At 41.6% G+C, this 141,576-nt stretch overlaps 9 protein-coding genes and 2 long non-coding RNA genes across 16 annotated transcripts; 5 read left to right on the forward strand and 6 right to left on the reverse strand.

Moving 5' to 3' along the window:
- The first annotated feature begins 579 nt into the window (after positions 1-579).
- LOC309704346 (uncharacterized protein) lies at positions 580-9,490 on the forward strand. 2 transcript variants are annotated; one of them, XM_082529438.1, is made up of 5 exons: positions 580-965; positions 1,333-1,442; positions 3,721-3,813; positions 5,309-5,482; positions 8,469-9,490. In XM_082529438.1, exons 1-5 carry the CDS (start codon positions 815-817, stop codon positions 8,649-8,651), a joined length of 711 nt encoding a protein of 236 aa, XP_082385564.1. In that variant the 5' UTR covers positions 580-814; the 3' UTR covers positions 8,652-9,490. The 2 variants fall into 2 exon arrangements, with proteins under 2 accessions (XP_082385564.1, XP_082385565.1); XM_082529439.1 differs by having other exon boundaries at positions 5,312-5,482.
- A 3,421-nt stretch (positions 9,491-12,911) lies between these two features.
- On the forward strand, positions 12,912-19,343 carry LOC309704345 (uncharacterized protein). 2 transcript variants are annotated; one of them, XM_082529436.1, is made up of 10 exons: positions 12,912-13,134; positions 14,491-14,565; positions 14,987-15,085; positions 15,310-15,411; positions 17,591-17,725; positions 17,815-17,952; positions 18,049-18,100; positions 18,186-18,212; positions 18,312-18,338; positions 18,432-19,343. In XM_082529436.1, the coding sequence occupies exons 1-10, from the start codon at positions 12,934-12,936 to the stop codon at positions 18,989-18,991; spliced, it is 1,416 nt and encodes a 471-aa protein (XP_082385562.1). In that variant the 5' UTR covers positions 12,912-12,933; the 3' UTR covers positions 18,992-19,343. The 2 variants fall into 2 exon arrangements, with proteins under 2 accessions (XP_082385562.1, XP_082385563.1); XM_082529437.1 differs by having other exon boundaries at positions 13,031-13,123; positions 14,496-14,565.
- A 1,518-nt stretch (positions 19,344-20,861) lies between these two features.
- recql5 (RecQ helicase-like 5) lies at positions 20,862-36,836 on the forward strand. Its single transcript, XM_082530682.1, has 19 exons — positions 20,862-21,026; positions 21,192-21,313; positions 21,413-21,934; positions 22,779-22,875; positions 23,967-24,078; positions 24,183-24,345; positions 24,420-24,502; positions 28,407-28,628; positions 28,726-28,819; positions 31,962-32,001; positions 32,085-32,143; positions 32,367-32,437; positions 32,567-32,660; positions 32,739-32,915; positions 33,034-33,650; positions 33,739-33,805; positions 34,940-35,161; positions 35,247-35,319; positions 35,401-36,836. The coding sequence occupies exons 1-19, from the start codon at positions 20,930-20,932 to the stop codon at positions 35,523-35,525; spliced, it is 3,057 nt and encodes a 1,018-aa protein (XP_082386808.1). The 5' UTR covers positions 20,862-20,929; the 3' UTR covers positions 35,526-36,836.
- LOC309705106 lies at positions 24,535-28,362 on the reverse strand. The gene is made up of 3 exons (XR_014276503.1): positions 27,139-28,362; positions 25,417-25,535; positions 24,535-25,325 (listed from the first exon to the last, which is right to left on the reverse strand). It is a non-coding gene; the product is annotated as an uncharacterized lncRNA (long non-coding RNA).
- Positions 36,837-36,914: 78 nt separating the features above from the next.
- cdr2l (cerebellar degeneration-related protein 2-like) lies at positions 36,915-44,568 on the forward strand. The gene is made up of 5 exons (XM_082530683.1): positions 36,915-37,881; positions 39,868-39,980; positions 41,558-41,706; positions 41,995-42,159; positions 43,028-44,568. Exons 1-5 carry the CDS (start codon positions 37,803-37,805, stop codon positions 43,962-43,964), a joined length of 1,443 nt encoding a protein of 480 aa, XP_082386809.1. The 5' UTR covers positions 36,915-37,802; the 3' UTR covers positions 43,965-44,568.
- Positions 44,569-47,935: 3,367 nt separating this feature from the next.
- arhgdia (Rho GDP dissociation inhibitor (GDI) alpha) lies at positions 47,936-59,865 on the reverse strand. Of its 2 annotated transcripts, none has more exons than XM_082530686.1 (6): positions 59,757-59,865; positions 51,612-51,810; positions 50,742-50,825; positions 50,203-50,279; positions 49,983-50,046; positions 47,936-49,712 (listed from the first exon to the last, which is right to left on the reverse strand). In XM_082530686.1, the coding sequence occupies exons 2-6, from the start codon at positions 51,802-51,804 to the stop codon at positions 49,510-49,512; spliced, it is 621 nt and encodes a 206-aa protein (XP_082386812.1). In that variant the 5' UTR covers positions 51,805-51,810; positions 59,757-59,865; the 3' UTR covers positions 47,936-49,509. The 2 variants fall into 2 exon arrangements, with proteins under 2 accessions (XP_082386812.1, XP_082386813.1); XM_082530687.1 differs by lacking the exon at positions 59,757-59,865 and adding an exon at positions 53,067-53,217.
- A 991-nt stretch (positions 59,866-60,856) lies between these two features.
- Positions 60,857-64,185, reverse strand: alyref (Aly/REF export factor). Of its 2 annotated transcripts, none has more exons than XM_082530684.1 (6): positions 63,791-64,185; positions 62,213-62,371; positions 61,972-62,119; positions 61,812-61,875; positions 61,540-61,729; positions 60,857-61,444 (listed from the first exon to the last, which is right to left on the reverse strand). In XM_082530684.1, the coding sequence occupies exons 1-6, from the start codon at positions 64,028-64,030 to the stop codon at positions 61,430-61,432; spliced, it is 816 nt and encodes a 271-aa protein (XP_082386810.1). In that variant the 5' UTR covers positions 64,031-64,185; the 3' UTR covers positions 60,857-61,429. The 2 variants fall into 2 exon arrangements, with proteins under 2 accessions (XP_082386810.1, XP_082386811.1); XM_082530685.1 differs by lacking the exon at positions 63,791-64,185 and adding an exon at positions 62,835-63,784.
- Positions 64,186-67,303: 3,118 nt separating this feature from the next.
- On the reverse strand, positions 67,304-70,986 carry mcrip1 (MAPK regulated corepressor interacting protein 1). Its single transcript, XM_082529654.1, has 5 exons — positions 70,885-70,986; positions 70,147-70,242; positions 69,893-70,011; positions 68,128-68,232; positions 67,304-68,030 (listed from the first exon to the last, which is right to left on the reverse strand). The coding sequence occupies exons 2-5, from the start codon at positions 70,152-70,154 to the stop codon at positions 67,966-67,968; spliced, it is 297 nt and encodes a 98-aa protein (XP_082385780.1). The 5' UTR covers positions 70,155-70,242; positions 70,885-70,986; the 3' UTR covers positions 67,304-67,965.
- Positions 70,987-71,568: 582 nt separating this feature from the next.
- ppp1r27a (protein phosphatase 1, regulatory subunit 27a) lies at positions 71,569-74,201 on the reverse strand. Its single transcript, XM_082531596.1, has 3 exons — positions 73,430-74,201; positions 73,065-73,215; positions 71,569-72,426 (listed from the first exon to the last, which is right to left on the reverse strand). Exons 1-3 carry the CDS (start codon positions 73,863-73,865, stop codon positions 72,306-72,308), a joined length of 708 nt encoding a protein of 235 aa, XP_082387722.1. The 5' UTR covers positions 73,866-74,201; the 3' UTR covers positions 71,569-72,305.
- Positions 74,202-87,379: 13,178 nt separating this feature from the next.
- On the reverse strand, positions 87,380-97,128 carry pecam1a (platelet and endothelial cell adhesion molecule 1a). Its single transcript, XM_082531971.1, has 15 exons — positions 96,940-97,128; positions 96,815-96,838; positions 95,773-96,066; positions 94,447-94,743; positions 94,093-94,356; positions 93,672-93,953; positions 92,713-93,012; positions 92,343-92,621; positions 90,052-90,184; positions 89,877-89,944; positions 89,585-89,638; positions 89,061-89,150; positions 88,920-88,976; positions 88,216-88,238; positions 87,380-87,719 (listed from the first exon to the last, which is right to left on the reverse strand). Exons 1-15 carry the CDS (start codon positions 96,989-96,991, stop codon positions 87,555-87,557), a joined length of 2,382 nt encoding a protein of 793 aa, XP_082388097.1. The 5' UTR covers positions 96,992-97,128; the 3' UTR covers positions 87,380-87,554.
- A 1,923-nt stretch (positions 97,129-99,051) lies between these two features.
- Positions 99,052-103,543, forward strand: LOC309704368. 2 transcript variants are annotated; one of them, XR_014276195.1, is made up of 5 exons: positions 99,052-99,385; positions 100,083-100,148; positions 100,499-100,654; positions 101,107-101,199; positions 101,503-103,543. It is a non-coding gene; the product is annotated as an uncharacterized lncRNA (long non-coding RNA). The 2 variants fall into 2 exon arrangements; XR_014276196.1 differs by lacking the exon at positions 99,052-99,385 and adding an exon at positions 99,392-99,541.
- The last annotated feature ends 38,033 nt before the right edge of the window (positions 103,544-141,576 follow it).

A 141,576-nucleotide genomic window follows, 5' to 3' on the forward strand; every position in this document is an offset into this window, starting at 1 on the left:
TCTCCTCGCTGTCTCGAGGGCAAAGTATAATATACTGATTCAATTCAGCAAGCTTGGGCCACAGCCAGATATGTGAAGTGCATATTAAGAGATCTGTTTTATCCTGTCTACGGGATGTCAGTGCCTCTCTCCACCTTTAAGATATAAAATAATGAAAGTATCTGGGGTGACATACTTTATGAAGTTTATCTAGTAAAAAAGGAGAAAAAGGGCGGGGGCGCATGTTTTCATAGTTTCCATCTATGAATACTAATGGTACATTTTGGGTCTTTGTTTGTGTAGAAAGCCTCTAAGGATGGGACACCCGCGGTTGCCAGGGTAACGGGACTCCAGCTCAGGAATCCGGGGTGTTAACTAACTTATACTGGTCTGGATGCCATTAGTTAAACAGCGGAGGAAGCAGCAATAGCAACCTGCTGTAATATTTATTCAGCAGCACAGACGCTGCTGTTTTCCGTGTCCGTGGCCTGGTGTCCTCCGCACATAGAGAGGGGTCCAGCTTAAAAATGCCTATTAGCCTAAGTAATGAGTCTGTGTGCCCGTGCGCTGCTGCTGCTTCCAGTCAGTGTCAGTCAGACCATAAACAAAACCAATGCTGCTGTCCGGCTCCAAGCCACAGCGACGTCACGCGCGCTTCGGGGAGGGCGTCAGTGCGCCGTCACGGGCTCTTAAACGCTGTGTGGCGTGTTTGACCGAGTGGAGAGAGTTTGAGATCCCCACTTTGCAGAGCGCATGTGGACTGCCAGCCTGTCCGGGACTGAGCGCACGATGAAGACGAGCGACAGGAGGACAGTTTCCTTTTCTGATCTGTAAGATGAGAGCCCCGGCGCTGAGGCCGAAGAGTTCAGGAGGATTTGTAAAGGGAAGATTAACAGTTCACGAAGGAGAAATGTCCACAACTGCAACTCCAACCATCCCCTCCTTCCAGCTGACATCTGATCAACTCACAGTGGTCGCTGCGTCCTGTAAGTAAAGCTTTAAGGATGTAATTCGAGTAAAAATCGTTTCTTTAGAGGGAGACATTTGGATACAGCATTTGGATTTAATCTAGCCACACATGCAGATAGCTATATATATATACAGGCTTTTAATGTCTCAGCTTTGGCTCTTATATTTACCAAGCCCATTAAAAACAAGCTTAGACACTTGAGTTTGTCATTTTAAACACACCAGAGAAACTCTGGACTGACATTTAAAAACAGTGAATAAGCACATTTTTATTTAAAAAAAACTCATCACAGGCTTCAAATGTGCAAAGTGAGTGGAAAGAAAATGCACAGTGTCTGACTCAGTGTGATTAAGTGACTTCTCATTCTCTCCGGCTTCAAGCAGTTTCCTCTCTGGTGTTCTTCGTGGTTATCGTGGTGCTGCTGTCCATCATCTACCGCAAGGATCCTCAGTGCTGCAGACTGTTTTCCTATCAGGGGCCACATGCAGATATGGTAAGGAAAAACAAACCACATGGCAGCGAGTGTATGTGTGTGTGGGTGGGGGTGAGGGTGAGGGGGGACAAAAAAAACGCCCTGATGCTGAGTTTTGTGGGGGGTTTTCTTTGTAAGGTGATCTGTATGTTCAGTTTCTCAGCACAAACTGTTGAGATTACACTCAAAGACAGGCCGGCACGCAGACATTAAGGCGTGTCAGATTGAATTTGCATAGCGGCACAAACATGGCCTACAATAAACTTGATATGATCAGTGTCAGTCAGTGAATTTGCTCCGGTGGAAATAGCGCGCTGCCAGAAATATCTCTTGAGTGCTGCACTATCTCTCCAATAGAATTGGACAGAATTAGCACTGATGCTACTTCAGCACCATAGTGGCCTAATTAAATCACTGCAAATCAAATTTATTTTTTTTCTGTCCCAGCATTGGCAGGGTGAAGCAAATCAACCCAAGTCCTTGGGTCTGTTTTTAGCTTGTGTGTTAAAAATCATACCTACAAAATAACATAACTGTTTGCTCACTAAAGAGAAACACTTGACTATCCTCAGTGCTGCAGGTGCTGGTGCAGGATAAACTAAAGAGGAAATGCAAATACTCCCAAAGAATTATACTGTTTATTAGTCGTCTGTTTCCTTTTCCTGACCCGTCTCTCCCCTCCATTAGTCCCCAGGGGTGAGGTTTGAGTGTTATCTTTAGATTGCAGAGACACAACTCATGCCTCCCTCCTTCAACTGACAGGAAGCTGTCTGTTCAGCTGTGTCTTTAATGGAGAGGCTCTGTTGTGCCTGAGTTTAAGGAACTAACAGACTGTTTCACTTGTACAAAGTGGCCATGCTGACCTCTGCTTACAGCTGTACCGTGTTGCTGATAAGAGAAGCACATGATGGTTTCTATTTACCCACAGGTCACGTACAGTGAACTGCACGTGACAGATTAGAGAGTGATGAGTGTCGTTACAATTCCTGCGATTAATTGTGGTGAAAAAGAGGCTTTCACTCTTTTGACCACAAGCGAGAGAAAGTGAAGATTGAGCAACACACACACACAGGCGCTCTTTCATTGTGTTTCATGTCTTCGACTTCATAGTCACATACCTTTCCCTGCTTCAGTTTGCTCCATGAATAGTGGACCGACCCCACGGTGGGTGTTGGAGGTGGGGGGGAGACAAGAGGGACAATGGGAGCTCCTTTAGGCTGCGGCGGAGGAGAAAAAAAGCACACTGCTGCTGGGGTCCTCCCCCGACTTCGACACTGATTTTACACGGTTGTGCTTTTTTCTTCACGCTGGCTGATTCAATGGCAGGCGACAAAAGCTCCTCTCCTTTTTTTTCCCTTTTCTCTTCGACGTGGTGACGTTTCTTTCTTTTTTTTTTATCCTCCCTCTCAAAAGTACAAACCAGTGAGGGGAAAATGACCTTTGACATCACCTTTTCTTGGTGCCATCTCTGTGTGTCTGTGAAACATAATGAGGGTTATGGCAAAGGTCGACAGATCGCGTCACTTTGATGGTGAGTGATGTCATCGTTTAAAAAGGCCTGGGAAAATAATAAATCTGATAAACTGATGATATGTTGATGTGACCCCGTGTTAGTGCAATCTGAGCTGCCTTTGTTGCTTCTGTGTGAGAAGAATCTCTATAGTATTCGCAGCAACTGCTGTTTAGCTCATATCTCTTGTCCTCATGCTGGATCTAAATCTCAGTCAGGCAACAAATTGACTTTGTGGTAAAGGCGGCTCAAATGACATAAAAAGGCCATAATGTGTATTGGAGTGTGCTCCTTAACAGGTACCCGCCGGGGCTACACGGGCAATAGAGGGACGCTGAAAAGACCACACGGTGTGGTTTGTTGCCTAGGGACCTTGATGACACAGTAGGACATCACATTGTTCTCCACACAAAGGAGACTCATTTAGACGTGAGGCAATTACCTCGTTTTACTAACGGCCTTTTTTCAGGATTTCTGCACCTCATACAGTGAGACACTGACGGGTCTTGTTTTATAGGAGGAGGAGGCACGGAAATCTGAGGGTGGTCGTCTTATTGATTAGATAATTTATGGTACTGCTGAACCAGCCGGTGCACCAAAGTGACTAAACAAGGCATGAAAATTGGTCAATTGGGCTGAAGTTAGTGGTTCTCAGCAACAAGAACCAGAAAAATGCTTCACCTAGTTAAACTCTAAAGGTGAAATTCCAGTCCCGTGTTTAATTAATAACTAAGGGTTTTTTTTTTCCTGTCCCGCAACTGCTTGAATTTATTACTGTTTGTTTTACAGGGTGCTCCCTCTCAGTACTACAGCAGCAGGCAGACGCTGGTGCCATCTCCTTTTCTCGAGCAGACACAGATCACTGATGACAGCAGCACTCAGGTGAGAGAGCCCATCATCTGCTATTAAGCCAAACAAAGCACCTCTCTTCCCCTCTGTGTATGCTAATGGTTAAGGCAGGGCCTTCATTCACATGCACACACTCTATAATACACATAGGCCGGAAAGTCCTCGTCTCTGAAGTGAATGTTTCTGATGAGATTTATCCTTTAACGTGGGTATCTGGGAATAATACCCATCTGGGGTATATGATGGGGGAAATAATTATTTGATACCTGCTGAATTTGTAAGTTTTCACACTTACAAAGAAATGTGCAGTCTCTGATTTCTATATAACATTGTATATTATAATATATATATAATATACATATATTATATACAGAATATCCATCATAAATCCAGTATTTAACACATTACATAAAAATAATAAACTGATTTGCATGTCACTGAGTGAGATAAATATTTGATCCACAAGCAAAACATGACGTAGTACTTGGTCGAATAACCTTTGTTGGCAAAAGCACAGCAGCAAAACGTTTTTTGTAGTTGGTTTTTGCCCACTCCTCTTTACAGAAGCTCTTTAAACTCATCCTTTGGGTTCTCGTCTAAGATTTTACATCCATTGGCCTCTCAATGTGCTGAAGCCATCCTGCACCCTTAGCAGAAACAGCCCCAAAGCATAATGTTCCCACCTCCTTGCTTAACTCTGGGGATGGTGTTTTCTGGGTCATACTCAGCATTTGTCTTCCTCCAAACATGGCAGGTCAAGTTGATGACAAAGACCTTTTGGTGTCATTTGACCACAGCCTTCTCTGAATTATTTAACCTATAGGTGTCTTCGGACGGGCCTGTACATGTGTCTTCTTGTGCAGATCCGTGTGGGCGCAGCAAGATTTCAATCCACTAGTGTAGTGCGTTACCAATGGTGCTCTTGGTGACTGTGGTCCCAACTGCCTGCCTCCTCCGGTATAGTTTTGGGATGATCCATCACAATTCTCATGAGAATGAGGGTAATTGTTAGTCATTTTATAAATTTTGCTTCTTGCTGACAGTGTTGTGGCTCCTCCTAATGTCCTCTGACAACTTTTTGGTCATGCCCGTGGTGGTGGAGAGGTTAGAATGGTAGAAAGTGATTATGTGGACAGGTTTGCTTTATACACGTAAAGAGCTGAGATGGTGAATGTCTGCAACTGACTGACTGATTGTAATTTGTATGTCACATGGCCACACAGAATTCTGGCTGGTTCAAATGCCTACTTCACTCATGCAAATCAGTTTATGTCTTTTATGTCATGTGTTTGGGGTTTTTTGTCTGGATTTTTGGTTGGTATTCTGTCTTTCTCCATTAAAATGAACCTAACATAAAAATCTATTTCATTTAATTTCTTTTCTTTTCTTTCATTTCTTTTTAAGTGAGAAAATCTATAAATTTAGCAGGGCTCAAACACTTATTTCCCCCACTAAACTTCAGACCACTTTTCACAAATAACATAAAGACACCTGCTTCTTGTCCCACTGTGGTCTGTTTACGTCTCAGCAGGCAGGTCAGCTGTTCTACGTCGGCCTGCCCTCCAGCTACAGCCTGCCTGTGCTGGAAGGCCCCCTGCCGAGGCTCCCCTCCTATGAGAGCGTCCGAAAGAAGGACCGCCAGAGGCAGATCCACATGATGATCGCAGACCGTTTTGGTCTCAATGGACCCATTGTGACTGAGGTGGGGTACACTAGAGACTAAAACTGCATTACACAGTTTGGTATTGTTGTAAAGCCTTTGGAAATGTAGCCCTTCAGGTGGTTTTGTTAAGCATGGGATTGTGGGAGAACATTAAATCTCCAAAAAAAGTCGGCTTTTTATTGAAAGCCCTCATTTCTATTGACACAGTGGGTGGAGATAACAGAATGAGACTCTCTTTATTATTGTTAATAGAAAGATGTTGGCACACAATGTTGTAACAAGACCTTAGACTGCATTCAGAGCGCAGTAAACAGGATGCAGTATCAGCTCATCTAATGCCTGCTGCCGAATTGTGCTGGCAGCTGCGTTTCGAGGTTTTACCGTGTTGATCTTTCGCTTAGCTTCTAGTTCGCACAACGCTTGAGCAAACAAGGTAATGAGAAAAAGGAACATCAAACATAATTAAAGCCTGCGTTCTGAGTGCAAACAGTGCCCAAGAATGCAGCTTTGTGCTCCCATCTTCCACCGTTTTTTTCTACTTTGACCTCCTCTCCGTTTCTTTAATTAAACACCCCCTAGCATGACTGCTCATCACCAAAGCACATTCACACACAATACTCTTCTGTCATCCCATCACTAGTCACTGACAAACATTCCTCTACACAATCTGAACTCTATCTTGCAAGAGTTCAGATGATGGACCCCTTTATTTCCCCGCCTGCCCTGCGTGGCCCGAGGCAGGACGGCAGTAAAACTTTGCAGCCTGGTATGCGTGCGCGTGTGGTGCGGGTATCAAACGGGGGGCAGGGTTGTGGGGTTGCACTTGTCGCCTGAGGGTCCCCAAGCAATTAAAAGATAAGAGGACTCAGTCAGGAAGCGTGAATCTGCTAGATGTGATGAGAAAGATAATATATTTGGGGGAAAAAAGTAACATGTTCCAGACAGCCAGGATGGGGATGGATTAATTGGTAATGTAAATACAAACACGTTCTGCTTCACCACAGGGTCAGATTTCAGTTCTTTCAGGCCTGTGGATGCTCTCAGATTAACTCAGTCCTTCCGGATTGTTCGAGGACTTTTAATTTCCTGAAGAATTTTGTGGTCTGCAACCTCGGTGGCATTACTGTGTGCTCTCAGACAGCTATGGAGAACAGTGCCCTTTGGCAACTTGGGAAATGTTTCCCAAAAGTCTTCAGAAGTCTCATCACTGCATACAAAGGCAGCAGTATGACAGTAACATGTATACACGTGCATCTCATTACTGAATGATATTCCATGTCTTTCCTTAAATCTGTATTAAGATAGCAGCTGTAAACATAATATTACCACTTGATTAATGCTATATTATAATGACCATGGAGTTTGCATGTTCTCCCTGTGCCCATGTGGGTTTCTTCTGGGTTTTCCAGCTTCCCCATCCACAGTCCAAAGACATACAAATTAGGTTAACTGGTTATTAGGACATAGATGTGAATGTGAGTGCAAATGGTGGTCAGTCTCTCTGCGTTGTATTTAATTCATGCTACTCCAGTTGTATTTGTTTGTGAAAGTATTTGCCTACAGAAAGCTGACAAAGCAGGGTTTTCAACCACTGCAAACTTTTCTCTGAGCAGTCGACCAAACTATCAACTATGTGGTTGACAAGTGGGCCAGAATAGGGAAGGAGTGACAGCAGAGTTAACCAGGAGTGAGAGAAGTGCGATCAAAAAAATACAGCAAGAAAAGTACCAAAAGTGGCCATTTCAGCTCCCTGTGTGTTATAATGGTGTGAAACCAGCCCAGTGAAGGAACAATGGGCTGGTTTCAGTCATTATGCAAATGTACTGTTTATAAGATTTGGGGAAACCTGCAGTCAGCCGAGACTGAAGAAGTCACTTGGATGAGTGACGAAACGTTTCTCCCACAAAACGCTATGTCCAGATGAACAGAATCAACTTTTGGAGATTTACTTACCTGGATGATTGAACATGCATCAAGACGAAAGCAAAATTATGAATTCCTGAAGTCCTGAATAAGTCGGAAATCTGAATTTCTGACTTCCCAGTCAGAATTTGAATCTAGAATGTTCCTTCAACTTGGATTTCTTACTTGGAAAGACAGAATAAAAAACAAACAAACAAAGTATTATGCTGTATTGCCAGTGATACAAGAGTTAGCTAACTTAGCTAACAAATCCTGTTTTTACTTGCTTTTGTTCCGATATCTGAGTTCGAAGGTATCTAGAACACGGTGGAACACCAACGACAGCACAATCTAGAGTAGGGCACAGATTAGTTGTACCACATGTTTCTGACATTGCCGCCATCTGACTGCAGGCAGCTGGGCAGTCTGAGCTGCCCTAAGCTGCCCAACGACTCCCAATATGCCACAGGTGTCGAACTCCAGGCCTCGAGTGTCCTGCAGGTTTTAGATGTGTCCTTCATCCACAGCTGATTTAAATGGCTAAATTACCTCTTCAACATGTCTTGAAGTTCTCCAGAAGCCTGGTAATGAACTAATCATTTGATTCAGGCTTGTTGACCCAGGGTGATATCTAAAGCTTGCAGGACACCGGCCCTCGAGATCTGGAGTTCGACACCCCTGCAATATGCTGTCACCATTGAACTGTCATTTCCCATTAGCCCTACGACAGACTCATGATCTGTCCAATCACAGCTAAAATAGGCTCCAGCTCCACCCCACACATCCCGCAAACCTGAATTGGATAAGCAGAAATAATGAATAGATGTCAGCAGCCTATTTTTTCACTCTGCAGAGATTATGTTACATTAGCATTTTGAGTCTGAAGAGCTGATTAAGTTTATTTTTCCATTAAGTTCTGTTAAATGCTTATCTTGGTCCACCTGCTGGCTGCTAACTTTATCTGAATCAGAGCAGTTAACCTGTGGATCTGAACACTCCACAGACCCTTCAGTTACTTGCTAATTTTAAACAATTAGCTATTCTGACCGACAGTTCAGCTCATAGATGTTCGTATAATATTTAGTGTAAAATCTCTTCTATCTTTTTCCCCCATCTCCTACAGCCTCCTCCAACATACGAAGAGAGCATCCGTCAGTCGGTGGAGCTGCCGTACGACATCCTCTCATCCAGCCTGGACGTCCCCTCTGCTCAGAGTTTCTACACCAACACTAGAGCCGTCGTTCAGACTGACACAGCGCCTCCAGCTAACTTTGAGGCCGCCGACAACACCGTCCTACCCATGTGACGCCGATCAAGCCATCAAGCTTTCTGGTGAATGTGAAGCAGAATTGCGATATTTAACGTAACGCAGATGCAGTTACTAAATCGACTGGATCCTTAACACTTGTGTACAAGATGATTCTGATACCTCAAAACTGACAGAGCTAATGTTGATCATGAGCTGGAAGGCAACCATACGAGGAGCCGCACACCCTGCAGGGAAGGACACGTTTGAATGTTAAAAATACTTTGTGACATTTACTGTGCTCTACCGTGCCCGTGAGTTTGAAAACAGAAACACTGAATACTCATAAAACTAAGGTGGCTGGCACATCTCGAACAGGAGAGGGCAGAACTGAAACATACCAAAAAAAGGGAACGACTATTTACTTTGTTGGTTACAGTGACGTGTATTAAATTCTGTTAATGGACTTATGTTTTCACAGTTAGCTCTTCTCATTTATTGTAATGTCCCCGAACTGGAAACCTCATTGTGTGGTTTTTAAAGAGGTCTGTTTGTTTAGTAGCTGCCGCAAAGCGGGCTTCTTTACCCCGCTGAGGCGATGCAACGCTGCTCTAGCTTGAGAGGGAGAATAAAAAAGGTGCTAATGAGAGTGCCTTTCATGGAATCGAAACTAGACATTCATTACAAAACCTTTGTCTTTACCCCATCTTTTGATTTTTTTCTATTTACACACCAGATTTTATGTCTTAATGTTCTGTGCGTTATTTTCTCTTACTTTCCATGTGCACGAGTCGTATGTTTGCCCTGCATATGTCTCGTACTGTATTTATTGAAGAAAGATAACTGACATCTTGTTATTTCTCTGTGGAAACAAATGTAATAAATACTTTTATTGCTTTGTTCGTGAATGTTTTTCATTACACAGCCGCAGTTTATGTATGTGGACCACATCCAAACCACTCACAGTGAGGTAAGATTTTATATGCGCGTGTCTGAGTGCATGTTGTTTTGAAAACAAAGGACAAATCAGGAAAATTTCATGGGAGATTGTTGTCTAATTAGTATTTCCCAAACTAATTTCCATGAATTTTATTGAATTCTGGAGTTCAATAAAAACTGGAATATTTTCAGTTTTTAGGTCCTAATATTCAAAAACAACTTCCTATGGCGAAACATTCCCATTATGGAAAAATAATGACCAGTCTTTCATTTTTATTGTAGCTTCACAGAGTGGAAAATCCTGAAAAAAATTACATAAAAGTTATAAACTGACTTTTTGTCATTGACTTCAATAAGGATTTGATACTCTATGAAGCTTGGTGAGAAGGCGACAACTGTTGGTGTCATTATTCAGAAATGGAAGAAATATAAAATGAATTCAGGCTCTATGCAAGATCTTGCCTCAACAGTGATCAGCCCAAAAAGTAAACAGGTGGAGCTTGTTAATGATCTGAAGGCAGTTGGACCAAAGTACACCACTAGTAAAACACGACGCTTTATTAAATTGAAATCTTGCTGTGCCACAAGGTCTACCTGCTCAACAAGACACGTATACGGCCCCGTCTTAGCTTTGCTAGTGAACATCTAAATAATTCAGAGAAGGCTTGGGAGAAAGTGCTGTGGTCAGAAAATCGACCTCTTTGCCATCAACCTGACCCAATACGTTTGGTGGAAGAGGAATCCTGAGTGTGTCCCAGAAAACACCATTTTTCCAAACCTGGTGACCAACTACGAGAAACGTCTTACCGCTGTGTTTGCCCACAACGATTTATCTACCAATACTAGATCATGTTTTGCTTGGGAATCAAATTATTATTTCCACTCAGTGACATGAAAATCAATCTATAACTTTTATGTAATGTGCTTTTTTCTAGCTTTCTGGTTGTAGTAATATGAACCGCTACTGAGTTCCACCATATCAGTGAATTACTGTTTTCTTTATATCACTTGTTTTCACCTTTGGCAATATAAAACTCCTTTCTGCTGCAGATCGTGTTCAATGATTATGTCGACTGAACTGTGTTTCATTCCATATAATACATGCAGTAATCTTGTCTCTAGGATATTTAATTTAGATCTCATTGATATTAGTTCTGTAAAAGCACTGCAATAAAGAACCGGCAGCTTTATTTTGCACTACCTGCAAGGTTTTATTTCTATTGCTGAAGCACTTGAGGGGCTCACACAAGAACAATAAAGCTGAGGCAGAACTAATGCAACCAAAGCATCAAGTCTGAAACTCTTCTGACCACTGACAAACCTTTAGCAGTTTACTTGCAATATCTCCTGCACTTCACCTGGAGTACTATTAACACTCAGTCTATGCATTTGTGACTTAGCAACATCTAATACCTGTTTATTAACCTTTTACAACCTTCAACTACTTATTTAGTATTTCATTTATCAATCGATGGTTCAGCTGCATTGTTTAGTCATCAGGAAACACTGATGACTTCCATTTGTATTAACAATCCGAGCCATTGTTAATACAAATGGAAAGTCTTAATAAAGACTGAAAATTACACAAAATATCTAGCTTGAGGTATTCCATACCTTACATTCACTATACTGACAAAGGTATTCAGTCACCCATCCAAATCATTGAATTCAGGTGTTCCAATCACTTCTGTGGCCACAGGTGTATAAAATCAAACATCCAGACATGCAGACTGCTTCTACAAACATTTATTAAAGGATACATCGCTTTCAGGAGCTCAGTGAGCTTTAGAGGTGTACGGTCATTGGATGTCACCTGTGGAACAAATCCACTTGTGAAATTTCCTCACTAATAAATATTCCACAGTCAGCTGTTAGTGGTATTATAACAAAGTGGAAACAACTGGGAACGACACCAACTCAGTCACAGAGTGGTAGCCCATGTTAAACCACAGAGCGGGGTCAGCAGATGCTGAGGATCATAGTACGTTGAGGTCGCCAACTTTCTACAGAGTCAGTCACAGACATCCAAACTTCACGTGGCCTTCAGGTTAGCTCAAGATCGGTGTGCAGAGAGCTTCATGGAATGGGTTTCCATGGCTGAGCAGCTGCAACAAAGCCTTACATTACCAAACACAATGCAAAGTGTCAGGTGCAGTGGTGTAAAGCATGCCGTAACTGGACTCTAGAGCGGTGGAGGTGTGTTCTCTGGAGTGACGAATCATGCTTCCCCATTTGGCATTCTGATGGACAAGTCTGGGTTTGAAAGGACAACACTATTTGTCCGGCTTCATTGTACTAAATGTAAAGTATCAATCAATCAACTGATTTCACTTGCAGACTTCAAAAGACATGCAAATGTTTTTGTGAAATCATCACTGGGAACTTGTTGTTGTATTTGATATGACTGTGTGAATTAGATAAATTTAGCTATTTTATTATTTCTTGTATTGTTGTAATTTTAATGTTTGTCCGGAACAGATCTGCCTTGTAAATGAGACATTGAGTTTCAATGGGACAACCTGTATAAATAAGGGTTAAATAAATTTTTTTTTAAAAAAAGGTTTGGTGGAGTGGGGATTATGTTCTGGGATTGTTTTTCAGCAGTTGGGCTTCAGGCCCTTAGTTCCAGTGAAACATGACTGCACACCAGTGCACAAAGTAACCTCTATAAAGACATGGATGAGCGAATTTGGTGTGGAAGAACTTGGTCTGCGCAGTCCTGACCCCAACCTGAGAGAAAACCTTTGGGGGAAATTAGAGTGGAGACTGCGAGCCAGGCCCATCTCGTCCAACATCAGTGTCTTACCTCACAAATGTTCTTCTGGGAGAATGTTCAAAAATTCCCATAAACACTTCTAAACCTTGTGGAAAGTCTTCCCAGAAGAGTTGAGGCTGTAAATCCATATTAAACTTTATGGATTAGGAACGGGATGTCACTCAAGTTCATTTGCGTGTGAGGGCAGACGAGGCAAACTTTTGACAATATAATGTGCCTTTTTAACAATAGACAGCCGTTACACAGTAAATCAAATGTTACGGTGATACATGTATAATCAGAGGCAGCAGTTTAAGCTGATGCTGAGATGACAGTGAACTTCCAGTATGCAAGGATTAAATCTAATATATCTGCGCTTCAAGTCTTGCAAGTGTGCCCTTAATAGCAGAAATGATATCAGGTTTATCAGATTTAGTTAGTCTGTGTGCGCTGAATGAACCTGTGCATGTAAAATAAATCCAGTGGCATAAACTGATTTGCTGCAGTGCAAGCCATATAGAAGAAAATGTAAATACACAAGTGAAACAGTCGCATTTTTAAAACTTGAATCCAAACTACAGATTTGCCTCTTTAAGACAGCATAAAATACTGTTACCTTACCAAGATGGTCGCGAGCTCTGCCCATTAATGAGCCGCTTTCGTCACTCACGGAAAAAAACGAAACTGCACGAGCAGCCGACTGTCAGTCTGGTATGTAAACAAGGTCAGACACAGACTGCAGAACAGAAACCAGACACTTTTAGACCCGGCAGCATCTCGCTTAAAGAAAGAGGCAAGAGGAAAACCGAAGAGCTTCAACAAAACTCCGCGGATCCCGGTAAGCTGCAGGTCAGCTGGCGCCTTATTACTAACCGCGCTGTTTCGCAGGACGCACTGCAGGGGACGAATTATAGGACAACAACGCTATAAATGCATGAACCTGTCATGTTGTTGTGTGGACATTGGTGGTAAAAATCAGTCTGCAACGTCTGCAAAGAGGCATCTTTGCACATGTGATGCAAATCTGCCGCAAAGTCACTCAGCAGATTTGTGTTTACCTCCTGCGCAGTCATCAGCTGCCTGCGAACTGGGCCGCTCTCACTCTGCAAAAGCTGCATGGTCATGCTTTCCCACAGCATTAATACAAAGCGAGCACTTCCCCATCGTTAGACGTGTCGTCTAAAAAAATTGAGTCTTTCATTTGATTTTATGTGTTGTGATTTCTGTTGTTGTTTTCCTGTGTGACGCAGCATTGACGTGTATGTACAGGTGCGTGTTGTTGGTAGATTCCTGAGTGGTGCAGCTTAGTTTTGTATATGAAAGTGGGCCTAACCAGCGCTATTTCGAGCCGTCTTCAAGCTGCACAGAAACACAGTTTATTCACATGAAACAAGGGGTGATATTGCATGCAAATACAGGCTTTATTAATTGCATTGTGTTGTGTTTTGTTGTGGGGGGGTTTTTGTACGTCCTGCTCAGCCTGAGAACCAGTTTTGTCTGGTCATGATAATTGATGCAGTGCCAACCAGACACAGACTGAGCTCACACTGTATTCTTCTGCAGATGATGAGGGAGAGAAAAAGGCCAGAGTGAGTGACATACAGAGTAAATAAGGCAGGGAGACAGAAAATCTGGGCCTTTCCTGCCTCAGACTGCTTGTTTTTATCGCGTTACTGCTGCTCAAGTTAATAATCACTGCTGTTCTCTGCTTCTGCTCGATGACCTTCTTAAAGACTTTGTGCTCTGCATGCTGTGGCATCTATGACGTCATTAACTTTGTTGATCCTTTATATAACTTGCCAAAACTCCACCGCTGCATCCCTCACCTTTTACTGTTATTGTTATGTTCTGATCTCCAAAAGGCCGTGTGATGTTTCCATCATCATCATGTATTTACTGATTTACTTGACCTCCCAGTGTTTTGGAACTAAACATTGCCCATTTTCCACTTCAGCATTCACCTCCTAGAAGACACCAAGGACAATAACAAGTCCTTAGGGGTTTGAGGAGCAGCAGTGAGATAACTCACTGCTGTTTTTACCGCCATGGAGTTGCCATCAGATTTCTGAGATGTAGCAGATTGTGCTTAAATGCTTCATTACCACGTAATGCTGCTTGTCAGGATGACACATGGTCTGGACAGGAATGAATGAATGGGTAGTTTGCTAAAGCTAAATTTTTTGTGTGTTTTGTGTGTCATGTTAGGACAGGCCAGCCAAAATGATGCAGTGTTTTCACTTCATGGTGGAGCCGGCCAAAAACCTGACGGCCAAGATCAAGGTAACCCATTTCTGTACACTCTAATAAAAATATTGTGTGTTTAATGTTCAAACGTGGCCCCTGGCAGGAGGTCACGTTTATACTCAGGTAGACAGCTGACATAATACATTTTTTTTATAATCTTACCTGTTTGGTGTTGGTGTTTGGCTTAATGTAAGTAAAAAGGGGGGTTACTCTATGCAGGGAGTTGATGAGATGAAATGAGACAGAGACTTTTTTTTTCTGCTGACAGGATCAGAGCCCCGATGTGCATTTTGATTAGGCTAAGTGACCGCCCCCTTTCCCAGTTGGCCTTATTACTTTCTAAAGCCCTTGTGAACCAGCACTAATGCTGTCTAAATGTCTTTCTTTGTGGCTCGAACACTCGTCTTTACTCCAGCATTTTCTCACGGAAAATCCTTTACTTGTATTTTCCTCGCAGGATTCGCACAAGAGGGCAAAGAAAGAGAAGAGGGAGCCTCTGGATGAGGACCAGTTGTTCGTTGTGGAGCTGGCTAGAGACATCGGCCGAGTGTGTCAGGTAAAAACGTCTTGTGAACCTGAACTGATGCTTGCATTCCCTCACTGTCTTAGTGTGCGCTTTCAGGATGAATGGGATAGTGTCATTGTAACAGTTTTCTCTTAATGCCAAAAGTGACGCTGATCATCACTGTTGTTTACAGCCTAATGAAGGAATTATTAAACTCTGAAATAATTAGCAGTCTTCATCAATCCACTGTTTTTCTCTCCATTTTACCCTTGCAGAGATCAGCAATGCTGGAGCACATCTGGAACCAAAATGACATCTGGCCAACTCCTCTCTGCAGGGCCTTCATCCTACAGTGGGCCTCCATGCTGGAAAGCAAGGTGTTTAACTGAAAAGTACCAAAGCATCATTTGTGTGGGAAGTGATATACTATTGTTTTGCCATTGATTGGCTGTATTGCACAAGCCAATGATAATTCAAATACACTGTGGAGTCAAGGATGGTCGCAAACAGTCATATGCAGGACAAATTATTCTAGTTCAACCACAGACAGTAAAGATGAATGTAGCTTCTGAAAAAATAAAGTCAATGTGGAAGTGGAACTTGCATTCTAAGTGAAGGCCACCAGATGGCGATAGCTGTGTTTGCAAAAAGACTGAGTCCTATTGAAGTCTCCCACTTGACACCATGTGCCAGCCATGTGCATATTGTGTGAGACTTGTCCAACATATTGGACCTGATACAATCATGCAAAGAAGAGACTTCCCCAAAACTTTGCAGTGATTGCTTGAGCTAGCAGACTAGAGTTGCCTGCGGTTTTACATGCTTGTCTACAAATATTTGCTAACCACTAGCTTAGTGATAGTAAGGCTGACACTTCTGGTTTGTGTCACACTTTTACAGTTTCCCTACAGCCTTACTGTAGCCTTACTTAAGTCACTTACTTTCATCCAAACTACCACTGCAGCAGTCACAAGGAGGTTTTGCCAACCAGTTGAGGAATACACATTTTCCCCAAAGTAACACGTGGTTGCTAGGGGGTCACTGATTAGTCTGTAAGACTTTGCTAATGGTGCTTTAGCAGTCATTTTCATGTAATAATTTCCCCCTCATGACCAGGTCTCTAGTACTGTGTTACTGGGACTTTAGTGGTCCTACACTGTCAGCATGATTTTTGCACATCCATAATGATTGCAAAACCTCAATAGAAGTCTATGGGAAGATTTCTGTCTTGAAAGTCTTGGTTAAATCATGTTTTAGGAAGCAGGATTATCTGCGGTATTATCAGCTCATTCACTGGCAGTGAGTTGTCAGTTGCAAGCAATTAGCCAGCAAGCAAGTGGTGTCACAGGTTGATCTGTCTTTACATTCAGTTTTTTGATACCAAGATGGTGCCGGTGAAATCGCTCACCACTTCAGAAAGTCGCCGTAGCTATGTCCACCTTTTGTACTTTCTACAAGTTCTCTACAAACAGCAAATGAGAAATTTGAGCTCAGAAGTATCATGACTACATACAGTAACCAGCAGTAATCATTGCCTTAAAAAGCTTGAAAATATATTTACATGTCAGTATGTCATAGCATTGACCATACTACTGATGTTAGCCTCAACTATGCCTTTGTAATAGATCTGGACAGGAATGAATGAATGGGTAGTTGATAGAGTTGGATGTCTCGAGACCACTTTTATGTGGTCTTGGTCTCGGATCCCTCGGTCTCGTCTTGGTCTTGCTGTCTCGGTCTTGCTCTCTCAGATCGACATGGTGGTCGGGAGATTTGGAGTCAACAGTATCCATGACACACAACGTAACGTTCGATAATGTTTCATACGCAAAAGCATCAGACAGTAGACAGCGGTGAAGAGGGCTGTGCGAGTGCATCGCAAAAACACATAAATATGCCTGACACCTGTAAACGAACCAGCATCTGGCTGCAGTTTAAAGACTTTTTAGTCTCGGTCTTGGACTCGTCTCGACTTTGTCTTGGTCTTGACTCTGTCTGACTTGGTCTTGGTCTTGTCTTGGTCTCGATGCCCTCTGGTCTTGGTATTGCCTTGGTCTTGGTTTAGGCGGTCTTGACTACAAGTCTAGTAGTTGAATGGCCAGCTAATAGGATGATCAGTAAGATCATGGTCGTTACAATCTAAAAAGATACAACGTGTGACAGAGCGATAGTTCAAGCTATCACATGATTTGGCATTCCAGGAAGTTCTCACTTTATTATTGTATGCATGCACTGGGAACCTTGTGTTAATGACTTTGCTGAAAGGGTTGAATTGAATATTGGTGAGAGTGTAAGTAGTGTGCATGAAGGTTATGCTGAGAAAATGGAAATGTGCCCATAAAATGACAAATGTGACCTTGAGCAGACTTTGTAAGAAGTAAGCTGAATTAAAACCTGACCAAATATGATCAAATCTTATGAATTGTGAACATGTGGACAGTCAGATGACCTAAAAGGAAACATCAGATTCCTGCAGAAAATTAATAGTCACAGTAGAACTACACGTCTTTTAGGTATAGAGGTATATTTAATAAATGTGTGTTTTTCTCTGTGCAGATGAGACCCATGCAGACTGATGGCTGGCCAGAGATGAATGAGGGCAAACAGCCCGATGTGACGAGTGAGAAGGACCTGCAGCAGGCCAAAGCTGTTATTCTCGAATGGATCAAGGATATAAGAGCCCAGCCTGAGGTGGGAGGTTCAGACATACAACTAATATTTCCTTCAAAACAAAAAATAAGTTTGCTCATTGTTTTTTATTGACATTGATCATTCTGCAGCAAAGTGTGTGGCCCGGAGAACCAGTGGTGAAGAATCTGGAGGACGTGCAGTCCGCCTGGCGCTGGGGCCGTGCTCCCAATCTGTTGACCGCCATGGAGCTGCTTATGTGGACTTTAATGTTACAGCGGCCTGACAAGGTAGAAGTTCTTTCTGTAATCCACAGGTCAAACTTTACAGCTTGCATGACTCGCTGCAGTTCATCAATGAGGCCTCTTTGTTGTTTGTTCCTACAGGACACCATCCCACAGCAGTGGCTTCTGTGGAAACAGAAGACTCAGAAGATCGGTTTGTAAATCGTAACTCAAGCTGACTTTGGTTGTTTCTTTGGAAATATTTACCCTCTTATGAGTTTATCATTCTCTTTTTCCAGGTGCCATATCCTACATCCCTCAACCAGGTGAGATACTGTAGACCACGAATCACACATTACTATTCCCATGCTGGTGCATTTACACTATTAGATCCACTTACTTTTATTTTCCCTTTTTTTTGGCAGTGTGGGATTGGATTGCAGATGCTGCAGGTACAAAATTAAATATTTAATCAGCTTTTTTTCCCCATATAATCTTTGCTCAACCTGTTTTGTAATTTAAACCTCTTCACATTTCCCCTCTAGTGGAGGTGACCCTGGATCTGGACACGGCCAACCCTGATCTGCTCATCTCTACTGATGAGAAAAGGATGCGCTGTGGCTTTGAGAGAAAAGATATTCCCAACTACCACCAGCGTTTTGACGGTTGGTGGTGTGCCGTTGGAACAGAGGGCTACGGCACTGGTCGCCACTACTGGGAGGTGGAAGTGGGAGAGCGCGACTGGCGGCTGGGCGTTGCTAAAGAGTCGGCCCTGAGGAAAGGTTTTAAGTCGCTGAACACAGATACGGGGTACCTGACCTTGCGGCTGGAGAGGGGCACTGAGCTTAAGGCGCTGACGGTGCCATTCACCGCGCTGCCACCCGGCCTCATCCCCCGCAAGGTGGGCGTCTACCTCGACTATGACAACAGCCAGCTGTCCTTCTATGATGTGGACAAACATTTCCACATTTACACCTACAACGAGAGCTTCGATGAGAAGCTTTTCCCACTGTTTGGCACAGTGGAGATCATCAAGGATCTGGTTATCAGGTCTCCAGCAGCCAAAACCCAGTGTCTGTGCTCCACATCTTGCATGTGGGGTTGAGTTTCCCTCCGTGGGCATTTCCTTTAAAAAAAACATCAGTAGACATCATAGTGAAGTATAACAATCCCAAATCACAGGGAGGTTGCAAAAGACCTTAAATGTGCTACTGAATAGCTTCACTCTGTGACCACTCTCTATGCTGCTGCTTTAATGTGATTGTTGCTTCCATTTTCTCACTACAGAGTTATAGTGCAACCCTTTTGCTCACATACGTGATGAAATGCCATCTAATGAAATGCTGTCATCTTCTTTCAAGAGAAACCTATAGTGTTAATGTGATGTATTGTGCATTATTAATCCAGCAATAAAATGCACTCGTGTGAATAATAAATAAACCAAATCTATGTCTTGATGCTTCATGTCTTTATTGATACTGCTGATATTCTGTTTGGTAATGTATTTAAAATATATACAGTTATATACAATTTATACACTCATCATTGGCATGAATGTCGTGTTAATTTTGGATTTCTTATTATTTCTTTGAACTGTCCTTTTTCCAGAGTGCAATGATTGTACGGCATATGTTTTGAATGACTGTAAAAAACAAGAATTGAGTGCACAAGTTTGAATTTATTATCCTTTCTTTTATTTGACGGGCATGGATTAGTATTTTTTCACCAACAAGGAGGTTCCCAAAAAGCTATTAGCAGAAAACTTAGCACATCTAAGTTAAGGGAAAAGGCTGAGCCATTCCAAATGACAAAAGAACTGGATTGAAAGTCTGTGACAACAGGTCTTATAGAGTGATGAATGTGAGTTTGAAGTATTTGGTTGAAATTGTTGTCAATATGTATGGGAGAAGTCAGGAGAGAAATACAATAGTGAGTGTCTACAGCCATCTGCAAAATGGTGGAGGCCCTGTCATGTTTTGGGGCTCTATTTTAGCTAGCAGTGTTGGGGATCTAATCAAGATTGATAAAATTAAAAGCAGAAAGAAAAGAAAACTGAAAAAAAGAACTAGATTACATTATAATCTATGATGCAACAAAACCTTGAAAACATTTGATTGGTAGTGGCTTCATTTTTCAACATGACGATGATCCTAAACAATGTAAATGTACGGAAGAGGATTAGGGCCACCAGAAAAAAGTGGGCACGTCTTTTTTCTTCTATTCCAGAGTTCTGAGGAAAAAGTCAGAATTCTGAAAATAGTTCTTTTCTTTTTCCCTCATTTTTTGACTGACTTTCTTTTCTCAGAATTCTGACCTTAATCTCAGAACTCTGACTTTTTCATCAGAATTATTTTCAGAATTCTGAGGGGGAAAAAAAAGAAAATTCTGAGAAAAAAGTCAGAATTCTGAGATTACAGTCAGAATTTTGAAAATAATTCAGAGGGAAAAAAAGTCAGAATTCTGAGGGAAAAAAAAGAAAATTCTGAGAAAAAAGTTTGAATTCTGACCTTTAATTTTCCATAGAATTCAGACTTTTTTTCTCAGAATTCTGGAAAAGAAGAAGAAAAACAAAAAAACATGTGCCCACTTTTCCCCCCCAGTGGCCATAATCCTCTTCCATACTAATCCTCTTCAGTACAACTACAGAATTTTTCCATAATTTGCATGTGACGTTTGTATGGTTTAAAGGTCCTTATTTATTTATTTATTTATTTATTTATTTATTTATTTATTTTTAGGAAATTCAGGACTTATTTGTTATCGATAGAAGCTGAAAGGCGTATCAGCGGGACCAATCACAGAACTCTAACTCTTTCACCATGACAAAATGCAGATACAAAATAACGCATACAATTTTAATCAAAAAAATTAAATCAAATAATTCTATAACAAATATATTCAAACTGAATTTAACGCCGTTAAAAGAAGCAAACAAACAAAATATTTCTTTACATTTTTTTTGTTTTACGCGCCCGTGATGACGCAATCACTGCGCGACGATGCCTAAGAAGATTTATATGAGTTCCCAGCAGGTAGTCAAACGATGACAACAAATTTAAAACAGGCCTTAAAAACCCACTTTGGGTTCGACACCTTCAGGTCTAAACTGCAGGAAGATGTTGTTAAAGCAGTCCAAAGAGGTAAGTCGGCTCATTTTTCCTGTCTGCCTCTCTGTTAGATGAACGTTAGCAAGCTAACATAACTGCTGTTTGTCTTTAGTTTTGAATGTGAGGTTCAGTTGGTTTTCACAGACAGTGAGAGACAGAATAATGTGTAACACGGTGGTCTCTGTGGTCTTCCTGCAGGTGACAGGGATGTGTTTGTGTGCATGCCTACTGGAGCAGGAAAGTCGCTCTGCTACCAGCTGCCTGCAGTGCTTGCTGAGGGCATTACTCTGGTTATATCCCCGTTAATCGCTCTCATTCAGGTTAGCGTCTGTCTCTAGCTCCTGAGCTCCAATCCAAAACCTTCGAATAAGTTTTGCAGTATCAGGTTTGCTTTAACCCCTGTTCGTGTTTCTATCCAGGACCAAGTGGATCACTTGAAGGAGTTAAACATCCCTGCCTGCTCCATCAACTCTAAGCTCCCAGTGAGTGAGCGCCGGTTGATCCTGGCCGACCTGGGGAGCAGCAACCCGAAGCTAAAGCTTCTCTACATCACTCCAGAGATGGTGGCCTCGCCCGCGTTCCAGCCCTGCCTGATGGACCTGTGCTCCCGTGGCTTGCTGTCTTACCTGGCTGTGGATGAGGCTCACTGCGTCTCGCAGTGGGGCCATGATTTCCGACCAGACTACCTCAAGCTGGGTGAACTGCGGGCTCGATTGCAAGGAGTTCCCTGTTTGGCCTTAACAGCAACAGCACCCAAGAATGTACAGGAGGACATCATTCAGTCCCTGAGGCTGTCCTCGCCGCTTTCTTTTCTTACACCCGTCTTCCGGAGTAACTTGCACTATGATGTGATTTTCAGGGAGCTGCTGCCAAACCCATACGTCCACCTTTGTGCCTTCATTAAGAAAACATTATCACTTGGAGGTGGATCTAACGGACAGGTTTGTAGACTGTAGGCTGTCATGTGTTATCCTTTTTACAAACAGAAATATTCAGATAGAGTAGCGACAGTTTGCCTAAGGGGTTTACATTTTTGGCCACAAGTTTAAAAATACTCATCATGGGCATGAATGTCATGCAAATTCTGAGCTTTTAATTACTTTTTTTTAAACTGTTCTTTTTGCATTGGGGAATGATTGTATGTGACTTTAAAAAACAAGAATTGGGTGCAAAATAATTGACTTGGGATTTTCTCTGATCCACACAGTGTCGAAAGTGTAGATACAGGCTCCATAAATAGATACAACCCCTATAATTAGATTAGATTAAATGTCCCTTAGCAAGTTGCATGTTGACCAGATGCTTTTGGTACCCAACAGTTAGCTTCTAGTTTAATTCTGGATGGATATTTGAATACTTATTGTGGCAGAATTGGTAGAGTTCTTTAAAGTGGTTGATTTCCTATCAATTCCCATCCTTAAGCATCACTTATAAAAAGGTTTAAACGACTTTGCCATTTACATTAAAAAAAAAATATAAATAAAATAAAAAAATAAAATAAAAAAATAAAAAAACAGAACAAGTTTTTAATTATTGAAGCATTTTAGCAGCTGTATGTTTTACTTCTAGAATGACTTTTTGTTAAATTTTATTTCAGGATTGTTTGTGTGCCTTTTCTCTGTTTTATAACATTTCTGTTGTTATTAACGGCTTGATTGAGCTCACACAGCATTTTCTTGTGTGAATACAACTGATTTTGTTGCCTAGAGTGGAGGAATAACACTCTTTGCCATTTTCTTTCATGCAAACTCTGGCTTAATCAAACTGTCTGATGTTCGTAAACAGGGATGTGGGATTGTGTACTGTCGGACCAGGGAAGGTTGTGAGACGGTAGCTCACCAGCTGACGAAGCTTGGAGTCGTAGCTAAGCCGTATCATGCAGGTAAAATTATTTTATTTTATTTTATTTTTTACCTCCTTTTTTTTTGTTTTGTTTTTTTACATCTATATAAACTGATCAGGCATAAGATTATGAGCACAGACAGGTAAAGGGAATAACACTCATTAATCCTTCATTGTGGCACCTCATAGTGGGTGGGAAATATTAGAGAGCATTTTGTCCTCAAAGTTCATGTGTTAGCAGGAAAGGACTGGATCAGAGCATCACCAAAACTACATCTCTTGTGCGGCGTTCCTAGATGCAGTTGTCAGTATCTATGAAAAGTGTTCCAAGAAAGGAGCAGTGGTGAACCGGGGGTAATGAAGGCTGGCTATCCAAGAGATTAGCTACTGTAGCTCAAATTGCTGGACCAGAGAGCAATGGAAGAAGGTGGCCTGGTCTGAATCACATTTTTTGTGGATGGTCAGATGCTTAGTTACCTGGGGAACAGGATACCAGGATGCACTATAGGAAGAAGGTGAGCTGGCAGAGGCAGTGTTGTGCTTTGGGCAATGTTCTGCTGGGATCCCTTGGGTGACTTTGGGTTACTTTGACTTGTACCAACTACCTAAGCATTGCTTCAGACTATGTTAACCCCTTCATGGGACTTGTATTCTCTGATGGCTGTGGCCTGTTTGAATGGTAAATGGCCTGTATTTGTATAGCGCTTTACATGTTCAGTCATCCACCCATTCACACACACATTCACACACTAGTGATGGCAAGCTACAGCCGCCACAGCTGCCCTGGGGCGCACTGACAGAGGCGAGGCTGCCTCCCACCGGGCCCTCTGACCACCACAAGTAGGTAACGGGTGAAGTGTCTTGCCCAAGGATGTGCTGGACAAACAAGTCCAATCCACGGAGGCCCAACCTCGCAACTTACAGGACTTAAAATATCTGCTGCTAACATCTTGGTGCCCAACACCACAGCACACCTTTCTGGGTCTAACGGAGTCCCATACCTCGATGGGTCAGGGCTGTTTTTTGGCAGCAAAAGCAGAATGAGCACAATATTAGGCAGCTGGTCATGATGTTATGCCTGATCTGTGTATAGGATGTGTAAAATTGAGTGTTTGAGCTCTACTTTTGTAGGCTTGAAGGCAACAGATCGGACAGGGGTACAGAATGAGTGGATGCAGGGGAAAGTGCTGGTTATTGTGGCTACCATCAGCTTTGGCATGGGAGTAGATAAGGCCAATGTCAGGTGAGGCTGCAAATGCACAGTTATCACTCGCATTCTTCTTGTATCTAGTTTTTTTTTTTTTTTTTTTTTTTTTCCTGCCATTGTGTATTCAAATGTTTCTGCAGATTTGTAGCTCACTGGAACCTCGCTAAGTCTCTGGCCAGCTACTACCAAGAGTCTGGGCGAGCGGGGAGAGATGGCCTGCCCTCCGCCTGTCGCACATACTACTCCCCGAGAGATAAGGAGCAAATTAATTTCCTCATTCGGCAGGAAGTGGCAAGAAAGCAGGTCAGATTAGCAGCAGAGCAGGATGGAAAGCTCTTTGCTGCACAGTTTTTATATGTGTTTAAATGTGTCTGCAGGAAAAACGGGGCTTTGCAAAGGACACTGACAAAACCGCAATGACTGACTTTGAAGCCATGGTGTCTTTTTGTGAACAAGAAGGGTAAGTAAAGGATTCACACATGCGGTGACAGGTTATAATTATTGTTATTTTTATTATTATTTACATACAGATCAAAGCATAACTGACAATAAGTGCAGGCTTAAAGCATTACATCATAACATAACGCCTTCACCTGTTCCACAGTATGTAACGTGCAGTTTTAGATAAAGAGTGCATTTCTGTTTCTGGACAGCAGAGGGCAGATTTCCTCTCTTACCATCCTTTGAAAGCTGCTTCCTGCTTGAGGCTCTTGACTAACTCAGAAGTCTGACTGCCAGTTCTCATTACTTTAGAGTGACACATCATTATGTTTAGAAAGCTCTGAGAAAAAACAATCCAATCGGGCATTCCCAGTCATTTCTCACCGTTTGCCTAAAGTTAGTTTCATACACGTGTTCAGTCCTGTATGGTCCAAGAAGTTTCTGCCTGATTCACACACAGCTGGAGTTGGCCCTGCCCTGTCCTCAGGGATCGCTGTTGGGAGTGCAGTGATGCTCCAAGGAATGTGGACTCTCCTGAAAGCCTGTTGACTCGAGCAGGTGTGTTTGGCAGCGTTGCAGGACATCCTTTACGGTGTTTGGCAGGTGTTTTGTTGTCCAAGGGTTGAGGTTCTTTAGTGCTGCACAGCATGCACCCTGTACAATTCTTGTGTGTGTGTGTGTGTTTCTAAAACACGATCAGGACTCGCTGTGTGGAGAGCTTGCAGTTGTGTCTGTTTTTGCTCAAAGGTCGGGACCCTTTAGCTTCCTCTTGCGACAGCAGCAGCTGCAGCAGCCGCAGCAGAAGCTCGCGCAGGTCACCACTGTGATGAGCAGGACTACAACTGTGGGAGAGCAGCAAATAAACAATGTCATGACCAGCTTATTGATGAACAAGCAATGTGGGGGAAAAAAACATATCGACCAAAAACTCACGAATAAAAGTTAGCAGGACGAAGAAAGCTCCCAGCTCTATGGGGTTGGCGTTGGGCAGACCTTGAAGCTTGACCCAGATTCTGCCAAGGAGGTTCAGCGTCTGTTCTCTGGCATCCATCCTAGTGAAGACAGGTATACAGCACCTCTTTTATTTCCCTTGCAATCTAGGTATTTCTCCTGTTGCTCACTGGTGACACTGTGAGTGGGGCGAGGTGGAATTGCTATTTACATGTCAGAGCTAAGCAGTTTTTCAGCCTGTGGTTTAGTGGGCGGGTTGTCATGAGAAGGCAGGAATCTCACTGCCCGAGAAGAAACGTGTGTCTGATAGAAAGCGGTAAATGCACTGGTGCTTTTTCTGTGCCTGAACAATTTTAATCCAACCGGGTTTAAAAGTGTTCTGGAGGAACAATATTCTGCTCTGTCATGCAGGCTGTAAGAGGTGGGGATCGAACCGCCGACCTTCGATTAATAGAGAAGCTGCTCTGTTTACGAGAGTATGGTAAACAGACGGGCTGATTCACATATGGGTTGAGTTAACAAGAGGAACAGAACGAGGCCCTTCTCTGTGATAAATGTGTTAATCAGACGGCTCTGCAGACACTTCAGTGTGTGCAATGGGCGGTGGTAGGGTGGCAAGTCATTGAGCTGGTGCTGAATTGCTGGAATGGGTGTGACAGCGTGTGGCATTTCTAGTTTTGAGAGTTCTTTGTAACTAACACTTGCAGTACGAAGCATAAAAGGATAAAAACTATTGAAAATAACTACAATATGAGTTATTACACTGGCACTGAGGACAAAGCCTGGAAACTTGGGGGTCAACATGACGTCTTGATAATTCAGAGGAGTTATGGTAGTGTATCCTCCTTCTGATCACATGCTTTTGAGTATTCTGGATGTAAACATCCTGGTTCCAGAAGTGTGGATAAGGTGGTAATACTATCCAAAGTACACTGTTAGAAATCAGGATACTGTGGCATACCTTAGCCAGGTTTCACAGCTTTCTTTGTTCTCAGTGGCCGAGCTGGTGACAGATCAGATCAGGGATCAACTCCACCCACAGGATCTGTAAACCTGCACTGTGTAATTTATGCAAGTGTATGTGTCTCGTGTTCCTTGTCAGAAACCTGTATCACATATACTCAAAACCAGGATGAGATCGGGGGAAGATTTGCATGATCACAAGCTAACTTGTCCTTCCTGGCTTCGAAAATTTAAATGTGGGGAAAGGTTGTGCTGCATTGCTTTAACTGTGTATAAGTGTAATGTGTTGTTTCCAGTAAAATCCAGTAATACATATCTGCTCTGCTCACTGGAAAAAAGCCACAGAGCTAACTCAGTACTTTTATAAAAACAGCTTAAATGGGCCACATGTATTATAGCTATGCTACACACAGTGATGTGGGAAATTAATGCTACAAAATATTTTCATGCTATTTTTTAAAAATCCTAGTATGAAAGTGTAAGTCAGGGGAAAAGGAAGGATTGATTTTCCAACCATGCGGGCTGTTCCTACCTGAGACCGTGAGCTTGTGTGGAACGCGATGCTGATTAATAACAGATTTTGGAGCTGACTGTATGTTCGTTAAAACGATGAACAGTATTTACAGATCACATGCATGTGACTCTGAGAAATTCTCTATTTTTAAACACATTTTACACATTCGTCTGCTTGAATTGTTTTTCTCACGCTGCGCTCGCACAGAAACATTTAAAAGCACTTACCTGCTGATCGGAAACTTCTTGTCGTTTCTTTGTTTGTTTGTTTAGTTTGGGGTTTTTTTTTGGTTTTTTTGTGAAACTTGGCCGAGCCTAAACTGTCAGAAATCGCAAAACCAGTTGGCAATTAGGAGTCGGTCGGAAACGTGTCATTCTCTTCTTTCCCCTGACGGAGCTGCCAGCTGAGTGCCTTTGCTTTAGGCTGCGTGCTAATTTGTTTGTGGGGACGTCATCCGGAGGAGGAGTGGTGCTCGGGCGAGCCTGAGATTAGCGGTGGAGGTTGAGATATAGTTAAGAGGGTTAATTCCACTGTCACTGATGACAAACTGCACGTGAGGGGGGGAAAGTAGACGATAACAAATTTCATCCGGCGCTCTTCTGCCCTCTTTCACGCTGCTCTGACTCCTCAGTCGCTTTGAGTCTTCTCATCTCTTCCCCTCTTCCAGGCTTCTTGTTGCTCCCTTTGTTTGTTTTCTTTGGTTTTTTGATTTGTGGCTGTCTCATACGCGCACATACAGAGTAGTTACTGCTGTGTCTTACTTTTCTTTGTCTGCCTCAAAGGCTGTTTTCTCTTTGATAGTCCTGCTTCACAGAGCTTTGTTTGCCTCTCTGTCGTTCCCCACCTCTTCTAGTGCTTCTCTTTGTTTCATGAAAGGGAAGGTGGCAGCATTTCCACTTCTAGCAAGGTAGCTGGTATGTTGCTGAAATGACTCGTCTAATGGGCTGTTTCGCGTGTGTGCGCGTGTGTGCGTGTGTGTGTGTGTGAATACTGGCCGTTGCGTAATGCTGGATATGATAGTGTGATACAAGAGACCTTTTTTCTGAAAAGAAAATCCCGTCTAAAGCAGGGATTGTGAACAGAAACATGCTGCAGAGGAAGCGGGTGACCTGCTGTCAGACATTAATAGTATTTATTTATTTTTTTCAAAAACCTTGAAATTGTAAGAAAACAACGCTGAACGACTGTTTCCAAATCCAGACTTTGTGCCTCTGCATCCATCCTTCATATCCGTCGATAACAGTTAGTTAGGGTTAGTGTTGATGCAACTGCGTTGTGTTTTTCATGGGACAAAGAGTGGCGCTTGACCTATTTCATAACAAAAGTATTGATTATGGGGATTGATATGGTGGTTACACAACAACTAAAAGATCAATATTGTTTCTAAAACATTATCAGAAAGATGAGATGATGCCTTTTTGCAACTGCAAACTGCAGAGTGTGTTTTCTTTAACTCGTCTGTTCAACGGTAGCTCTTTTCTCGTCCTGCCACCAGTTGCCGCCATGCCACCATCTCAAAGTTTTTCGGCAACACGGCGCCGAACTGCGCGGGGGCCTGCGACTACTGCCGTAACCCCAAGTTGGTGCGAGCGCAGCTGGAGAGAGCGGCCACGCTCAGCACCAAGATCGGTGCGGCTCAGAGCAGCGAGCCCAAGGGAGCGTTCGGGTTCCAGTCGGACACTTATGGAGGAGGAAAGAAGGGTTACGGCTTTGAAAGGCAGGACGATTTTTAGTGATGTTGTGTGAAATGTCCCGCTTGCATTTATGACTTGATGGTTGATCCTGTAGGTTAACACCGATGTTTTGCTTCGCAGGTATGATGAAGGGGAAGGTTATAGTGAAGATGATCCTTTTAAGAGGAAGAAGGAGTTTTCTGAGCTTTTCAAGAAGCAGATGAGCATGCGCAAGGTGATTACCACAAAAAAAGAAATAGAGAAAATCAGCTCATACTCTTTGGGTAAAATATATACGTTATTTCTAAATGTAAGGACAGCATCTCCAGAGTGTTTGTGTTGTGCCTCTGCACATCTGTAAGCCATCTGGGGCTATCAGGCCCTGTAAATGCTGCTTTTGCTAAATGGCTCCCACATGTTCAGTGGAATTTTTACAACATTTGAACTAAAGTATTCCTCATCAGGTCCAAGAGGAGGTTGGCCAAACTGTTTATAACATAGCATAAAAAGCAGGAATGCCATGATTATTTAAAAAAAGTAGAAACTGAGCAGGAAGAACAAACAAGTCATTATAGTGTGTGGAGAGTTATGGAGGTTATTGATGCCTCAGGGCTTCGTTGCTCAGAGCTTCATTTAAATGTTGCTAGCTTAAAACTATGGTTCTTTTATCTTTCTTTCTTTACACATTAAAGAGACATTTTGCACTTCAACTACAGATGCACAGGCTTTTGGACGATGATAAAATGTTGTTAATTGTGGTGGATATTAAATCAAGCCATCATGATGCGATTGAAGTGCCAACTTTCAGCTTTAACTCTGAAAGTTTTTACAAAACTGTCGCATTAGCTGTTTGGAAGCTACAGACATTTGTACACACAGTCCCCCGTTATCCGTCTTTGTGTTATTTTCATGAAATGTTAAGCAGAAGAATATCAGAGGTGGATTCCAAGTGTTCACGGGAACTGTGAATGTGAGCTCCAAAGACACGCTGGAGCAAGTGAGGGAGGCATCATTAGACTGAAAAAACAAAGTAACTATCAGAGAGAGAGAGTGGCCAATCACACAGTCATGTTCTTTCTTAAAAATGCTGAGTGCACTGACCAGCTCAGCAACATCAAAACGCCTGAAAAACGTGGATGATGACAGAATTATTTCTATGGTTATGAAAAACATCCTTAAAATGTCTAAAAAAAAAAAAAAAAGTCCTTAACAGTCATCATTAACAACGTCTAAAATGGAGATTGCTCGATGAATGGAAACAGAAAGGCTAGATCACAAAATATCCAAAAGAGCCTGAAAACAGTTCAGCGCTGAGAGAAATCTGGAGATGGAGAGAAACGGCTCGTGATTAGAAGCATACCACATCACCTGTCAAACATGGCGGAGGCAGTGATATAGATGGGCATGTGTGGCTGCCAGCGGATATAGATCACTAGCTTTTATTGATGATGGTGACTGCTGATGGATGTGCACAGGCCTATACTCTCTGCTCAGATTCAGAAAAATGCTGCAAAACTGATCAGAGCTTCACAGCACAAATGGAAAATGACACAAAGCAACTCAAGAGTTTCTGAAGGAGAAGAAATGGAAGATTCTTCAATTGCCAAGCCAGTCAGCTGATCTCTAACCAACAGAGCATGCTTTAAAGTTATTAAATACAAAGCTAAATGCAAAGAGACTCACAAACAAGAAGCAACTGAAGGTGGATGAAGTCCAGGCCAAGAAGCTCAAGGGGGGAAACGGCAGTCTACGCTTCATCCAAGTATTAAAAACAATCTACACTCAACAAAAATATAAACGCAACACCTTTGTTACTGCTCCCATTCCCCATGGGATGGACGTAGAGACCTAAAATTCATTCCAGATACACAATATAACCATCCCTCCCGAACAGAGGTCACAAATCAGTCCAAATGTGTGGTAGTGGGCACATCTGCTATATTGAGATAATCCATCCCACCTCACAGGTGTGCCACATCAGGATGCTGATCTGACATCATGAGTAGTGCACAGGTGTACCTCAGACTGCCCACAACAAAAGGCCACCCTGGAATGTGCAGTTTTGTCTCACAGCAAAATGCCACAGATGCCACAAGCAATGAGGGAGCGTGCAATTGGCATGCTGACAGCAGGAATGTCAACCAGATCTGTCGCCCGTGCATTGAATGTTCATTTCTCAACCATAAGCCGTCTCCACAGGCGTTTCAGAGAATATGGCAGCACATCCAACCGGCCTCACAACCGCAGACCTCGTGTAACCACACCAGCCCAGGACCTCCACATCCAGCAGGTTCACCTCCAAGATCGTCTGAGACCAGCCACCCAGACAGCTGCTGGAACAATTGGTTTGCACAACCAAACAATTTCTGCACAAACTGTCAGAAACCGTCTCAGGGACGCTCAACTGCATGCCCGTCGTCCTCATCGGGGTCTTGACCTGACTCCAGCTCGTCGCCGTAACAGACTTGTGTGGGCAAATGCTCACATTCGATGGCGTCTGGCACGTTGGAGAGGTGTGCGCTTCACGGATGAATCATGGTTCACATTGTTCAGGGCAGATGGCAGCTGAGAATGTCCCAGTTCTTGCATGGCCAGCATACTCACCGGACATGTCACCCATTGAGCATGTTCGGGATGTGCTTGACCGGCGTATACGACAGCGTGTACCAGTTCCCACGAATATCCAACAACCTCGCACAGCCATTGAAGTGGAGTGGACCAACATTCCACAGGCCACAATTGACAATCTGATAGACTCCATGCGACGATGTGTTGCACTGCATGAGTCAAATGGTGGTCACACCAGATACTGACCGGTTCTGGGTCCCCAGACCCCCAATAGCGCAAAAAACTGCACATTCCAGGGTGGCCTTTTGTTGTGGGCAGTCTGAGGTACACCTGTGCACTACTCATGATGTCAGATCAGCATCCTGATGTGGCACACCTGTGAGGTGGGATGGATTATCTCAATATAGCAGATGTGCCCACTACCACACATTTGGACTGATTTGTGACCACTGTTTGGGAGGGATGGTTATATTGTGTATCTGGAATGAATTTTAGGTCTCTACGTCCATCCCATGGGGAATGGGAGCAGTAACAAAGGTGTTGCGTTTATATTTTTGTTGAGTGTATATTAGTTTCTCCAGTTCATTTTAATAAACAGTTAATGCAGAATTATTTGATAACCCCTTGAATTAAATGAGAAAGTCTGCACATTCAGTGATGTGATGTGTACAGAGGCAAAACAACAAAAAATTGCGTCGTGGTCCCAAAGCCGTATATAATAAATGCTCACTGTTGTCTTCTATGTTCTGGCTTTAATACACGTGTGAATACTGAAGGCTTCCCTTCTGCCTGTGCTCGTGTTTATTTAGGGTAACGACAGCAGTCAGAGGGAAGAGTTTGTTCCTCCAGGTAACGTGTAACACGAACAGTAAAAATGATTGTGAATAACTCTCTCTGTCCTGTTTTGTAACCGGTGTTATTCTGCTGTGTAGATATCGACTGCCCGCTTAGAGAGGCCAGCAGCCAGAGAATTCCCAAGCTCAGTGTAAAGGTACAAGACAAAACTTGAACACTACGCACACATTCCTCATATCTGCTGCATTTATGAACACGTCCTTCAGCGACTCAGGCCATGTGATGAGAAAAGCAGCGTTAAAAAACCCAAAACGCAGCAGCTTAAAAGGCTGTGGCTCGTTGGTGTTTGACATTTTGTACAGTAAAAGCAGAAAGTGAGCGTTTTCCAAGGCGTTAATAAGATTCATATTGTATTTCAGGCCAGAGAGCACTGCCTGTACCTCCTGCAGGAGGCACTTCAAGGCCAGCAGGGGGCAGAAGATGCACTCAAGTACTTATCTAGATTCATTCAGATTTTTTTTTTTTTAAACATTTTTCCTCAAACATAAAAATACTGCAAAAAAAAATAAAAAAATACATATAACTAACTTTTCTCAAAGTGTCGGCATTTGTCTCTCAGCTCTGACAGTCTGTCCTTGGCGGTGGATATTGAACACGAGGTCTTCAGAAACAGCAAGTCCTCTAACTTGTACAAAGCTGTGGTGCTAAAGAAGGTAAGTGCAGGCTTTTTGTTAATGTCTCATTGCCATATAGAGGGAAATGTTTATGCTTAGCTCTATTATTCTGTCAAGGTAACAGAGATGAAGAAAGCGGCACCTGCTTCAGCAGGTCGAGATAAAGCAGAAGGTGCTAGGAGCAGCAGCGGCAGCGATTCCAGAGAAACAGAACTCAAAGAGGCTGGATCCTCCTCTTCATCCTCGTTTTCTGATGAGCCGCAGGGGTTCACGCTGGCATCTGAGGTGTACTCGGTAACATTGCTTTTCTACTTTCCCAGATTTTTATTTTTTTTTTATTTTTTAAAGGAAAACTGGAGGTTTTTGTGGCTGCAGAGTATTCAGAGGAAAACATGTTTTCTTTCCCCCCCAGCTGAAGCGTAAGAGGGTAGGGGCAGGCCAACGGGGCTCTTCTAACCCCTTCATAACTGCTAAGGATTTAATAAACCCCTCCATGTTGGAAACAGGGGCTAACAAAGGTAGGACAAGCGGCGGATTTTTCAATGGCTACTCAGGAGAAACCATTATGCAGGGAAAAGAAGCCAACACAGATGCATCATCGCCCATCAAAGCCAAAGCAAATGCCGTCACGACCTCCCTGAGCAGCCCGACTAAAGGAGGCAGAGCCATGAGCAAGAAGCAGCAGAAGCTGGCGGAAGCAGCAAAGAGTTCCCACAACATTTCTCATTTTTTCATGAAGAAACATACTCCAGAGAAAAGCCAGGATGAGGAGGAGATGCCGAGGGAGCCCGAAGCCACTTTATCTCCCGCTCCAGCTTCCATCTCCCAGGAATACATCAACCAGGAACCACACTCACCTGCTGCGTCAGAAGGAGAGAGCAGTGCTGCACAGTCAGAGACTGAGGATGTGATCCTCGTAGAAAGCAAATCTGAGATAATTGTTATACCTGATGATGACGAGGAGGACGGAGCTGATATTGCAGAACCAGTTCAAGAGACATCTGAGCAGGACCTGACGTCCATCACAGAGTATTTGATTCTTAATTTGATCAGAAATAGCGGAAAAAAGCCTTTTATTGACTTTTAACTGCTTTTTCTTCCCCCTGTTCTCCCACAGACAAAACAAAGACGAAGAAGAACTTAAACCAAGTGAAGAAGAGGTTAACACAAGTGAAATTCCCGGGGTAGGTGTCTGTACACCCACAAAAGTCCTTCTTGAAACAAGTCTTTCCGCTCAGCAGTTTGAAGCTAGATGAAGTGCTCCAAAGGCTTTATAAGTTTGTCCAAAAATAAGACTTTTGGACAAATGTATAAAGACAAAATAAGACAAAGTAAAGTTTTAAGAGATTAGAGTTTGAGCATGATAATCTGTCTTACACTCAGATTGGGGTTTTTCCACAGGATTTCAGTTGGCATACAATTTTAGCATTCACTGTATGGACAAAAGAACTGGGCCACCTACACATTCAGCAACTGCTCGAGCAACTCATGGAAACTCATGACATGAAGCTCCTGGCGCACAGTTTCTGTGCTGATGTTAATGCCAGAGGTTTTGAGCTTGTCAGTTATTCAATCAGTGGAGCTTTAGCAACTTTTACGAAATACCAAATAGCGTGTTCGACAAAGCACCTGAAGTATGCAGGAGTGGGTCGAAATCTGTCACTCTTCAGTTTTCCTTATAATTTCCTGCATAGCTTCAGACAATATTGAATTATCAGTATAGAAAAACACATTTAGCCTCTTTCCACAATCCACACAATCTAAATCCAAAGTCTCGTTTTTGTTCAGCATAATTTCTCTTTTCTATAACAGACTGAGCATCAGCATGATGGGGATAGATATTAGTTTTAATAGAAAACTCCTCATTAAAGTCCATGTTGTAAAGAAGGGATGTCAAACTCATTTTACATCGTGGGCCACGTACAGATCACTTTGATCTTAAGTGGGCGGCCCAGTGAAACTCCTTTCTGATAGTGTAAAGATGTTTAGCCACACATTTAATCCCCTATATTTTTAAATATATCTGTTCTGTGAACCATCTGTAAAAATCATAAATTTCTCTAGTATGTTGTGAAGGAACAGTAACACTCTGTTATTTAATGGTTTATCTCTTACTTAGAGATATCTCTTAGGACCATGGGGGGAAAGCCATTAAACATATGAAAATACAGTTAAAATTCTAAAATTTATACCATCCTATACATTTTCCAAAGATATCCAGATTGGAGTCTTTGGCAGGCCAAACCATAGATTTCAGTTCTGCCTGGAGTCCTGAGTCTGACTTTATGCTTGTGAACAATCATGACATGTGTGTCCAGGTGACAGATGACATGAAAACCATGACGGAGTCTCCCCCTCCGGCGAAGCGCAGCCGGCCCGGGAATGAGAGCAGCAGGAGAGTAACCTTCAACCCCAACGTGCAGGAGAGAGCCCTGCACCCAGCCACTGACTCGCCCAAGCCTGTAACACTTAAGGAAGCAGCTGATATCGTGGTCCGCTACCTGGACCCTTTTTACACTCAGGGAAAGTTTGCCACAAAGGTGAGCGAGTGCTGTGTTTGTAAAAAAAAAAAAGTAGGTTTGCGATTAAAAGCAGAATGATTAAAATTCTTTCTTTATTTCGCAGGAGCTGTTTAAGTCTTTCGCTCGCTACCTGTCTCACCTTCTTACAGAGGGAAGGAGCAGGGGGAAAGGCCAAGGTAAAGGGTGCATGGGAAATTTCTAACTTGCAGTTTGCTTTGTGTGCTGGTCCTCTTTAACTCCAGCCTCTGGGTCCACAGTGAAAGCAGAGGCCAAGGCTCTCATCAAGAAGTTCTTCAGCAGCGTCCAGCGCTGTGAGAGCGAGGCAGACTGGAAGCACCTTAAGAGACCTCACAGCTGTAAAACCACAGCCAAAAGTGAATGAATGGGGGGAGGAAATATGTAGCCCTTCCTCTTTGACAGTGCCTAAACTTCTCCGGTTACGATGACCTCAGGCTTTGTCACAGATGCCTGCTGACGAGGTTTATGGTCCACTTGCTGCTATTTTGTTATTCTTTTAAAATGTTTTCCAGGATGGTTGCTGATACTGTAACTTGGGTTAATAAATAGTAAGCAATAAAACAGGGACAGTTTTACAGCCTGAGAGATCAGACAGATGCATGTGTGAGACTTCTTTTTAAACTGCAAACTGTGTGTAATTCACATGGTCTTATTACATCACAGTGCAGAGTTATGCAGACCCAGTGGTGCTTGGAGCAGGAAGCCAGCTGAGGTTTTTCACAGGCTTCTCATAGCAGGAAAAGCAGAGGTGTAATTATTGGCATTCAAACAACAGCGTGCGATTTTGAGCAAGCTGGTTTGGGGATCTTCCGATGTTGCCATACTGGAACATTTAATCCCTTCTCTTTTTGTCTGGTGTGTGTGTGTGTGTGTGTGTGTGTGTGTGTGTGTGTGTGTGTGTGACAAGTAAAGGTGTGTCAGAAAGCTAAAATACTGGTTTGTTGTACAGTGTCTGCAGCTCTCTGTTCAGGAAACATTAAAAATGCTGTCACAGTTGTCCTCTGATAGCCGTCTGTCACGTTTAAGATGACATTCGTGGTTGGGTGGTGTTTAAAGATGGGGTCGTGAAGAGCAAAAAGACTTTGAAGCTGTTATTATTTTCTTTTTAATAAATTTTTTGTGCTATTAAAAAGGGACTAAATAAGCCATGATTTCCTTGTTGTTTCTCTGACATTAGAAAGTTCAAAGTAAGTCATTGAGATTTATTCTCTGGGGACGGGGGAGGACGGGGGGTGCGTGTGTAAGTCAATGGGGGAATAAAATGCACAAAACACATGTTTTAATGCTTCTGTTTCTGGCAGACTATCTTACTTGCTCTTAAATTTTATGTTTTTGTTTATTCGTCTTAAATACTGGAACCAGTTTTGTTTTTTTTTATTCATGCAATCTACTGTGAAACTGTCCAGCTTGAATTTTCCTGTATTTAAAAATATTCTGTCTCTCAGCAGGGGGAGAATCTGTGATGCAGGGCTTTTTCTTTTTCCTTTCATTTCCTAAAACATGGTTTCCAATGATGAAAGCATATAAAAGGCGACTGTATCAGTCCCCACAGTCGGGAAGAAACCAAAAGCAAAGATGGCCACTGAGGCCCAGCTGTGGGGAGTCCTGGTGGCCACAGTGGAGCCAATCTGTGCTGCAGATTGTTCACAATAAAGTCTGTGTCGAATACAAAGTACCAAACAGTGTGAGACGTCTCTTATTATTGTTGTTATTATTAACTGTACAGGAGACGTCCCTGGTGGGGACGCTGTCAAGTAAACGATGATGTCATCTTTAGTAGTGCTGCTTTCAGGAACTCCTGCTAACGTAGGACTCAAGAGCCTCCCACACTTTTTATGAGTAATGTCATTGCTTATGTTGGTAAATACACAGTAGTCAACATCATTTACGAAAAGGGTGTGTATATATTTTAATCTTCATGATTATGTGTTAATTTACCTACATTATAAAGAATCCGGCCCTTTTTGGCCACTTAAAATGTGTTTATAGTACCATTATGTTTTACTTGTTTCAATTTCCGCTGGCCCTTTTGGCCAGATCTCTCTTTTGTAAGCTTTGGATAGTGGCCGGATCAATCCAAATATCAATAGTATTGATACGAACGCTGATATTGGTATCGGCTCAATATCAATATTTGCAGTACTGCACAGTAAAATGGTCTGTTAAAAAAGTCTATTAACCTCACTGATAGGGTAAAAACAGCACTGAATTCTTTAAGGGAACAGTAGAAGAAGAATCTCAAAAGACTAACGTTGCAAACAGCACTTTTCTCCCACAGCACATAAACGCAGCACCAGCAGCGCTCGGTTACTCGGTTGCCGCCAGGCTGCCAGTCTGCGTCCGCTGCTGCTGCTGCACATCAAAGCCTGATGAGACACCGAGGAGACGCTGTCAGCCTCCTCCAACCTGCTTCACGTCGAGGCCGCTCGGATGCGGGGTGCTTCATATCTGCGGACGCTTCGAGAAGAAAAAGGAGAAGGAGCAGGTGCACCGAAGTCCCCGCCGCCGAGGTTTCCTCTCTCTGAGTGATTTGTGGGGGGGGGGGCTGTTGTTCGTTGTCACTTCCGGGCGAGCAGTCGGTACCACCGGCAGCTCACATCGCCGGCGGAGGAGGAGAAGAAGAGGAAGTTCGGCGGCATCGATGCTTCGCGCGGGGAGGATGGAGGAGTTTGTCACGGAGGAAGAGGAGCCGTGGTACGACCAGCGGGACCTGGAGCAAGGTGAGCCCACTCCTCCCAACCCCACCCCTTTTCTATTAGCAACCGCTGGCCCCCGGGTGTTCATGCATTTAGAGGTGGGTGGAAAACCGGGAGGAGGTTGCACCTCTTAAAGGCAACTCATGCACGAGTTGGAGCTGCCTGCCCTTCATCTCATCAATTACTCCGATCCTGTCAGCGGTGGTTCGGACAGCAGTCCTCCTGTCAGACTGACTGAATGTCTTCCTCTCATCTCAAGCTGTTTTTCTCTCTCAAATCCATCAGCCCACTTGCTGTGGAGCTGCATGACGTTATTTTGAGTGTATGTTCCTAACAAAAAGGTCAGCACAGTGTGTGCAACAAATCCCCAGAACTTTGTAGATTTTTGAATAAAATGAAAGAAGCAAAGAGCAGCAAAGGCAGCTCAGACTGTTTATTGTTGCTCCTCCTTGCTGCTGTGTGACCAGCCCTGCCAGAAAAATGGCTTTAAAAGGCTGCAGTTTCACTGAGAGTGCGTCTGAGGAGAGCTGTGCTCTGGAAAGCCTGCGTCCTCCTGCAGCAGCATCACCCCATCTCCTGATTACCTGCTGACCCAGAGAGCTAAAGCAGCTTTGTAGCGTCATTGTGCAGCGTGCATGGAGAGGCAGGTGGATTTGACTCCCTGTGTGTGTGTCCATCATCAGAATTTCATCTCAGCATTATTCAGCATACAGACTAAAGTCATTAGCCCCCCCAACCCCACTCTGTTCCCATCCCGCAGGCTGATCTGATTAGGGAGCCCCAGACGAAGCCTCCTTAGTGGAGATCAGAGATTTGAGGCTTTTCGGGGTCAGACTGGAAGCGTAATTACCGTCAAGCTCTCACTGTGCCACACAAATACACTGTGTGCACTTTAGAGCCTGGCATCATTTTGCCCCAGAAATGATGCTGCGTTATGCAACTTTTCTGCTGCCGGATCTACTATTTGGTGACACCACCCCCCTCGCCTACCCACCCCCTACCTCTGTGTGGTTATTAGAATCAGGCAAACATGGAAAATGAGTCCTGGCAGATGGTGTGGTTAGTCCTGCAGCTTCATCTGACCTGTGAGGGGGGGCCTGTTGCATGAGGAGTTAGAGTTCAGTCCCTGTGATAAGGATGACTTTCTCAGCAAGGCCTCCTGCACAGAACTCAGAAGTTATATAACAGAAGACTCTCGGCACGTGCCCGCCACAGGGACAGAAGCGGCGCCGTGACTGTGAGGTGCCGTGCGAACTCTCCTCCAACGCCTCTTCCTCAGCTCATTAGCGCTCTCCGGTTCAGGCTGGAGTTTTGCTATCTCTTCTGTCTTGTTGAAGCATGTCCTTGCCTCCCCTCGCTGCGTTTTAGGCGACAGAGAGGATGCACAGCGTGCACAAATGGAGCTTGTTAAATATGTTAGATAAGGCAGAGGTGTTACATGCAAATGAGCCCAATCGGATCTAATCTTTTGGGTTTTACACCTGCAGAACTGCATGCATGCAGGCTTGTGTTTTTATCCTCTGCGTTGGGTTGAAAAAACACTCCATTCACTGCTCAGTAATGGATGTCAGTGCCTCTCTGTCTCCTCCCATCCCTCCACTCCCCCATGTTTGTTATGAGCTCCAAGTATACAGAGCCAGCAGGATTCTCCTCCTCCTCCTCCTCCTCCTCCTCTTCAGTCCAGCTTGTTTTTATCCACCAGAGGAGAATGAATAATGGATGCTTCACGCTGTGTCAGAAAATATCAGCAACTGTTAAGGTGTTGTCAGAGCTCAGGCTCCTGCTGTGCGCACAACTGCAGGCTTTTATCAGCATGATGTGAAGAGAAACCAATCTGCAAGACAACTATTGTGATCTTTAAAATAAATGCACGGTAATATTTGGTGCCTGTTCTCTTTATCTTGGTTTTCATTAAGTCATCCACAAACAAGCCTGAACAACTGGTTTTAGCCGTAAAGCCCTGAGAGCGAACTCTGCTTATGTCTGTCCTTCTCTCCCATCTCTCGTCAGACCTGCATTTGGCAGCGGAGCTCGGCAAGACCCTCCTGGAACGCAACAAAGAGCTGGAGGACTCTCTGCAGCAGATGTACATCAACAACGAGGAGCAAGTGCAAGAGATTGAGGTGTGCTACTCCTGGGCTGCTGCCTGTCTGTGTTCCTTTCCTACTCAGTTATGGTATAAAGTGAGGGGAAGAAATGGCAGAAAGCAGCACGAGTGTGTGAGAAGAAAAAAACACGTGCAGAATGCGTCAGCCTCTTCACAGCTCAAAATCTGCATGTGGTGTTAGCGACGAGGCTCACCGAGGGTAAAGTAAACACCTGATGAGAGCCTCTGAAAATGTATTCTCAGTCTTAGAGATAGACACACAAAGTCAACGTATCGAATTTTGGCGAAACCTGTATATAAACTCGCTAGCCACTATATTAGGAACACCTTACTAGTACTGAGTTGGACCCCATTTTCCTTCTGCGCTGTCCTAATTTTTTGTGGTACAAATTTCAAGTCAAGTCAAGTGGCTCTATTGTTATTGCAACCATGTGCAGTGATACAGTACACAGTGAAACGTTCCTCCGAGGCCATGGTGCTACATATGACATATAACAGACAATCTACACAGCGCTGCATAAAGTGCAATGTGCAAAAAAACAAAACAAAGACAGTGCAACACCAACCTGAACAGAACGATACAGACACAACACAGTGCATGCACAACAGGGCAATAGAAATGTGCAAAAGACTGAGCATTGTGCAAAAAGCCACTTGGTATATGAGGATGAGGGTGTGTGTGTGTGTGTGTGTGTGTGTGTGTGTTAATCCAGTCACTGAGTGTTCGGGAGTCTGACAGCTCGGGATAAGAAACTGTTTCGCAGTCTAGCAGCGAGGGCCTGATTACTCCGGTATCTCTTGCCCGAAGGCAGCAGGGTGAAGAGTGTGTGTGGGGTGTGTGGGGTCCTCCACAATGCTGTTGGCTTTGCAAATGTACCAAAGTGAGGTGACTGTGGAGCCCATTTAAGTACACTGAACTCAGTGTCATGTTCAAGAAACCAGTTTGAAATGATTAGTTTTGTGACATGGTGTGCTGTCCTGCAGAAGGTGGATACACTGTGGTCATAAAGGGACAGGCATGGGCAACAACAATACTCTGGTGTCTGTGGTGTTTAAACTATACTCAGTGGGAACTTATTAGTGCAGTGTGCAATTTTGTGACCTTGTGTAATTTGTAGCCTCAATTTCTTGTTCTTAGTTGGCAGGAGTGACAGCTGGTGTGCTCTTCTGCTGCTGCAGTGTTCAGAGATGCTCTTCTGCTTACCTTGGTTTTAATAAGTTGCTGTGGACTTTCTATCAGCTTGAAGCTCTATGGCCATTCACCTCTGACCTCTGACATCAACAAGGCATTTTCTCCCAGAGAACTGCCGCTCTTTGTTCTGACCATTCTCTGTAAACCTTTAAGTTAGATTATTAGATGTAGATTTTCCAGTGTTCTGGTTTAGATGTCTCACAGTTTTGACTGACACTACCCACGAGATGAACTTTTAACCCATATGAACCCGTGTGAACTGTAATTGTATAAACGTGTGTATTTGGGTTAGTTTGCATTCTTTAAAGTACTTCTACCCTGTGCTCCCAGGACCAGTCTGTTCTCCAGATGTAAACCATTAAGATCCTCTCATTTTAATTGCAAACATGCGTCTCTTGCAGTACCTGTCCAAGCAGCTGGAAATGTTGCGGGAGATGAACGAGCAGCACGCAAAGGTGTACGAACAGCTGGATGTGACGGCCAGAGAGCTGGAAATCACCAATGAGAAGCTGGTGCTGGAGAGCAAGGCGTCGCAGCAGAAAATAGACAGGTGACCCACAGCTGCTTTGAGTCCACGCTTTCACTATACGTGGTTGGCCTCTGTGGGAAAAGCAGCGAGCCTGATGTAACAGTCACTTCGTAATCAGCTGAAGAATGTGAGCCTTGCTGCGCTGACAGACCACTCCCTCCACCTGAGCAGCTATAATCGGATTTAAATAATCAGGGATTACATTATGTTATGTTGGTTTGTAATGCTGAGTCATTCCAGCATTGAGATAAAGGTATGGTGTAATCAAAATGGAAAAAATCAGTGATCTGTGTGTGTGCATGCCTGCAGGTTAACCAGCACCATGGAGACCCTACAGAGCCAGGTGGACAGTCTCACAGCTCGGGTTGAGGAGCTGCGAACTTTGGAGGAGCTGAGAGTCCGCAGGGAGAAGAAGGAGCGTCGCAAGACCATCCACTCTTTCCCCTGCCTCAAGGAGCTCTGCACTGCTCCGAGGTCACTGAGCGTCAGGAAATGATTGGTGTCTTTGCTGTCTGTAACATAGAGCTAACAGTAACTGTAACATGTCCTTTGTATGCAAAAAAGTATTTCATTTCTTAGTTTTTTTGCATATTTGTCACTTTTTTCCAGATCATCAAACAAATACTAGACAAACATAACCTGAGTAAATGCAAAACATAGTGTTTAAATCATGATTTCATTTATTAAGCGAAAAAGGTATCCAAACCTACACGGCCCTGTGTGAAAAAGTAATTGTTCCTTAAAGCTAATAATCAGTCATTGTCAATGAGTCTTTCACATCTTTGTGAAGGAATTTGGACCCACTTTTCCTTTTTTTAAATTCAGCCACATTAGAGGTTTTTTAGCATAAGCGGCCTGTTTAAGCATATAAATCTGATTGAAGTCCAGGCTTGGCTCCAAAACTTTCACTGCTTGTTTCTTAGCCATTCAGAAGTGGACTTGTTGGTGTGCTTCAGGTCATCGTCCTGCTAGATAACCAACCCAGTGAGGCCTTGGTATGGCGAGTGAAACCGAACTTTTTTTCTTTCCAAAAGATGTTGTTAATCACAGTTAATTCCTGACTTAACAAGAGAGGCAGTTACTTTTCCACACAGTGCCAGGTAGGCTTCAGTAGCTGTTTCCTTATAAATGATGAAGTCATCATCTAAAAACTGAATTCTGTATTTGTTCAGGTTATCTTGGTCTAGTATTAAAATTAGTTTGATGTAAAACAAAAAAACCAGAAGGACTTGAATGCTTTATCACTGGACTGTATTTATAGTGTGACTGTGCAGTGTTTGTACATGAAATTTGAATGAGATTGGGCACAAATGCAGCTCACTGAGTGTTTTTTTCCTGTAAGGTATGAGGATGGTTTCCTGCTGGCCAATCCGGGTAGCGTGGACCTGGCCGAGCGACAGCCGCTGGATGAGGAGAACGACCGTCTGAGAGACATCGTGTCGTCGCTGCATTCGGCCATGGCTGCAGAGCGGTCCAAGCGGGAGGGTGCAGAGAGGGAGTGTGCTGCTGTGCTGCAGGAGTTTGAGCGCCTGGAGCAGCGTCTCCTAGGAGCAGAAGGATGCCAGCTGCGGGTTCAGGAGTTGGAAGCTGAGCTCCAGGAGATGCAGCAGCTCAGGAAGTCCAGGGTGTGTCTGATTGGTGACATGGAAGACGGCCTAGAGAATCTGCTCAATAACGGCCCTGAGACTGACACTCCAGAGGAGAGCCCAGGGCAGGAGGACGGAGGCGAGGGAGGTGCTGGAGAGGCTGGGCAGCAAGGAGGACCGGTGAGAAAAAGCTGCAGCGACACAGCCCTGAACGCCATCTCAGCTCGTGACGCAACCGGTAGACGGCAGGGGAGCTACGCCCTCCACGCCAATGGCGTGCGCAAACGGGGCATGTCCATCCTGCGGGAGGTGGACGAACAGTACCACGCGCTGCTGGAGAAGTACGAGGAGCTGCTGGGGAAGTGCAAGCGTCACGAAGAGAGCCTGTGCCACGCAGGGGTGCAGACCTCGCGCCCCGTCTCCAGGGATCCCTCCATGAAGGAGTACAACATGGCCGCCGCGGGGCCTTCCACCTCCGGAGACGTCGTGATCGCCGCCGCCCCTCCTACACCCCCTCAGACTCCCTCCACCCCTGAAGCCCTGGAGGGGATCAGCAGGCAGGTGGAGCAGGTGGACAAACGGCTGAGCCAGAACACGCCAGAGTACAAGGCGCTGTTCAAGGAGATCTTCTCCCGACTGCAGAAGACAAAGAGCGACATGAACACGAGGAAGAGCAGAAAGACTAACAAGTGAGGCAGAAGCATTTCACTACATATCGTACTGTGTATGACTGTGTACGTGACAAATAAAATTTGAATTTGAATTTGATGAGATACTACAAACATCTCAGTTTACCAAACTGTTTAAAGGCTTCCCATTTAACCGTTTGGACACCCTTCACTGCTGTATCCTGTTTCACATGAAACTGCCAAAGGGATGGAATGCTTCTCCTGACTGTAACTGACAAACTATCTGAACGGAGGGTTTTGTTGTGACGTTGTTTGTAACTGATGCTAAAAAAAAAAAAAGATAAACACTGAAGCCAAATAACAGGCCAACTTTCAGAAGCTTTAAAACTTGCAGCATTTACAGCATGCATCTGGCTGATAACACAAAAAAAGCTAAATCTGTCTTTGAGAAACAGGAATCGCAAGCTTTTGAATGGCTCAATGAGCTTAAAGCTTTTTGAACTCACCGGATAGCACAAAAGTGTACCTCCTGAACAGGCAGCGATGCTTCTGCATCTTTTTCAGGGATTTATTTCATCATTTCCACACTGTGCTGTCACATGATCCAACTTGTTCCTGTAATAGGCTGTTTTAATGTTTCCTGTTGATTAAAATAACTACTGCATCAACCATGTTCTCCTTTTTTGTTTTTGTTTAAACCTCTGCCAAGGTGGTTTAAATACATGTTTTTGTTACTGCTTGCATGTGTGCTGCCAGTCTGTCTGTAAATGCAACAGCTCGGAAAGTTTTGAATGAATTCTGATAAAACAGATCCATCAAGCTCAACTTTATGATTTATTAAAAATCAACAAAAAGCCTTGTAACTTAGAAACTACGATTCTTAACATGTACAAAGTAGCCTGTAAAGATTTCTAACGTGTCACATTTGACCTCTGACCTCTCCTTCAAGGGCAGTAGATGATCCAAAAGTCAAAGTGATAATACTATTAGCCGATTTTTTTTCTTACTGCCATTATTTGCATCGACAACATATCCCCAATGATATATGAGGATTGTAAATATCATGGTACTTTGGACCTCTGACCTCTTCTTCGAGGTCAAACTTTTAAAAATAAGACATGTTAAGAAACCCTGCTTAAAACTCTGCTGCCTTTGTTTGTACAGTGGGGCAAAAAAGTATTTAGTCAGCCACCGATTGTGCAAGTTCCCCCACCTAAAATGATGACAGAGGTCAGTAATTTGCACCAGAGGTACACTTCAACTGTGAGAGACAGAATGTGAAAAAAAAAATCCATGAATCCACATGGTAGGATTTGTAAAGAATTTATTCGTAAATCAGGGTGGAAAATAAGTATTTGGTCAATAACAAAAATACAACTCAATACTTTGTAACATAACCTTTGTCGGCAATAACAGAGGTCAAACGTTTACTATAGGTCTTTTAGAGCTGGGCGATAGAACGATAACGATATGTATCGCGATATAACTTTTTCTCGATAGAAAAATTAAACTATTGCGATAGACCTCGCCGCTCTTGTCCTCTTAAAAAAAAAAAAAAAAAAAAAAGAACAGCCAATCCAAATTAAGTAGCGCAGAGCCGAACCAATCACAGCCGCAGCGTCACGTCACGTGACTTGTTACGTACAGCACAAGTGCCAAGCCGCACATGTGTATTTGTTTGGGAAGCAGCCAGCCACCGTACCGCCCGGGTAATGGAGGAAATGAGTGTGCCGACTAGAAAAATCAACCGAGCGTGACCAAAGAGAAAACAGATGATGGTTCCAATGCCGGAGAGATTGTCGAACGGAAGAGCCATAGAAGTTCCGTAGTGTGAAGGTATTTCGGCTATTTCAAGTCTGACAAAAAACAGAGTAGCGTGCACTGTAAATTGTGCCGAAAGCAAGTCTGGAAATACAATAAACTGGTGCATGCTCAGGCTACGTCCACACGTACCCGGGTATTTTTGAAAACACAGATTTTTCTATGCGTTTGCACCTTTCGTCCACACGTAAACGGCGTTTTTGGTCACTGAAAACGAAGATTTTTAAAAACTCCGGCCAGGGTGGATATTTTTGAAAACTCAGTTTTTGCATTTACGTGTGGACTAGAAAAGGAGAGATTGAGAATTTCCTTTTAGTTCTCAGTTTATTTGATATTGACAAAAGTTAGTCAGTTTTGTCTGTTCTTCTGTAAAACAAACTAAGATTTATTTTTAGAATTAATATTTTGTTTCTAAGTGGAATTGACAATTTAGTCTGTTTCGTTTGTTCTATTTTGAAACTTAAACGCTTTAGCGGCTGCCTTTTGTGTAGTTTGCAATATTTGCCTTTATTTATCTGAAAAAGTCTCATGTTCCTTAAGTACATCTACCCTGTTGAACTTATTATGGGAAATAAATATTTAAATAAAAACAAGCTGCTGATTATTTCACATTTTACTTGTGAGCAACAGCACATTTAAATCTTACAAATATAGTTATTTGGCTTATATCGTGATAGATATCGTTATCGCCTGAAATGAAAAAAACATATCGTGATATGAAAAAATCTTATATCGCCCAGCTCTAAGGTCTTTACCAGGTTTGCACACACAGTAGCTGGTATTTTGGCCCATTCCTCCATGCAGATCTTCTCGAGAGCAGTGATGTTTTGGGGCTGTCGCCGAGCAACACGGACTTTCAACTCCCGCCACAGATTTTCTATGGGGTTGAGGTCTGGAGACTGGCTAGGCCACTCCAGGACTTTCAAATGCTTCTTACGGAGCCACTCCTTTGTTGCCCGGGCGGTGTGTTTTGGATCATTGTCATGCTGGAAGACCCAGCCTAGTTTCATCTTCAAAGTTCTCACTGATGGAAGGAGGTTTTGGCTCAAAATCTCACGATACATGGCCCCATTCATTCTGTCCTTAACACGGATCAGTCGTCCTGTCCCCTTGGCAGAAAAACAGCCCCATAGCATGATGTTTCCACCCCCATGCTTCACAGTAGGTATGGTGTTCTTGGGATGCAACTCAGTATTCTTCTTCCTCCAAACACGACGAGTTGAGTTTATACCAAAAAGTTCTACTTTGGTTTCATCTGACCACATGACATTCTCCCAATCCTCTGCTGTATCATCCATGTGCTCTCTGGCAAACTTCAGACGGGCCTGGACATGCACTGGCTTCAGCAGCGGAACACGTCTGGCACCGGAGTTTGGAGTCTGACTGTTTGAGGCTGTGGACAGGTGTCTTTTATACAGATGATGAATTCAAACAGGTGCCATTCATACAGGTAACGAGTGGGGGACAGAAAAGCTTCTTACAGAAGACGTTGCAGGTCTGTGAGAGCCAGAAATTTTCCTTGTTTGAGGTGACCAAATACTTATTTTCCACCCTAATTTACGAATAAATTCTTTACAAATCCTACCATGTGGATTCATGGATTTTTTTTTCACATTCTGTCTCTCACAGTTGAAGTGTACCTCTGGTGCAAATTACTGACCTCTGTCATCATTTTAGGTGGGGGAACTTGCACAATCGGTGGCTGACTAAATACTTTTTTGCCCCACTGTACTGCTAACATTTAGGAATGATACTGGTAAACAGGGACTCTAAATAACACAATTTGTATACAAATATGTCTCGTTTGACCTATGACCTCACTTTGGCATTTTACATCTGCCTCTCTTTCAGCTTGAGCCCAACATCTGTTAGATTCTTAAAGAAAGTACTGTCAAGACAAATAATGAATCCACATAAATAATTAGTAATTATTCTCAGGATGATGTCAGTAATTACAAAAGCCTGCCCTAGGCACTTGTTTTTACTGCACTACAAACCTCTTAAAGTACATTTACAAAGAACAAAGTGAATATATACAAAATGCAGCACTATTACCTTTCAAGTAAATACTGCCCAGAGAGCGAGTTTCTTGGCAGAGGTTTGAGCTCTGAGTGCTTCTTTGTTTTGCTAATAGTTGCAAAAGTGCTCATGAAGGAAGTTTGTTTGGTAATAACCCTGAATAAAACACGACACACACACACACACAAACACACACCCAGTCTGAACACTTTAATGTGAACACAGATCAGTAAACTGTAGGGTAATACAAATAGCACACATCGAGTCTCACTCAACCCACAGAGGAAAAACATCAGTCCACGGCACGAGAGCTGAACGAAGCTTGACGGGCTTCACTCGGATACTTATGGAGTGTATTTAAAAAAAAAAAAAAAAAAAAAAGGAAAAACACTTTCATATGGCAGGATGTGTTAACCATCAGTGTCTGGTTAAAGGACTCGCGTCTCTATTCTGGTTCATAAGTCAATTATAGACGATTCTGAGCTCTGTCGAGTCAGCAGAGGCGGCGCGTGGCCGGTCGGGAGAGTCTGGAGGCACAGTCAGCAGTGGTAATCTTTAACTTGAGCAATACGAGGTGAGCGGTTTAACAGTTTTCTGCGGTGTTCGGTTCAATAGGGAACTGAGGTAACGCGCTAGAATTGATGTCCTCAGGAACATAAGAGGAGACTGGGTGATATAAAGCCATTAGTACAACCCGGACTCTTAGATTTAGAGTTCATTTATTAGATTTGAAGAAACCTACAAAGTACTGAAATGAAGGTGTTGGCGAATAAAGCTGATATGATTGACACCCTGAAACAAGGAGACTAGCATGTCCTCAGTCCTGATTCCCTGTCAATGTAATACAAAATCTGTTAAAACAGGCTCACACGATGGTCTGGCAAATATAATATTTAATAGTAAGAAGGCAACTGGCTCAACTAGGCTGTCTATTTTTTTTTTTTTATTTACTTGTTAAGGCCACGCGGCTGCTAAAAAACAAAATAAAACCTGCCAAAATACCCTGATCAGGAAAAAAATAAAAAAAAGAACAAACAGCCACAGCTAAAGCGAGGGAATGCAAGGGGGTTAGAGGTAACTGCTTTCCCTCTTCTCTCAGCAGAATTTGCTGGCTGTTCGACTATCTGGAAAAAAGAAGTGGCCTGAATTCCAAATAATTTAACAAGACCCAACTACAAATAATCTGCTCAAAGGCTTTAGGCGGGCTGTGTCCAAGATTTGTGTCCAGCAATTACTGCTCAGTGACCGTACAGCGATCGTGTGCACGCAGCACTTTAGCTTCCTGTACAATTCTTTCCAAGGCAGATCGTGGTAATCGTACAAAACAATGTGAAAAAGAGAGAAAAGAAAGGAAGGAAAAAAGTGATAGGAATCAAATTTGCTTGTTAACAGATGCTTTTTTTTTTTTTTTCCTTTTTTATAAACAAACTGTAACCAAAAATCTGGATAATGAACACCATTTACTTTCTCCGGGTTTTTTTTAAGATGTCATTCTTGTAATAAAGGCTGGTGCAAACAAAAATCAATCAGCGTTGCTATGGGAGGAATGATGAAGTGATTGGAATTTAGAAGAAAAGGAAAATAGATGGAACCGCAGGAGAGGAGTGAGCAAGCTGATGGACGGAGAGAGCAAAAGACTGAAACAATCCAATATCCAGGGGGAGGTGGGAATGATGGCAAGAAAAAAAGAAAAGCGGAAACAAAGCAGAGGAAGACATTGGTGGACCAGCGAGCGAGTGTGGGAAGGGGGGAAAAAAAATCAAAAAAAATCAGTCCTTCCAATCCTTCTTGATAGCGAGGCTCCATTCCCAAGACAGGTGATCGTTTTTGTCGTCATCGGTGAACTTGGACTTGATATGGTAGGTGCCGCGGGCCAGCATCCCTTTTGGGGCTTCCTCCATTGTGGTGAGGAACTCGTAGTCCTCGCTTGGTCTGGGGCCGTAGCTGCCCACCATGTAATCAGACTTGTCAACTGCACATCACAGAGGGAAAGAAAAAGGAGAACTTTAGGATCAAGAGGCAGACTCACTAGTTTTTATTTTGTTTTGCCTTTTGTTTTTAAGTCAGTTTAGCTCCAGCATGGATTTTTATCATATGAAAATGGTTATAGTTTTAGTTTCATTGTTTTTTAATAATTACTGTATGGTGACCATGTATGAGAGGCAAGGTTTAGGAAAATCAGTACAGCTTTATAAAAAAACCCCAAAAAAACAGCAGAGTGAGATGATTTGAGCAGGCTCACCTTTAACTCCTTTCCTGAAAGTTTGCTGCATGTACTTCAGGCCTGACACGATCTCTTTGTTGACCTGCAGAAGGCAACAAGAGTTAAATTCCTCTGAAAAGCCTCTGACGATAATGATAGTGCTCTGCAGACTGCAGTTACATCTCCAGCAGTGCTGTAACAACAACACTGCGACGTAAACAGAGCGCAGTGGCGAGTGTGACAAACACCAGACTCTCACCTTGAAGCAGATCTTTATTCTGTACTCAACTCCCTCCTTCATCGGAAACGGGTTCTTCCTGAAGCCTTCCAGGTCCCCTGGCAGAAAGCAACACAGCAGGGACAGAAGAGTCAGATTCTTTCCACTTTGACAATAAATAAATAAATATATATATATATATATAGCAGGCTGATAAACAGTTCCCGTGGATTTTGGGGTTTCAACACCCTGTAGTAAGAATAATGACCACCAGGGGGAACAATGTCACAAGTGAGCCTCTGCTCTGCTGGAGGGGGCTGAAGTTTCAGGAAATGGCTCATTAACGCGGACACATAGGAATCAAGTCGACACCGATTAGTGAACTAATGACCCAGCAGGCCTATGACCCCCACCACACACACACACACACACACACACACACACACACACACACACACACACACACACACACACACACACACACACCAATGAGACTTGTATGCCAGCCTCACTTCTGCTCACTTATTTTAGATTTCTAGTTTCTAAACTAAAATCGGCACGGACACACCTGCTCTACTTACCAGTCAGATCGAGGACCAGATTGTTTGGAGCCGTATCGCACACCAGAACCATCTTCGTCACCTGGACGTTGGGGACAGTGGGATCTAAGACAAGAAGAAGAAGTCACGCAATTAAAAACATCGTCACAGTATAGCAAGAGACAGAACATCTCATTAGTTTGAATAAAACAACAAAAATGCTCAGGGGAGGTGTTACGTACACACACATCCATTTGTGTGTATATAACTACTCGAACACTCACTCTACGTTGCATTTAATTTCAGTGAAATTTGTCTAAAACATTAAATGCTCGTATCTGGCGAGTTAGAAACGCCATAACAATCTCTGCTTTTCAAGCTCTTGAACTGAAATTGTACTCCGGAAAGGATTTGCTTTACTTTGCACACGTGGAGTTGCTCTACTTTCATGAATACTGTGCTAAAATTAGTAATTTAAAGCCTTTTAACTAACAAAGATTTCAGATCAACAGTACCAGCATGCTGTATGACAGTAAATCTGTATATTTTTAAACAGATTTCTTTGCTGAGAATATAACTCAATGGCAAAAATACAGGAAAGAGTCTGTCTGAGCTGTTAATGACTAGTTTCTGACTCATCAGCTCAGTTTTCAATATTCTAACTGTTTCCACAACAAATTCCTGGCCTTGTGATACGCCGTGCTATTGGTAGGACAAACATGTTGAGCAACAACGTTGGCAGGTTTATTAAAGAATGACTTTAACATACTTTTGTCATGTCGTCACTACACAGGTTTTAATCATAAATTTAAAAAAGGCACAAGCTAAATCCACAAGAAAAAACACTCCAACTCTTCTTGAAATCAACGCGTATTTAAACTTATTGACGTATGTTAATTAACATCAACACACCAACGACTACAGCAGCCGCGTTTCCCAGCAGCGCCTCCTTGTACTTGCGCAGGCTCTCGTCATCTTGGTCCAGCTCCTGGATCTCCTTCAAGCTCTTCTGGGCGGGGGGTTTGTAGTTGACAGAAGAGTCGCTCTCATCATTGGCTGCTGCGATCGCTGCCAGCTCCTCTGGTGTGGGCTCGTGCTCTGCCATGGTGTGCTAATTGCAGCAGGAAACATTGACAGAAGAGAGAGGAAGGGTTAGATGACAGGAAAGTAGAGTAATACACTTTGACCAACAGAGGTTCGCACCACAGACTGCTTCTCCTTTTCACTCTTGCTACGAAGCAAAGTAGCGACGGGCTGTTTAAGACTTCCAGCTGCTGGGATTCATTATCCTGAGGGATAACAAACTTTGACCTGGGCACAGCACTCTAAAGCTGCAGGTCATGTAGGAAGAAACAGCCTATTCTACTGCTTTAATAGTTCACATGCTGAAAGACAAAGTAATGGCATCTGCTCTGCAAAAACTTTCACTTCAGAGCAACTTCCCTGTTCAAACAGAGTGACAAGAGGAACAATCCACAGAGCTCGTGTGCACTATTTTCTTCATTAACAGGCAGCTGGCAACAGGTCAGCTATATTGAAATAAACCAAAGATGAGTCAGTTTTGTGCCTTGCGGGCAACTTTCACATTATTTTGACAAGAGCCCAGCCACTTCCAAAGCCCCTTTGTTTATTCAACACCTCAACACAGACTTGCACATATGCACACACCCTAGCAGACACGAGCCAAGACACATGACACTCTAACCCTCGCAGTCTACTTGGCGGACCAGCCAGTTTCCCTGATGTCGCAGCGATGACATACAGCAGAGGTTGGTGGTCTAAGAAGCTGATGGTTATCTGAGCTCCATGCTGTCCTAGTCTCTCCGGCTCAACAGCAAGTAAAAAACAGCAATGCGCGCGTGGCCGTTTACACCCAGCTGTGCTCTCACAACCACTCTTACTGCTAATTGCCAGTGATTCTGAGCAGGCAACAGCACAGTAACACAATGAGACCTTGGACAACAAACCTGCTCTAGTTATGCAATTTATAACATCTGGTGCACAAATGCTGGGCAAAGCCTGCACAGTGCTGTTCAACACATGCAGCTGGATGATGGTACTGTGTAACACTTGCGTGAGGTCTGTTCTGCAAGCACAAGATGAGAACAGAACCTGCAGTCATCAACAAACTGATAGCACTTTTCTACTCTTATCGACCACTGAAGCCTCACGTACAGTGCAAACCACAGTCGCAGTCATACAGTGCTTTATCGACTTGAAGCAGTTGATTTATCACACATAGAAAGCAAGAAGGCAGAGACCTGCAACGGAAACACAAAGACCAGCTTTCATGCACTTTGCCCTTTGAGGCGAATCTCAAAGCAACTCTAAACTTCTAACAAAATTAGAAGAAGTGACACTACTTACTGTCAAATAATGAGGCAACACAGCAGAAAGCTCTTTCTGGTCAGCGACAATTATTTATTAATCTGCAGGTGTTGCCCTGTCTTGCCATGAACAGAACATTCCTCCTAGCTAGCGAGCAGCTACACCCTCAAATGTCTCATCCTGCGTGTTTGCATGTTGAAAGAACTTCCTGTACTGCGCTGAATTTAACCATGCATCAACACGGGCCACACGTATCACTGTTTTAAACTGTGCAAAAATGTGCAGTATTGCATTAAACTGAAAGAGGAAGATTAGAGCACCAACTTCTTCTCCTTTAAACTCTTAGTTACACATGCTACAAAGATGCAGGCAGTGACTAACACCTCAGCTTCTTTTTCTTTTGTACTGTTGCAAATCAGGTTAACCCGGGAGGTAATGACACAATGAACGGGTACAGGCGAGCTAACAAATGCGGATAAAGCAAACGCACAAGAACCCACCAGACAAACAACCCTTAAGTGGCGACAGCTTACGAGGCCAGTTTCACCTGCTCAGTACAGGTTGTTACCCTCGGCAGCAGAATACAGCTGACACAACCTCACCCATTGCAGCAAATCACACTCAGCAAATGAACAGTGTTGAAAAAAACAAAACTGGTTTGTTGATCCGCCTAACCCTCTGCTCTGCTCTATTTTGCCTCCATATACAGTTGGGCATTAGCCAAGCAGGAACTGAGAATGCAGCACAGTTTGTTTTTTTTGTTTTCCCCAAATTGGGCCTCTATGCTCCCATAAAAGCACAAATTCCTCTTATCCCAATAGCTTGCTGGTTTGGCCTGTCAGCTGTGTGAGTGTTTCCTGGTCAAAAAGACAGGGAGAAAGAGACGGAGAAGAAAATCAGACCAGATATCACAGTGATGTGTCATATCATTCTTCAAGGCACAGGTTGTTTTTCTCGCTTCCTCTTCTCGACTTTCAATGCACTCCTTGTGACGGCTGTGCAGCGAGCAGCATTGTGACTGCAGCATACCAAACTGTCACACAGCAGGAAGTGCTCAGTCACAGAGAACTGGCATGTTTCTCTACTGGAAACTATTCTGAAAATCTCAAGTCAAAACTTCTCTGTCCTAAATCTCAGCTGTTAGTGTATAAAAATTATTATTTTTTGACTGGATCAGTACCTCACCTCCAAGATGAAAGTATGGCTGAATCTAATAACTATATACTATTCAGTTAGTGATTCTAAACCACTAGGTAAGTCACAAAGCAAACCTTGAACTGAGCTTCTACACCGTTGGCATTTTGAAACCGCAAATTTTTACATCGCAACGGAGACGCGCCAAGCTTTACTCTCCTTTTTTGACTCCAATGGGGGCCGAAATACAACAAAATGATTCTATTCTATTCAACCAGAGCTAAAACTAGACTGAGATCATAAAATCATCAAGACAGGTCATAAAATCAGAACATGGTTTAATTGCTTTAATTGTTGTACAGCGCTTTGTGAGCTCTATATAAAGAAGCTTTACTAAGAACACATGAAAAGCAGGTTTGCATTATGGCATTGCTGGCACAAGTAAGCATGCAGGGTTAAGACACTTCCTGCTTCCATTTTCATGCTTGGAAAACGGAAGCCAGTGTGTCCATCTTTTGTATACAGTGTACGATTGGATAACATTTTCCCAGAAAAACATGAATATGGTGCACAAAGAAACAGTTTCCAAATTTGTCTCTAATGATACTAAGCCTGGTAATGACTAGACTGACGTGAAATACAATCACCATAATAAATGCAGGCAGTCATTTCTGAACTGTAAAACTGCAGGGCATCTGATGAAGTTATTCCAGTGCATCGAGCCACATTTACCAACATAAGCACCAAGAAATTATAGATACGGCTGTTCTAAGTGTGGCAGACAGCCACATCACTTCAAGCTACCATCTTAATCAAGTGTGAAATTGTTGATTCAGCATATTTTTAAAGAGAGCCCTTTCCCCCCCCTCGCTCAATCCATGTGGCTTGTGGCTAAGCAGCTACATACTGAGCTGACAGGAAAAGGCCCCGTCATTGTTCTGCCTGCTGGGAATCAACACAGAGGTCATGAGATCGTGTAAACCCACACTGGGATGTGCTGCTGGACTTCTCCTTTTCAGTGTCCCAACCTTCACCTGTGCTACTTTCTCCTTACAGGTGATAATCTCGCCGCTTGGCTGGACTAAGCAGCACAAATTTACAAACATACCAGGCTTGGCAGGAGTTGAGGCTTGAGATTAGTCTTGCTCCCTAGCAACACTGCTGAGCAATAAGAAAAGGTGGGATTATGGATCACAAGGCATTCGGGGCCAGGAGAGGAAAGTGTTTGTGTGGAAGTGTCGCTGGTGACGCACCACGAAGCTCTCCTGCTGAAACATTAGTGACTGTGGCAAGTTATTGAGGTTAAGGAGGCACCAGGTAATCCCTGTGGGATGACACAAGAGCTACAGGTGTCATTAATATATGTGTGTGAGTGTTCATAAGGGTAATGAACTAGATATTATATTACTGAAACATCCATACAATGAAAGCAAACTTGTGGTTCTTGTGTTTGTCCTCATCTTTCAGGTTGCATATTGTTGTTATTGAATATCTACTTTTAACCATTAATGAGGTGAATAAAAAAAGTTATTCTTTCATATGCCACATCCCCTGGACAGAAATACTAGAAAACAAATTTTATAGAGTTTTTAAATCAAAGTTAAAGTCAACTTTTTATTCTCTACTAAAATACTGAGCATTATTTCGATAGTAAATAGAGATTAGAAGTGATGTATTCTGTATTTCCCTGGTTTACTTTCATTAAGCACCATGAACGGCATTATTTAAAAATTAAAATGTAACATTTATTATATATTTATAGAATATCTAATATATATATATAAAAAAATAATAAAACATGGTTATGAGTTTAATCTACTAAAATTACTTAGATTTAACCTGGGTTTTTAGATCATGGAAAGTCAGGGTTCACAAAGCATTTTCTTTAGTTGTTGTTGGCATTTATTTTGATTTGCTGTTTGAGCATATTGGCATAATGTGGTTGGTGCTGGCATCACCTAACCAATCCTAAATATGGGATTAGAGCTACAGACTTCTAACAACAAACTGTAATCCTGAGAAAACATGAGGAAGTAAAAGACAAAACCCAAATGAATCCCAGCAACTGCAACAACAAAGTCTCAATAGATGCGACTCTAAATACAATCACGTATTCTATTCAATTTGTAGGCTGTGTAGGTATATCATTTTGATGTCCAAGACAGTTTTAGCCTTATTTAGTCTCAGGAGTGAGCACTTCAAAGGTATGCCTATAGATATAAAAGGTCAACAAGTGTGCTACAAGCCTTTGGAGCATCTGTTAAAAGGACTGTGACTACACAAAGCATATGTAGCAATAAAATTGCTTAGAAATAATTTGCAGAAAGCAGGAACAAAAAAAAGAAAAAAAAAAAAAGAGGACATAATAGTTTCCTCTGTAGAGAATCAAACATTTACTGATGCCGTTCAAAGAAAGCCAAAGGGCTTACACACACATTTTAGGGTCCATCTCACTGTCTGCACTCAAAGGTTGATCGCTCATTTATTATCTGCTTTAAGGTGTCTGAAGATCCAGCATAAACTATCACGACAACAACAGGTTAATGTAGAGGTTTACCCCTGAGGCTACCTGGATAAGCCAGTTACCATCCCTCACAGTCCAGCCCTCTGGCCGTGGAAGATTTGATGTAATCTTATGAGCTCCGTTTAGAGCCACTGGTAATGCAATAGATGCTGCTGTTCAGGTTCTTCACTGCAGGCAAAGGGCAATGGAGCGGAGGGGGGAGGGGGACAACAAACAGCATATCACAGGCTGGAGTAAAGGCAAAACAGAGCTGCAAACTGGAAAACCCTGAATGCACGCAGGTTCAGCAACAACTCATATTTGTTAAGAATACTTTTTATTAGCCAGGTTTTCCAGTGATTAGGCACATACAGCAGCCAGGTGCAGGACAAAGTAAACCAATATGGGAAGCCTGCTTTACTGATAAATCAAAAAGTGGAAGTATTATCGCTGATAACTTACAGTCTGAATTTGTTTCATGGAATAAAGCACACGTTTACCTCAGAGACAAGAACAGGACATGAACAGCGCTTTACTAGACCTTTATGAGGTGACATTTAGCTCCTGGCCTTAACTCTATTCTAGAAAGTGATGCTTTGATCCTCTCAGCTCTCTGTGTTCTTGCTCTTTCATGCAGCTCTCAGTGCACATAAGCCCTTTGGAGTCGTTCAATTTTACCTACACAATCTCTCTACAGTTGCACTTTGCTTTAGCGGTGACTTCTCTGATTTGGGTGCGCCACAAAAATCCTAATCATCAAATCAGCAGATTGGGATTTGATTCGAAATGAACTACCCTGCAATGACTGTAATGGAAAGGGGTGCTGCTGTAAGACCACATCCTGTATCCACCGTCTCTGTAGTTCAACATTTTTTTTTTCATGCATACAGATCGAGAATATTTCACATGTATCAGATAATGTAACTATTATATCGTTCCGCTGTTATCTTGCTGTCATTTTAAGCTTTTTTTTTTAATTTATCTCAGTAGAAAATTGTGCACTTAGCACAATGACTGCAAAGAGCAGCGCTTTGGTGGCATGAATTAAGACCTGCACCACACACCACATGAAAATACCTTTCTGCTGTGCATCTGAGTAATGCAGAGCCCCCATGTTTGATGAAACTGATTAAGCCCGCAGCACATGTCTTCAAATAAGGAAGCCTTGCACCTCAGGCAGCAACTGAACCATTTTGTCTGTCAAGAAATTACTGCAAGCTTCCTTTTTCAGGCGGGCTTGATGATTCATATCCTTTAACGCGCTAACCACAGCACTGCACAACTCATCTTCTTCAAGCTAACCTGGGGGCCTAACTTAATCCAAGCTAAGCATTTTTTTAATGATAGAAATGCTAGAAGGCCTGCTCCTGAAGCCTCTAAAAAAAGAAGAAAAAAAACATGATAGGTTCAATCAAGTTGTAGGGGCAGTGCTAACATGCCAAATCTTTGAGGAAGTGCTGTAGAGCTGATGCAATCCAGAGGAACCCAACCCTAACAAATATAGACAAGTGGGTAGGATAAAAACAGAAATGCAATGAGATAAGGAGTGGAGGAGTATGCAGGGACACTGGTAAATCGGTTTAACATGTACTAATGAATAAAAGACTAAAATGTCACAGAAAGGGTTTAAATCCATGGTCAATGAGCAGCAGAAAGAACAGGAGTGGCTGTGAGAGAACAGAAAAGCAAAACATGTCTTCATCCCCAAGAAGGCCCAGGATAAATAGGAAGCTTTAAAAATAGCCGGTGAGAAATCCCTTCGAACAGCAGCAGGAAGCTAAGCGTGAATGGGAGAGCCAAGGCGCCAGCCACGCTGAAAGGTCAGGGCTTTGCGCTGCTACGCTGGCTAAGAAAGTCCACTAGAAAAGTGTGGCACATGGAGAAAAACAATGATTTGGTTAAAATCTCTTTTGTTATGTAAACTGAGAAGGGCAAATGCATCATCAACTTTACTTTGTCAGTTCATAGAAATATGCTCCAGCCATTTTTGCAGTTCAGGCCTGTGGTTTTGACCCTTGCACTCTTCACTGTGAGTTGCTGGAACATGTTTGAAGATTATAGCAGTGTCAGGAAAGCACACCAAAAATGTTAAGTACCGACCCTAAATGGGTCTTTCTCCTTTCTTTTCTAAACCTCTGTAGGCCTCTCCTCACACCAGAGGAAATAAACTGCTGCAAGACACATCCGCCCGCCACTGGAAGCTCGCAACATTTTAAATATGAGGTGAAGCAAGTGAACAATTCACGGCAGAAGTTGATTAAACAGAAGGTTCTCGACCTTCTATAAGAAAAGAAGGGGCCAAAAAATCCTCTACTTATCATGCACACACATATACAGGAAGGAAAGGGAGGCTTCACGGTTTGTGTGATCACGCTGAGAAATCACTTGCCAGCCATTCAGCCAAAAGCACACAGCTTAACTATCACACCCAAAGTGCTCAAGAAGTTACTCGATCTTGGCAGATTTGATCGACGTGCTCTGATTAATTGTTTGCAAGTAAAAAACAAAAAAAGCCAAAATGGTGGCTGCTTCAAGTGTAAGCTAATTCAAATTAAAAGACAGATGAGTTCCAGGAAGTGGCTGAAAAATGTTCCTCATATAAAGGACATGATCATGAAGAATGTGTTAAAGCAGACTAAACTACTAATTTGAACAAATCCCCTACTTTACTGGTCAGTGCAATCACTTTATGTGTGTGCTTTTAACAGCAACGGGTGACATTTCGTTACTTAATAGCCCCAACCCTCTCAGCTCAGATCGGGTTCAACACCCGGAAATTCACAACTAACCGACGGCTTCGAACAACCTTACAGTGACTTCGCTGTAATTTTAAGAAAACGACATTAGTGCAACTACGGGAGTATAACATGCTATTAAAAAGTAGTTCCTTAACTACAGTAAGCGATTATTTGGTAAACATTTTTTCTAGAATTCAGGTTCAAGCGGTAAGTTAGCCGTTTTTTTTTTCCTTTTTTCTTAGCAAGTAATCGATAGAAATTTGCCGGAGCAGCTTAAGGACGTATATTAACGCACATTTAACAGAATAAAATACATTATAAGAAGACTTAAGTGGGTGTTTTATCTACTCTTACCGTTTTACTTGTGGTTGGCTGGAAACGTCTCCTGTGAATGGGAGTGCAGTGAAGCGGCAGAGGAAAATCTGAGCCCGGTGCCGCTGACGGGCACAATGTCCGGTATGCCACCTTCAAAATAAAGGGCGACAAAAAAAACACATTTTTAAAAACGTAGCCCCAGCTGCACGTAGTATAGATACAATACATTTTAAAAATAGAAAATATCCACAACAAAGTATTTTTTAAGCTCGACTATGAATTTTCTTTGTATGTGGTTCAAATAACTTAATGTTAAGTACAATTTAGAATAGTATTTTTACTGAGTGGGGACTTCTAGTTTTAGTATCTTTATACTTGTGTGACAGTGCATTTTAATTAATCGTGTATGAATTGCTATTGTTTATTTTTTATATGAGTTCAAATAAACTGCAAAACTACATTTCAGTCCATCAGTAACTCAAACTATATATGTAACGTTCTTATTTGTATTATGGGTAGACTATTTATGTTTTCTGAATGCATAACCTATACTTCACACTGAAGTGTGAAGCTAGCATCGAATTGTCACTTTTACCTATAAATCGTACTACGCTGCTATATGAGAACAATAATAATAATAATGATAATAGAACAGGATAAAACGTTTATATAAAAGTCGCGCAGATAAGATCAGATGATTTCCACGTATTACCTTGAAAGCCAACCGGAAACTGTTCTTCTGAACGTTTCACACTTTTTGCCCCGCAACGCTTCCGGGAAATATGCGCTTCGACACGCGTGGGCATGCAGATGTAGTTACCTTTTGTGGCTGTTTTTACACTACGTTCACTTCACGCCCTCTTTGGTTTTTAGTCACTTGATCACATCTGTAGCACAGCACATAAGCCTCTTTACAGACTTGAGATTTAATACACGCCTGTGTGCTTGCAAAAGGCGTGGTGACGAGCACATACTGAAAACTTAAAGGTATATAGCAGAGCAGGGTGCCATCTAGTGGCTGTACTTCAACAGTATCATTTTCTGCAGCAAATAGAGCACGTTGGGCCTACAACTAATGCGTGCATTACAATTAATCCAGTCCTCCATCTGCTAGTTAGCAAAGGTTTTCGAAACCCAAGTTCTAGGCCACTCCTTTTATTTTTCCATTTAAATGGCAAATCTGTATTTTACAGTTGTTGCAAGTTTCCAAAACAATGCAAATGTTTATTCCAAAATACAGAAACATCAGCAAATACAGGTCTTTAATCCTGATACGCTACAGGTGAAATAATACATTTTATAGTGAACTATAGTGCACAAGTAGACATATGACCAGAAAAAACAAAAAAACAAAGAAAAACAAAACCCAAACAAAGGGACATTTAATGTGGTTAATATGCACTGCAGGTTTTTATTACAATTGTTTAACTACAGGGTAGAAGAACAAACTGGGGAAACCCAGTTCCATAACCTACAGTTGAAACCATTTTTTTCCACCAGAAGAGAGAGGAGGAAAAAAATAAAAAAATAAAAAAAAAATCACAAACAAAACTGGTAAAAAACACTTTGGAGCATTTAAAACAAGAGGTGGGGCAATATTTTCAATCACATTAGAAGACAACCAAGTGTAAAATAATCTGCACATTTGTAACAGCCACCCTTCTGTGCAGACAGGAAGGGACGACGACCCTCAGGAGCTTGTTTTTACGTTCTTAGCTGGTGTCCATCTGAGAAAACAAACCAAGAGTTAATTAGACATGTGAGAAAATGGACAATCCGTTACTCAGAAGAAATCATATTTAAAAGTTTCAGGTAGACATACCCTGGCATTGTAGGCATCTAACTGGGCATCGAGCTCCTCTGCTGACAGCTGCTGCTTGCTACTACCGCCACGGCCGCCTCGTCCTCGTCCTCTAGGGCCACCTGCACCACGCCCTCCACGGCCTCTCTGCATGCCTCCAAAGCCGCCACCACCACGACTTCTGTTCATCATGCCTCCTCCTCTGTTCAGACTGAAGATAAAGGAGCCTTTACACATCGAGTCATCAAATGCATTTGCTGCCCCCTCCCAAACAAAAAGAAATATTAACGTACCCCTGCATTGGCCGTCTCTGTGTGTCGATCTGTGATGTGACGAGCTGAATGTTCATAGGCCGCCCTAAAAACACAAACACCATGAACCTCAAAATCTTTACAGAAGCAGCGAACTTTAAGAAACTGTTTATACTGGCAGGTCAAAGAACGTAAGACTTACCATCCAGTGGGATGCCGTTGTATTGCTTCATGGCCTTGAGCGCATCTGCCCTCCTTTCAAAGTGGACATCGGCAGTTCCCAGGCTTCTTCCTGATCGGTCGTAATGAACTGCGGCCTTTTTCAGAGTTCCAAACTCAGCAAAAAGTTCCTAAAAAACACACGCCCAAAACAATTGGTCCCTCTTGATCCAGACTGTTAAACACACCAACCCAGGCCAAGAATCACAAACAACTTAGAATACCTGAATATCTGCATCTGAGACCCCAAAGTCGAGATTGGACACGAGGAGCTTCCCTCCAGTTTCCACGCCAGCTCCTCCTCCACCTCCAGCAGCACCATTGAAGCCGCTGAAGCCGTTGTCGAACATGTCGTGCTGCCACTTATCTGGAAGCTGTTTAGGCTGCAACAGACGAAAGAGAACGCACCTGCTGACTTCAGGATCCCCTTGCCTCTGCTATTCACAGAGTCCACACGGCTGGGTGTTGGGGCAAGCAGGGGCTCCACTTCCAACATGGCCAGGGTGCTCAGGTCCCCCAAGAGGATCCCCACTATTCCCTGCCCACCCCAATCACTACAAGCAAGTGAATCGCTTCAGACATATAAGGACATACACAAGACAACTTAATATATATAGAATAATTAAAAGGCAAGGGGATGTCTTGTATACAACCTGTACATGCATACACTTTGGATACATTTTCTTTTCTTTTTTTTTTAAAGTACATGTCTTTTCAATGACCAAGTTCAAATGGAGCCAACTGATTTTATTATAGCCCACTCCCACCCATAATCTCTATGTTTAAACCCAAACAACCTCCCATGCTAGCTACAAAAATTGCCCACTGTTTTCTTGCCAGCTGCACCTCCACCAGAGGCCCTCCAGACATGATCCTCAGGGACACAGGGGGTCGCCGTCTGAAGCAGCGTTGCCTCCAGCGTTGCACCATGTTTTCCAGGCCCGCCCAAGAGTTCTTTACCAAGCCACGAAAAGGGCTTTCATGAAGGGGGAAATGTCCATAGGATGAGTGGGGAAGGGGATGTAAACAAACTGAAAGGGGGCCCAGCTATCCCCCCATCAATGAGCGTGGATTATCTGAGCGTCCATTTTGAGACACGCCATTTTGACTGGGGCTTTGTTTAGATATTCATTCACAATTAAGGAGTGATGATTTGCCTTAACATGAAAACTATCAGAGAGGAGGTTTAAAGTCCACTGATCCATCCAAACAGCAACAGCCACACCGGTTGAATAGCCACCAAAATGGGCCTTGCTGAGAAGAGCGTCAGCCACTCCCGAACAAAAGGCCGTCTGGTCGCTGCGCTGGGACTTGACCAAAAAAAAAAAAAAAAAAAAAGGAGGAAGGATTTTGCTCCCACGATAGTAGCGTGCGGGTAGACTTTGTCGTTGATGAGATTTCCTTTCACCATCAATTTGACACAAGAGGTGGAAAAGCACCGATATGGACCTTGGACGACTAGCTCTAAATTAAGGTGCTTGATTCAAAATGGCGCCGCTTCGGCCTTTACGATCCAACTTTAGCTAGTTAGCCAACACGGCTAACAACTGCTCTCTCCAAAAAGGGCTCCTCTTGAAAAAGGATGTAACACATACGGATTGTGGGAGAGGGGACACAATATGCATACAACTTCCATTAATGCTTAGCCGCCAATTATAGAGCTCTCCTCCGAAGGGAAAACTCGGCGGCTAGCAATCATTTTATTCGCTTGACTAGCAAGCTGGCTAGGGGATTAGCTACAGAACGACGTTAACCAGGCATTTTCAGCTTTGTCGAAGGCTTTTCCTTTAACTTTCTCATACCCTGCTGTAAGGCGTTGGTCTGCCTCTAGCGCGTTTCGGGATCTGTCGATTCCTCATCGGGCCGGATCCGCCGCCTCGGCCTCCAAATCCTCCACCGCTGATTCCGAGACGCCCGGGGCCTCCTCCTCCACGGCCGCCTGCGCCTCCGCGGCCTCGACCTCTCCCGCCCCGGACTCCACCTCTCTGCTGCCTGTTCTGCTTGATAATGTCGTCTAGAGACATATCCATTTTATCGGTCATTATGCTGCCCCAATAATGCTAAACTGTTAATGAAATAGTTAAAAAAAAGTAAAGCCCTAGACTTCAATGGTCCCTCTGCCTGCTCTTTCCTCTCTCTCCCCGACGACAAAACACAATGAGCAGACCTTTGCTCAATAAAGAAAAACAGTTTCGTCGCGTATCATACGTAGATATACGTCAACGCGTAGTAACAGCTTTCTGTCCAATCAGACTTTAGTACAAAGTTACCAACAGGGAATTGCTATTGTTTTGCTCCCCAGATGAGTATCGGTAAACAATTAACAGTATCGTCCGAAACACTAAATCTACAATTATTCAAATAATCTAAATATTAAATAAATTTACCGTTTTCACTGTAAATTTCATTATTTTGAGTTGTAGTTGAAAGTCTTCAGTACACAAACTACTACAGCTATGTGTGTATAAAATAACTGAAATAAAAACAAACGAAAAATAAAGAAAATGTACCACTGTTAGTCAGTTTGAATAAATATGTACATATTTGTGGCCATAACCGATCGTCATGGTAATTTTTTGGCTTTTAATGATTTCTGTGAACTGACGTTTTCCAGTGTGGAATGATTGTAAAGCACTGGCTAAACTATAGATATACACCCCACAATTGTCCAAACTGCACCTAAACCAGACACTGCCTGCTGACAGTTACATTGCACAAAGTGTTTGGAATAACGAAGAAGTAGGACCACCTCCAAATCACCTCACTTCACATAAAGTCAGTGGCTAAGTGGTTGAAACCTGGACACATTTGGTGTTTCAACAACTGGTTTTGGCATGGATAAACATAAAGCTGCTTCAATGGCCTTCCCAAAGCCCCACTTCAACCCTATTGAAAATCTGTGGACTACACTTAAACCTAAGTGCCAGGAAATCAAGCAATTTAAGTGACCTTTGCAAATTCTGCCCATAAGACTGGTCAAATGTCCACTTAGAATTATGCCAAAAATGTTTATGGCTAACAAAAGTGTGTTATCAAGGTGCAACTTGCTAAATTGTGGGGTGAGCCTGCATGTATACTTCTGCATACATAAATTCAAACTTGTGCGCCCAAATGGTGTTTTTTTTTTTCTCAAGTCATTAATGATGTATGGTGTACAATCATTCCACTGTGGAAAAAGAACAGTTCAAAGAAATAATTCATCAAAGTCCAACTGTGTGGATAACAATCTTTAATACAGCGCTTTGAATAAAAGCATAATTTTCCAAGATTGCTTTTTTAGAGCTTAGTAAACAGCTTTTTTACCCTCTGGATCAATTTCAGATTTTTTCCGCATTTAGAAATAGAAAATGCATTGAGTCATATGGTATCCAATTTTTAGGCACTGATGGTGTGATAACAGCTGCAGCTACACAGAGCTGTGCAGGTTGAGATTACCACACTCACAACTAGGTTTGGATATTTTAACAATGCCTGCATTCATCCAGTCCAATTCAATAAATTATTAAAGACATTTTTACCCTTGGCTTAGTTATCCCTTGCTGGCACAATCTGTCAGTTCAGACACAGTTATCTATCACCTATATATCCATCGATATTTTTAACCACACATCCAGTTCAAGGTCAGGCAGAGCTGAAAGTGGGCAAGGGGTGGGGTACACCATGCACAGGGTAACACAGAAACACAAATAACCATTTACACCCTTTTGACTACAGCCAGTTTAGAATCACCATTTGATCCAACCTGTATGTTTGGAGATTTAAAGCACTTAGCTAAGTTAAATTAATCAACAAGATCGAATTATCTACTGCACTAAATTAAACAAACAGCTGCAAATAATTAAGCTGCAAAATGGATCAGTATATAATGAGATGTTAAAAAAGCTCCTGTAGGTGTTATATAAATGATAATGGACTGGTTCTTATATAGTGCTTTTCTACCCTAGTTGAGCACTCAAAGCACTTTGTACAACATCCCTCATTCACCCATTCATTTCTATGCTTTATCTAACTCCTAAGGGCTTTCTATCAAACACTGACACACATTTACACTTCAATGGATGTATCAGAAAACAACTCTGGGTTCAGACTGGAGCACCCAGGAACCAAGCCAACAATCTTCTGATCCACCTCCTGAGCTACAGCCACCCCAGTACTATTATATATACACTATATTGCTCGTCTGTCTTAACACACATGTGAACTTGAGTGACATCCCAATTTTAATTCAGAGGGTTTAATATGATGTCTGCCCACCCGTTGCAGCTAGAACAGCTCCAACTCTTCTGGGAAGACTTTCCACAAGGTTTAGGAGTGTTTATGGGAATTTTGGACCATTCTTCCCAAAGCACATTTGTCAGGTTGGATGAGAAGTCCTGTCTTGCAGTCTAATCTAATTCATGCCAAAGATGTTCTGTTGGGTTGAGGTCAGGACTCTGTGCAGGATAGTCAAGCTCTCACTCATCCATGCCTTTATGGATTTTTCTTTGTGGTCAAGTTGAAACGGGAAGGGGCCATCTCCGAATTGTTGCCCAAAATGTCTTGGTATGCTGAAGCAACAGTTCTTTCACTGGAACTAAGGGGCCGAGCCCCAGCTACTGAAAATCAGCTCCACACCTTAATCCCCCGTCTACCAAACTTCACATCTGGTACAATGCAGCAGATAAGTACTGTTGTCCTGGCAACTCCCAAACCCAGACTTGCCAATTGGATTACCAGATAGTAAAGCGTGGCTCATCACTCCAGAGAACACGTCTCGACTGCTCTAGAGTCCAGTGGTGGCGAGCTTTGCACCACTGAATCTGACGCTTTGCATTGCACTTGGTGATGTAAGGATTCAGCGATCTGGAAGGTTGAGTGAATACTTTTGTCATTAAAGTGTATAAGACTGCCTTAAAAAGGAGGTTTTGAGAAATATCAGACCTCTAAAATGGTCATATATGTATGATTTCATAGTAAGATCACCCAACAAGGTCAAGCCTGGTTGTCTTTACCTTTGGAGTATCATCTGCTCCACCCTACACGTTGACTGTGCGTAAAGTGCCTTGCAAAGGGATACATCTAAATTGCTGACTTTTTAAATATTGGATCTGAAAAATAATAAAATACTATAATAATTAAAAAGAAAAACAATTAAAATAATACCAATACTGGTGAAAACAAAGGCTATCTGAACATTTTTGAGCAACAACTCTGGAAACTAGCTGAAAATAAACTGGATCAAAAACTAAATTACAACTCATGACCAATACATAACTAGAATTCTAATGTGATAAAAATACAGTGATGTATTTATGTAGAGTAAGTAAAACTACAAGTACTGTAAAAGTCTTTTTATTCAACATTTTGTTTCAAGGCTTTGGGAAAGAAGAGGGGAATGGGGGGGATTTATCAATACTTGGGGAGGCCCTCTACTTAATAAAGTCCGACCAAGGGCAAGAAAATGTATAATAAAAATGTTGGCTTTGTTTACACTCTGTTTTGGCTTTCAAAACTCGCCCATAAAGTGTGTGTGTGAATGTTCAATTACTTCTACACTTGCTTAATTAATGATAAACAAAATAAAACTACAAATAAGAAGTCAGCCCTTTCATATTTTCCTCCCATGTCATATTAGTAGTAGTTGTAGCGTCGCGTTTAAGACTGAAGTCTTTTGCGTCCTGTGGAGACAAAGAAAAGCTGAGGTACAAAGTCGGCAAATTTTGGATGAATCTTTGCATCGGTCTCGTCCACATATCGAATGCGACTGGAAAAAAAAACAGGAACTGAGAGAAATCCAACTTTTTCTTTTTAGTCAGTCTTGAGGGCGAAGGAAGAGAAGCTTTTCTATGGTCCAGAGTTTAGAAATTAGATTTGCATTCTGTGTTAGACTGACCAACAACGATAACTTTCTGGCTGACAAGAGGGCTGACGGAGGAAAAGTTCTCAAGGATAATGTATGGGAGAAAAAAAAAAAGCAATGGGATCATTAAGAGAAAGACTAGGACTTCTTGGAGTCTTGTGTGTTGCGTTTTTTGAGGTCACTCAGGTCCACTGGCGTGAAAGCTGCAAGAACGAAAAGGAAACGAGTAGTTAACCGGCACGTCCTTTACCGATTTCATCTTTTAGTGTGACAGAAAAATAAATATTTGCTGGAACTTACAATGTAAGTTAGGATTTGGGTTCTTCTCGACATACTCCTGTGGTCCACGGTCATTCCGGTCACTATTTTGCGTTGATCTTATGTCTCTGAGCACGCACTGCCAGGCTGCGAAATAAGCAAAGACGAATACGTTTTACTTAACGATGCATCTGAGCTGTGTGCTGGCATTTTCTAACTTGCAAAGCATTATTTCCAGACCTTTTAAAGTGCTTCAGTGTCGGAGCGTGGAAAATGAATTTTTGCCATCTTAAACCATCATCACTAAAGTCCTTTTAACAATGTTTTGGAAGTAATCACTGAATTTCAACTGTGGTCTGTGTTCACTAACAAAGGATGAGGAGCTACATTCCTGTTGTCTTACCATTTTATTTTACTCCTGTACAGTTGGCGTGGAGCACCTATAATTTCATTGTACATGTACAATGATAATAAAGGGCTATTCTATTCTATTCTATTCAAGCCTTTTCTCAGACTTGAAGGGCATTAGAGACCCACAGAGTTTTCCTTGTTTGCTGTGACATAAAATATGCTGGCAGGTGCCTGCAGATGAATAGTAAACAAATCCTCCAAACACTGATTTTGTATTATTGCATAAATTGTGGCAATCTTGCGTTGTCATCTGGTGCAAACACAAATACCAAGGGCTCAACCATTCAGCCCCTGCACCATGATTGGCATGACTGTGACTGGACAGCTGGGTAAAAAGCACACTGCAAGAATTTCTTTAGTGTGTGCACAACCTTAAGAGTGTCCGTTTAATGGTACAATACAGCTTATAAGTGTCATGTAGGCATTTATTGTTATGTCCAAGGGCATGCATGCTAATCTTGGTCACAGATCTGTCAGAGATCTGGTGCACAGCAAACAGGTCACAATAGACGAAGAATTCCTTTCAAGCAGAATAAAAATTTCCACTGTTTGTGTTTCTCCTCTATGCTTTTTGATCTGTTTTCTTTGTGTGTTTTGTGTGTGTCTCTCTTTTTGGAGAAGTCTTCAGTGGTTCCTTATCCCGATCAGCATGCACAGTGTGTGTTTTGAGGACTACACTCAAGTGTGTCTTTGTAGCATATGCATTGGCTTAACTCTCATAGTCCTTCTCTTTGTGTAGCCACAGAAATAGTGGACAGGCTGCCAGCTGGATCCCGTTTTGTTTATTGCATGTGGATAGGCAGATCAAGACTTAAAAATGGCTGTCATTCCACATTACTGTGCTGATCTATAGGTGGCAGTGGCACACAAAGATACTGATGTTCTGCAAGACAGACGATGGGTTTGTAGGCCTCAAAGAGACCTGGCAACTTCTGATGAATAATACTAAACCATGGAATTTAAATGACCAGCTTTGACAACAATGAATACAGACTAACCAGTTACAAATACTGCTCGTAATAAGTGTCCTTTGCTTTGTAGAGACAAACATTTAACAAAAAATGATCAAAATGCTGTTTCATTTTTAATATAATCAGCTTTCATGATTTAGAGGCTGTTTAATTTAATGTCTTGTGTAACCAACTTGCTATTTGTTACCCTATTAAGTATATGATAAATAATAATCTACTGTTATAGTTGCACAGTTTATAGTTAACTGAAAAGTAACCATTTTAACTCAACCTGAATGTGTCTTAGGTTCTGAAAGAATCTTCCTTTTCAGAATTAAATTCATTTGACAGGCAATTCAGTTTTAGTTTTCAAGGAGCTGCATTTAAAATCCTGAATGTTTTCATGAAGAGAGTTTGGCACATCATTGTTAGACAGGCATACTTACTGTCGTGTATAAAGCGCACATTTTCTTCATGTGCCGGGGTGAAGAGCTCCCCACTGTTAGTAGGGGATCTGGGGCTTGAAGTTCTCTTGTAACTGTTCACCATCCTGGGAGCTGATGAGCTTCAAAAAACATGGAAACGTTCAAATTAGCACCACAGCACACAGTCAATTCATCTTTTACTCTAAACTAAAGCTACCGCAAAAGCACTAATTAAATGTGATCACGGGTGTTTAAGTGCTTGTCTTTGGTCAAACCTGGTCATTCTGTTTGGAGTCTGTACTTGCTCCTCGCTCCTCTGTGGTGAGTGGAATATAAGTATAAACAAACGTCCAGAAGTCCTCAGCTCAGTCCTGCCAGTAAATAACAGCGACTGGGTAATTAATTCCCACATGACCTCAGAAATACTTTTTTCAGCATTGGTTACTTTTAAGCTAACTGTGTAGATGGTAGTAATTCTGGTTAGTGGTGTTAGCTAGCTTAACGCTCTTAAAACATAGTCAGTCATCCGATGAGTTCCAGTGACATTAGAGATATAACGAGTAAATCATTGTTGCTGAGATTAACTAGTTGTAGTAAAGCTAATGTCAGGCAGGAGTTTGAAAATGAGAAATATTGACGTTAGCTAAACAAGGAGCCATTGTTTACGTTTTGAGTCCAGTAGCTTCAGCAGTGTTAGCATCGGCTTACAAACCGAAACCCAGCGTTTTAGCCTTCCACTGCCATTAAAAACCATTGTATCTAAACCAGTTTGTATTTTAGAGATACGCGTGCCCCAGCAGTTATGTCTGTGGGGGCAAATAACAACATATTTTTCGACACGAGAATTTAGCATGTAGTTAGCTGACTGCTGAGTTTCATTGTCTTGTCGTAACGTTAGCTCGTAACAGCTACAATTTCATTCATTTCACTAGCGCAGGATAGGTATTAGAAAAAACAAACATATAGTGTATTTCCAGATGCACACTGAACGAGAGATAGGATATTCAACAAACCCGTGTATAAACACTCCTCCGGACGTGGCTGTATGGCGTTAGAGCTGGCTAAAACGTTGCCAATGCCAACCAAACATTTCCGGGAAAACAAACGGAAGTGATCCGTCCAAACCAGATGACTCAGGCAAATAAAAAAACAGGAAAAGCAAGCAAGCAAACAACAAACAAACAAACAAACAAACAAACAAACAAACAAACAAACAAACAAACAAACAAAAAAGATGTTGGTTTGTTGCAGGTAATTATTACTATTAATATTATTATAGGCTATTTTATTTATTTATTTTTAGCACTCATTATCCACAGCACAGAGCAGAGAGAGCGGAGAAATAAAACACAAGTGCTGGTCCAGGCCCCTGCAGCCTTTCAACAGATGGATTGCCCGGTCAACCAAGTGGTTGCTCTTCATTTAAGAAACCAAGTGTTCCTCTGAGTCACTGTAAAAGTGTAAACAAACAAACAAACAAACAAACACACAAACAAACAAACAAACAAACAAATCCTCAAGCGTATTTTAACCCTTGCGTCACAAGGTTGTGAGTTAGTTAAATACCAGATAGTAGCTTTCTAGAAAATGCCAGTGATTGAAGTACTTTACTAGTGATGGCACGAATAACTCTATGAACTTTGTAGTTCTTGAAATGTAGTTTCATTTTCCTTAGAGAGACCACAACAGAAAGTCAGTCAAATTAATAAAAGGCTTCTTTATTTATGAAAATATACAAAAATAATAACTGAGCAAAAACATAATAAGATTTACACTGCTGGCATTTATATTCTTATACCTAAATAAATGAAAGTAATGCATTAGGGGAAACACTGCAGGGTTACAAAGCTTGTACAAGCTTGCGATTTGGTGATTTTTTTTCTTTTTGATTGATGATTGACTGATACTAAAGTATCAGTATCCATTTTTATGATCCTCTTACTGCCCAGCAGTAAAGAAACTCTTTCTATGAGACACAATTTTCAGAGTTCATCCAGCAATGTAAAAACTGCCTAACACTAACACATCAGATAAATAACCCAAACTGAAATAATCCTGAAAGTCAAACATTTCTCCAGACAGTTAGACTATACGTGACAAAAAACATGTTTTGCTTCCACGTTCCATGTTACGCCATAGTGCTGAAACTGGTAGTATGACAAATATACACATAAAAATAAAGTCAAATATAATGAAATTAAATAAAAATAACCACCAGGGGGGAAAAAAGCTTACTGGAGTATCACTTTGAGGCAATAATTTACAATAATACACCTGCAGGTGTTTGTACTACAGTTTTGAAACTAGCAAACACAATCTTGCTTTACGGGATCGGTCGTGAAGTGAGCTGTGGTGGATATGTTCTGCTCCGGCTCCTCATCTTCTTCTTTCTGTAATCTTTGTTTGCTTTCCTTTGGACCCGCCCGGTATCCAATCAGACGCAGCCAGTCTCAAACAGTTTGGCGAGGTCTTTGCACTCTGGGTCGATGAGGTCTGCGGGTTTCTCTCCATTTTCATTCTCTGCCTCTGTGCTGGCGCCCATTGATAGCAGATATCTGAGTAGAAAATGAAGTACATATTGATATTTAAACATATTACAAAAGTGCATGAATACATGCCATCATTAATCATTAGTGCATCTAATTTTTTAAATAGATTTTAGATTTGTAACATTTGAATATAGAGTCAAGTTTCAAAGTTGTAGTGGTGAATCTCTGTTAATTCCCTTCCCAGAAATGTTCTCCACTTCAGCTAATCTGATGCTTCTTTCATGCTGAATGGTGTGCACTGTGATGATGATGGTATGATGGTGATGTCACTTTTTCATGTGGGTGCTGCTTGTTTATGCCAGCATCAGCTGTCACATGCAAACTACATGGGTCATGTAAAAATAGGTTTTGTCTGCAGAGTTTATTTTTGTAGCACATTTGTATATACTACAGGTGCAATGGTTAACACATTTCCTTGGCAAGCGAAAGGTTGCTGGTTCGATTCCAGCTGGAGAGACAAGTCCCCTTTGTGCTTGCATCAGAAAGGGGATCTAAAGCTCTGTCGAATCAAACATGCTGAGCTATGGGCTGTGGCGTCCCCTAGTGGCAAGAGAGTAACCGCTTCTTTTTTTCCCTTCTAATAACCCTCCAGCTTCTCTATATTTACATCAGTGTACACTTTTGGTTAAAAAGTCACACGTTACCTGGCAATTTCTGGGTAGCCGTCACTGCAGGCCATGTGGAGCGGCGTCCAGCCGTCCTCGTCTCTCTGATGGACATCGGCGCCATATTTGACCAGCAGCTTCACCACCTCCAGGTTCCCCGTTAGCACAGCTTCATGCAGTGCTGCCATACCTGCACAGTGCAGTAATAATCAGTTCCCTTACAGCCAATGCGGTTAGCACAATGTTTAACATCAAAGCTCTCAGTCATTAGTGAAGCTAGTACTGCTTTTACCAACAACAATAATATATATATATATATATATATACATATGTTTTAAGAAACTTTGGATGTGAGTACCTGCAGATAAAAAACAGAAGATCAAAGCTGTGGAGATATTGCTCACCTGAGTGGAAAACTGTATCCACACGAACTTTCCTTGCTCTCATGAACCGACCAATCTGCTCCAGATCTCCCCGTCTAACAATATCCTGGAAGATGATGTCATTGGGGAAGTGCACTGTCCTCTTGGCAGGTGTGACAGGAATTACAGGTGCAGGCTTTTCCTGTGCTTGTGTGCCACATGTTGAGCTGTACCGTGACCCTTTGCTGTATGAAGGGACGTATGCTGACGCAGGCTTGTAAGTGGACGTGTGGTGTGACGGGGTGTAATATGTGGTGCTGTACTGTGTCGGTTTGTACTTTGATGCGGACGTGTATGAAGATGTGTACGGTGGCGGTGTGTAATATGAGGGGGTGTACTGGGTGGTAGTGTGGTAAGTTGGTGTGTACTGTGAGCTGCGTGCGTACGTAGACGCCGGCACACGGTAGCTGTACTTCATGCCTGCAATGGTTGCAGCTTGTCTCCCTCTAGTCTTTTAGATCAGGAGGAGGGAAGTGAGAAATCCAAGGGAATGCAACAATCCAGTAAAAAGACCAGTATCCTTTGCTCTATGTCCTATTTGTCCCCAAATGTCCTTTATCCTTTTACTTTATAGCCAGAGTAGCTCCTGCGAGCACTTGTCAAATCCTTTACTTCGTTCTGCTCTGTCCACATCCACTTCTTTTCGCTTGTGTGGTCATCCTTTTTCTCACCAGATGCTCATTTCTCTTGCCCAAATTACAATTTAGCCGTTGCACAGTATTATTTGCTGTTGCACAAGGCTGCGCTCTTTTGGGAGCAAGCAGGAGAGGATCCTTTTATATCCTCTGTAGTGCTATTTCAAGGTCCAATATCCAGTGACTTCAGCTTACAAATGAGTGGCCCTTGCGCGCCTCCTCCCACTGTGTGGTCACATGGCCACTGACACTGCACTCACCAAGGGATCATAAAAAATGTTGACAACCAAAATGTTCTCCTCACCCGAGACTTAAATGTTCCCTCGTAAACATCGAAACTATGGTAAACATGATTGGTAAATATTGCCCCGAGGAAGAAGACTGGACCTCAGTGGCACGTGTGATTTCCCAATCATGCAGTCGATCTGTCTGCTTAAATTATATCTTATGGTGCAGTGTAATTGTAGGTATACTAGAGTCATTAAAAATAGTGTTTTTACTTTGTGTGCCCTTGTTCTTTCTCATATTACCCGTTGACCTAAAGGACACTTCGTGCTTGCCCTTTGCACCCAGACTAGATAAACCATCTTCTGAAGAGGTCGCATGTGGGCATGTAGCCATGACCAGCTGAGGAGGCAAATGATATGTAACCTCTTCCCGCAAATGTCACTAAAAAGTCACAAGGTTAAAAGAAATGCAGCTATTTACAACAAAACATCTGCTAAAAAGTGTCAACCAGAAAAGCTCCCTCAACTGGAAGCACGTAAAAACCCACGAATTCAGACTGTAAGCAGGATGTTTAAATGTGGACCAGCAGGCTCACACCGTGGAGTCAAATGCATACTGTATGTGTAAAATGGTGGTGGAATGCTGTGGTAGTGGGCCCAGCTGTCCAGATTTCTAAGTGGGGCAGAGCTGGTTATAACTGGTTCACAAAACCTTTGGAAGTGAGACTTGGGCATTTCACAGATGCTGCCAGTGTAACAGAGGAACGAGCTGATGGATGCCATCCTCAGGATTTTGATTTTCCAAGGTCGGCCATTCAAGTTGCACACGCTTGAATGTTTGGGCTTCATATTTTTGCCATTTTTACACTGTGTATAATTCAGTTTTTCATTTTCACACACCATCAGAAATGCTTTAAAGTGGCTAAATATAGAAAACATGTTATTAGAACATCACACAATATTTAGGAACAGTCTTTAAAAAATCTTTCCATTGAGGTTGTACACAACTGGAGGAGGTAATAATCAGTTGTGTAATAATCATGTTATTCATCACTTCTTTCTTCTTCCTACTGATATCTAAAGTGTGCGTGTGTGTGTGCGCACAAAAACAAAGAAACTTCAAACACCCGTTAGTATCTGAATGTGCCAGCTGCCAGGTTTCACCGTCTCTTATGGCACTAGGGGGGCGGGGGGTTCAAGGGTGTCCCTGAACAATAATGATGCCCCTTCCAGCTTCTCCTGCTCTTGCTATGCGGCAGTGTTCTCACCAGAAAAAACAGGCACCAAATGTCAGAGTGAGGTTTCACACTTTATGACTTCTTGCTATACATAGAGTCAGGCTGCCTTTCCATCGCCTACCTGCTCTTTAGAGTTCATGTTATGATCTGTCAAATTACCAACAAGTCAGAGCTGAAAACATTCAGGAGAATGGAAAGTGGTAAACACTTTCCACAAGACTGATGGGAAACAGACTATTCTTATCTTCTTGTCTTTTTAGTTCGGTGGCAAAATTTATATGAGGTTGCCCCCTCCCTAGTAGAACCTCTTAGTCCCTATAAATAATATGCAGTAAAATAAAATAAGTGACGTTCCCTTGGTTCAGGGAGGTTGTGCAGGAATTGTGACCTAAAATGATCTACTAAAAGAAATCAGACCTCTGCCAAGGCAGAAAGCTCATTCACTGGGAACAGTAATTAATTTTAAATATATATTTTTTGTTTTCTTTGTTCTTTTTGGGCATAATTTAAGAAGTTTGTAGTATATCAACATCTGATTGGACAAACATTGTGTAGGAGTAGGTAATGGAAAATAGGACACTGGACATAAATAAGTTGAGTTATTATATAATATTACACCAAAGCAGCTCATTGTCTGCTTTGCATTCTTTCTGAAAATGCTACCTTTAAAGATGTAACACATTTTGGATTTAAAAGAAAGGCAGATGTGAGGTCAGAGGTCAAACATGACATGATACTTGGATGCAAACTATGATGTTATATTTAGAATCTCCATATACCAGTATTCTTGCCTAAAAGCTGCCAATAGAAAGGCAGCAGAATTTTAAACATAGTTTTAAAGAAGACATATTCTATTCTATTCTATTCTATTCTATTCTATTCTATTCTATTCTATTCTATTATGAATACGACTTTTTATAAAAAGACAATCTATGAAAGTTTGTCTCTATCTGACCTTGAGGTCAGAAGTCAAATGTAACTTTCTATTCATTATGTTGACAATACAAACCACACTTGTAAAAATCATAGGTTCTAAGTTCTACTGCTTTTTCACAATTTTTGACCGATAAATCATTAAGTTGACCTTGAGGACCTCTGTTGATGTAAAACAAATTTCTAATACATTGCTGCCGTGACCCTGCTGTAACAGCCTTACAAAGTTGAATTAGAATTCTTTCAAAATTCTTCGAGCCATTGTGTATACAGAAAACCCATGACCTCCTTGGTGGAGGTAATGGTATTTGCATTGTTTTTCAACTCCCTCTGTGGTGTTATACTGTAAATGTGGTCGGAAGGCCCTGAGCTCATCGATCCCAACACGTGGCTTTGTTTTTTTGTGATGTAATAGTCGCTTCCTATTATTAAAATAAAATTGAAAAGGGAAAGCACATTGTATGGCTTTACCTTCCAGTCTCAATGAATTAACTTTCATTTGTCATTGAATTTGTTGAATTACAAGCAGCAGCCTTCTGACATTTAAACAATGAAAAGACAATGTTCCAGATTTTACTTAATAAAAATTTGGCATTAAATAAAAAAAGAAAATGACCTAAATCACACTGCGCACACAACCACATCGAAAAGCTGAAGTTTCTAAAGTCGAAACCATGTTATTGTTTTTCTTCAAGAGTTGGCCAATACATGCCGCAAAGACCGCCAGCTACGCGCGCCTCCACACTCCTCCGCCTCACGTGATGCAGGTAAGTGGCAGGTTGGATGTGATGTCTAAAAATAAGAGCTGTGAAGCGTCCTGACTGTGTATAGCATGTTATGAATGCGGGCTGCCACCCTCATAAACAGTGCAGTTTAGAAAGGTCAGTGTAACACAAGTAAGTCACATTAAGTTTTATTTTGATAATTCTGACTGAATAATCATAGCTCAAGCCAAATTTAGTTGTCTGCTCCTCTTATTTGGCTGTAAAATCCTTTTCTCATAAATCAGCCTGCTGTGCAAGACATATGCAGTGCCATGGGTGACAACAGGGTCAGTTGGTATGTTACAGACCTGGATCGCTGGATGGTAAGCGCTGCAGGGATTAGTGTCTGTCTGGATCTCCACAGGCCCAATGAGAAATACTCACTCGGTCTGAGAAGTATCCGGTTACGGCACGCGCGGTGGGCTGAAAAAAAGGAGCTGTAATCTAAATCAGGATGCAGTAATCCTTTGTCATTTAGTGAAAAGAGTGCTGTGGAGGTGGATCTTGGGAAAGTCAAAGTGAGAAGCTCCAGCAAAATACACCAAATCCTGCTTGCTTGAACTGCGTGAGTTAGTGATATCTAGTGTCAAGATAAGAAAAACAAACACATTATGGTTTCTAGATGTTTAGTATGACACAAATACAGAAAAGCACATCACAAATCCACAATAATAAAAGCCTACAAACAAACTGACGCTTTAAGACATCCAACATTGCTTTTTAGCCTTGTCCTTTGTTCACAGAGATTTCTCCAGATTCTCGGAGTCTTTTGATGATATTATGAACTTCAATTTAATCCAAAAGATTATTTAAGTTATTTCATTCACAGTTTAATTTAACTATATAGCACCAAAAAGTAGCAACTCTACTGCAGATGATGAAGCATTAAAAGTCCTTGAAATTTTACATTGAGAAACATTATTTTTTAATTGTTCCATAATTTATGAACAGTTTTTGCAATTGGTGAACTTGTGCCCATCGTCTGAGATAATCAGCCTCTATAAGATACTTTCTTTCATACCCAGTAATATCATTTAAACATTTGACATGTTTTATGTCTTCTGTTGTGGGTTCATGATATTTGTATATCACTGCATTCTGGTTTCCTTTTTGTTTTCCATTTTGCAAGCATCCCAGCTGTTCTGAATTTAGGTTGTTTGCACAGCAGCTTATTGTTAATATCTTTGATTTTGCTCAGAGAGGTCCACAAACTATAAGTTTGCACATTGGAAATACTGAGAACTGACCTTTAAAAATGAAAAACTGCAGACTACACTCTCTGCAACTTTGTCTGCTTCCCAAAAATGAAAATCACTGCTGTGATGCACTGGAGGCAATCCAGTGGCTATTGGAGTAACACAAGTGCAAGGGGGCATGAAAGGACTTCCTGGGATTGATTTAATTATAGCAGCAATGCTGACAATGGTCCAGAGGTGGATGAGAAGATGCTATTAGGTGGAAAGATGGGCCAAATCTATATTGGAATAAAGTTTTAGATGTTTAGAGGCCAATTCCTGGGACTTTTTGATCATGCCTTGTGTACGTTCTCTGGGAGTGCATCACATGCCCGTTTACCCTCTTCTTTTCAGTCAAAAGCAAAGTCAGTCAGTGCCTCTGGGGTGACATACCCATAACTTCTATTCATTGTGATATTTTTGTCTGAAGCTTATTAGGTTGAAATGAAAAAAATAAAGACAAAAATAAAATCAAGCAAACAAAGTTCTTTCAAAGTATCTTAAAGTAAACCAACACAGAGGGACTAAATACCAATGTTTCTAAGTAAAGGTTTATTTTATTGAGCAGCACACATTAACATGAATGCTGACGAGATCAAAAATAATTCATAAACATATTCACACAGAGTCTCGTGAGCAGATTACATGAGCCAAGCAAAACTAAATTGAGCCATTTGCTGTTGAAAATGAGACCAACTGCCATCTGGCCCTGCATACATGGCGCGACCGTCGTGGCTCCCATTCCTCTGGACTCTTAGTTGCTGAAGCCCTCCAGTCATGAGCTCATGGTTTCCATGAGAAATGGTCCATATTCATTACTACAGACTGATTTTTTAATAATAATATAATGTTGTTTTTAAGCTAATAGCATTGCAGGTTTCACAGCAATAACATATATAATAAAAAGTAGATGTGCACAATATAAAATCTTTTTTAATTTTATCAGAGGACACACCTAACCCGAAATTCAGTGTGCTATTCCACATACTGCTCTTTTCATTACAGTAACTGAATCAATGAATTGTGTCTTTTTGTATTTAATCGATAAAAACAGCACAGATCAGCTGAAGCTGTGTTATCAGGGCCATTTTATCAGAGCTCTGTGCAGTTCATCTGTGCATTATGCAGTTTAACATACTTTTAACACATTCATTAATACCACGAATATAATTTAGACCTAAACATAACAGGTGCTATCAGTGTGTGTGATTGAGCACTACACTCTGTGTACACTAACTGTATTAACACCCTGCTAGCACTGTGTTGGACCTCCTTTTGATCAAGGTGCTGGAAACATTCCTCAGAGATTCTGGTCCATATTTACATGATAGCAGGACACGGTGGCTGCTGATTTGTCAGCTGGGCATCTCTCGTCCCGCCACATCTTACTGGTGCTCAAAAATGCAGCAACAATACTCACGTAGGCTGTGGTGATCAAATTATGCCCAAGTGTGCCAAAAAAATACACTTGGGCATAAGTGGACATAGTCAGAGTCAAAGGTATTCGCATACCTTGGAATATGGTGTTCTGATTATTTGAGTTGCTATTGGCTGAACAGCAGTTCTCACTTCCACTTTGTTGGTGCCATATGATTGGTTGATTAGATCTTTGTGTTTAATGTCCAGCTGAAAAGGTGTACCTAACAAAGTGGCATCAGTTGCACATAGCATAGTACATGCATGCAAAAGCTTATCCGTTGTTCAAATGTTAGCAAAGCTAAGAGAAGTTTCCTACTGACTGTGCATGTGCCCACAAAAACACTTATGTTTCCCTTGTAGCCCAAAATTTAAAGGCTTCTAATGGAGCTGTGAAAACAGTCTCAGGAGAGAATCCACGGTCTGCTTAGAAAAGCAGTCAGCATGTCATCCGAATCAAGGATAACGCATCTGATTATGAAGCTGCTACGTCAGTGAGGGATGCTGTTGCTGACATTGTGTGAAGAATGCTTCCCCGCAAAATGGCACTGCAGCTGTCCAGGGCACAGAGAGAGTCTGAGGGATCAGACCGAGAACAGATGGAAGCGGGAGCAGTTTGTGAGAGGATAGGGTTACCTTAGCTGAAGCCTGCATTCATGGAAAAGGAGGTCAGAGGTTAAAAAATCTCCATACATGTGTGTAATTCTTTGATGCACGATTGCATAATGAGTCTGCGTGTTTAAAAGTGGAAACGATCAGCTAAGAAGACGTCAGTCCGGTGAACCTCTGCTTTTTCTGACCAGGTTGCTCAAGGTTATGAAGAATTAATTTCCTGGATTTGGGAGAGCTTAAATTATTAAGGATGGAGGGCATCAAACAGGTGGACTCACTGAATGTAACCTTTACTCGCCATACGAAGGACAATGGAGAATCAGTCTTCCACACATGCCTTTAGCTTGCAGCCTTTGAGCTTTGATTATTTCCAATCAGGAAACTGCAAATGCACATTATATAAAGACATTATTTTGCCATTCTCTCATCTCATATAAAGCTCTTCTCCAGAAGCACTAAGTGTGTTTAAATTAGCTGTGGTTTTACTAAAAGTAACCTCGAGGTCATTTAAGAGGAAGCTTAAAAAGGACAGAGGTGTTTAGTTTTTGCAATTGCATAACCATCCTTGCTTTATAACGCTGTTTAAGAGTGCATTACTGCCACTATGTAAAAATGATCTCTTTCTATATATCTGCATATATCAGTGAAGGTCTTTAAAATCACAACAAATGCATCACTTCACCCAAAAATGCTCGACTACTGAGCATGCAGAACAAAAAAAAGGCAAAGAGTAAATAATAATTTTTGTAAAAGCACAATGAATGAGGCACTTCTTAACAACATCTGATGCTTTAACTGTTATAGCTGTCGCTACTCTGACTCCGTTATTGTGACAATAAATAAACAGATTCACAATAGAAATTTTATATCAGTGTCTATAGACTTTTTGAAAGAATGCTGATTATTTTTTAACTTTGTTTATTACAGGGGTGTCAAACTTAAGGCATGGGGGCCAGAATAAGCCTGGCAAAGACTCCAGTCCAGCTTTGGGAAATGTGAAGGAGTGCACAGATTTTTAACTTTTAAGTGGATTGTCATGAATTGCAGTTTTTCCAACCAATATCGACTCCATCCCCATCCCCATTCATACTACACCAAAGTAGTTAAGTAATGATCAAACTTATGATCAAAGGTAAATCCAACATACATTAGAGAAGTGGACATAGAGTGCTCAACCACACACTTCCATACACTTCCATATACCTACTGAATGTGAACTATAGCTGAAAAAGTAAACCTATAAACGTATATGAAATTTGCCCAACGTTTTTGGGAGTGATATTAACTACTGATTGCAAGGGTGACAAGAAATAAGATTGCTGGTAGGGATACTCCTTTTTTTAGTTACCTTTTAACTTTATCAGACAGTGACAATATGCCACATTTAGAATAATTACACCATGGCTGGGGATCCTTTGCAGGAAGAAGGAAGCGGCGGTCTACACGATGACCTCACTGCTTCATCTGAAGACCAGAAACAGCACTGGCTCCATAAGGCCAAGGAAAAGACAGGATATTCCCAGAATGCATTTCACAGGGGGCAATATGCTAATATTAGCACAGCAGCCAATGGCAGTTCAAGAGTTGTGCTCCAGATACACGAGGGGGCTGGATCAGGTTACGTGGCTGAGACACAAACAGCGTACGTGCAGCACAGAGAAAGTAGACAGAAGACTGTACTGGGCCTGCTAGACTAATCCATCACTCCAGACATATGTATGCATATAGCCAAGCCCCTTTCCTTATTCGCCACATAATGTCCACCCTAAGTCTGGATCATGTGACTGTTGTACTGTACTCCCTGGGGGTGGTGCGACATGCCTCCTTCTAATAGGAGTCCAAAAGGTCAGTCAGGTTACCGATTGGGCTCACAGGTCATAACTTTAGGAGCAGTAGTAAATCCTCAGGCTGCCCCTGATACAGTTTAGGATCTGAAGGCAGAGCAGGACCATCCTTGGGCAAAGTGTACAGTGACTGAAATGAGCGGCAGGAATTCACTCCAAGCATTTGCACACTGTCTTCTAGCACATGCTCAGGTTCAAGTGGGTAATGGTGACTTTGCTGTTTTGCCTTTTCACGTATCGAAAAACAAGTCAAGTTCTCTGTCTGCTGTTGATTAAATTCCAGCAGCTGTGAGGCTCAATACTGTAGTGGTTTACACGTTTGCTTAACTCAGTCATGTTGGATGGCCGCCCTTCCCTGAGTCTGTTTCTACTGAAGGTTTCTTCCTGTTAAAAGGGCGTTTTTCTTTCCCACTGCTACCAAGTGCTTGCTCAAAGACGGTTATTTGATTGTTGTGGTTTCTCTCTATTATTATAGGGTCTGCCTTAAGGTGACTTGAGCTCTAAATAAATACAAATGAATTGAGAGGAGGAGGAGACACGAATCCCTTTGGGGGTTGCTTCAGGAAGGGCACAAAAACTGCCAAATCAAACATGCCGAGCTACCCGCTGGGGTGACACCTTGTGAATAAGCTAGCAGCCAAAAGTAGCTCCAGTTTATTTCTAATGATACTGTATAACTTACACTTCTGATATTAATGTAACACAGTATCAGTTCCAGAGTGCGTGATCGCTGCGGCTCAGAATACACTGTTCCCCCATGTCAAGCTCAGCCTCCTGGTTAAGTAACTTGATTAATAAACCACAGGTTCACTGAGGCACTGCTCTATCCTCAGAGCAGAGGTGGGCTTTCATTTTGGCACCTCGGAGCTTGAAGACATTTCTATTTGCCTCAGAGGACCTTGCAGAATCACCCTGGTGTCACATATGCACACATGCATGAAGCAATAAGCAAATTTTGAAGTGATGGAGGAGGAGATTTTAGAGTTTTTTATTTTTTATTGATCACAGTCGTAGACATGCAAGTTTCAGATGGATGGTTATTAAAGATTGTTTGAGTTGGTGGCAAGCTTTTAGCGTTAGCTTAGTTTGTGTAACAGATTCCCGCATCTGCTGTGTGGTGTTCCTAAAAACCTCGCGTTGAACAGCAGAGCCTCATAATCCAGACTGTCGACAGGAGTTGCAGCAAACGAAGCGAACCCAACGTATGCCACCCGTGAAAATGAGGAGAGGGAACTTTTGTCATCCATGACAGAAGTCATAGATCTATAGCTGTCTCGGTTTTAAGATCCTAGTAAACATCCTATTTATAGCAGGCACTTTTACTGGTGAGTTTTTGTTTTGGATTTAATATTAAGTTCATGTTTAATTAATAATTCACAGATGTCTGTTATTGATCATTTCAGGATTATCTATAAACACATTTTATGTGGTGGAGTAACATCGTGGCTTCCACAAAACACAAGGATGATCTGATATCCTCGTGTTGGTGTTGTTCCCAGACCATCATGAAAATGTTGTTCCAGGTTCAACAGCTTGGACGAGTTTACGGACACTGTCACCTCCTATATCCACTTCTGTGAGGACAGCATTGTGCCATCACGCACCAGGGTGAGTTATAACAATGACAAACCCTGGTTTACTCCTAAACTCAAAAAGCTGTGGCTGGAAAAGAGTAAGGCGTTCAGAAGCGGAGACAGGGACTGCTACAGAGAGGCCAAGTACAGTACATTGCCAAACATCAGCACTCTGAGAAGATGCAGCAGCAGATCTCAGAGAATGACTCGGCCTCCGTGTGGAAAGGTTTTAGGAATATTACAAACTACAAGCCTAAAACCCCCCACTCCACTGATGACTTGCTCTTGGCCAACACCCTCAACGACTTCTACTGTCGTTTTGACGAGCCATCAGGCAGCCTTCACACCTCCAACGGCCCCAACAATAGAGACACTTTGGACACTCATTCCCCCACCTCCCCCCCCTCCATAGAGCCATCACCACCTTCAAACTGTTCACCTGCAACACCCGCCCCCTCACCCCACACAAAAGAGGATTTCACACCACCTCCTCCCACCACAACTCTTCATATTCATGAAGCAGGTGTGAGGAAGCAGTTTAAGAGTCTGAATGCTCGGAAAGCTCCCGGCCCAGACGGTGTGTCTCCTGCCACCCTCAGACACTGTGCAAACGAGCTGGCCCCAGTGTTTTCTGGCATCTTCAACTCCTCACTGCAGGCATGTCATGTGCCTGCCTGCTTCAAGTCCTCTACCATAATCCCTGTCCCCAAGAAACCTAGGATCACTGGACTAAATGACTACAGACCCGTGGCTCTGACATCTGTGGTCATGAAGTCATTTGAGCGCCTAGTTCTCTCCCATCTCAAGACCCTCACGGCCCCCCTCCTGGACCCCCTGCAGTTTGCATATAGAGCCAACAGGTCTGTAGACGACGCCATCAACATGGCCCTACACTTCATCCTGCAGCATCTGGACTCCCCAGGAACCTACGCCAGGATCCTGTTTGTGGACTTCAGCTCTGCCTTCAACACCATCCTTCCAGACCATCTCCGAGACAAGCTTTCCCAGATGAATGTGCCTGATCCCATCTGCCGGTGGATCACTGACTTCCTGACGGACAGGAAGCAGCACGTGAGGCTGGGAAAGAATGTCTCGGACTCCCGGACCATCAGCACCGGCTCCCCTCAGGGCTGTGTTCTTTCTCCTCTGCTCTTCTCCCTGTACACCAACTGCTGCACCTCCACCCACCAGTCTGTCAAGCTAATCAAGTTCGCAGATGACACCACCGTCATTGGGCTCATCTCGGACGGGGACGAGTCTGCCTACAGGAGGGAGGTTGAACGTCTGGTGTCTTGGTGCAGCCACAACAACCTGGTGCTGAATGCCCAGAAGACAGTGGAGATTATTGTGGACTTCAGGAAGCACACAGCCCCACTCCCCCCCATCATCCTGACTGACACCCCCATCACCTCTGTGGACTCATTCCGCTTCCTGGGTACCACCATCACCCAGGACCTGAAGTGGGAGCCCACCATCACCTCCGTCATCAAGAAAGCCCAGCAGAGGATGTACTTCCTGAGGCAGCTGAAGAAATTCAACCTGCCAACACGGACGATGATGCAATTCTACACTGCAATCATCGAGTCCATCCTCACCTCCTCCATCACCGTATGGTACGCTGGAGCCACTATCAGGGACAAACAGAGACTGCAGCGTGTTGTGCGCTCTGCTGAGAAGGTGATTGGCTGCAGACTCCCATCTCTGCAGGACCTGTACACCTCCAGGACACTGCGGCGTGCAGCCCGGATCTCAGCTGACCCTTCTCACCCTGGACACAGTCTGTTTGACCTGCTCCCCTCAGGCAGGAGGCTCCGGTCCATTCGCACCAGAACCTCTTGCCACAAGAACAGTTTCTTCCCCTCTGCTGTTGGACACATGAACAATAACCACATGATTGTCCCCGCCACTAACACATGACCCTACGCTGTGTAACTGCATCATTTCATGTTTGGCACTGATCACCACCTGCACTCATGTATATATCTTTCTACGTAGCACTCATAATTCTTATTCTCATGTATATATCTCATGTATATTTCATGCACATATCTTTCTTTCTACATAGCACTTTAATTCTTATTGTCTGCACTGAAGCACCGCAGCAATTTCCTAATGTTGTAAACCTCAACATCTGGCAATAAACCCATTCTGATTTCTGATTTCTGATTTCTGAACATTGCAAGTGACCAATCACATTGTTGTGACGTTATTCTTTTGCGCACCAAGCCATTCGTGCATTTATGAAATTCCAATGTTGCAAGGACAATATCAATTCTGCTTACTGTTTATTAAAGGGTTACGGTTAGGGTCAGGGTCCGTTGATCGGCGGACAGAGGCGGTTTCTCGCAGCTTAAGTACAGTTTTTTGTTTTACGCTGGTTTTTCCCGAAGTCGCAAAAGTATGACGTCACAACATTCTGATTGGTCACTTGCAATGTTGATCCTGGAACAACATTTAGTATGATGATCTGGGAACAACACCAACACGAGGATATCAGATCGTGCCTCACGGGAAGGTGTTTTAGCTCTGTTGACCCTTCCTGTAATCCAGCTTTCTTTTGATTGGCAGCCTGAAGCCTGAGCTCTAGAATAAAGGGATTACTTGAACATACACTGACCTCCTTATTTGAAACTTTGGCCGTGTTTAACAAGAGCAACTACCATTGTAACAGGCTTGATAACAGAAAACAAGGAGGAACATAACATACTGAGTTTAATCTGTTTGCAGAGCCATCGTGTCAGGTATGAAGTAATGAATTAATCATGGCATTTATTAATACCATCCCAAATCACAGTAAATTATGATTAAATAAATATAAACTTTTTAAATGTTTCTCCTTTTTCTGTTTTTAATAAATTTGTTTGCGCTTTCAAAAGCTGAAACAAAAGCTCCAAAAGTGATATTGACTCTCATTATTTTCTTCCAGGAGTGAAAAATAAATTAACAGCTTATTCCAAATACTAGAGTCCAAACACTGCAATGCATACTGCATGCATGCTTTGTTTCTGCTGTGCTCTTAACAAAGCCTTGGGCATTTGCATAACTTCCCACAGTGTTAATAAGATGACTGACCTAAAAAAACATATCAGCTGTATGGAGACCTTGAATAGATTCATGTTATATCATTCCAATTAAATCTTAGATAATGGAAAATGAAACTGATATCTCCTGATGTGGAGGCAACAGTGAAAGCCTCTCTCACATTCAAGCGGATCACAGCCAGATGGCACTGAGTTTCCACGCAGCGCTGCCGCCTGAAGTCTGCCCTCTAGTGCTTCAATCTGGAATCACTGATGTGCAAACAGCAGTGAAGACCGAATGTACTCCAAACCAGACAACTGAAGAGTTCAAGGACCCTGCTCAGCTGATGAGAAACACCTCTTTACAGTTCAAAAGACGCACATCTGAATGTGTTTTCTTCTTTCATTAAAAAAATTGACAAAAATAGAGAGACTTATTTAACAAAACCATGTATTTAGCCAACAAGGACAAAGCAAGTACATGTACAGTGTGGATTGTTTTTCCAAAGCATGATAAAAAACATATGAGCACAAAGACTGAGCCACATGAACAAGCTGGATAAATACGGGAACAAATATTGGTAAACAAAGTGGTATCTGGTCAGGGTTTCATTCCTCGTTGTTAGCGCAGTTAATGCTAACACTATTGTCATTTGGCTGGTCATCATTGGCGATGTGGTAACCATGGTTACTGGGGTCACTGTGGTAACCGTGGTCACTGGGGTCGCTTTGGTGATTGGTATCATGATTCAGTTCTGCATATTCCACAGATGCCTGTTGAAACACGAAGGTTGTATGAACGATTATTTTCATTGGCTCACTGAGTTAAATGCTGACTGTACGTGCGGTACTGTTTAGTGATTTTACTTATTAAGATTATTATTTCTCAGTTGATACAGCGATAACATGAGACATTCATCAGGATTGTTTCTACAAACTCTGGAGAGCTCCTCCAGAAGGATGGAGGAGGTTTGAGAGCTGCTATCATATTACTCCTCCTAATGAGTTAACTCAATGTGATGAGCAAATTTGGAGCCTTTTACTCAGCTACATTAGATGCTTTTTTCCTGCAAATTTTATATTACATGAAATGCAACCCTTTAAGTTACCTTTCTACAAACAATAAAAAGTGTCTCCACTGGGTTTCCACTTATTGTACAGTTTCTGTCTGTGAGATGTTTCTCGGAGCAAAGGCACAATACAGTCATGAGTGTGTGTGTGCGTGCAGCTCTTGGTAGTATGTGTATGTGCATGACGTGTTCACACTTACAGCATCAGCCAGCTCTTGAACACCTGCAAAAACAAAGCCAGAGGACAAGCTCAGGAAACAAAAGGTGTGTGAGGATTAAATGAGGGCTGTTTTAGTTTCCAGCACTCCCATGAACAGCTCTCTATTCCCAGGAAACAGGCAGCTTATCACATCCGACACATTCATACTGATCATTCTCATAAGCTCATGTCTTTTTAGACAAGCTGCTTCCTGAGACACATGCACAAAAACCCTTCACTCCAGATCATTTGCTTTCTCCATATAATACATTAAGTTCTTAACTCGGATTATGTAAAGTGCCCTGAGATGACTTAACTTAGGATGTGGTGGTGTATAAATAAAACTGAGCTGAATTGTGCTGTATCACTCATTAAGTAATATTATATTATTAGGAGCCGAACTGAACAATGGACAATAAATTTCAAACAATCAAGCACTTTGCTTACTTAGCCTTAACAGATGCAAGCATTGTATGAGTCTGTTGCAACAACAGGAAGTGCTCTTTGACGAAAGCAGGAAGTGGACACCTAGGGACTGGCCCTTCTGTTTTAATGGTACATTCTTTCAGTAACAATGCAGATGTTTACAGTTGGGGTTGATCCTGTTTCCTGTTGCTAGCGTTTTTTTTCTTAATCTAATGACCTGATTTCTCTCACCGTGTAGTAGAAAAGGGGTCTGTGTGAGGAGCAGGATGTTAGTCGTACCTTGCTGGGAGTTGCGTACTTCACCGTGTACTGTGTCTGTGCCCTGTTTCACCGGAACTGACATGGAACAGATATAATATTTTAGACTGAGCTTTAAAAAGTCAAATTACAACTTATTAAAATTCAGAAATAATCTTTCACCTCTGCTGGGATCTGCCTGTCGCAGCTGATCCTCTTTGTACTGAATTTCTGGCTTTTCTAGAGTCTTTGTACTACAGTTGTCATCAGACTCTGCAACACAGTGAAATGAGCAAACTTAAATTACTTGCATATTGGAATATTTCATTATTTTTATTTAAAAAAATAGTATGACATGATATTTAATGACAAAGATATGTTCTTTTGCTATTTTCTTTTTCAAAAACAGCATTAAGAGAGAAAAGTCAACAATGTCTGAGTAGCTGACGTGGTATAACTTATTTTTTTGTGCCAATGATCTCAGTTTTTCTCTAAAAGAAATCAGAAACACATTGATTAATCATTCTGTCTCACCGGGTGAGATGTTTCCTCATTAAAAAGAGACAAAAAAGCCCAGAAGAGCACACTTACTGGACAAACTTTAGATTTATGTGACGGGAAACAAACCTTTTGAATTAAAGTATTGTTGACTTTGAATCTTCATGAGATTTCATGAGTTGCTACCAATAAATAAGTACTTTACATACCCGAGCCTGATACATGTTCACTCCAAATACTTTTCCCCATCATGCCTGGAGTTGCTGCACAGGGAGAATAAACATGGCACAGATCTCAGTGATGTAACTGATACATTCTCCTGCTTTAACATCAAAATCAGTCAAGACAACACATGTTTAATATATATTTAGGATAATTTTATGTTAGGATTCTTGGTGTTTTCTCTATATTATTGTATAGTTATTACTTTACAAAATAAAGCGCCTTGAGAAGACTGTGTTTTGGTGCTAAATGAAACTGCATCAGCATAAGGAGCTGTACCATTTGCGGCTTTGTTGACCTCTGCCTGGGTGAGGCTCATTCGCTCTACTTTGGTGCTGGCTGCCTTCCTAAAACAAAGTGAACACAAAGTATGTTCAACAGGAGGATGTATGGGAACCATACTCTGGTAACTAACCTTTAACATACTGATAAGAACACGAGAAATGCTACTTACACTGATAGGGTGCCGGTGCGTCTTTTCTTTAATTTGGGGAGACGCTTTTTGTAGAAAAGAAAGAGGATGATGGCCATTACGAAGAGGAGGCAAAAGACTGCAATAAGACCTTTCTTCCAGCCAGCCATCTTCACTGCAGAATACATGTGACTAAAGTCATTACTTAGTTACAAAACACAGCAATAAAATGGACTCACAAAACCTCATTTTGGCTTAAAGTTGTTTAAATGTCACACATGAGTGCATGTACAGGTGCATAATCAATTTATTTATTTATATATTCATATCAGATGTGAAGTTTAGCACCCTATCCTTAAAAAATTAGGAAACTGGACAATTGGAGCACAGCAGAAGAACAGTATCTGAAATTCATGTCTTTAAGAAACAGAAAAAAATCTGAAATTTCTGATGAGGCTTCAGTTAACTCATCTACTGCTTACTGAAGCCTCATCAGAAATGATTTAAGTGGAAGGGTGACTCCCTGCTTCCCATTCTCAAGGAAGGGAAACAGTGAAAAACGGCTGAGGAAAGCCACAGTGACTGTCTACAGCTATCTGTAAAATACAGTGAAGGATCTATGATGGTGTCGGGGTTGCATTTTAGCCAGTGGTGTTGGGGATCAATAATACTGGGACTAAAACTGATGAAATTATGAACACAGAAAACATTTTGATCCACCATGTAATGCAGTGTGAACAGCCTCTGACTGGAAACAGCTCTGTTTTTCAGCATGACAATGATCCCGGACGCCCTAAGCTTTGAATGTATTTCAAAAAGATACGATAAGATAACCTTTATTAGTCCCACGCGTGGGAAATTTCCTTTTGCTTCTGCTTTTGCCTTACATTATGTATTTGCATATATGTTTGCACTTCTTTTGGAAATAATTGAACCTATTTCCCATTTCCTTGCAAAACATAAAGAAATGAGAGGTGGCTCAAGACTTGCATAGCACTGCAACTCATTTTATCCCCAATGAAAATAATTTAAGCATTTATTTATTATTTTTGACTTCATATGTTCAAACGTTGTAGTTATTTCTTAGATATATTTAGATTATTATTTACCACTTGATAACATGAAGAAGAAATTAAGATGAATTTAAGAGTAGCCTGAGAACTTTGTACAATAAGTTCTTAGGCTACTCTTAGTGTAAATGAATAGAAATTCCAGCAGCTATTTTAGATTTCTTAAGTATTTCATAGCAAACTGTATCCATAAACAGCTAACACAGTATTCAGTGTCAAAACAACGATAGCATGTACAGCTGAAATACAATTGGAGACATTAAAAAACTACTGAGGCAACTGTTGTTGTGATTTGGCCCTATATAAATAACATTGAATTGAATGACGGTGCATTGTTTCCACAATAACAAGAAGGAAAGTAAAGAACGCTGGAGAAAGTTAAGAATGATCTTTTTATGGCCTCGGATAGTGGACTCATCTCCATGCTTGTCCTGTTAGGCCTGTAATTCTAATGACATTATACAGGCTTTCTTTAGACAGTACTATTAAAGGCACAGCATGCATTTTCATTGGTATATAGATGATACCCAACTCTATCTACTGAAACCAGATAACACACTCCAATTAGTAAAACTGAAGGAAAATCTTATGCATATAAAGTTCCAGATGACTTCTAATTTCCTGCTTCTGAATTCAGAAAAAAAATGAGTTTATTGTCTTTGCTACACTCCAATAGGCTTAGTCTGCTGGGGGTTTCCCATGACACCATGTTTCTTCTTTACTTACCTCTTTTCACTAGTCATTCCTAATCTTTCCACAGCATGTCTTGTGTCCTGTCTTCCTCACCCCTAACTAAGCAGATGAGTTTTTCCTTCCCACTATTGCTTGCTGACCACGGATCGTCTGATTGTTGCGCTTTTCTCCGTATTATTGTAGAGGAGTTACCTTACAATACCTTGCAATATAAAGCGTCGTGAGGTGACAATTAAGATTTGGCACTATATAAATAAAATGCATTTAATTTAATTGAAAACATGTTAATAAAAGACTTATTTTAATAGAGAGGAATATATATTAATTAAAAACAACCATACTGTTAACTTCAAAATCTGTCAGTGGTTGTGAACAACGACAATTTTATTGCTTCGAATTGGTTGCTTGTTGATAACGCAGGAGGAAGCGAGCGCACTCATAATAGCATGAATGTCCTCACTTTTCAACATCACATATCTTTAAAGTCCAGCTGATGTTAACCCCCCCCCCCCCCCCCCCCCCCACACACACACACACACACACACATTTAACTGAAGATAAAACACACACCTCCAATTATGATGATGGCACTTTGCTTGGGCTCTGCAGCTGGGTTTGTGCACTCACAGAAGTATCCTCCAGCATGATCTCCTTTGACATTGCTGATGCTGTGAGATTCTTTCAGTTTCCTGGAGGTCTTAGAATCAAGGAAACCTTTTCCCTGACTGTACCAGGTAAAGTTAATGGGAAAACTACCTCTCTGAACAGAGCAGACAAGAGTCATGTTGTAACCCTCAGAGATGTCCTCCATCCTGGGCTCAGTGGTCAAGTGTGGTTTTGACACAGGTTCTTCACAGAGGGAAAAAAAAAACGTGTTAGACTTGGGTTCAACATGTTTTATATCAGTTTTATTCATTTCATGGTCATCAGTCCAACAAACCTATGATGTTGGACGATTTTAGTAGTTGCTCTCCTGTTCCCACCTTGGGAGGCTTTAGTCGACTGTTTTTTACATGGCAAAGAATGTTTTTTATGTCCGATATTTGGGTGATGGATGTGAGGTTGAAGATAGCCTTTTCACCGCGCTTGCTCACAACTTTTATGTCGGTTGGTTTACTAGGTTGATACAGGGTGTACTTGATGGGCAGAGTGCCTCTCTGACTGTAACAACTCAACTGGAAGGGCTTTCCCAGAAACAGCGTACCTCCCACCACAGACAGCACAGGCTCTGAAACAGGAACTGGGAATGGAGAATAAGATAGCATTAAACCAGACTGTGAGTCTACAGCCATGCTGGGAACTCTGATGCTGCACTGTAAGGCTTCCAGGTAAATGCCAATACGCTCATCCTCTTATGCTAGTTCCCCATCACCGTATAGTGTGTTAACAAGTGTGATCTGAAACAAAACACAAAGTACAGTTGAGGATGATGGGAATCTCATGACCTTTTTCTTCAATACAAAAATAGACCTGATAGTTGTTTTCATACTCTGCACACACTGAACTGTGCACTATTTTAGGAGGAGGTTTCTCACCTGTTGCATAGATCAGGACAGGGTCTGATTCCTGCACGTTCTCTCTACAGATGATACTCAGTTTGGTTTAAGAAAAGGTCAGTCAGTGTGATCTGACTGAGTCAGGTGTTTGCATTCCTAGATGCACCTCTGTGCGAAAATGGCTAATGGTGTCATCAGAGGAGTGAATCCATTTTTTTTTTCACAGAATTTTCAGAAATGTCTCCAAATTTCTTCTAAATAGATGTTGAATGTAACACTTAAGCCTAAACCAACAGAATAAACGGACCAACAGGCTGACACATTACGTGCATGGCTAACAAAGTGAAACATGTCCCACATCTTTATTGTGACAACAGCAAAACTTCGGTTGGATTAAACTCACCTTTGACCTTGACGAAATGTTTTTGGCTCTCCTTCACAATAGTGCGTGTCAGAGAATCAGACGTGGCATTACAGGTGTAGTTGCCACTTGCAGAAAGTTGTGCCACAGTCACATACGTGGCAGTATTTGCGACTTCAGTGTTATCTTTGAAGATGGAGTACTGCATGGTTTCATTGTTGATCGTACTGGAATCAAGAATGCTAACAGAGCAGGTCAATTTGAAGTGGTCTCCTTCAAATATGTCTGTGGGCTCCACAGTCAGCTGTGGCTTTGAAAACAGCGCTGTTGGGATTAGAGAGCAAAAATTAAGGATTCATACAATCTTTATGTGTACATATATATTATTTTTGATTCGATTTAATTTGATAAGATGAAAAAAAATGATGCCATGTTTGAAAAATTCAGAGTAATTGATGCTTACATCTGACTGTGATTCTTCGCGAGGTTTCTTTCTGCACGCTGCCCCACTCTGCTTTGCACACAAGCTCTCCAGAGTCATCCTCTCGTACAGTGAATTTATGACTCAGGGCTGCAGCTCTGACCTGCTTGAGGATCACTTTGTCTTTTGTCAAGAACACTTCAGTGTTGCTCGGAGGATTGACAACTCTGCAGACCACTTCAATTATATCACCCTCAGAGAGACTATTGGAGGGAAGTATATTTATGATGGGGGCGATGTGGAGTGCTACAAGACAAAATCCAGAATAGTCAGACACACTCCTCCATAGGCACTCAGAGCTTTTCATTGTGACATAACAGCATTCGATCGACTCACCTTTGACTATGAGTTCAACCTTTTTGCTACTGTTAGACTTTTGGTTCCCGGAAACCAAACGGATTTCATAGTCACAGTAGAGGATACAGTTTCCGATGTGACTCAGTCTCAGTGTAGCCGTTGATGAGTTGCCCCCCTGTGACAGCTGCTTTATGACCTCAGGGGATCCGGTCTTAAAGCTCTGGTAAAACTGGAAAATAAGGGCTCCTTTCTCCTCTGGAGCACTGCAGGTGGCTTTAAACTCCTCGTTCTCATAGGGCGATGAAGTAGTCAAATGCAGGGTCGGGGTCTGCAAGCCTGAAAAGCACATTCAGGTATATTAAGTATATTAGTTTCTCCAAATGTTGGACAAAGTTAGCGAATAAAGGCTGCAAAGGCTTGAGCATCTGCAGAGGAGGACAAGGGATGTTGAAGATGGAGCTGCCAGGCAGGAAGAAAAGGGGGTACGAGACATGCACTTGGACGTGAGAAGCTCTACTGCCAAAATACAATTGAGGGAAGACATTCATTAGCCAGTGTGTGATTGTAGCTCACAAATTTGGTGACAAACTGAAAAAAGTCTGGGGCCGCAAAATATTTTTGGAGTATATATCTTATTATTTATAGTCATAAAAAATAAGCAAAGCAAAACAACCACATTACTACAGATGTGAACCTACTATTCATATTGCTTTCATATTATAGTTCAAATAATATATATAATAATATAGTGCATATGTAGTTAGATCCAGAAATATTAGAAAATTTGCTCAATTTTAGACAAAATATTGGATATGTGTGACATCAAACAATCAAGATTCAGATGTTGAACTCATTTCATATAAAATGTGTAGAAAGTGCGACAGTTTCCCTAAACAGCTGCCAGTTTTTAAGGGCTCAAATGTAATTGGACACTGGACAGGCAGCTCCCGCCTGAAATGGGCTTCCTTCTTAGGAGTTGGCCTTTACTGCAGCTGCCTCCTCTTGTTGTGGTTTCCTTCCTTCTTTTCAATTTTGTCTTCAGTAAACTTTAAAAGCGTGATTATGCTGAGATAAGCTGATTGGCTCCGCCGCTGCAGGCTATTTGTTTTTAACACAGAAAAAATTCTGAGATCATCCACGATTGCACACTTTTTTTTTTGTTCACGCTGAAAAACTGATAATTTAGGCGTTCCTTCTGCTCTGATTCTCCTTGATGAATACATTTTGTGCAAAGAAAAGATGATAAGCTTTGTTTGTGCTGAGAGCTCCTTTGATTGCATTTTGTGGCTTTACAAAAACAGTTTCCAAATGCAAATGTCACACTTAGAATAATCTCCAGACCTTTACTTGTAAATGTAACTGTACCTTTCACATCCAGTTTCTGGCTGTTGCTGGCTTTGGCCTTGTTCTTGACTGAGACTCGACATTCATAATTTCCAGAGTCGGCAGCTCTGGCTGGGTTGATCTTATACTCGACCGTGTCTTCCGTGGCGTTGTTGGTGTAGATAGGAACATCGTCCCGTGTGAGCTGGAAACTGTGTATCAGGTTAGGGATGTTGCTGTGACTGACGCTGACCTGGCAGCGTAGCCTCACTGCTGTCCCGGTCTGAACTGCGTTCCTGGGTTCGATTGTGAGGCGAACAGTATCTATGGTGTATGCTGTAGTCCACAAATATCACACACAGACACAGAAACAGAAGATGAAGGGGAAAGAAATAATCAACAAACATAAAAAAAAGACCTAAACAGCAGCACAAGCGCCAGGTTAAGACTATGGAAAGGTGCTTCCTGCTCATCAGTCGGGTGCACAGAGGAACTGATGGAGGAAGGAAAGCACCTCAGTAAACAGTGCCGACCCTCTACATCCCCTTGGAAAACCATGTGGATTCATTCAAACTTCTGCTTTCCCTCCACGACAACAGCACAGTGGAAGTGGAAACAATCACTCCACATCCTCACGGTAGCCAATTGCTGTTAATCTGGATTCTGGGATGTGAAGTGCTGTAAATAACAAACCCTGAGCCTAGCTTTGAATGATGATGACCCAGCGCTTTCAAAGTTTAAATCAACAAGGTGCCACTTTAATAAGGACGCTTCAGAGACACCAGAATCGAATTACATTTTTTAAACACGGGTGTTATTTCTTTATTTCAGAGGAAAGGTGGTCTTCTAAGATCGTGGCAACTTTATAGGCACCTAGTTGTATTGCCTTCTGAAAGCTTTCAAATGTCATATTATTCAAATTGAAGGTGATTAAAACATGGCCCAGCATCGCCTGTGACAAATCAATTTCTTTTTGTGTGAAAACAGCTTTTTTGTTAAATATAGAAAGGACTGTAACTGCTACTACACCGGGGAGTCTGCACTAGTTATTATAAGATCAGGCGTGTAATGCAGTTATACTTACACCCCTGTCCTCCAGCACAATGCCCTGTAAGTCACACAGAGTGGAAGAAAAAAAAAATCAGGTGAAAATCAGGAGATTTTGTTTATAATATAGTAACATCCTTCATCCTCAGTCTGGGTTCTTACAGATGTGTAGCAGGCTAGTCAGAAACAGCAAGCCGGGGGGTCTGCAGCCCATCCTGGGTGAAGGTGGTTTACCGCTGAAAGACTACAATACATCTGCAAGGACAGAGGCCAGAAAGGGCAGTCACAACCAGACCAGGGAGGACTTTTTACTTAGGGAGAGGTGGAGTGAACAGAAGGCAGTGGTGCTGAAGGGCTGTTCCATGTCTTATCGGGCACGCTTGACTGAACAGGAAGTGGCTGCTACTTCCTCAGGATCTGTACCATTTACTTTGCCCTGTCTTTTGTTATGATGACGAGAAAAATTCAACAGGAAGAAGCAATTTTTTAGTCTTCTCACATCCTTCAAAGGTCTGGGGTGTAGAAAACACAGACATGATGGCTTCTTTTTAGCATAATTTAATTAATGACAACCATGTCGAAGAACAGTAAAGACAGCGTGCGCTGTTGTTCTTCAGATAGAATTAACCTCTGAATCCCCTGAGTTTTGTCCTCAAGTATTCTTATGTGCACATTAATGTGTTTAAAATGTGCTGATGTGACTAGACATTCATTAATCATATTTCGATTTACTTGATAGAGCCCCGTCTGGAATCACTGGATTTGTGTTTGTCTACGTTTCTAATAAACTGCCATTTTACTTTCATTTATCCAGATTATTTAAAAGGATTGACAGCGTGACATCTGATATTAGTTACCATACTTGTCATTTCCTCAGTTATTGTTGCGCGTAAAAATTACGCAAAGCAGGAAGAATCAAAAGCATGAGTTTCTCTTGTGACCACTTAAGAAAAATGAGTCAATCTTTATAAACTCTCAGAAAACATGTTTACAGCCTGGTAAGCATGCACTCGAAGGGCAAAGGCTATACTAGAACTCTGACAGTTTCTAATGCTTTTTACAGTATGATGAGGTTAGCCTGTTATGGTGTCATTGTTATGTCACAGGGTGTCGTATTAAAAATATATAAAGTGTGTTTTACAGTTCTCTCCGTCCCTTTTCATGTAACAGAGTACTCAGTATGGTTTCTTGAAAATTTTCTTCAAGGTCAACTTTGACCTTTAACAATGAAGGTCAAGGTCAAAGACTTCCCAACCAAATAGTGTGAGTTATAAAAGTTTAACTGATTTTCAGTTTTGATGTGACCTTGATCTTTACCTGATTTTCTCCTAAATTAAATCAGCTCGAGCTGTTATTGGCATCTACCATCAGAAAAAAATTCAAAATGATATCTTGAAAACTGTGGACTCAGGGACCTAACCCACAGACAGATGGACAAACAAACAAACTGAACCAGTTACATACTCCCTCCCTTCAGAAGGGACACTAAACAAACAAACAGTCATTCACTTGGATAACAGTCAGTAACAGTTAACTGGGTGTAGTGGTAAACTGTGTGCTTGGCCTCCCCTCTGGTTACTGGACGTCTAAACCTTGTTTAGTTCTTTTTAATTATCCGAATTAACTGAATTGTCTAACAAATAATATGACAAAACAGTGTGATACAGCCCCTATAAAAGGTTTAAGTTCAAGTTTCAGAGAGAAATATCATTTGATGTACAAAGTAATAAATTAAGTTGATATTATCAGCTTTCAACTTGAATTTGAACAAAAGCTTGGAACATCGGCACTGTGAAGTGATACCTTGTGTGAAATATTATTTTTCATACCATATTGTATCACTTGGGAATGCCTCGGTGTCCTGCCCAGAAAAGCTGTAGGAGGCAGTGAGGGAGCTCTGGGAATCTCTGCTTAGATGGATTTTTGCCCAATGTTTTGTAATCAGAGTCTGTTGAAGGGAGAGAGAGGAGAACTGACACTACAGTCCCAATGCTGAAAATATGATTATAATTTTATTCCTGGAGTAAAAAATTAATCAGCAGCTTATTCCAACAAATATGAATGCTGTAGTCTGCATGCTTTGTTTCTGCTGTGCTATCAACAAAGCCTTGGGCATTTGCATAACTTCCCACAGTGTTAATAAGATGACTGACCTGAAAAAACATATCAGCTGTATGGAGGCCTTCAAAAAGGTTCATGTTATATCATACCAATTAAATCTTAAATAATGGAAAATGAAACTGATATCTCCTGCACTCAAAAAAATGAATGAGGTGGATTGTTCAGTGTATATTAATTATTTATTTTCATTTTACTTAAAATATATGTTTTTGTTAAGTTAACATATGTTTTTCTAATCAAGTCTACGTAATTGTGTCTATTATTCAACGTACATAATACTAATGTGTTACTTGATCGCATAACATTTAAGTTAAGTCAATTAGGATCGATATACCTTGTATATCCACAAGGTGGCAGTAATGCAAAAACAGTTGTAATGAAACCGCGCAGAACAAGAAGGTTTCACGGCTTGTGCCTGCTCATGCGCAAGACTTCAAATTTAACTGAAAAAGGCTGTTTTGGCGCCAAGCTACTGTTTCTTTGAGAGGTAAGACCACTTTTTTCTTTGACTATGTTGTGTAGTATCTATATGTCCAGCATGGTTATATTTTGCGTTTGTCTTACAAGACATGTTATATCGTTTGCGTGTGCTTGTTTTACATTAGTTTTACTGGGTCCTGGACATGCTTATTTTGTGGACTGTGTAAGAAACATTTTTATTGTTTTTTGTTTTATTAAGGGATTAGCTACAGGGGTTCATGGGGTTATTCTTTCAAGGGGTTATTTTTCCATTTGCTTTCTTGGGATTCCTTTTCTGTAATCCGAGAGTCGGAAATATCGAATAGGATAGCAAGGATAGCATAAAGTGACATTTAAAATCCAAAAAGTCAAGGGCGAAAGCCACTGTGACACCATTGTTCTGCTCTATCAGTAATCTGTATGATGTAAAAATGGTCTGTAAATACAGCATGTTTCCTAGCGGAGTTATACATATCAATGTAGTTATAAATTACAGTTTGTGAAAGTACACACTTAATTTTTTTAATAAAATTATTCAAGACATATGAGTGGACAGACAATGGAGGACGACAGACCTGGTGATAATTGCTTCTATAGAAAGTTAGCACATGGCAGTGTCAATCTCTTGCTTTTCTTCTGAGTAGTATTTTATTTAGTTGTAATTCAAACAATAATTTGCTTCTTGAAATTAAGGAATTAATTTTTTTTTTCTTTATAAATCTCAGATCCTGCCTTTACCTGCTCCCTCCTATACTGATGTGGTGTATGTGGTATTGCTGAGCTTGTATGTGGTATGTGAACTGTTATACTTTTAAAAACAAAACTGTTTTATAAGTTAAGTTTTCTTTTGTGACCCATCCCATGCCCCTGTTATTTCTTCTCCACATCTGAACCATGGTAAAGGTTGCAGTTCAAGGGCCTGAGGCATGAAATTCTTTTCAGATCAGCTGTGATCAATATTTTTTGGAACTTGATAAATAACAATAAAAGCTGTAATGGCTCCATTAGCATTTTGTGTAAATGTTTGTGTTAAAATTATAGCTTTAATGAGGTCTTACTACATTAGTTTTAGTTTGTATATGTGTACATATAGTATGTATATTTACAGTACAGTATGTTGTGTTTGTTGACATATTTTCAGGTGGAAGCAGAATATGTGAGGATTACTACTGCTGCACATGTTCCAAGGCTTTTTACACAACTTGACCAATACACTGACCAGCTCATAAAAGTCTTCAAGAAAAAAGGAGGCGTTGCAGGGAAGAAAATTAGACAAACTTTGGCCCCAGCCACACAGGTGCGTTATTCTGTTGGTAGCAAAATATTATGGCTAATAAGATCATTTTCAAATTTAAACAGCTAGTGTATGGTAGCTGCACAGTGCACTTACATTTATATTAAGCAAGACAAAGTTTGGTACTCAAAACGTTGGAAAATTTAAATTACCTAAACATATGTAAAATCTGATCCCTTGATTTAGGTTAAACCAGAAGTGAATGTTTTTATGTTATGTTTTGAATGCAAAAAAGATGATGTATTAGTTTGTCTTTACCTCCATTATGGACATATCTAATGTGGTGGAAACCCTGCCCAACAGGTTAACTATTCATGTCCATGTGATGATTAGTTGGTCTTGTGTACATGTCTATCTGTGCAGTGGATATGTCATTCATTTTGCGTATAATGTGAGTTTCTGTCATCCTAAAGTATATCTGTTTTCTCTTCCTGTATCTCTGCCACTCTCTACAGAAGGAAACCATTGAAAAGGGGAGGGAGTGTGTCCTCAGGGCACTACCTTTTTACCTGAATGAAGACCCAAGCATCCTCTTCAAAGAATAATTGGTTGGTAATTTTAGTTTAGTTTTTTATCTGTATTAAACCAAATTTTGAATAACTAATGTTGTTGCATGTTGTAATGTTGTTGTTGTTGTTGTTGTAATTTGCATGGAACCTGTTTAAATGTTTTGGGAAATCTTCTTGTATACCCAAACTATTTATATTTATCGTTGAATCTGTAGTCTAAAATAGTGGCGCACTGGGGTGCATGTTCCTAATATTGTGTTTACGTCATTAAAGGGTAGCTTTGGCCCTTTTTCTTTCTTTTTTTAAAACTGGATGCCATTTTTCTATGTTTTTGTGTCTAAGCTACAGCTGTTCAGAGGGAGCTGGAACAAATTACCCTTGCTATCTTTACCATCGAAAGAGCTGATGCCAGCACTCCTCCAGCCGATGTGGGTGTAAGCGCCAGACGTCTGCTTTATATTTTTATTTACGATTGAGTTCATGTTTGTTTTATAATTCATAGATTCATTACATAAGTCATCTTTTCAGGATTAATAAATGTGAAAATATATGTGTTTACATAAAGTAATTTTAAGTCACTGTTTTGGGATTGGAACCTAAAAGGGGGTACCTCTCACTTTAATTATGTAAGTGCAATAGTAGCATGAAACCCTGTGTGAGAGGGAAGGGGAGGAGCATGGACAGAGAGGTTAGGAGTCTCACGGTTTTCTGACCGTGTGCACAGCTAGTTCTGGATAACTGCTATTTTTTGGAACTTTCATGCTTTTTAGGAAGGAGTTCATTGTTACATCTTCCGTTTGTAATAAATAAACAGTCTTCAAATCATAATGCAACTGGAAGCATTTCTTTTGGAAACCAGGAACACGCGTCAGCCATAGACTCTTCTTTTTTGAACTTGGTTTATTGGAAATTACCCTACAGTGGGTATAACCATCTAGTGTGTCCTGCATGACCTGGAAGACCTGGCCTCTGCATGTGCACTCTTAATGGGTGGGATATATGCACTGAATCTCAGTTAACCTCAAGACTGAAAGCTAAGAGACAATCAAAAGTATTGAGATTTAAAGGATTTAATTGAGAGATGATACTGCACCAGAAATGTTGAAGGGTGGTGTGTATATTAGCGTTCAAGGCATATTGTTATGAGGTGGAAATATGTTCATATTCAGTTTGTGTTACATTGTGTGCATTGTAAAGGTAATTGCAATACATACTAAAATTAAGGGTAAGTTAGGAGGTTGATCTGATATCCTCGTGTTGGTGTTGTTCCCAGATCATCATACTAAATGTTGTTCCAGGATCAACATTGCAAGTGACCAATCAGAATGTTGTGACGTCATACTTTTGCGACTTCGGGAAAAACCGGCGTAAAACAAAAAACTGTACTTAAGCTGCGTGAAACCGCCTCTGTCCGCCGATCAACTGACCCTAACCCTAACCGTAACCCTTTAATAAACAGTAAGCAGAATTGATATTGTCCTTGCAACATTGGAATTTCATAAATGCACGAATGGCTTGGAATAGAATAACGTCACAACAATGTGATTGGTCACTTGCAATGTTGAACCTGGAACAACATTTTCATGATGGTCTGGGAACAACACCAACACGAGGATATCAGATCATCCAAGTTGGGAATGCAGGATGAATGTATATTTTGTGGACTTTTAAAGACGAACAATTGTTTCCATGTTAAAATGTTTCCATCTGAAGTTTTTTGCCCAAACACTGGTAAAATAAATGTTGACAGTGGCGAGTGTTAAATGGTTACTGCTGTGCTGTTGCAAAAAAACTGAACGCTGACAAGCTGTTTTATTGTTAGACCATAATCTTGGCATGTTTTGTTAAAGTTTTATTTGGGATGGTGATGTAATTTTCTTTGATTGCTAATATCAGTGGACTATTTATTATTATTATTATTATTATTATTATTATTATTATTGTTGTTGTTGTTGTTGTTGTTACATTTTTTTTTTTTTTTTTAAATTGTGGCTGTTGAGGTGGACACTTCACTTTGCATTGTTAAAGGAAAGCACTTCATTGGCATTGTGTTACTGGACTGACCCTAAGCAATCATTGCAAATAGCAACTTTGCTATCCATTTTAGACACTAAAAGAAAAAAACACTCACAGACCTTACTAGCATCACATGTGCATAACTCAAGTGTCATCTTATCAATGTGTTATGTGATCTTCAATGCGTTTTTTTTTTTTTTTTCTTCTATTTCTGGTAGATACAGACATTTAATTTAAAGTCTTGATGTTGCATCTGTCTACATACTGTTAATTACTAACCCTAATGAGCTGTTGTGTTTTATTTTGGACTGGGTTTACACAAATGCTCACTGAATGTGTTGGCAATAAAATACATTTTAAAAAATAAGTTGGATGTACTTAATTCATTTGTGTGGAACCTGTTGACAAAATAGATTTATGTAAAACTAATTAATAAAGCACAAGGTGGCTGAAAATATAATATTTGAATTAATCTAACTTAAATTTAACATTTTACTGCCACAAATAAGAAATGTGTTGAAGTAACTAATCTAAACTATCTAACCTGAAAATATATCCTCTATGTTCATACAACATAACTTGATTTAGTTAGTCTTAAATATGTCTTGTTAATCTTAAGTAGTTTTTTTTTTTTAAATTAGATGAACTAAAGATTTTTGCTTTAAACTAACATAATTCAATTTCGTGGAACCTGTTGACAAAATAATTTTAATTAAAGTCAACGTTTCATTTTTTTGAGTGTGATGTGGAGGCAACAGTGAAAGCCTCTCTCACATTCAAGCGGATCACAGCCAGATGGCACTGAGTTTCCACGCAGCGCTGCTGCCTGAAGTCTGCCCTCTAGTGCTTCAAGCTGAAATCACTGATGTGGAAACAGCAGTGAAGACCGAATGTACTCCAAACCAGACTACTGAAGAATTTAAGGACCCCGCTCAGCTGATGAGAAACACCTCTTTACAGCTGGAAAAATACACATCTGGATGTCTTTGAATGTGAAAAAATGAAAGAGAAACACACTTTTAAAAAATCCTGTCCCGTCTGGCAGCTTTTGCAATCAGAATCAGAATGATCTGAAAGCACCTGTAAGAAGAACAAACATTCAGTACCTGGAACGCAAAAATTTGAAAATGCTCAGGTACATAAATCAATAATCTTCTTGTGAGGTGTTTTTTAGTATGAGTGTGAGAGACAGAAACAGAGTACTTGAAAATGATGGTGGGAAGAGGTGGGAAGCAGAGGCAGACAGAGATAGGTCCAGGAGATCTGGGCCATCTGCAGCCCCAAGAGTCCTGAAGACCTGAGGCCACACATCTTAGCGATATCTGCTCGCCCATCCCAGCAGGAGAAGGAGGAAGGCCCTAGATAAGGTGCCAGTTGCTAAAGGGCAGGAGTCTCAGAGGACCAGAGCTGATGGGCAGCCGACTCTGCTGGAGGTCGGCCACCCCATTGTGAGTCGAGATCAAGGTCCCATGGCTCCAGGCACTACCCAGCAGAGTCCCCCCTCCCCAACATGGAAGAGGCCCACCAAAGGAGTGGGTCAGCGACCACAACAGAACATCCAGCCATACGTCCCAGAAAACAACAAGTACCTACATCCCGAGTGGGGCAGCAGTTATGTAATTCCTACATTTTATAGCACTGCTTTAATGCTTCATAATAAATCAATTATTTAGCCCATTTTTCTCTTAATTACAATCTAGTCTGTATTGCTGGCTATAAGTTGGACTCTTTACTGGTGGGTGGCAGACTCTGCCAGGGTTGCCCTTTGTCACCAATTCTGTTCATATTTTTTTAGACAGCCTTTTTGGACCACCACCTGTGTAGGCATAGACACCACCTGTCGATGTATAGACAGGTGGTGGAAGGTGTTCACTTTGGTGGCTTCAGGATTTCATCTTCTTTCACCTTCTCACACTGTTGCAATCTGAAATCATGCTGACTTTATACTGGGAAACTGATAGCTTAAAGCCCAGTGAGACTAATTCAGATATTTTGATTCAGTCAGTGAGATATTTTCTTAAAGGAGCGTTATTTTAATTTTGTGCATCTGATAACTCATTTTTGGCCTTAGCAGCACATGTTTGGTTTTTCTTCATAACAGTGAAGTAGATCACAGCCAGATCTTTCTGAAGTTTCCTATTCTGACTGCCTGAAATAGGCTCTGTAATGGTACAAACAAAAATGACCAATTCACAAGGTCAAACACTTCTCTTCCTATCCAGATTTCATACACCGTGTCCACAGTTTCCAGATTGGAGGGTCAGCACAAAGACCGCGGTTGCATGAACAAATAATCCTCTTGTGTTCAATTTTGGGTCCTATCTTCATTCCCCATTGTCAGTGGTATCAATGTTACATGCAAATGTGGTCACCACTGATGCTGTGGTTGCCGTGGCTACCGAGGTCACCGTGTGATGAACAGTATTATGGTTCAGTTCTTCATATTCCGCTGAGACGTGTCAAAACACGAGGCGTGCATGAAGAAAAAAGCCTTATTAGTGATGGATCACTGAGTAAAAAGCTGACTGTAAGGTTACTATGGGGCAATCATGCACATATCACAGGGTAATGTGATTAATCACATCAAATCATTTGTTTCGAACACGATACTGTGCACCAAACATGTTCACTTTGGTCTCATCTGTCCAAAAGGCAGATGTCCAGAAATCGTTTGGAGGTGGAACTTTGTAAACGTAAGCTGTGCTGCCATGTTCTTTTTGGAGAGAAGAGGCTTCTTCTGCCAATACTTACAGAAAAGTCACACTTGTTCTGTCTTTTTCTAATTGTACTATCATGAACTGAAAGTCTGATATGTAAATCTTGGGGGTTTTGCAGTTTCTCTGAGCATTGCACGAATTTACTGGGACGTCCACTGCTGGAAAGATCTCTTGGGGGTCACCTTCTTGAGCACAGAATCGATGATTGAGGGCTATGGCTGTAACCTGCTCGAGAATAATCATGTCCTTTTTCAGGGATACGTCAATGTTCGTCAGTGGATTACTCAACATTTTACATACCGCAAATTCTGTCATCCTAAAAGACATTACTGAAGGGCAGAACATTGGGGGAAATGTGGAGTACTGGAAGAAAAAAACGATAATAAGCTAAAACAGCCTTCTTCAATAAAACTGGTCTTTCCATTGTTGCGTAAAAAAACTTGTCTAATGACTGACTATCACTTGAATGCCATTGCTTCTGCTGGACTGTCAAGTCCCAGAAACCAAACTCATCTTGGAACAGAGGGCAGTCTCCAATATGCATTAGCCGGAGTCGTCTTCTTCTTCTCTTTTAGCTCCTTCCTGCAGGGGTGCCCCTCCATCTCACCCTGCATCCTCCTCTGTCACTCCAGCCCTTCTCTCCCACTGCCTCCTAACATGCCTTCCCCATTTCAATTCTCTTTTTTCCACCGGGATCCTGTTGGACAACAGCATCTGGTGGTCATTGTTAATCCGGCCCCTGACCAATCTGGTACGAAATCTCATTCTTGATGATCTGCAAGATTTTATGCCCTTCAGCATGAAAACTGAGTCACAAGCAGCTTGACTAGCGTGCTTGACACCCATCGGTATTTTATCAAAGAGTACAGGTTTATCTGTAACGTACGTGCACTGAAAGATGAGTAAATGCTCCTCTCTCAGTTTGTCAAGTTCCAGTCTTTGTCATTGGGCCACAGATGTGCCTACAAAATTACAGAAACATATTTAAAAAAAATCTGTAGCCAAGCTAGCTTCCTGAGGAAATAGCCTACTGTTGCCAATGAGATTGTAGTCCTTGACTATTTTTTAGATTTCAGTGGTCAAGCACTGTTAGCTGTAGTACACCTCGTTTAGAACACGAGTTTTATTCTGAATTAACAATATTTCCTCAACAAACAATGACATTTGAGTTTAGTGGAAGAGTTTGAGGTCTTGTGACCTATTCATTTTAGCTTTCTTGCTAAGTACTATCAATGCTACTTTTGTGTTTGCCACATGTTAGCCACATGCCAGTTAGCATAGTAACTTAATATATTTGAGTCACAAAGCAGCAATGCCCTAAATTATATTTAGCATCAGAGTCTATTTTGCTGAAAATTGGGCCAAAATTTACACAAATTAATATTTATTTTCATAAACACTTCATTGTAATTAGCTATTATTATTATTATTATTATTCATTTATTACTATTATTATTGTAGTTTATTCTTTTGCGGTTGTGACTGCTTCTGTATCCACCTGGCGAGGAACCAAAGAATTTGGCACAAGAAGTAAAAAAAAGGAAGACACTATGAGTGTTATTCAAATTCCTGCTGTTTGAAAGCTGTTAAAAATTTGTGATGTCTATTCAAGCACAGCACGATGTCAAAGACTACCCAGCGTCATCTGTGACTAAAAATACCTTCAATGAGTCTTGCTGAGGAGTTTAAAATATCAAGGGGCAAGAGTGCACAGAACAATATCCACTTCCTGCAAAAAAGTAGCTCTTTTTGATATGTGATGTAAAAATAGCGTACTTTTCGAATAGAGCTGGGTAACCTTAATTGTTGTAATGGTAAAAGTTGTACAAACTACTATTTATTAAACAGAATGCTTGAGTCACTGTCCTTTATCTGAAAAGGAGAAAAGAAAAAAGAGAGAAAAGTGAAAATCAGTTTATAAAATATCCTGTATCGGTGGGGTGGGTTCTCACAGAAGTATGAATCTGGAGCAGCAGCAGGCTGAGTGGTCCAGAGGACATTCTGGTAAAGGTGTTTCACTATCGTAAGATTAATAACACACAGCTTCAGGAGGAACATATGACAGACATTCTGGCAGAGACGAGTGGTGGTGTTGACAGGGTGTTCCTCATCTTATCAGTTTGTTTATTGTAAAAATAATTTAATGAAATTTTTTGTGTGAGGAAGTGAGAAAGCATTGCGTCTCTGTTGGATAGTCCAACTAAAACAAAAAGCTCATCAAAAATTATGCAAGAACCTAAAGGCCATGTTTTGCTTCTCTTGCCCCCTTACCTTGCGGCTTTTTCTTTCATTATTAATGTCATGTGCTGTTTTTTTTTAACTGTGGGAACAAACCGAATCTCTTAAACAGACAGTGTTTTGACAACATGACGTGCCACTTTATAACTCATCCTCGATCCAGTGCTCAGTAACCTCAGCTTAAAACTCAGAGATGAAGATTTTTAGCAGCAGAGCACACAGTAACGATTTATATAAGAAGTTCATCATCAAATTAGTAATTCGGGGATAAATACGACACATAAGAAAATATGATGTGATATTAATTGAATATGGCTACAACTCTGGATATTGATCAGTTCTTCTGCTGTTCTGTCAGGTGGATAAAAGTATTCATCTGTTAACAAATGGTGCAGCTGTCCCCATCAATTAAAAAGCCTTGGGCTGTGGGGTTTCTCTCAGTAACAGAGTGATACAGTTTCACAGGCAATATTTGAAGTGCATTAAGTCGCAGACTGCAATGGTAATGTGACTGTTTGGTGTGCAAATATCTCAGGGTTATTGCATTTGTACTTAAAGAACAGTTTTCATTATGAGATGTGGATCATCTTGCAGTCGTTACCTTTGACCACTATGAGGTGCTGAAGAATAACAGGAAAAAAAAGGTGATTCAAAAGTCTGACGGCGCATCCCCCCAGCTTTATCTCCATCTCCACAGTACCATTCATTTTTTTTCACCCCATCATAACAATAGATATTTTAGCCCTCACTGGTGCAGAGGCAGTCTAACCTTTATAACCCTCCTGATATTTCAGCACAGGCTTCTCGTCTAATAAAATGCTGTTAATCGGGCAAACCCTGAATTCTGCACGTAAAGTTTCTATTCAGGTTATTTATTTGTCCACGTGTAGCAGAACAAAAGAAGACCCTCTACTGCTGTATTAGGCCCAGTTGCAACTGACATAACTACGCAATGCAGCATTTGGAAGCAGGTCCATTAGCATCTAACATACTGTTCTTATTAATCATCATTTAAATAAGAGACTTATTGGTTTGGAGCATTCAAAACAGGGGAAACTGATTATGTTGTTCTGCTGGCCTAACAAAGTCCATTCTGTCCTTCAATTCAATCCTTCTTAAATGTGATAGACATAATTCTAGCATTATGCATAACATTAATAACATTAACTTGCAGTTTTGGCTCAAAGTGCTGGCATTTTCTTTTAAATTCTAAAATGTATATCTAATATGACTCACTCTGAAAGTAGTGGACAACTGGTTTGTAATAATTTATGGATGATGATGCAAACATGCATGCCCATCACTCAGCAGTAGATATACCTGCAATCATCACAAGACTTCACCATAGGGCATAGTAGAGAATAGCCCAACCTGGTGGAACATGCAGAGAACAAACTGCCTGACAACATCGAGCTAAATCTCGCGGTGTACGGAAATCATGGTGCTCACTGCAGGGATTCAATACATGTGAGTTGATGTTTGTTTTCTTTACATTTTAGTTGTTTTTTCTGCTTTAAGATGCCTGTCTGAAAAAGCAGCCATCTACACATCACTAACAGCAACCAAACAACTGTGATTTTCTGGGAAATTGCCGCGTCAGCTTCTGCCTGCATGTGTTTACTGTGTTTTTATTTCTTTAATGAGTGTGCTGGTTTGAAAAGAGTGACTGATGGCGGCAGTACCACTGAGCTATTTATGGGTCCAGGTTTAGGGTGTGATTGATGTCTTTGCTCTGGGATTTATAGTGCTTGCATTTCATTTATTCAATGTACACAGACTACCACCTGTGTTCCCCGGGGACTCCAAGAATATTTTACTCACATTGCAAAAATAATAATTATAGCAAAACTTTATTATTTTCACAGCATTATCACTTATCTAATTAATGCTAATCTTAAAATGCAATGATTTTTATTACTGCAAACTTGCAATTAATTTGCGTATTTTGTAAAATGACAAACTAAACTCTTATTTAATGTAACTTTCAGCTTTTAGCCTGAGTACCATCCATGTTATTACTTAACAACTAACTTACTATTCCGTGACTCTGGTATTACTTAATTTTCTTGTAATGTGAAGTAAACCTTATGTGTATTGAATTTATATAATGAACCCAATCAGGGTCATTTTGACCCCAAGATAAAATAATTGAAATAAACACACAGCGTTGTAATCAGCGTTTCTGGGGCCTGGGTTAGCATTTGGGTTACCATATTCAATTCAATTCAATTCAATTCAATTCAATTCAATTCAGTTCAATTCAATGTAACACAGCCCTACAATAATAGGAGAAAAACTTAACAATTCCCACAGTGGGAAGGAAAAACTTCCTTTCAATAGGAAGAAATCTCTATCAGAGCCAGGCTCAGGGAGGGGCAGCATTCCAACCGCATCATCTGCATAAAAGCGAAATGAGATCCTCAGGTTACTGAACCTGACACCCTCCAACCCTTGGGATGCACTTTTGAGTCAGACTTCCTGGGAATGTGAACTAAGCTCTCACCAAAACAAATAAAGCTAAACACACAATTAAAAGTAGTTACAGCACACACTTTGCCCCGTATGTTCCAGTTTATAATCAGTTACCCAAATTCTTAAAAATACATATCCAGTCTATTTTCATTAGGTTGATTTATACTGTCAGATGCATGTTTTGTGTGCTGCATCGAGCATATTGAGAAAGGAAATGAAGTGGCACTGTATGGTATTGAAATAAATGTTTACATCTCACTTTAAACACAAACAGCATTGCCTTCACCAAAGAATATTTATCCATGTGAAAAACAATGATGGATCACAGAGGGCTTTATGTGTGTGCGCAGAAAGGGATTTTTGTTTTTCCAAAGCGTTTCAGACTGAGCGTGATGAAGATAATGAGTTCCTGCTGTAAATTACACCATAACACATGTTGCTCTAAAGAGAATGAGAAATGGGAAGATGAGTAACAAAAAAAAGCTAGTGTCGACTTCTGGTTTATGTAGGCCTGTGGGGAATGCTGCTGGATTGTAAATCACTCTACAGCAAAATATGAAAATTGGTTTCACTTCTGAAGAAAAGAATCTGCAGGCCCTGATTTTAATCGGCTTCAGATATACTGCTCAAAAAATTAAAGGAACATTTTAGTTAGAGTAAAGCATCAAGTCAGTTTAACTTCTGGGATATTGATCTGGTCAGTTAAGTAGCAGAGGGAGTCACTACAACACAGGTGTTGAACTCCAGGCCTTGAGGGCCGGTGTCCTGCAGGTTTTAGATCTCACCTTGGGTCAACACACCGGAATCAAATGATTAGTTCATTACCAGGCCTGTGGAGAACTTCATGACATGTTGAGGAGGTAATTTAGCCATTTAAATCAGCCGTGTTGGATCAAGGACACATCTAAAACCTGCAGGACACTGGCCCTTGAGGCCTGGAGTTTGACACCCCTGTCTTAAAAAGACATAGTTTTACAGGTGGAGGAAACTGACATTTTTTCTGACGGTTTTTTCACTACTTTTGCATTTGGCTAGAAAACCTGGACTCATGACATTACATGCCATTGCCAGAAAGTTTGACTTGTCTCCCAGCACAGTCGCAAGAGCATAGGGGAGGTCCCAGGAGACAGGTAGTTACTCTAGGAGAGCTGGAAAGGGCTGTTGAAGGTCCTTAACTCAACAGTATCTGCTCCTTTGTACAAGAAGGAATGGGATGAGCACTGCCAGAGCTACAAAATGATCTTTAGCAGGACACTGGTGTGAATGTCTCTAACCAAATAATCAAAAGAAGATCTAGGGAGGCATTTCCATGGAGGGACACACTGACCTCTAAAGGCTAGACATTGAAACCATGACTGGGTATCAGGATGAAATACCTGGACTTGTTATCAGACCCTACGCTGTTGCAGTGTGTCCTGGGTTCCCCTCATGGATGACAGTGCCCAGCTTCATGAGGCGAAAGTATGCAGGCAGTTCCCAGATGATGATGAAGGAATTGATACCGGTGACTGGGACCCATGCTCGCCTGACTTAAATCCAATAGAACACCACTGAGACGTTGAGGCACCTCAGACTGTCTGGCCTAGTTCATCTCTGGGAGAAGATGCATAGGGGGCCATGCAAACTCCTGAGTACCATTTTGAGTTCCTGCGATGAAATTTTGCCAAAGTGGACTAGCTCACAACATCATTTTTTCACGTTGATTTTAGGAATGTCTTTGAATTCAGCACTCTGTAGGCGGATCATTCTTAGTTCCCTCAAGTGACGTGGCAAGCATTCCTAACACATATCAGTATAGATATCAGAATTATTTTGTTCCCCCATTGAGATCTGATGTGTTTTCAAAGTGTTTCTTTAATTCTTTGAGGAGCATATATTTAAAAAAGCGGAACAGAAAAATTTATATAATATACTATACTGTATAAAAAAAGATATCCATCCGTCTTTGTCTTTGTTTTTAGATCTTACTGCCCGACTTTGCCCCTGACCATGTTGACTTCACAGAGCTACTTCCCGTTTTCTCCTCACTGGCATGGTGTGTTTTGACAGAGTGCAGGCAGAAAAAACCCCAGAGAACTTCTGCACCACATAGTGGGCAGGCTGATCTGAGACTGGGAACACAGCTGATGAGCTATGACATGGAGATGTTTCTGCCTGTGGCACAACAGCCTGCAGGAGGCAGGAAGCGTGTAGCTACAAGGCAAAGCTTTGAGGCTACCTGTTCTCTACACAACCTCATGCCCAAGCTCACCTCCATCTTCCTTTCAGCAGCTGTCTGTTAAAAGGATACACTTATTTATTTAGATAGCTTTATAAAATTCTTGCTGGTGTCTTTGCAATAAATCTTCTCACATCCATTTATATTTTTTTGGCTAAACAGGCCTAACAATTGCCTTCTACCCTCTCTCTGTGGCTTTTTGTCCTGCTCACTCCACCCACCTCATAGTTGCTGAATTAATAATAAATGATCTGTGAAGCTTGACTGTGACAGGCTCTCTGCATCAACTCTCTCAGGGTTGCTGGGGAAGAATCAGACAATGCTCCAGGCCCTGGTACAGCAGCGGGTTTACAGTAGGACAACGAAGCAGAGGGGACACGGAGAAAAGTCATGCTCACTGTTCCGTACTGCACAACATTAACAGTGAGCTTTTATGGGCTTGTGCATCACAGCACAGCCAGTCCGCTTCTCCGATACAGCACTACATATCCGAGGTATGCAGTCTGGAGACAGCTCCATCTGAATCTCCACAGGGGGCTGCTGTTCTCTGCTGTGGGCTAACTCCCCATGAAAACCTGGATCCAAGACTTCCTGCGTTCTCCTGCTGGTTTGAACACGAGCCTTATTCCCCCCTTTCTCCCAGTCCTCTTAGGTTGTTTATAAGCTCACTTTAGATCCACCCCGCTGTAGTGTCCTTAAGCAGTGAAACCACAGGGGTGTTGTTCTGCTGCTGATCCTGGTGAAGCAGAGAGAGGGCCACAACCATGTATAGACATCAAAATATTAAAATGAAAGTTGGCCCCTAACCAAGCCACTCCTTTTTTTCTTTTTCTTTTTTTACATTTTGGCCTCAAAAATAATTGCTTTTTGATTGAGATACCTCTGAAGCTTCAACAGCCTGCGACTACAGCTAATGCTTCACCACATTTTGCTTTCTTTCTAACAATTTGGACATTTTCCTTGTCCAGTTTGTTGATTTTGTTCCGGTGTTTTTGTAAATTAAAGTTGTGCATAACACCAGAAAGGACAAAAATGCACTTTGCATTTATATTATAGCCTTCAGCCTCAGCTACCAAGCATCCCAGCCCATTTTAAACAGTTTTTATATTATTATTTCATTATATATCATCAGCATAATCACATCCAGTTGACAGTTCGTTGTGTTTACACTTGCTATTATGTTCAGATTACCTCAGCTCTGGTAAATTTTTCATAAGCATGCCTAAAGGTAGGGCACTTGCCTTGAATATAATAAAATCAGTGATATCTAACAAACATTTTTAAAGCCCTAGAGAATCAGACAAGAAAAAGCAGGAAGAAACTCAAATAACGGTGGATAACCTCTCACAGCTCTCTCTCTAGAGACGAGTGTGTTACCTGTGGTTTTCATATATCATGGATGCTGGCTATCATTGAACTAAATTGCGGACACACTAAAGTCAGGAGGACTCTGCATAGTGATGACGAGCAAAGGCGGCGAGGAGCCTCACGATCCCTCTCGCCGCCTTTGCTTAGTGCTCCAGTCTTAGAAGTGTTTATAAATCCAATCTTTGGAAATTCAGTTTGGACTGCAGCTGTTCCAAGCAAAAAACACATCAGCCACACACACACACGCACACACACAAGCATGCACAACTGGACCTGATGTTATGTGTTGCTCGCATCAGTCACTGGAGTGACTTTATCAGCCCCTGAGAGAGGATCTCTACCTCAGTTAATCATAATGGTTCTGATTAAAGAAACCGTTTAACCTCAGTATTTAGCTCATTAATACCCCGTGGTCCCTACATGCAGCAGAGGGCATTTGGGAGAGCTCACTGATAATCAGTATGAGCATTATGTTCATTCATGAGATAGAGACAAAAGACCAGTTTCTCTGAGTAATCAAAAGCTCTGATTGCTCAGGCTCCTCCAGCTCTGCTCAGGAATCATTTAGACTTATAGAAAGTGTAAATGTGTGTGTGTGTGTGTGAGGGGAGGGAGAGACCTGCTTCACTCCACCCGCTCAAATACAAACTGACTCAGAGCAACAGAGGGCTTTCTAAAGTGCTCCCCGAAATGCAAAACAAGAGGAATACTGAAATGTTGTTGACTGTTAAAAGTGTCACAATAAATATGGCCTCACCCAACAGCCAAGTTTACATCCATGACTGTAGAAACTCACATATGTAATAGTAAAGCCTTCATAGTACTCCACAAACATGCGGATGTGGCAGTTCCAAGGTTTTTGAAAGGGTTAAATCTCCAGCAAATACCTTTAATTAAAAAAAGAAAATCTGCACTGCTGCAGATTTGTCAGCTGCACATACACCACATCCCAAAGATGCAAAATTATCGAGTCTGGTGAATGTGTAGTAGTTGTCTATCTCTGTGTTATGGGGCCTTTGTGTGGCAAAGTCTCCGTGTGGCAGGTGTCTTGCACAGATTTTGATTTCACATTGTGTGTGGCACGTCGGCCGGTCGTGCGCCTCTTGACTTTTGCAAACTGGCGGATACACTGTGGCCGCCGCACCTGGGTTGAAGACACAAGCGTACGATCATGTCTGTTTTTACCACCATTTGAATGATATTCCAGTACAGAAGATCAGAGACATACAGATATACAGAGGGAGAAAAGTTTGCAAAAACCAAAACACTCTAAAAGCCTTGGCTTCCAGTTCTGACTTCTCCTCCTCCTATAGCAGCACTTATGTGACTGAATGGTGACACATATTGCTCAGGAGAATACTGCAGCGGCTTCCTGCACTCTAACGGTGGGTATAAATACAAGTGTCTTTTAAATGAGGTTGCGGTGGTGAGCAAAGCAACCATTGCGGCAGGTATACTGGGGTGTTACTCCTGCGACAGACTCCCACACTGGGACAAAAGTGGAAGAAAATGGATGGATGGGTTGATGAATGGGGAAATCCCAGTAGAACAGCAGTTTCTGAAACACTCAGAGCAGACTAATAAAACCATGTCATGTTCAAAGTCACTTAAATCCCCTTTCTTCCCCATTCTGATGTTCAGTTTGAGCTTTAGCGTGTCTGCATGCCTAAATGAATTGATGTGCTGCCGTCTACTGTATCTACTGTATCTATCAGTCTGTCTGTATTAGCGTGTAAGTACACATGCACACATTTTGAATAGTTAAGTAATAAACATGGTAACCCGCCACATACCCAAGAATGTATGCATTATAATATATGCACTGAATAAAAATACTGGCAGTGCCTAGTGCCACCCTCAGCCAGTAGAGGCACCTATGGTCCGAATTTCAAAATCCATTTCGTTCTCGAGGTACTGCATTCACAAACTCGGGTGTCCATGTTCCCCATCCACTCGTACGTCAGGATGACGTGAATACCCCATCAGCCTTTTACAGCTGAGGGGTAAAAAGTGTTAAGTTGATGTTTTCTCTTTTGGATGTCAGCACTTTTTTACACATTTGTGTGAAATGTCTTAATTAATGTGTGAAGCACTGATTCTGGTCAGAGGTCCTCGCTCACTATATTTTATCATATTATTCATTTGCTGTTTTATTTTATTTTAGTTCAGCTTTCCACTTGAAAGAAGTAATAACCATCAGGGCTCATAAAGATGCCGTTTTTTGAGCTTACTTCTAATATGTGACGTTAAAGGAAACATGCTGACTGGCTGTTCGGAGTTTAATAGGGTGATCTGTTTAATAATGCATGTGCAACGCACAGGCCTTGACACTTTTGCTTATTTCCTTAGTACACATCAATAACAGCCTATTTAAAAAATACCAGGACACAGGAGAGAAGCAGTTGGTGAAAAGCAAAAGTAAAGTAGCGAGGAATTCATTACAGTGAGTTAGCATCGAGCATTATGCAACTCCCAGACTTTGTTGGCGCTGGCCTTTACAGCAGAACAATGGGTCTCATTTGGGAGGAACACAATTAGCTTGAAATAAATGTCACGTTACTGTATTTTACAGGTTATCTGTCCTGAAACAAATGTGAATGTTTGCATGGTTTATGATACAGTGTATAAACTTCTAACCTATTTGCTTACAGACCAGGATGGATAATACATTCACTCGTTACAGATGTACTGTAAACCTCAGTGCAAACCTTTGAGTATCTGATGTAAAAACAAGCAAAACACCTTTTCCCCCCTCTCAGTTCTCAATGTGTGAATGTTTTCCATGGAATTCTATGTTATGTGCAAAGATCTACCATTTTACAGTTTTTCCTGATGGCTTAGAAGCAGTTCTCACGTCCGGGACGACATTCTCACCACTTTTATGCAGTTAAGAACCCCCCAAAGGTTAAGAAATTTCTCATAACATAGACTCACCTGTGCAAAAGACACTAAAACAAAAGTCAGTCAATCACCAGCTATCGGCCGAATGAATAAAAAGCCCCTTCACTAAGGTTTTAGACACCAAATAGCTTTATACTTATTACTTTAAAACCTTACTGAGTAGTACAAGAGTGGTTAAAAATGTAGGTGTAATGTGTAGAAATTGAAATGTGAAGGATTTATTTGAAACTTAAAACCATGTAAGTGTTGAAACTGAGGGAGGGAGCGGGAGTAGAGGTCAGTGAATTAGAAGGCAGAAGACCAAAAGGTCTCATTCCTCGCTGTTCTCTGTCTGCCATGCTGGAGTCATAACCACAGAGCGCCTGGAGCCGTGGTAAGTTTCCTTCAAAGATTTGTTTCAGTACATTAACACTGGGATCAATCAATGCAGACACTAGAAATCTATCATTCATCATTCAGAGCAGCAGCAAAAATGAGAGTGAATGAGCATTTTGGGTAAATGGTGTTAGCTAACTGGCTATCCAGCATAAAGATCACTGTGCTGCAGTGTCTTCTCACCCAGTCTGACCCACTGGTGGCAGTAAAAGAGTACTGTTAGCGCCCACTCTAAACCACAGCACGGTCACTCAGGGACATCAGTACATCACACTTTAAATCACACTAAACCAGAGTCTTCCTCTGTACCTTAATGCTGATTTAGCCATTCATTCATTACAGTAAAAGAAAACTATACCAAGTAGGTGTCATGGAGCTAACTGGGTTGATTTCTAAATTAATTTTACAATATTCATCTGAATTTTATGTATCTAACACCCATAGATTAATTTACCTAATTAATTAGCTCAGGTTTTTGAGGACCTCTTTCACACTGCTGTCCACGCATTCAGTGTAGTGGATGTTTTCCAGAGGTACTGTAGGATGTGTGCTGCTTTTGAATGGTTTGTTTAATGGGAGCGGACTTCTCTTCTCTTTTGTGAGTTTGTATAAATGCAATTCTTTTCCTCGCCTCCTCTCTGACCAGTCTCAGAGCCTCCCAACAGAGATTCAAATGGAGTAGGTGAGAAAGTCCAGTAAGCATCGCTGCAGTGATGAGGCATCTTTAGTTTGGAGCCTAATTTCAAAGTGATGTCAGCTACAAGTGTGAGTTTTCCAACACGTTTACTGCAAGAAGTGCAAAGCGTGCAAATTCGTGAATGTATGACTGGAGAGGGCACGACTGATCGGTTATATTCACTGATTTGAAAGGGTGTTATCACAGAACTGTGGTTGTAAGTAGTATACATATATAAAAAGAATAAATATGAGTGAAATTTGAATTACGAGTTTGCAGCTCTCAGCTCTAACTTTGGAGATGCAAAGCGTGAAATGATTGGATGGATGGATTTACCTTCATATGCTTCCTCGTGCTCTCTCTCCTCACCTGGAGAGACCACCAACTCCTTATTCCAGTCTCCTGCTGGGGAACCTCTTTCCCTTTGGATGTTTCCTTAACTTGACTTCACTTATTCTGTCTTACTCTGTGCCAATAACCGATCTCAAGGAGACTCACCTGAAACCATTATTCCTCTGTTCTCTCTAGTCTCTCCCTCCTTCCTCCTCACCGTTGCTGCTGAAGATGAAACTCTTCATCTTCTCAAAATTCATAGCCGTGAACATCTATCACACTTCTTCTCGTCCATGCTCTGCTTTGTTTATATCAAGTGTGGCATCAGTGATAGAGCAGTTATTACTGGCTCCACTACAGATCTCCATCTCTGATGTAGATAGATATTTTTTCTCATTTCTTTGGCAAAGCCCTTTGCAGTGCAATCCTTCAAGAGATACCGCTCATGAATAAAATTTGATTTGGCAGTCATCTATTTCTCTTGATACCTATGCAAAGAATATTTATTTCATTTCATCCCTTTTACGTCCTATTTCATCACCTGGGTATAAAAGTGCAGGATGTCCTTAACTCAGTATTCAGGACACGTTATAAAGGCTTAACAGGATATAGCAAATAACACACACAGGTACAAAGACATGTCACTAATGAATACACATGATATCTTTGATATGCACAAAGAAAAAAAAGCTTCATTTCCAAATCCAATTAATGTGAGTATAAAGCCTGATGCCAATCAGAAGTTGAAACACCAACTGGAAGGAGGGAGTAACTGAATGGACGAGAGGTCAGAGGTGAACATATGAACTGTTGGGGCTGTCAGTGTAATCGGCCTCTGAAGACAGAGCCTGCTTACAGTGCTAAGTGGAGGTGAAGGTCTCTGAGTACTCACATGGAAACAGATTGAAGAGCATGTTAAAAACATTTTTACTGCAGCATTAATGTCCTTTCTTAGGTGAAAGACAATTAGTAAACAGACCAGGATAGTAACACTACAAACTAATGACAGCGTTATTTATTCAAAAGGAATCCTTCAGGCCGTGGCAGTGTCAGCACTTGGGTATAAACATGTTATATAATCTGTTGATAACTTTATTTTTCAGCCGTTCAGAAATTCAGATGTGACTTTGGTGAGACATGATGCATTCCATCTTTTCACTTCCATTCTGCCGGGAACATTTGCTGTAAAAAAAAAAAAGAGGAGAGAGAACAAGCTATGTGCAAAGTGACCTTGTTGGGGCTTTAAGAGTAGTCAAACACACAAAGTATTTAGTGAATGCTGGGGATTTTTGTCTGAGAATGATTAGAGAAATAATTTGACAAAAATATAATAAAACTGTATCCATAGCAACAGCTCTGCTAATCACGAGGAAGCTGTCGGCCGGCTTGCCTACCTTTGTCTGCGAACATCAGCCTGAATAGATGGGAATGAATTCCTTTGATTTCAGTGGTTGGATAAAAGCAATAGCTGGAAAAGCGTGAGCCTGTGCTTTGTTAGAAAGAGAAAGGTCAGGTGGAGGGTGGGCTGCAGAGAGTCTCCTCTTTCTAATGCTATTTATACAAACACCGATGTATGCTTCATTGCGAGTCAGTCAGTGTAGGGGTTGGACTGTTAATGTTGCGTTCAGGCAAACATGGGATAAAAAGGCACTTTAGGTGTCAAGGTGAACAAAATTGATTTATAGAATGAAAATAAACAAAAGCAAACATAATCCAGATTCCAAAAAAGTTCGGCTACCAATGATTTTAAAATCTCATAAACCCATATTTTATTCAGAATATAGAAAATAAAAGGGCAGGGAAGTAAGTGGTTCTAAATAAACAAACAAAGCAGCTTGAAGAACAGTTAACTAATAATGAAGAACAGCAACTAATAATTTTAATAGGCAACAGGTCAGTAACACGATTGGGTTATAAAAAGCATCTTAGAGAAGCAGTTTCTCAGAAGTAAAGACGGGAAAAGATTTGCCACTCTGCAAAAAACTGTGACTATCTCATCATCTGCAGTCTGGCCCTGTCCCAACTTTCTTGTCACTTCTCCTCACATACAAGGTCTAAAACAGGGGTGCCCAATCCCGGTCCTCGAGAGCTACCGTCCTGCAGCTTTTAGATGCATCCTTGTTCCCACACACCCGAATCAAATGAATGGCTTGTTATCAGGCCTTTGCCAAACATGATGGCATGCTGAAGAGGTAATCAAACCATTTGATTCAGCTGTGTTGGAGTAGGGATGCATCTAAAAGCTGCAGGATAGTAGCTCTCGAGGACTGGGATTGGGCAGCCCTGGTCTAATATAATCAGGCCCCATCTTATCTTAATGACCTCGTAGAACCATATCACCCTATTAGAGCACTTCGCTCTCGCTCTGCAGGCCTACTTGTTGTTCCTAGAGTATTTAAAAGTAGAATGGGAGGGAGAGCCTTCAGTTTTCAGGCCCCTCTTCTGTGGAACCAGCTTCCAGTTTGGATTCGGGAGTCAGACACTATCTCTACTTCCAAGATTAGGCTAAAAACTTTCCTTTTTGCTAAAGCATATAGTTAAGGCTGGACCAGGTGACCCTGAATCCTCCTTTAGTTATGCTGGAACGGACGTAGGCTGCCGGGGGATTCCTATGATGCATTGAGTTTTTCCTTTCCAGTCACCTTTCTCACTCACTATGTATTAACAGACCTCTCTGCATTGAATCATATCTGTTATTAATCTCTGTCTCTCTTCCACAGCATGTCTTTATCCTGTTTTCCTTCTCTCTCCCCAACCGGTTGCAGCAGATGGCCGCCCCTCTCTGCAGCCCACCCTCCACCTGACCTTTCTCTTTCTAACAAAGCACAGGCTCATGCTTTTCCAGCTGTTGCTTTTATCCAACCTGAGCCTGGTTCTGCCGGAGGTTTCTTCCTGTTAAAAGGGAGTTTTTCCTTCCCACTGTCACCAAAGTGCTTGCTCATAGGGGGTCATATGATTGTTGGGTTTTTCCTCTGTATGTATTATTGTACGATCTACTGTACAATATAAAGCGTCTCGAGGCGAATGTTGTTGTGATTTGGCGCTATATAAATAAACAGTTGATATGTTTCAAATGTTCTAAAGTGAATACAATATGTGTTCATGAGATTTGAAAGTCATTGCATTCTGTTTTTACACTTTTCCAAATCCAATTAATTAATGTTCCACATTTTTGGGAATTGGCGTTAGTTAGAAATTGTTATCATGCTGATATTTATGTCATTAAAATCCAACCTGGATTTTTCTCTTTTCTTTTGTTGCTGATAATTGACAAAAACTGTGGCATGTGGGACATGGACTTTTTCTGAAGCAGAAGAACTTCGCCGGAGTGAAGGGAAATCACAAATTCCATTCGTCTCACGATCACTTGACCCATCCAGCCTGCTGACGTTAACCTTTATCTTTCTTAGTAACCCGCTGCCTCCAACCATAACTGCTTTGCTGCACCCGGCAGTAGTGGCAACATGTGAATGATAAAGATGCTTCCACATTCAACCATTCGTGGTGTGTTGATACTCCAAAACTGCCTGGTGTAGTATTTTTTGCCCAGTGCTCACGTCCATCCGGGGTTTTATTACCTGCTTGACTGACTTCCAGATGGTGAGAAATCAACAGGTTCTCAACCGAGGGTGACAAATAACTCCTTCTCTGTCAGATACAAAGGTGTTGTAGCAGTACGAGCACGAGCACTGCAATATTGAATGCAGAGAGACGTCTTTCACAGGTGACAACCTTGGCATTCAGATGTTTTAAAGGTGGTAGTGGATTAAATCTTGCTTAGTTTTCTTTTTACTATTGTGGTCAGCCTGGCAAATGCGATAAATTGAAAATGAGAAGAAGTAGGAGCTTCAAATTGATACCATAGCTGCATCTGTTTGAATCTTTGAATCTGAAAATCCTGAGAACTCAAGAAGGAAGTCACGTACGACTTTCAAATTGATACCACAGGTGTGTCTATAAGGAGGCTGATGGGTAGCACTGGGGGTTTTCCAATAGTTTCCCCTTTGTCTTCATTTGGTGAGTTTGGTTTGCTGACTTTGCTGCTGACTGGTCCACAGTCCAGGTTAACTCTGCACTTATAAAACACATAAAAAAGCCTGTTCCACTGGACTCTTTAGAAACATCGATTTTTACAATTTGGGAGTGAGTCCCATCTCACCAGTGCCAAAGAACACTTGCTGTATATTCACAGGATTCAACTGGCTTTGAAATAATTGTAGTAGTTTGTAGGCAGAGAGTTGTGATGATGACGGTTTTATTTATTTTTATTTACAAAATGTCCTCAGGAGTGATGATTCACACAGTCCACAGTGTCTAAGACGCGCCACCACTGTTTCCTGCTCACAGCTTAACACCTCTCTATAGGTCAGGGCGTCTACTGAAATAGGAAAGGTGAAATCACACTGCCAGGTGTGTGCTGACCAGCCATCCCAGTCACTGTCTTCTGAACCCGCTGCTCCACACCCTGCCCCATAGTTGAAGCCCTTTGCCCATGACACTGGGCTGGATAAACTCAGAATAAGACCTAATTATGTCAACCAATCCAAAATAGTACTCTTGCAAGCTTAAATAAGCATAGTAAAGTAGTTTCTGTGCTGTATTATTAGCTTTCCTCCAGTCGCTATTTGAATAAATCTACAAAAGTGAATTCCCCCTTGCTCTTTTCACACTTCTTAAATTTTAGTTTCATTTAAAATCCAGTGATCTCTGCACTGAGACTCAATGCAAAACAAATGCAGAGTCTGAAGAAGCTTCAGCCAAACCAAGCAGCATGTGGTTTCAGACCTGAGCTCAAAATCTACTCCTGAACAGAAATCGAAGTCCTGGCATTAGGAGGCTTTTCAAGTGTAGTATGAAACAATTTGGCTTTTTAATGAGCCGGACAATAACAGCATTTCCAGTTGTAAATACACTTACTGGACATTGTGGTTTTTGAAGCACTTGTGCAGAAGTAGGTATAATGGCAGTGAATAGAAAATGAGAGAAATTTGGGCTAATCTAAAACAAATTTTTTTTCTCAGATACTCCCTGTTAAAACCCACGCTGACTTCCCTCTGGGGCTCCGGGGAAAAGCCTTCACTCAGGGACTTTCAACTGGAGCAAAGCACAAAGAACTTTGTGTGCAGCTCAGATTTGGTCTCCACAAAGAGGCCTGATGGCACAGGAAGCCATGCGGGAGGGAGGCAGAAAAAAGCAGCGACGTGCTGTGTCGGGTTCCAATTAACTCGCAAAAAAGAGAAAATCTCATTGTTTTAAATCACTGACACTTCCCTCCGTGCTGTCCCTCCCCTGACATGCACACACGATCACTGTGGTTTCATCTTACCTTTCATATATCCAACACTCTCTGTGATTGTGTGGCTGTGTGTCGCACAGGCCGATGCACTCTTTAATCTCAGCCACACGCACACATTCATAGACCTGTAGCTGCTATTGTTAATGCACGAAGCTAAAACAATCTCGTTTTTTGGGGATTACTATTAAATTTCACCACAGGTGTGCTGATGTAACTGAAGATAGAATTAAGTTTTTCAATTCAATACATACTTCAAACATAAAGATTTATACACAAATTTTTTTTTTCCAGCTTAATCAGAAGAGGAATGTGTCAAATGTGAAACGAATCAACAAATTTCTCTTGGCTGCAGAAAACACCGAGTATTCAAAAGTTAACAGTTAAAGTTAACAGATGATTCACACATAAGCATCTGCACTACTTTTGATGTGTAATTAATTGTTTGATTTAAGGAGAAGACCACTCTGCACTTATACAGTTAGGTCCTTAAATCTTTGGAACCGGAAACATTTTTTGTAGTTTTTGTAGCTGAAACCACAAAAGCTGATTTTAAATCAAATAGATAAGGTGTGATTGAAGGTCAGACTTTCAGCTTTAATTCAACAGATTTTGCAGCCATTATTATACACAGCCCCCATTTTCAGAGGCTGAAATTGGATATTTGAGTGACAAGTGGTTTTATGACCTGGTGATGCAACTGAAGCAGATTCAATTCAATGTGTTGAATTTAATATTTGATAGCTGTTCAGTGGAGCTTTGCAACATGAGGTCAAATGAGATGTTCATGTAAATGAAGCGAGTTCATTATTAGTTAGTGGGTGGTTCATTATTTAAAAGGATGAATTCACTCACCAGCTCAGCAACACTAAAGGGACTTAGAACAAATCACTGGTTACATTCAAGATCAGGAAATCCAGATTAGACTTAAAACATTTAAAAGAGCCTGAACAGTTTTGTTAAAACTATTTGAACAGATGAAACCAACATGAACTTTAAACAGGAAAGTATGGAGATGGGGAAAAACAGCTCATTATTTAAAATGTAACACATTATCTGCTAATCGTAAGCAGTGTCATGCAGCATATATGGTTGCCAGTGCAACTGGATCACTAGTGTTTGTTGATCATGTGACTGCTGATAGAAGCAGCAGGATGAATTGTGAAGTGTACAGGGCTATACTCTCTGCATGGACTCAGCCAAATGTTGCAGCTCTTCACAGCGTAAATGGATAATGACTCAAAGCAAATTGAGAAAGCAACCCAAATGTTGCTCTAGACAAAGAAATGGGATATTCTTCAAGATCCAAGTCATCAGCTGATCTCAAAACAAAACTGGTTGCGGTGGGGTGGCTGTAGTTCATAGCAGCGCAGGTCATCTGTTAACCTGATGGTTGGTTGTTCAATCCAGTCTGCCAAAGCGTCCTCGAGCAAGACACTGAACCCCAAATTGTTCTGTTGACTGTTAGATTGAAAGCAGGTGTAGAAAAAAGTGCTCGTGTCTGCCAAATTTGGACGAAGCGTGCATCTCTGTGGGAATAAAAACAGGTCAGCTGATGTCTGGTTGTCATTCTGTCAGAGGGTCTTTACATGAGGCTGAGCAGACATTTGCCTCCCGATTCATCATGGGGATAACTTTAAAAATGAAAGAGTACATTCCTAGAAAACACCTTTAATACAACATCTAGCAAGTAAATGAAAAAAAAAATAAAAGCAAAGGCGATTTGCTGGGGAAAGCGCAAACAAATAACACAGGTAAAAAGCAGCAGGAGTTTGTGTAAAATCCTCTGTGTGGCAGTTACATCTGGGGTGGATCTAATTTCAGCTTCCAGCGACAGGGTAAAAGCATGACTGAATCACCTTTTTAGTATGCAAGCAAGGATATTCAAGTGTTGCGAAGCACCTGTCTTGCCATTCATGCAAATTCTCACCAGGCTTAAAAAGCATTTTCAGCGAAAGCTTAGGGAGAAGCTCATTCAGCTTCTCCCAGCCCTGCAACAGTTAAAAAACACTCCCCACTGGCAGCCAGAGCTGCTGGTGGCATGTGATTGAGGGAGTGAGTGGAAAAATGCCTTTAGTGTTTATGCAAACTGAAAACATTCACTTTAGGAAAAATTACAGCAGTCTGCTACTTCTAATTAATCCAGTACAACTGCTGTTCAGCAAAAGCAAACAAATAATGAGTACAGCTTCATGGACAGTAATGATGGCTGTCATTATATGAAGGAAGCATGTGAGAAGAAATGGCTGCAGTTTTCTATCACACTGTATTTCTTAATGGTTTGGAAATGCACGCCTGGCCCAGACGGTGAATAGGCTGAAAGCGTGTTTGGAAGAAAATGGCTCAATCGCTCATAAACACAGCAAACCAGCTGTGCAGTCTTGTGCGTCACTTTCAGATGGACACTGAGCGATAAGGACATTTCCTTATTATTTGTGATGCTGGGGCACGAGAAAAAGAAACTGGAATGAGCTGAAAATACATGCAGATTCCTCCCACTGAGAGCAGACACTGTGACACAGATATTTTTGAGATAAAAATGTTAAATGCGGACAAAGCTCCAACTGTGAAGCCAGTAATTACTGTAAGAGATACTGTACGAGCGGCCCGTGGCTCAAACCTCCCACTCAGAGTGCCTCAGAAAGGCTGAGGACAAGCCAGGCCGATGGCATTAGCCCACAGCAGCACAGTTTTTACACTCAGCATAATGAAAAAAGCACAGCAATCGTGTTCACACAGGTGACTTAGAGCCTCAAATGTGATTAAAGTGCAGAACAACAGCATACAATCTCTCAGGTTTCAATTATTGGATGTAATTATGGCAACAGCTAAACACGCCATATTCATGTCTGCTGTGTGCTATGAAGATAAATACATGAATGACTCAGGGGAAATCATATGCAAAGCAATGCAGAGGCAGGAACAACAGGCCACTCTTTGCTGAGAACTTCACAGGAGGAGGCAGAGGTAGATCGTGCCGCAAGGATGTCTGCAATTTCTCTTTTGATATGAGTGTTTGTGCATCCGTGTCCTGCTTTAGGAGACTGTCCCATGTTTGCATCGATTAACGGAGCATGTAACATGCCCTCAAAGATGCACCGGAAATGCAAAAAGGCATCGTGTGTAGTCGGGAAAGGATTTTTCTAAACGCTTCTCGGTCTGACAGTCCAGATTTCTGAGGCTTTTGATCACACTGTCATTTAGCAGAGCTCATCACAAGAATAATTCATGATATGCAACCAATTTCACTCTGATGATCACAAGTGAAAACAACGCCGGAGAGAGAAGAAATCAAGACCTTTCAGAAATCTGAGCGCCCCCAGAGCGCTGTGTTGATTTTGTTTTCAGCTCTGAATGAAATACAAAGAACGACAAATCACACACACACACACACACACACACACACACACACACACACACACACACACACACACACACACACACACATACACACACACACACACACACACACACACACACACACACACCCTGAAGTCATTACTTATACTCTCTATATATCTATTCTTTAGGGAACACATGGACTGTTTGCATAAATTACTTTGATTAATTTAACTGCTGTAATAAAATTATAGTGTAGAAACCAACAACTCTAAACAACATGCAATAAAAGGGTTTTTCTTTTACATGACACATGGATAGAGACTTCTTATACAGAGTGTACAGTAAAATTATGCTGAGCAGTGGACAATGGAGGCCATTAAGGAAGTGACTTACACCTGCTCGCTCTTTCTTTCTACTGCTGCACCGCCTAATAGCATTTAGAGAACAAAGATTGAGGGTTAGAGCACCAGCCTCACTCGCTAAGAGGACGATCCAGGCACCACATCTGATAATAAAGTGGCTCCTGTCCTGAATTATTAATAATAAGTGCTTTCCTTCCAAAGAACGGGGATCGGCAGCCCACAGGGGGTCCTGTGAGTTTCCAGAGCCTTGAAAAATCTTAGCTGCACTACTTTGTTCAGCTGTAACACTGATATCCCACATAGGCATTGTAAGACATCCTTACAACATTGCATTTTTAGTGTTGTAAGTCAGCTGCACCAGAGAAGAGCTTCTGTAGCTTTGATTCGAGTAGAAACAGATTGTGAGCTTGGCAACGTAAGTTCAACCCAATATCTAAATAACAAAAGACACTATTAATACTATAAATAAAGCAAACTGCTACGTCATGGTTATTGGCATTTTAAATATCACCTGCAGGCAACTAACGTTTTTGTTATGATTTATAAAACAGAGTTTAAATCCTGTTGCAGGTCTAATGCACATATACTATACATCCCATAACCCCCTTACATGCTAATAGACTCCATCAGAAATGCATGCAGGACTTTCCTAACCCACTAATTGGCACTGCATGTGGAGATGGAAGAGTAGCCCGGGGTTTGAACTTCTCTCTCAAGTTCTCTTTTGTTTTGTATTATTTTTTATGCAGCTTTTTCTGAAGCTTTTGATTTGACACTATGGATGCTATGAATGGAGATGCTGTTTGAACATTTCTGCCTCGAACTACAGTGTTCGTTCTAATCATAACTTGATATTACATCAAACTTTACAACAAAAAAGAGCATACTACTTCCTGCACTAACACCTGTTAACTGAATGCAAGCCTTTTGCTGCAGACCTGACCAGTACAACAAAATACAGTGACCGGACACTTTGTTAGGTACAGTTTGATAGTACCAGATTGGACCTCATTTTTGCCTTTAGAGCTGACTTAATTCTTCATGGCACAGATTCATCAAGGTGTTGGAAACATTACTCAGAGATTTTTCTTCATATTGACATGACAGCATCCAACAGTTGCTGCAGATTTCTCAGCTGCACATCCATAATGTGAGTTTCCTGTTCCACCACATCCCAAATCTGCTCTATTGGGTTGAGACCTGGTGATTGTGGAGGGCATTTGAGTACGGTGAACTCATTGTCATGTTGAAACCAGATTGAGATGATATGAACATGTTGGGATAGTGTGGGATAACTGTGGTTATAAAAGCAGAAAATGTGGTGTTTAAACAATGTTCAGTTGTGCCAAGAAAATATCCCCCACACCAGCAGCCTGAACTTTTGAGACAAGGCAGCATGGATCCATGCTTTCATGGTGTTTATGCCAAATTCTGAGCCTGCCATCCGTCGCAGCATAAATCAAGACTTGTCAGATCAGCAGTGTCTTTCCAAGCTTTTGCTGTCCAATTTTGGTGACCCCATGCGAACTGTAGCCTCATTTTCCTGTTCTGAGCATAAACAGTATAAGAGATGGATGTAGCTATCTGGTCGTTAAGTCTGATGTCACTAGCCGTGTCTGGGCCTAAACTCCGCTGCAGGTCCATATATCAAACGATCACTATGGCATTACTGAGAGTTGAAAAACTGTCTAAAGTCTTTCATCTTTAATAAAATGATCAGCGTTCTGCTCTACCAGGTGTAACAATTGAGTTTAACATCCAGGCATCCATGAAAATGGAATTTATGACATTTAATGGAGTTAGAAGTTAGCAGGGAGTTAGCTCGCTAGCTTCTATCTAAATACAATATAGCATGTCCTGACTGCGGGTTTTGGAAACAAATTAAAACGTACAGCTCTGTTTTCACTTCCAACATAAATGAAGACAGAAAACTAAACAGCAGTGACGTTTGTAGGGTTACTGAAGTTGGGCTAGCTGGTATATAATGATGTGCTACGTGACCGCTAGCGACACAGCTATGTTAGCATAATATAAACAAGCTAACTTTTTTTCCACTCGATAAAAGTTAACGTGAGTGTTCTCGGTGGTCAGGAACAAATGTAATCGCATGGCAGGATGCTGTAAAAGGACCAAACTTCAGCCAGGAGAACAACTGAGACAATCCATCCACAATACGGGGTTGGTCGTTCATATACTGCTGCATGGGCTGGGCTGTAGTTACATCCTAAGGTTTTAAAAACTGAGCTTAAATAAATGATTAGCGGTAATAAAAGCCGAGGGAGGTCAACAGTGATCACTGACTGTTTTAGGAGCTTTTTGAGATTAAATAGAAGAAAATACATAACATTAAACATGTTAACAACACAAAAGCCATATTAAACGCAGACTACTTTAGGCCTGGAAGTAGGATTCGTCACGTCATCACTTAACGACCGGATTGTGTCATCACCAATTTGTTTTTGAAGTCTTGGTGTAAAGCTTTGAGATGAGCGCCAACTTGCTTTTAAAAAAACGGGTCTGACTGTGAAACCACACGTTCATTGAGTAATGCACTTTGATGGACAGCTGATAAGCCTAAAATAATGGTATGACCAAGAATTACCCCCCCTCCCCCCCAAAAAACAAAAACAAAAGACAAAACAAAAAACAATTCAATTGATTTCAGTCTGCAATTTATTGACATCTAGTGGTGAGATGTTACACACTGTAACTTGAGAAAATATAGTGTAAACTTACAAGCATGTATCGTGTGTTGTAGTTTTATTTCAGTAATGTTAACTTCTATGTCAGCTTTGTTACATCTGTTCACTGAATGATTTATCTTAAATTTAGGTATCATAGTGCAATATAATGCTGTATGATGTCCCACATTTTCTTTTTGTGATAACTGTCACATAATTTTTGGTCTTACTGCATTTCTTTTTTAACCTGCAGGGAGCTCATGGGGTCATGACACGTCTACAATGTAACAACCCGAGTAATATCATCATCGCCTCAGAGTGTCTCCCGAGTTCTGAGGCCCTTTGGTAGATTTCACCTACCTCTGCACAGAGTCAAGCTAAGCTGCTGGTGCGAGCTGTCAGAACGATAATTCCCCTTTTACTTTGAAGAGTAGGATTTAGTTTAGTGTGTGAGAAAATTTGGTAAACAGCCTCGGGTTTTTCCGCTCTGATCCGAAACTTAAAATGTATGTGGCGAAGTGAGAGATTCGATGTGAAACAAAGATGGAGGTGGACAGTAGTTTTCCAGTTCCACCGCCTCATCTGGTGCGCTCCCAACTCAGAGCGGGATCTAAAATGAAAAGCGTGTTGCTCATCTGACAGTAGCCTTGTCCCTGCTGGCTCTGGCTCAGGTGTGTTTTCCAAAAGGTAACAGAGAGTTCTTGCACGTCCTCGACAGGGCTTCCCGTCAGTCCGGTGCAGAGAAGCATGGAGCAAACCACAGGAAGAGTGGCAACAATCTGCCTCGCCCTGACGTACACCTTCCTCTGGGAGACGCTGACAGGACTCCCGTCTTATGAAATGCACAGACTTTCCAAACTTTGTTGTTTCTTTCATGTCTTTGTTCTCTTTTTGTATCAGTCACAAGTTGGCTTCCTTGTGTAAAACAGCGGTGTTATATGTGGGGAAAGAGAGTGCTCCCACTTCCCCCTGCTAGATCAAACCCACCAGTAACTACTTATGAAAAGTGCCTTCATTATGAATTGAATGCAGACATACTAGTGTCATCTGCTTTGGTGACTTTTGTCAGCACCCTGTTGGAAAAAAGAATCCTCCACTCCCTTCCTGGCTGTCAGCTACAAAGACTTTAAACTTTACCAAGTCATGACATGAGATCAAGTCAAAGGTTGTTGTGGATTCATAAATATTTTTTCATGCAGAAATTAAAAGTGTTTTGCAGAGGTATATTAGGACAAATCAGCAGATCATCCCAGCTGAAATCCCTCTTGCCTTGAACCTGCCACTAAGCCTGCAGGGACAACTTGCAGAGAGAATGAGTGGCAGATTAGAGATTCACCTCGACATAGGTGACATCCACCTCCTGACATAATCGTGTGAAGCATTTGATATAAATAACAGTTTAAGCTGCATTTGGGGTGACAGAGCTTCAGTCAGACTGCAGTCTTTTTTTTCTTTTCCATTTTTTAAATAATTTTACCTTGAAAGCAGGAGAGTCATGATGTGGTATGATCCTGGGATTTTGGTCTCTTGAGTGCAAACCCTGGGGAAAGCTCCAGTGCTCTCCTGTCTTTGCTCATCTTACTGTACCCTTCTCCATGGCACAGCCTTATAAGAGTGTGAAATAACTCAAATAACACCATCACACCTCCTCCTCCATGCTTCACAGTGGGAACCATGCATGTAGAAACCATTCGTTCACTTTTTCTGTGTCGCACAAAGACACGGCAGGTGGAAACAAAAGATCTCAAATTTGGACTCATCAGACCAAAGCACAGATTTCCACTGGTCTAATGTCCATTCCTTGTGTTTCTTGGCCCAAACAAATCTTGCCTTAGTAATGGTTTCTTAGCAGCAATTTGACCATAAAGGGCTGATTCACGCAGTCTCCTCTGAACAGTTGATGTAGAGATATGTCTGCTACTGGCATTTATCTGGACTCTAATCTGAGGTGCTGATAACTTGCGATTTCTGAGCCTGGTGACTCGGATGAATTTAGAGGCGACTCTTGCTCTTCCTTTCCTGGGCGGTCCTCACGTGAGCCAGTTTTGTTGTAGCGCTCGATGATTTTGGCGACTGCACTTGGGGACACAGTCAAAGCTTTTGCAATTTTCCAGACTGACGGAGCTTCCGTTCTTAAAGTAACGATGGGCTGTCGTTTCTCTTTACTTAGCTGATTGGTTCTTGCCATAATATGAATTCTATTCCTGACGATTTCAAGAGACATCATCATGAAGCTTATTGGGAGAAGGCCAAGGGTTTGCAGCGCCAACAAAAGAAAGGCAGGGTACTTTGAGGAATCTGAAATATAAGACATATTTAGGGTTCTTTATCATTTTTTTTCTTTGCCACATAATTCCACATATCTTGCTTCATATATTTGGTGTCTTCAGTTTGGATCTAAAATGTAGAAAGTTGTAAAAATTAAAAAAAAAACAATGAATGAGAAGGTGTGCCCAAACTTTTGACTGGTAGTGTACACGTCTGACTCTACCGTCATAGGCATGCGTGATTCACAGTTTATCTGGTGAGGCTTGAGTGGGCCTTGGCCTCTCATTTAATCTCCCTTTAAACCACTTTTCTTCTGATTGGCTTCCCCTCTGTAAACACTAGGTTTGAAAAGTAGGCGGGTGGGACCTCTACTGACAATACCATAAAGATGACCAGATTAGGAATAATTGCTCAAATTGACATCACACAGAGCTATGAATGAAAAAAACAACAACTGAGTGTCATGTACTGAGCATGTGGCTCGCAGCAAATAACTGTTAATACTCTGATCTCATTATTTGAGTTTTGGGCCATGTTTAGTATGTGACTGTACTATTTTAACTGTATAAAATAGAATAGCTCCAACTTACAAATCCAGCTCAGAAAGGAGTGCTGATGGGAACAATCCTATAGGAATAGGTGTATGTGCACACACTACTGAATGCTGCCTGCTTGGTAAAGTGTGGTTATATAAGGCCTGAAGGGATTTGGTGTAGGAAGAGGACAGATAGGGAAGGTGGAAAGACACTCAAAGAACACAATTGTATTAAAAAAGGAACACTGGCTTCCCCTTGATGTCTTCTTTCTTCTGCAGTTATGCACAATGCGCAATAACATAACATGATTCACAAACTGGATGGAAAAATTGTCAGGTTTCAGTTAACGGACTCAGGCGCAGACCGGGACTCCTTACAGGATTTACAGATTTTATTTACACAACGACACCAGGTGATGCTATTTACAAAGTGCTGGAGGGAGGGGAGGGGGGTCCAGGGTTCCGGGGTATGTGAGGGAAAAGACGGGAATCTGACGTCCTCCAAAGGCTCTCTCTCTTCACTCCCCACACTGGGGAAACACCATCCACTCACTCGTCCACGGGATGACAGGCAGGCAGGGAAAGGTCCGGGATAGATCTGTACACAGAGATTATAGTTAGAGGCGAACAGACGGAACGAACTCACAGATCCTTATTTACAATCTACTGAGCGACTGACGCTGATAACTCAACGATCCAGCGACGAGTGACACAGTGCTGCTGTCTTAAATCGGCCTTGTGATTATCCCGATCGGCAGCAGGTGCGTGGGCCAGGGGCGGGAGCCCATAATGAGCATCGCCCCGGCAGGAGAGAGAGAGAGAGAGAGAGAGAGAGAGAAAATGTTGCCTAATACAGAATCAGCTGGTGAGGCACAGGGACCATGACAAAAATAATAGAAACTTAAAGCTAAATCAAACCACCTTTACTAAATAATAAATAATAGGCGGTACATACATAACCCAAAATGCACAAACCTCTCTCTGAACTTTACTCAACTGGGAGAAACCAGCTAGCTATGCCAGGCAAATCTCCTCAAAAAAAGAAAAATACACTCTATACACTTTTTCTCTTCTTCCTTTTACTAGAAGTACTTGTAGAAATGTTCTACTAAGCCAGAGCCAGGCTTCTGTTTTCTTCATTTTTAGTCTTTGTGATGTGCCTGCTTAGATTTCATATTTAACAGCAAGACAAGAAAGTGATATTGATCTTCTCCTCTAACTCTCAACAGGATAACAAAAACGCCTTTTCCTCCCTAATAACAGTGGAACATTTCTTTTAAATGTCAGCATGAACACGGTAATTTGAGCATGGTAATAGTACATCACACTGCATTACTTGCAGATACACAAATTTATAGTAGCAATAATCACATGTTTGCATATGTAGCTTTTTCACGTAATGTGGTGATACTTCAGAAATATGATGACTCATAGAAGCTCCTAAAAGCCCAAGCTGTCCCGATCAGTGATAAAGGTTTATGGATTATTTCAAACTGATGTAGTAGCTGATAAAAGAAAATGAAGACATAGGAAATTATTATCTGGTATCAAAGGTGCATCACAATCAGAGTTTGTTCTCTCAACATTACGTAACTCTTCTGCTCCAACGAGCACAGACAGTCTGTTCAAGAATATCTAAACTTTCTTCAGCACTCTGGGGGAAGAACTCCCTCCACTGTTGCGGCTCTATGTCATGCAACACTGCAGGCATGGTTAAGCTAGGCCTTTGAGTTTCAGGTGCCTGTAAATGTGGGTGTAGGCAGCTTTGGGACTCCTCAAAGAGTGCTTTAGGTACATGAGAGCAAAGGCCAAAGAGTCAGATCCATGAACGCTCGATAAAGCAGGTCTCCCATTGCTTTACTTAAAAAAATAAAAAAATACCTTTTTTAGTTCTCTTTTTCAAACACAGCCAATTAAAGCCACACAAATGGTTGACACAGCACTTGGAAAACACCACTGCAAATTCATCCTTATGCTTAGTGGGGCAAAAGGAATTTGGAGTGTAGTCTGGGGAAAGCGGCCAGTTTTAAACATGTCCTTGGGATAGATGGTGACTTTGACTACATCATGGCTCTTCACCTCCAGTAGTGCTGTGCCAGCAGAAATCACAACTCCACTTCACTCAAAACAAAATGCAGAAACCCCCACTGGCTCAATAAGCCCAATTATAGATTCTGGGTTTATATCTTCAGGTCTGAATGGCATTAAGCGAGAAAAGAAAATGGCACGTAAGTACGAGTCATTTCTTATTCATCGTGAATATGTTAAAAAGTTAAATTGTGGTTAAAAGAAACTACTTTGTATTTAGGATTGAACATAATGTGGTTGGAAATGCAATCTGATATTTTTAAGATGCTGCTGTTTCCTAACATTCACAGATAGATATCAGTCCCACACTAAGAGAAAATTGTGCATAGACAGAGACAAGTACTAGATTATTAGGTTTACTACTTTAGGAAAGACACTGGAAAAGATTAAAGTCCAATTATTATAGCAAGTATTGGGGCTAATTAAACAAGCTATTAACAGACTGGGCTACAGATGGCACAGGTTGCTTCACTACTAAAATAACATAAAATGTTTTATATGAATGACTTTGTAGGTCAGTGGTTAGCACTGCTGCCTGACGCCAAGATGGTCCTGGATCTCTGTGCTCAAGAGAATTTCACACGGCACCTCTTTTTTGAATTATTTCTGAGAGTTTCATGCAAAAACTTTCTGACGGCTTTAATATTTGTACATTACTGCCTACTCCCATAGCGCCACACATATTTCACCAGTCTGACCTTATCCAGTTTGGGTTTTGTAACGGTTAGTTGCACATTACATCCAGGAGAGACTGGTGAAAATACAGGAAAAAAGTCTATGTATCTATGTATCTATGTATCTATGTATCTATCTATCTATATGTATCTATCTATCTATGTATCCGCCATATAGAATCTGATGCTGGACATTAAACAGCATGTAAAGTGTTAAAAATAAAGTCAGTTTTTCTGCAGCAATGATAATTAAGCATTTAACACTGATGGGGAACACATTTCTGCAAATTAATTACTTTTACTTTTGATTTTACTTGCAAAATTTTTCAGCAATAGTTTTATGTGTACTCAGGTGTTTTTTTCTTATTTTCCTTCACCACGTGTCATTTTTAGCTAATAATGGCCTTTCCTTGCCTTTCTGTAAAAGTCATTGAATACCACTAATATCTATTAAAAAAAAAACAGCTGCAAAAGCTATTTTTTTATGATGACATACCATTTTAAGTGTTTAATTTTTTCTCATTTGGGAACTGCTGAAACATGAGAAATTGAGAAAGTGGTTAAATCTGATGTTATTCCTCAGTTCAGTTAATTTGAGATTAGTGTAGCTACATGCATGTTCAGTTGAATCATAAATATAGCTCGTTGGTTGGGAGACTCAGCCCCGGCGTCATGGGGTTAGTAACAACAATCCCAACAGCAACAAAAGCAACTGCACACAAAGAAAATTAGCTAAATAATAACAGAAAACCTTCAATTAGGATTTAACTTTACAGATTTCTTTTACCAAAGTCACTGAAAAGGCTCTGGAGTTCAAAGATTTTTATTTTTATGATTGTTTTTATTTGTTATGGATCTCAAAACATAATCATCACACATTCTTCTTCTTCTTCTTCTTCTTGCCAGATTACACCACTGATCACACCAAATGATCACACTAGATCCCTGCAATGCTGCAGTGGTATTCACAAACTACCAAAGGAAATAAAAGCAAGCACACAGCATTATTACAGATATTTAGTGTGTTTTATAAATAATTAAATGAAGACAGTGTCTCTTATATTAAACCCACTGTCAACCACAGAGTTGCTGTATATTTTATATTTTTTTTTTACAGTATTATCATAAATACAGTGACTGTCTGTAACATGATTTTAATAAAAAATAGAAGTTATTATCAGTGTATATTGGTTTTAACCAAGAACAATGAATACAATCAAAGGCATGTGTATTGATGCCGCTGTTAGGATTGAGCTTATTGGAACAGTGAAGAAAATGTTATGTATTTCCATCCATTGTTAAGATATTTTAGTCTGGGCTAAAGTGGTGGAAGAACTGACTGCCCAACACGATTATTCTGTGTAACTTCTGTATCATAAAGAACCAACAGCAGCAGCACAGGTGCTTTGGCTCAGCTGAAAACTAGCCTGATACTACAACAATGGATGTGAGTTTGTGAGAAACTGCCTGGTGGCTTGAAAGTCATTAAAGGTAATTGTGAACAAAGCGCTGCAGGGAGTCATATGCTGGGAACACGTCCTGTGATGTTAAGACCAAAGGCTCGAGCTACCATGAGATGATATAGTTCACTGGCTGAATGACTGAAGGCAGAAACACTTTTGTAGCAAGGGCACCCTCTTCAACAATTTAATACAAATTGCAGTAATATCCCCCACATGCATAATGCAATAGCTAAATTTAATAACAAAACAGAATGACAAATAAAAATCCAGCCTCATAATGGTAATGATCCTTTGCCGTAAAAGCAAGGAAGGATGTAGCTGGGATATTTTTCGCTCTCTGCAATGCAGTTGACTCCTACCCTCCAAAAGTCACCTTTTTCTAATTCCCTCAAACCCCACAAAAAAGCAAAAAACAAAACAAAACAAAAAACTAATAATGATAAGAATAATATGAATAATACTAATACATAGACCAGGGGTCAGCAACCTTTAACACCCAAAGAGCCACTTGGACCCGGTTTCCACGTAAAAGAAAACACTGGGAGCCGTTAATACTTTTTGATATTAAAATGAAGATAACACTGTGTTTTCTTTATGCTTTGTGTGAACAACTAAAGTAAGTAAGTAAGTAAAGTTTATTTATCAAGCACTTTTCACAGACAGGCAGTCACAAAGCGCTGTACACAAATATTAAAATAAAAAATACAATCAATAGACATTATACACAATGTGAAAGATCAAATGTAAATAATGTAAAGAATATAAAATACGTAGATCAAAAAAGGCTTATTTGAACAGAAATGTTAAAAAGAATCCACAGAGCAACTAAGTGTGTTGCTTATGAAATCCATGAAGTGCTACAGAGAAAAATACATTTTATTTATGTAATTAACACATTTTGAACTCTTAAAGAAATATAACAAAAGGAAAGACACCCAGCTGAACTAAAATGATCCATGTAGCAAAAAAAACCAAAAAAAAACAAACTGTTGTGAGCCGCCACTCTTATATCGTCTTTGGGCTTAGGTGAGGGTAGGGACGTAGATCGAGCGGTAAAGAAGCAGAGGAGTCCTCGATGTTGTGATTGAGAAAAAGATGCAAGGTACTAATTGCATGATTCATGTAATACATGTTTGGTATGTTTGCTACTCACTTCTGGAGCTGTCTCGGTACATTATTGTCTCCCTTAACTATAACGGAGAACAAATGTGTGTCCTCCAAAATTAAAATGTATTCAAGGCTCAAAATTATGTGGCTTCGATGCTTAGTTTATTCTGTAGCTGAATGAGGCTAAGCAATGGTTGCATATTAGTACAATTAGAAGTGCAATCACTACTGAATGGTGCGAGGCAAAGAGAACACTCTGTAACGGGATCTTAGTGTAGGTATTACAGTCTGACAGATGGTAGGAGAATTCTGACTGAGAAAACTCTTGGTTGGTGCAACTGAAAAGATGAGAGAAAAACAGAACTAAATGCAAATGAATTGGTGGACTCAGCTGACCTCAAAGTTGTCTTCCACAAATTACTATCTAAATCATCTCATTTGCTGCCTGAGGCGATTACTGAATCCAATTTACACACTGGAAAAAAGAGGAAGACGAGATTTTCGGCTGCCAGAATGCCATTATACTGTGTCCTCCAGACATTATCTTTGCATCCAGCACATTAAATATTACAGTATGCAAAGTGTGTCATCACATCTTTATGTCAAAACACTAAAAATTGGTCTATTACAGTAGGCTATTCCCTTTTTCAATTAGTGTGCCAGTACTTAAAAGTAGTACCAGTACCACTGGTGCCTATACGTTATGCTGATAATTATTTTCAGTTCTGTGAGGGAAATCTTAAAGCTCTGTTTTTCATGCTTTTCTTTCCGGCTTTGGAACAGGTTCATCAACACAGCAACATCCTTAATGTACTTATTAGCAGTAAGTGTGTCTTTATCCTCTCAAGGATATTTGAGGGTGCATGGGAGTTTGCCCAACCAGTCTACATGTGTTTTGTGGACTTGGAGAAGGCATTCGACCGTGTCCCTCGGGGTGTCCTGTGGGAGGTGCTGCAGGAGTATGGGGTGTCTGGCCCATTGCTACGGGCCATTCGAGCCCTGTACAACCGTTGCAAGAGATTGGTTCGCATTGCCGGCAATAAGTCGGACTCGTTCCCGGTGGGTGATGGGCTCCGCCAGGGCTGCCCTTTGTCACCGATTCTGTTCATAATTTTTATGGACAGGATTTCTAGTCGCAGGCAAGTGGTGGAGGGCTTTCACTTCGGTGGCCTCAGAATCTCATCTCTGCTTTTCACGGATGATGTGGTTCTGTTGGCTTCATCGGGTGAGGGCCTCCAGCTCGCACTGGAACGGTTCGCAGCCAAGTGTGAAGCAGCGGGAATGAGGATCAGGAAAAGGGTGGAGTGCCCACTCCGGGTCGGGGATGAGTTCCTGCCCCAAGTGGAGGAGTTCAAGTATCTCGGGGTCTTGTTCGCGAGTGATGGGAGAAGGGAGCCGGAGATCGACAGACGGATTGGTGCTGAGGCTGCAGTGATGCGGACGCTGCACCGGTCCGTCGTGGTGAAGAGGGAGCTGAGTGTAAAAGCGAAGCTCTCAATTTACCGGTCGATCTACGTCCCTACCCTCACCTATGGCCACGAGCTGTGAGTAGTGACCGAAAGAACGAGATCGCAGATACAAGCGGCGGAAATGAGCTTCCTCCGAAGGGTGGCTGGCCTCTGCCTTAGAGATAGGGTGAGAAGTTTGGCCATCCGGGAGGGGCTCAGAAATTTATTTAGTTTTGCAGGTAAACAAAAGTACTGGGCCATGAAACCCATGTCATGAAGCTCTCGGTACACAGTTTGTGCTGATGTTAATGCCAGTGGAGTTTTGGAGCTCTGCAGTTATTGAGTCAGCAGACAGTTGGTGACGTTTACATCACAATATTTGGTGAGGCAACTTTGTAACTTTATGTGATAGAGTTGCTGTGGTTTCTAAACACTTCCAGTTTGCCATAATATCACTTACAGCTGATTCTGAAATATTTAGAAAGGCGGGAATTTCACAGACTGATTTATTGCAATGGAAACATCCTATTATAGCACCACGCTTGGATTCAGTGAGCTCTTTAAAAGGAGATGTCTGTAAAGGCAGACTGAAAACACCTGTTGAAAACATGCATGTCTTCCACCACCACTTCCCCTGCCAGTGGCGGACTCCCTCAGGTGTCGGTGCGTTGGTGGTTCTTTGTGTCTGGGGATGGGCGTCCAAGTACACACCGGCTCACTCCCTGGCTCCCTGGCTTATCGGGGCCTGGAGCCTGGGGCTCGCTCGGGCCACTTCGGAGGTGGGGTGCCCCCGGCCTCTCGGCCTGGGGCTCGGTCACTCAGGCACGGCTGGCTGCCGGCGGAGCTCACGGGCGCGTCACTGCAACCCCCCCTGGCTTCTGCTCCGCGGCTGCTGAGTGAGCCCTCATCTGGGACTCTCCTCAGCTCTTACTGGGACAGTGGCGCGGCTGCCCCTCTGTTGGTCTTCCTTGGTCTCTTGTGTTCTGGGGGCCTCTGGATGTCTGGAGTTTTGATCTCCTCCATACCTGCTTCATACCCTGGAGGACGGGGATGTGGGCCCCCCACACCCTCTAGCAGATCATTACATGGAGAAACCTTTGGAATGCAAACATGCTGATCCACACAGGTGTACACACGGGTATTCACAGACGCGGACTAAAGCTTTCTTGGCTGCTGCCTCAAAGCACATTGTGCGCTGTCTATCTTGCGTGCTGCACAATATCGTTTATTATTTAGTATCAGAATCAGAATCAGAATCAGAATACTTTATTGATCCCTGGGGGAAATTATTTTTTGTTACAGTGCTCCATTTTAAACCAACATTAAGACAAGACAGACAATACGCTAACTAAGAATAGTACAATATATACATATATATACATACATACATACATAAGTCACTTATAAATAAATATTTGGAAAAGAAACATGTGTAGTTGTAGCAGCAAACAGTGTGTTAAGTGGATGCGTTGTACAGGGAGATGGCCACAGGCAGGAATGATTTCCTGTGTCGTTCAGTGGTGCTTTTCGGTAATCTCAGTCTCTCACTGAACGAGCTCCTGTGACTGACCAACATGTCATGGAGTGGGTGGGAGGTGTTATCCAACATTGTCTTTATCTTGGACAGCATCCGCCTCTCCGACACCACCTTGAGGGAGTCCAGCTCCATCCCCACAACATTGCTGGCCTTACGGATCAGTTTATTAAGTCTGTTGGCATCTGCGACCCTCAGCCTGCTCCCCCAGCATGCAACAGCATAGAGGATCGCACTGGCCACCACAGACTCATAGAAAATCCTCAGCATTTTCTGGCAGATGTTGAAGGACCTCAGTCGCCTCAAA

This window comes from Aulonocara stuartgranti, assembly GCF_965226115.1.
Source record: "Aulonocara stuartgranti genome assembly, chromosome: 4".
Lineage (NCBI taxonomy): Eukaryota > Metazoa > Chordata > Actinopteri > Cichliformes > Cichlidae > Aulonocara > Aulonocara stuartgranti.

Excerpts from the sequence above, each read along its gene's own strand:
- LOC309704346 (XM_082529438.1), top strand. The coding sequence starts at position 815 with ATGAGAGCCCCGGCGCTGAGGCCGAAGAGTTCAGGAGGATTTGTAAAG. Across the intron at positions 966-1,332 it reads CACAGTGGTCGCTGCGTCCT|TTTCCTCTCTGGTGTTCTTC; the intron begins GTAAGTAAAGCT and ends GGCTTCAAGCAG. Across the intron at positions 5,483-8,468 it reads ATGGACCCATTGTGACTGAG|CCTCCTCCAACATACGAAGA; the intron begins GTGGGGTACACT and ends CATCTCCTACAG.
- LOC309704345 (XM_082529436.1), top strand. The coding sequence starts at position 12,934 with ATGAGCCGCTTTCGTCACTCACGGAAAAAAACGAAACTGCACGAGCAG. Across the intron at positions 13,135-14,490 it reads CGGATCCCGGTAAGCTGCAG|GACAGGCCAGCCAAAATGAT; the intron begins GTCAGCTGGCGC and ends GTGTCATGTTAG. Across the intron at positions 17,953-18,048 it reads TGTTACAGCGGCCTGACAAG|GACACCATCCCACAGCAGTG; the intron begins GTAGAAGTTCTT and ends TTGTTCCTACAG.
- recql5 (XM_082530682.1), top strand. The coding sequence starts at position 20,930 with ATGACAACAAATTTAAAACAGGCCTTAAAAACCCACTTTGGGTTCGAC. Across the intron at positions 28,629-28,725 it reads AAGGGTTACGGCTTTGAAAG|GTATGATGAAGGGGAAGGTT; the intron begins GCAGGACGATTT and ends TTTGCTTCGCAG. Across the intron at positions 35,162-35,246 it reads AGGGAAAGTTTGCCACAAAG|GAGCTGTTTAAGTCTTTCGC; the intron begins GTGAGCGAGTGC and ends TTTATTTCGCAG.
- cdr2l (XM_082530683.1), top strand. The coding sequence starts at position 37,803 with ATGCTTCGCGCGGGGAGGATGGAGGAGTTTGTCACGGAGGAAGAGGAG. Across the intron at positions 37,882-39,867 it reads CCAGCGGGACCTGGAGCAAG|ACCTGCATTTGGCAGCGGAG; the intron begins GTGAGCCCACTC and ends ATCTCTCGTCAG. Across the intron at positions 39,981-41,557 it reads AGCAAGTGCAAGAGATTGAG|TACCTGTCCAAGCAGCTGGA; the intron begins GTGTGCTACTCC and ends CGTCTCTTGCAG.
- arhgdia (XM_082530686.1), bottom strand. The coding sequence starts at position 51,804 with ATGGCAGAGCACGAGCCCACACCAGAGGAGCTGGCAGCGATCGCAGCA. Across the intron at positions 50,826-51,611 it reads CGCGGCTGCTGTAGTCGTTG|ATCCCACTGTCCCCAACGTC; the intron begins GTGTGTTGATGT and ends TTCTTGTCTTAG. Across the intron at positions 49,713-49,982 it reads TTTCAGGAAAGGAGTTAAAG|TTGACAAGTCTGATTACATG; the intron begins GTGAGCCTGCTC and ends TGTGATGTGCAG.
- alyref (XM_082530684.1), bottom strand. The coding sequence starts at position 64,030 with ATGACCGATAAAATGGATATGTCTCTAGACGACATTATCAAGCAGAAC. Across the intron at positions 62,372-63,790 it reads GACCAACGCCTTACAGCAGG|CCTAAACAGCTTCCAGATAA; the intron begins GTATGAGAAAGT and ends CGTCTGTTGCAG. Across the intron at positions 62,120-62,212 it reads TCTCAGATGCAGATATTCAG|GAACTTTTTGCTGAGTTTGG; the intron begins GTATTCTAAGTT and ends TGTGTTTTTTAG.
- mcrip1 (XM_082529654.1), bottom strand. Across the intron at positions 68,233-69,892 it reads TGTGCGCTTTATACACGACA|CCTGGCAGTGCGTGCTCAGA; the intron begins GTAAGTATGCCT and ends CTTATTTCGCAG. Across the intron at positions 68,031-68,127 it reads CCCAAATCCTAACTTACATT|CTTTCACGCCAGTGGACCTG; the intron begins GTAAGTTCCAGC and ends TCGTTCTTGCAG.
- ppp1r27a (XM_082531596.1), bottom strand. The coding sequence starts at position 73,865 with ATGAAGTACAGCTACCGTGTGCCGGCGTCTACGTACGCACGCAGCTCA. Across the intron at positions 73,216-73,429 it reads GGATACAGTTTTCCACTCAG|GTATGGCAGCACTGCATGAA; the intron begins GTGAGCAATATC and ends TGCACTGTGCAG. Across the intron at positions 72,427-73,064 it reads GGCTACCCAGAAATTGCCAG|ATATCTGCTATCAATGGGCG; the intron begins GTAACGTGTGAC and ends TTTTCTACTCAG.
- pecam1a (XM_082531971.1), bottom strand. The coding sequence starts at position 96,991 with ATGGGCTGCAGACCCCCCGGCTTGCTGTTTCTGACTAGCCTGCTACAC. Across the intron at positions 90,185-92,342 it reads TGCCATCATCATAATTGGAG|TGAAGATGGCTGGCTGGAAG; the intron begins GTGTGTGTTTTA and ends TGTATTCTGCAG. Across the intron at positions 89,151-89,584 it reads TGAACATGTATCAGGCTCGG|AGTCTGATGACAACTGTAGT; the intron begins GTATGTAAAGTA and ends ACTGTGTTGCAG.